The sequence below is a fragment of the Melospiza georgiana genome, chromosome 1, assembly GCF_028018845.1.
Source record: "Melospiza georgiana isolate bMelGeo1 chromosome 1, bMelGeo1.pri, whole genome shotgun sequence".
NCBI lineage: Eukaryota > Metazoa > Chordata > Aves > Passeriformes > Passerellidae > Melospiza > Melospiza georgiana.
The window spans coordinates 146,016,846-146,138,741 of record NC_080430.1 but is presented as its reverse complement, the minus strand read 5'-3'; the positions used below and the strand labels follow the sequence as shown (position 1 = coordinate 146,138,741).

Genomic DNA, 121,896 nt, shown 5'->3' with positions numbered 1-121,896 from the left:
GAAAGTTATTATATGGTGAATCCACCTGCAGAACAGACTTCCCAGTATAGATCCTTTACATGGCTGGAGCCATATTACAGATACACTGGGCATAAAGACTCCAAGGAATCTCATGGCAGAATTAATTAATAAATGTTGAAGTGGGTTTGATAAAGGAAGGGATCACATGGGTGAGGTCTACATCCAAGTGGGTATAAATAAGTTAGTACTGGCTTTTCTGATACTCATTTGTCTTCCATCCAGCTGCTTTGGGATAATATCCCTCAAGGTAAGTTTTTCTGGATGTTCTCTATAATAAGGGAAGCAAGAAGAAAACAAAGTAGAATAAGCTATTTGTAACTTTGCAGTAATAGACAAAAAATATAGGGAAGAGATTTGGGAAAATAGACTATAAATGTTTAGAGCTGTTAGATTTATAATTTCACTTCCTGATAAAATATTACAAGATTTTCTATTAGAAATTCATTCCATATTTGAGTTAAGAAAAGCAGATAATAATAAGCAGGTACATATATGTGTGTGTGTTCATTTTTTTGGCTGTAAAAAGTCCTATGCCTGACTTACTTGTTTGAAATTTAAAGTAATTTGTGACTGTAGTTAAAAACCAACCTGTCATCTTCCATTTCATGAATACTAGTGCAACACATTGAGAAGAATTTCTTACACACATATCTTGAAGATCTCCAAATAACATCATATTTCTCATTAGGAAAAATTATGATATATTAGATGAGTCTCAACATAGATTAGAATAAATGTTTGACTACAATTTTTTGTGATATGAAGCAAATATAATGGATTGTGGATAAACTGAATTCCAATAGATATAATATCAGAATAACTTCATTTACACAGTGTTTCACAGTATCTTCATTTAAACATAAGAATTGTTTGCACATTGTATGAGATGAAGGAAGATGTGAAAACTGTTTGCAAAACAAAAGAAACTGCAAGTGCACCATTTTATTGCTACATGGCAACTTCATAGTCTCTTGACTCAAAGCAATACCAAAATTAATATTGTTAGTCAGACTTTTAGACAACATTGGTAAAATAAGGATATATAAGGTTCATCTTTCCTTTAATATGTGCATTTACTATGATAAGGGTAAAAACTGAATTTTATCAAGCAGAAATATATCCAGGCTACAAAAGAATAATTTCCCAAGATGGTATCTTCCTAATCCCAGATTGAAGAGATAACATTCTGTCTAATATTTTACTTGACTCACCAGGCACACCAGTCTGCTGTGTGACTTTTTTCTTGTCTTTGGATTAAACAAAAAATGATTGTAATTCTGCTGGTGTCTATGTCCATGGTGGTGTATAGTGGTAAGTGGCAATGTATTTTTATGATTACTTGACATTATGTCAAAATACTATTTTAAGTATGAGCATTTGGAAACAGTCCCTTAGAAACACACCTGCTCTCTGCTCAAATTTTGGTGCTCAACACCCAAGTGCACTTGAAGACATTTCTTTATGAAGTGCTTATAAAATATTTTTCTCACAACTTGTAGTGAAGCAACAAAATAAGTAGTGGGGTTAAAAATACAACCAAAAATTTGCAATTTCTTTTTGCTAGCACTTTGTCATTATTTAAGCCATTAAGACTCCAAATTTATAAGTTCCATATAAAGAGATTCTACTCATTAAATACATTTGAATTATCTTAATTCTCCAAACTGTTCAGTAGATCCTGAAATAGAACCCATGTCCACCTAAAGCTCTTCTTTTAGATTTTAGTATGAATAGCTTTTTCTTCATATAACTCTTTGGATTTTATTGTCATGAGTGAATGAACTTCCCTGAGTCAGGGATGGACAAACATCTCAAATTTCTGCAGTCTCTGCACTGTGTAGAAGTGTCAGAGAGAGTTATGATGTGCAAGTGAAGAAAAGGACTCTTAGAAGGTCTATCACCATTTCTGGTCAATTCATGGGGATATTTCTAGGGAAGAGAAAACTCAGGACCCAGCACAGAAGAATTCTGCACTGACCTTCATCAGCTTCACCAGCAGCTGCTCCTTTGAGGGGTTGCTTGCATTGCAGTTCAGAAATTAAACAGGTTTAACACAAAACATACAGGCTAAAACTATGGAGCTGAACCTTAAGACTCCTACTATATAGAGAGAAATCAGAGAGAATATTCACATTTCCCACTGCAGTGATAGCAAATGCCCAAGTATCTGAACTATTTATTTATTTTTAAAATATATATTTTTATATTGATACTGCACTCAAAAATATCAGGACAGTCATACATTTTTCTGACAAAACATTTGAAAAAAGTCCCCCAAACCTTAAAAGGCTGTGCAGCAGTGTTTAGATTCTTTCCCTTTAGCTAAATACAATGAGAACATGAATATTTAAAGTGTTACCACGTTTAGGTTTGGGGAGGATTATTGATTTATATTTCTGTGGGATTTATTCTGCTGATCTCTGCTTTGAGACTGAAGCAAATATCTGTGCATGAAAGAGCATCTTTGAGAGGAATTAATGTGATTTACCTTGAATAAATAAAATTGTTGGGTTTGCTGCACCCTGACTTTTTCTGGCATAGTCAAGGTTTTTGCTTCCCAAGGATTTTAATGCATCCATGCCCTGATTTAGGACATTTCAGTGAGCCATGGCTGAAAAAGACAACTGGAGCTGCAGTGATGATTTTTTGATGGGATTTTTTGTACAACATTTCAGAAAACTGTTGTCAGGAAGAAAATCACAGATGCAGTCCAGAAACAATTTTATGTGTAACTGAACATTAAAAGAAATTCCATGGATAAGGTGTACAATGGGAAAGCCCAAGAGCTGATGTATCATACAGGAGTCTCCTCAAAATGTACTGAATTTTTAACAAGTTTTGGAGAGAGGTGAGACAAGTTGTCATCCCCAGGGTCTTCTGAGATTTGAAGGATTGATTTTTGTAGTGAAATCTTAGACTGCCTCTACAGGGAATTATACAGGACAGTATTTCCAAATACATGATACCAAAAGAGGAAAAGAGAATAATTACTCCAGAAAGTATTTTCTCCTTGTTCCTCCCACCACCAATTTAAACAAAAGTAAGCAATCCTGTTAGCAAACATTGGTTCATTGATCTTGACTTGGTGACAAATAAAAAAGTTTTTCTCTGTAATTATAGGATTAGAAGAGCCAATGATTTACCAAAGTGCTGAGCAGACATTCCTCTCCAGAGGAACTTCAAACATTTATGTGTTAATTGGGTGTACACAGTTCAGTTTGCCCAGAAGAACTAACAGCAAGTGAAGGATAGTGGAGCAATCACAGTTCCAGTACCCCTGGAATATGGTTTTGTCAATTTTCTCCTCTGACACATTTCAACTCTATGGAATTTTCCTGTTTTCCAAACATTTTGCTGAAAGAACCAAATGATTAATGGCTCTTCTTCAACACTTGGTTTGAGCTGTGGTGTTGTGCAGTGTGTCAGACCTGGCTCCAGCTGCACGTGACAGAACCTGGCCCAGGTGATGTTTGTCATTGCAGAGGAAATACAGGCTTTAAGCCAGAAAATAAGGGTTAGTTTTTCTCTAGCAAGCATGTGTACAAATATAGCATTCAATGCTGGTTTTCTGCAAGGCATGCCATTATTTTGCCTGAAGCTGAATTCCTCATGGCAATGAGGCTTTCAACAGACTTGTTACAGTTCTGTGAAAAGATCAGCCTTTATTTAGGAGACTTTTTCTGGTTTGTGGAAAGCAATTTTCTCCCCTTAGTCCTGCTGCAGAGAAGGACACTTTTGATGGATTACTCTTTATCTAAAAGCTTCTCATTGTGACCAAGAATTTCAGGAAAAAGAATAACACAAGAGAGGAAGAACCTCTTCCTGACTCACTCAATCCTATACCCATATTCTGCAACTGAACATGAGAAATTAATTGATGGGAGGATATGACTATTACCATGAAAATCTTGTTCACATCACAAAGTTGTGGACATGCTGAGAAAGCACTTATATATGATCTTTAAAAAAAAAGAAAAATCCTATTTTTCTTTATGCATTACTAAGCATAGAGTTAAGCCTCCTGTCTAAAAACACCATTACTCTGCTTTACTCTTTTACACCTATATTTATTGCAGGAAAATGTAACAGATGAGCAAGACAACTGTCAGCTCTTTCCCAGAATTTTTTCAGACAAAAAGGACAGCTTTCCTAATGCCAGTTATTCTGAGACATAAGTTATGCCATGAATTTAACACCATGGGCTTTTTCAGTTTTAAATATATAGAATCTTGAGACAGCAAATACACTTTACTTACTACATTTTTTAAAAAGCCAAGGTTAAATAAATCCAAAGTAATACACGGTCTTCTGAAATCATGCAGAGGGAAAAAAAACAGGTTAAAAATGGGAAGGGAGAGAACAAATGTTAGATTTTACTCTAATTCAGAATTTGGCCAACAGAAAGAATGGAAGTGTTGAAATACACCAAATATACCATGTCATCTTCAAAAGGAAGAAAAGATAATTAAGTTGAAATATGAAGTTATAGGAAGAGAGACAATGAGGCATTAAGGCAAGAGGCCAAGATTGACTTAGAAAAACCAGATCACTTTAAATAACCCTGCTTCACATTATAGCACAGGGTTACAGAGTGCTTGGGACATAGGTGGGCACTAAACCAATTTTATATAATTCTACTATTTTGTCCCTGAAAGGGCAACTATTCAGAGGAGAACAGGAAGACAAGGGTTAGCTCATCCCCAGCAGCAATACCTGCTCAACAGGGACTGGGTTTTGAATTGAAGCACACACCAGTACACACCAGTCCACACCAGTCCACACCAGTACAATTCTGGGCTTTCCAGGGTGGGGGTGGAGCTGAGCAAGTACTTCATGTCTTTGATAAATCAGTTTACCAGTGTATGAAGATATTCAAAATGCATGCAGTGTGTCATAATGAAATATATGTTGCTGGTTAATTGTGATCTTTTGGGGTTTTTTTGGTTTTGTTTTGTTTTGGTTTTTTGTTTTGTTGTTGTTGTTTGTTTTTTGGTTTTTTTTACATTTAAACCTTTTTCTTCTCAAATTTATTTGCTGAGGTAGGTGGCCAAGAACTGGAGCCACCACCATTCCTGCCAGAGCTGCTTAACACACCTGAAAGAATCTTGAGTAAGAAAGGTTTAAGCTTTACTTTCTGCAATATTGCATGGCAGTGGGAATCCTTGTACTCCAGAAGCATCACAGGGAAGTGAGAGCAAATAGCCAGGGACTCATCTCAAAATGGTTTAACAATTGAAGTGAGACTAGGGGAAGGCTGGTAGGGGGAGAAATGTTTTTTTTAAAGTAAGCATTGTTTGTTTGTTTGTTTGTTTGTTTTCATTTAGACAATGCCACACTCTTCAATGGAGTCTTTCAAAATGTGGAAAGCGTTGCATTATTTTTTGGTACGTACCTGTTCCAATTGTACTTTAGCTATGAATAGAAATCCTGTGGGGTTTGTTTTTATATATTTATTAAGATGAAACAGTGATTTTTGTGGATGCAGATCTCCCCAAAGGCCACTGTAACACCAAGCACTGCTGAGTGCCAAGCACTGCCCAATGTCCCTGCCTGCTCTGGGCTCTGTGCTCATGCAAACATCACCCACACCTGCCTCACCTCCACTGACCAGGTGCTTTATGGCTGTTCTCCTTCCAGACTGCCTGGGCTCTCACTTCACCTGGTTACAGTCCATCTTCACCAACTTCCCTGCCCTTCTCAACTTTGTGAACAGAATGAAGTGTGTCACTGGGTTTTGCCCCAGGGATTTTGAGGACTACGGCTGCTCTTGCCGGTTTGAGATGGAAGGGCTCCCTGTGGATGAAGCTGATGAGTAAGTCACACCCATGAGAGGTCCTTTTCTGCCCTGACTGGCAAGAAATGCCCTCCTGCTCTGATTACCCAAAGCATAACACCTGTATAAATTATTTAGAAACTAATAAAAAGATAGATTTATTTGGGGGTAAGTAAGACCCACACCATCTGGCTCTAGTGAGAGAAAATGTAATCTCAGGCCAGGACAATCAAATAGTTGTTTAATTATATCAGCAGGAGATGGGAAAGGAATTTCAAAGAGAATCAAGAAACATCCATGTCTGTGAAGAAAATGGGTTTTCCAACAGTGTAATGTATTCATTCCCTGAGTGAAGACAGCAATGGCTCAGAAAGGGCTAAGCCTATAGATAGGTGGAAATTAATCCATCCACTCTGCAGCATGGGATGGCTGGGAAAATGGAGATCTAACCCTGCTACTGGAAATAAGCCATGGAACTTCTCTGTGAAAGGTTTTCTGAACAATTGTGATGACATCCTGAAATGGGAGCCTGTGTCAGTTCAATGGATTGATACCCCAGAGCTGAGCACCTGGGCTCTTGCTTCACTCAGCTCCATTTTAGTGCAGAGCAGCACAAACCCAGAGACTGCAGAAACATCCATCAGCAGGTTTGTCCTGAGAATCACCCACACAGCCAGTTTGTGTTTACAAATTGTTGTGCAGCCCTGGGGTGAGCGTTCCCTATCAGCACAGGATTTCTACTGCCATGTGCAGCAAACAGAGACTGATTATTGCTTTGCCACTGACAGAGATGTGCTCTTGCTTCAAGGGGGCCTCCAAACCAGTGGCTTGCCTGTTTCTCCCACAGACAGTTCCCACAGTGTTGCATTTTTTTTTTCACTGATTTTATTTCTTAGAAAATAGTTTTGCAAATCTTGGGGCTTGCCTGCGCCATTTCTGTTCCATAGAAAAGGACTCAATGCTTCACAGCAGGTTTTTAAGGCATGGGGAAGTACTAGTGCCTGTGAGAGCAACCTTTTCCCATTTCCCGGAGTAGCTCATGGGCATATCTAAATTAGGAGCCTCCACAGACTTTGTCAAAGAGAAGCAGGCCCAGAAGACAATCGTGTCTTGCAATGACAGGGAAACAATCCCTTCCCTGCTTGCAAAGGGAAACTAACTGAAGTTTTAGATTAACTGTTGCTGTAAATGTTGATGTTATCATGAATCTCTAAACAAACAAGAAGTGCAGAGTTTGTGTTAGACTTCTTATGCAGTTAGAGGAGCTTTTAGAAGCTAACACCACACTACACCTCATGTAGAGTCAGAGGACTGTTGGGACATCACCAGGCAGGTGTTCAAAACCCTGTTCCTGATGGAGCTCACAGATTTCAGCCTCATCTCTAGAACGAGGCACAGTAGAATTTATGGTGCAGAGGAGCCATCAGGCATTTCTGCTGAATGATATTTGCCCTCACTTTTTTTAGATACATTCCTTGGACTCCCCCCTGGTTGTGAAGACAAATAAAATATTGTGATAATTATTTATTAATACAGACAGTTATTTAATATTAAATTCTTTCTAAATAGAGGAGGTGAAAAAGTGAAAGTGCATGTGTAGCATGTGCAGAAGGGCTCCCTAGAAGGGAGCCTGGTAAGGAGCAGGTGTGAGCCTTCCTGGCAGCAGATGCTGGGTTCAGATGTTTATGTTGTCCTTGTCTTCAGCATTTTCCAGGACAAACACAGCTCAATAACAGAGCTGTGTTTTGAGTCCATTTCTCTGAAATGAGGGTATTTCAATCTGAATCTAACAGCAAGACTGTTTAAACAATTTTACCCGGGGTAAATGATGACTGTTTTACTTGGAGTTTCATTTACAGCTGATGTCAGTGCACAGAGATGTTGTGGAGATGATTTATCTGTACAAAGAGTTGAAGAGAGGAGAGGACTGAAGAAGAGCTTGTTGGTTTATTTGACTTTTTATTGCTACTCAAAGCTGAAGTGGTCCTGTAGGCAATTTGAGTTTGGCAGAACAACAGGGATGCAGGAAAACCCAAGGTTTCTGACTGCTTGTGATGTATAGTGGCAGGAGAAAACTGCTTTACTCCAGTGTGAGAAAAATATTTTGTGACCCTTTCCAATGGCTAAATGGTGCATTTCAATTGTGATGCTGCATAGAAGTACAAGAAATGGAGGGTAAAACTGTGTGTATTTATATAGTCCCAATGAGATACAGGAGTTCACATTGCAGAGCCCTTAACCCTCCCTGAGTGCCAGGTTCAGTTTAGTTCTCCAAATCTGCAGTGAGGGAGGTTGGGACAGGACTGGATCCAAGATCTCTAGGGCTGACTTGTGGGGCTTTGCTTGTCAGTGAGCTGACAGTGCTGAGGGGAAATATTTGTGCACTGGCAGTGGATTTCTTATATGAAGTGCCTGCAAAGTCCTTGCAAGCACCTGGGAATCACAGCAGGACAGAAATGTTTGGTCACCCACAGCAGGCAGACCTGCTCCCACCGTTCAGTTTTGCATGCAGCCATGGCTATCCTGCTGCTCTGACTCAGGGAAAGGCAGCACTCAGCCTTTCTTTTGTCTGGGGATCAAACTGAATGGTTTGACCTCTCTGTTATTTCCTCTTTAAGATGCTGCTTTCAGCACCGCAGATGCTACGAGGAAGCGCTGGAGATGGAGTGCACGTGGGACCCATCAAAGATCTCTGCAGATGCCAGCTGCTCTACTAAAAACCTGACCTGTGGTGAGATTGACCTGTCAAAAGAGCTTAACACTGGAGCCTCACCAGAAGTTCATTCTGGTCTACCTACCAGGAGTCATAGATAAATTAATCACTTCACTTCCCAGAGCTCCTCCAAGAAGCAGCCTCTTCCTGGGCTTTCCCTTACTTTGCAAGACCACTAAGCATTGCTGGAGATGTCTGCTCACATCAGAAATGCAGCAGATGCTGAGGAGAGACCTGAAAAACTATCTTCTTCTGAGGCATAAAGGCCTGATTTTTCTGCACTTTGAGGGATCAAATTCTTTGTTCAGAGGGTCACACACACTCCTCAGCTACAGCTCTGTCACCAGTGAGGGCAGAGATTGTGTGTTATAACAGGAGCTATTCCATGCAATGCTGGTACAAGCCTGACAAGAGTGGGTTCTTTAATGCCATGTAAAATAATTTTTCATCTAGTTTTGGCTCTCAGAAAAGACTAAATGCTAGAGCATGGTTTGAGGATACCAACAAAGAGGAGCAGAATCCCCAAACGAATACTCTTACATCCTATTTAAGCAACAATCTGATCCAATTTCCATTTCTTGTTTCAAATTAAAACCATTTTTTTATTTAGGCCAATCTCTAATTGCCCAAGTGCATTTAAGCATTAATAATGCTTTTTAAGCTCTTTCTGTATAGTCCCCATCACAAATACAAAATAGAAGTGTAACAGCTATGAAAAGTCAATGTTTTCTTAAATTCTGAAAGGTAGGAAATTTTGAAGAGGGAAAACAGTATTTCTTGGGAAAATGTTTCATATCCTTTGTGATAGGAGGAAATTTTTAACTTTGAGGGCAGTAAGGCACTGACACAAGTTGCCCAGAGAAGTTGTGGATGCCTCATCCCTGGAAGTGTTCAAGGGCAGGCTGGATGGGGCTTATAGCAACCTGTGCTAGTGGAAGATGTCCCTGCCATGGCAGGGGGTGGAATGACGTGAGGTTTAACACACCTTCCAGTCCAAGCTGTTCTAAGCTTCTCTGATTCTTTATAAGGAGCAAATCACCTGTCCATGAAAGGCTTGGATTGTGGACTGTGATCTCTTGGAATTAGGAGGAATATTTTGATGCAGGCTGTGAAATGTTAAATGCAGCATCAGCTGGATTGTTTTCCATGGAAGAATAGAGCCTTGCTCTGTAGTCCTCAATACTCTGCAGAAACAACCAAAGAGGCAATAATTTATTGACAGCCATGCCAGGCTAGATCAACTGGTGTTTAAAGCAAGAGTTGGACTATGAAGCTTGTCCATGTTTTGCATGGAAAAGCACAGTATAAATAGGTTTGGACTAACAAAATACAGGCACAAACCTTACAGGAGGAAAAAGCAGAAAGTGGAGAGAATTTTTCAATGGTGCCTTGTTTGGATTTTTGTTTTATTTCCAGAGTCTGTGGATCCCTGTGAACAGTTCCTCTGCACCTGTGACAAAGATGCCATTGAATGCTTTGTGAATGCCCAGATCAACTCCTCCCTGAATGGGCTGGATGTCTCCTTCTGCCCATCTCCAGTTACAGGTAATAACAGGGATCCGACCCAGTGCCCCCTCCTGCCAGATTTTCTGCTGGCACCCAATGTGACCCAACAAGAATGAAGCAGGAGCTGGGTGCTTTCCTGCCATAAACCTGGTCTCAGTTTCATGTGTCCTGTCCATTTACTGCTACTTGGGTGAGTACCAGGACAGAAGGTGGTGGCAGACTGATTGCTGTCCTGGAGCAGGGCCAGGAGAGGCCTCTGGGCTGGGGAAAGGGCTGGAGCCCATGAGGAAAGAGGAGAAGACTTGCGGGGGATCTTTTTGCAGTTCTCAGTAAAATAAACACAGGCAGGAGACCTTTCTCCTTTTTAATGCCTTTATTAAAAGTGATCAGCTCAGGTGGGGAGAACCGATGGATCTGCAAGTGCAATTTTGTCCACTGGTCTGCAGGCAGAGCTGGGGGTTTTATCCTCAGGAGAGCATCAGGAGATACCCTAAATTTCTGGTTTAATATTTGATGTCCTCATGTAGCCAACATCTTTAAAGCATCTTAGCAGACACTAGATTCTGTTCCTCACATCTGGTCATCACTTTGATTTTTCCATTTCATGTTGGCTCGTTGTTTTTAGGGGTTTTGGGCTAGGTTTGGTGAGGGGCTTCTCCCGTTGCATGCTGGATCCAATGTTATTTGTAGGCTAACTCCGAGGTCTCCTCCTCTTCACCCCCTGTGCCATCCTCCAGGAAGCAGCAGGGTGTCACTCGACAAAAGGGGGAATTCTTAACCATCAGGACAGGTATTTAATGAAAACGACAGGTGATTACAAAAACAAACAGTTAGAACTCCACCCTGGCAGCAACTAGCCCAACCTGTGAACTCTGCAACCTTTTAAAAAAATGGGCAGCTGTTCTACTCCTAACACTCAGTACCGAGTGGGGTGTGCAGAGAAGATGCGGCCAGACCTTCCTGGAGGTGCACAGGGTGCAAGGAACACAACTGCAACAGGGAAATTCAAGTTAGATGTGAAGAAATCTTTTTATTCACGAAGCTTCTGCCACCTGAAATAAATGAGGGATACTTGTGGTGATGTCACTAGCAGAAAATACTAAAAATATTGCTAAGCCAAATCTTCCCTTAAACCATTCAAAAACTGACTGGAAAAGCAAAAACAGGCTTCCTCTGTTCAGTTACTTGGTTTCTATTCTGGAGGGAAAGAAACCCTACTAAGGATGAAGGGGAAGTTTATCCCCATGGTCACACACTGATCTCTGCTCTGCAGCTGAAATCACAGCTCTGCAACATCAAATGCCTTCCCCATGGGAGCAGGCCTGGATTAAAATCTTCATTCATATGGATTGCAACCAGAGCATGGCAGGGGCAGGAGCTCTGGGTTCCCAAGCTGAGGGAGATGTGAAAATCAGCATTAGCTTTTCTAATACTTTGGGTCACAGTCACTGCCTCCAGTGCTAAGGACAGACAGACACACACCTGAATCACAGCCTGGATGTGTGCACACCCTCTTGAATGCATAAAGGGAGAAGAAAATGCCCTAGGAAGGTTTGCATCAAAGCCAGCTTGTGTCTTTTTTTAAGACAGTAATCTTCTACTGGGATCAGATGTCCCTGATATACAGTATGGTAGATCCAACACACCAAAGGTAAAGGGGAAATTGTTCTTTGCTAACAGGAAAATCATGCTGATTTTATCGCTGCTGACAAAGACAGATTCCATTTGAGTTCACTGGATGCCTCTGCTAATATTAGGTGCGTGAAACATTTTCACTTAATGTTCACACATATTATAATCCTTCTGTGTAGCTGTTTTGTCCAGTTCTAACTTTGGAAAAAAAAATTCCCTATCTGATGAATCCATAGGCAAAGGATTTTGGTAGGTTCTTTATTACAGAGAAAAAAATTGAGTGAAATGGGCATGTATTTGGCTAAATATTTAATAGGAATACATTCAATGGGCTCCTGATTTGTGCAGTTCAGATCAAACAGTGAAAAAATCCCCTTCTCACACTTTATGAGAGACTTTTCTCTTTCAGAAGCAACCAGCAAGAGAGAGCTGACAACACGACACATGGAGGGTAGGTCACCTCTGTAATTCTTGTCTGGAATGTATTAAATTGAGACCAGCTTATACTCAGAAAAATAAGCTGAATAAATGGGAATTTAAAGAATGCTGACTGCCAGCCAATTCCTCTTGTTGAGGTTGAAACTCTTTGGGATTTTTTTTTTATTATTATACTGCACGTAGCTCAATAGAATTTAGTATCAGCAGGGTATAAATACTAAAGCAATATTTTAATACTGCTGCTGTAGTCAGAACAATATTTAGAAATAAGTTCCTTTTTGATGACTCTGATCATGTTATTCCAGGATACAGTCCAAGGAGCATCCTAAGCCATGAGTTTCTGGAGTAAAAAATTTTTTCTTTTTGCAGCATTGGTTCATCAAGGGAATGATGAAACACTGGCTGTGACTGCATCTGTGGAAGAAGGTTTGCAACTTAGAGTGAACAAAGCCCTGCTTGCAGCTCCCAACAGCTGAGAGAATACAATACATTTGCTTTCTTTCTGCCCATCTAAAAGGACTGCTGTAAAACTAGATGTAATGTTTTGGTGATGGAGTTCAAGATTGAATGAGAAGGTGCAATTTTTCAATTTGCGCATGTAATGTGTTTAACCAGTGTTTACAGTGAGTTTCCCAAGGGCTGAGAATGAATGCTCTAGAACAAAACCTGTTTTCATCAAAACAGCTTTTTTTCCCTGGGAACACAGGCTGGAGCAGGTGAGCTGTTTGGCAGAGATGCCCTCTGTGGGTGCCAACCACTGGACCCACAGCCAATTACATATTCTTATCTTTAAAAGATATTGAATTAATTAAGATCAAGCAGTAGCACGAGGAAATTCTGAGCATGGTTTGTGCCAATGAGCCACCAGTTTTTGTTTTATTTACTTGTAACAAAGACATCCAAGCTGAAACCTCCTCACTCTGGAGCCTCCTTGGTGAGTCCCTAAACAACAACCCTGAGTGGTTGTCATGGAAGCCTTTTTTTTTTTTCTGCTACGATCAATGATTGTCTTATGAGGAATGGGTAATTGCAAAACCTCACTGCTGCAGTGAGAATCTGTTCTCTTGCCTGCATGGTGAGCACCACCACGTGACAGGCCAGGGACAGAAGCACCCAAAGCCCTTGCTAGCTCTGGGAAGGCCAAGATATGAAGTTGAGAGGGAGACCAGTCTTGGACTCTTACCCAGTTTAGTACTTTTGTTTTGTGGCTCCATCACAAGCAAAGCCACACTGCTGTTAAGGTTGAAATGGCAGCAGAGCTGTTTGGAAAATGGCCTGGGGGTGCTGGTGGGTGCACAGCTGCCTCAGTAGGAGCCAGTGAGTGCCCAGGTGGCCCAGAGGTCAATGGCACCTTGGCCTGTGCCAGCAGCAGAGTGAGCAGCAGGACCAGGGCAGTGATCACCCCTCAGCACCAGGAGGCTGCCCTCTGAGTGCTGTGCTCAGCTCTGGGCCCCTCACTTTAAAAAGGACATTGAGGGGCTGGGTTGTGTCCACAGAAGGGCAACAAGGCTCATGAGAGGACAAGAGAACATTTCTTATGAGGAGTGGCAGAGGCAGATGGGTTTGTTTGGTCTTGAGAAGAGCAGGCTCAGTGGAACCTCATGGCTCTCCAAAACCACCTGACAGGAGGGTGTGGTGAGGTAGGGGTTGGTCTCCTCTGCTGTGCCTGCAGGAAAGCAATCAGAGGAAATGTTCTTAAGATGAGACAGGAGGATTCGGATGAGATATTCACAAGAAGTTTTTCTCTGTTCAGGCACTCAGACATTGGACTGCCCAGGGAGGTGCTGGAGTCACCACCCCTGGAGGTGTTTAGGAGGAGTTTGGATCTGGCACTGTGCAATGTGGTTTGGTGGTTTAGGGGTCATAGAGGCAGGGCAGGGCTGACAGCTGGCTTGGGTGATCTGAAGGTCTCTTCCTACCTTGGTGATTCCATGATTCTCTGTTCATAGAGCCCAAATCTGCCAAGCACAGAAGCAACATGCACTGACGTGCAACCAGGCCACTGCTTAAAAATCACAGAGGGGTTTGTGTTGGAAGGGCCCTTAAAGATCATCTCATTCCAAATCTCCTGCTGTGGGCAGGGATCTTTCCACCAAACCAGCTTGCACAGGGAGAGGTGGAAATCTGGATTTTTTTGAGAATCTGATTTAAAGCTTTAGTGTGCTCCTCTGTGTGTGCCATTGCCCTAAGTGTGAATCTGGAATAATGAAAACCACATGGATTTTTTTTTTTCTTTTTATGAAAACAATGTTTCTGACATTTAAAGGTTTGTAGGTTTATTTGGTTTTTATATTTTTAAATAGCAGCACATGCACAAGTGTAGGTACCTGAAAAGGCTTTATGCTGAATGTAAGGGCTGGCTGTTCCTTCATAGCTCTCCTGGATTATCAAAGTAGTTTTTTACAATATTTTTCATTCTCACCTAGCAGCAGCTCCAGGGTTGCTTCATGTTTTTCTGTCTGCTTCTGGGACACTTTGTAATAGAAAACAGAACTCCTGAAGGAATGAGAGCATCTGTATTTGCACTTCTGAAGCAATGTTTTACTTCCTGAAAATAACTACTCCTGCTCCCTAATGAGGCACAGTCCATCATAAGGTTCCAAGAACAAAAACCTGTATTAGGAATTTTAGAAAGCTGAAAACAATATAGATAATGTTGCTAATCAGTCTTTGAAGGAAACATTTGGAGAACCACTTACTATTTAACCAGTTGTCTTCCTCTTTAAGCCCAAAGAATCTTCAACATTGACAACTGTGGAAGCTTCATTAAACCAAAACTAAGTATCATTGAGAAACTCATTCAAAGGATTTAACAAGTTAGTCTTCACATCATGACATCCTAACAACACAGAAAAAAAAATGTGGAGATGATTTTTTAGATCATTTGATAGCTATTTTTATAATTTACCAAAATGCAGCTGACAAAAGAAAATCATTTTGTCAGGGCAAGAAAACAAGTTAGAGGTCAGGGAATTATTTGGACTTATGGCTGCCCATCCATACCTGACTCTCAGTGCAGGCAAACACAAGGTGTTCACAAGAAGCCCAGCATCTTCTGTGCACAACACTGGGATGGCAGACCTAACCCTGTTTAGTGTCTTTGTCAAATGGACCTTATATTGAATTCCTCAATTCAGCCATATTTGCACTTCTTTCATAGAATCCTGTGTTAGTGCTATGTACATTATTTGCATGCAATGAGATTAATTTATGAGTATCACTTTGTCTACAACCATCAATACACCACTGAGAAAAACAGGCAAATGTCTCTCCATGCTATGCCTGTATCTTCCTGTTTTCAGAAAAAGCTCTTCTCAGCAGCCTGACTGTCCATAACTGTGCTGGCAATGTGTTTCCTGAGTTTATATTTTCTATTTTCAACAGTGGCTTCTTTTGAGCCCCGTGACAGAGTCTTGGCAACTTCCAAAGCCAGAGGTAAGAGTCATTAAATTTTGTTGACAAATTTGGCACTCTTGACTACAGGTGAAGATGGATTTTCATTTGTGAAGCTCTGTGGTGTCATAGTCAAAAATCTTCAGCACAGGATTTCTGGATAATATTTCTTCTGCTGACTTGCACATCCTTCAGCAAAACACTTTGCTTCTCCTAATTACCATCTTTATAATTCCAGGCTGTTTGGTTAAGCTTTATAATGCTTTAAGTCAAAGTAATTTCAGAAATGCATGGCAGAAATTCAGCTGGCAGGTCAGTACCATGATGCCTCTGTTTTTTGTACAGTTACCTCAAGGGACCACAGAGGCACAGCTCCTGCTCCCCCCATCCTCTCAATTAAAGGTCAGTGACCCTCAGTTTTTCTTTGGCTGACACAGCAATTCTTCATCTAAAAGCATCACAGTTAAAACTCTGTACATGGTGGCAACAGGGCTGTCAGAGAATCAAATTTAGATCAGGGTCAGATAGCAGATACACAGGCAATAAAACCTGAGAAGCATTAGCTGTTCCTTGCCTCCAGCCACTCATTTGCACTCCTCATCCAAGTGTTTCTGAAAGCCTCTTCACATAAGGTTTAATGATATAATGGTTGTTTCTGTAAATTACATTCGCAGCATCTGCTGCCAGGAGGGTTTATTTTGATTTTGCCTCCTCCTTTATTGCAGATAATTTCATGGAACTCTCTCCCAGTGTAAAACCTGTTCCAGCTTTTGCAGGTGTCTGTGCTTTGAGCACAGCCTCACCAGTAGGCACAGCTGAAAATGGAGCACCTTGGTAGATCTGGAAGCTTCCTCTGGCCCCTTTTAGGTAGAAAGGATTATCCAGGCAGGCTGAAATCCACCAGAAAAATGTCAGAGAAAACTGCATATGAAGAGTAGAGAGCAGTCATTTTTAACTCTGATTACACTGTCTGAACAATGTCCCTGTCTCCCACCCCAATGGATTCAGCACTGCTGTACTAAGCACTGGTCAAAATCCCCAAATGCTCTCCTACATTAACTGAATGCACCAGAAAATCTGTGTATTGTGTTTTAGGTCTGCACAGTGCCCAGGAGATTATTTGTGATATCTATTCTTAGCTAAGTGTAGAATTTCCCAAACTCTGGTTTTATTTTTTACATCCAGCAGGAATCACTTTCATTTCAACATTTCACTGCCAAACAAAGTGGCATAAAATGTGCACCATGCTGGGCTATCAAAACCAGTGTGTGATTATTGATCCCTTTCTGCCACCTTTCATGGGCTTTGCTGTGTTCTTAGCAGTGCTTTAATTTCTTTTAATCTGTTCTCTTATCCTGTGACAGGTTATTTTCAACACATACTAAAACCAGAACATCAGAGGGACAAGCTTAATGAATTTGACATTAGTCCAATCAATAAATTCAGCCAAAGAATTCAAAAAGAAAGCTTTAAAAATATGAAAATACATGCCCATTAGTATTTTTAAAGTATTTCTTTTGTGAAATGCCACATGGTTCACATTGACATTTAGAAAAGGAAGTGAAACCATTTGATAAGTGTTTTCATTAAAAATTAGATTATATAAAAAAGGTCTAAAAAGATTTTAAGTACCTCCAAATTCAACAAAACATTCCTGATCAACAATAAAGTGTCAGATAATCTAAAAACAAATAAGATAATCTAAAAAAAACCCAGAATATTTTTTAGGATAAAGAATCTCCTGAAAATAATTATTTTTCAACTTATTTTTGCCCTCAATATTTCCTTGTGGTTACAACTCAGTAAACCCTTCAGTCACCCAGCTCTGCATCAATCAAATAATTTCTTCTTTCACTGATGTTACTCTCAGTTGTAGAAACTTCAGGTAGACAGACACTTTTAAAGCAATTTACTCAGCAAATGACATCTCGCTTCTACTTTATCTCTCCGTACAGCTGACTAAACAGCAAATATGATTTTCAGCACCTGGCAAAGCTCTTTGTCTCAGTACATAGAGAATTAAAAAAAAAACAAACCCAACAAAACAATCAGGAGTTAAATTGGAGATGGTTAACCACAGTCCTTTCTTCTGAAAGGCAAGAGATGTGCATAAATGACCAGTGTGGATACTCTGCTTTTCCAATTTTCCTCTCAGACACTCCTCTTCTCTGTGACCATCAATTCTCACTGGTTCTGCCTGAGGATATTACTCTCACCAGCTATCTAAAATTAAAATCTTGCTGTTTATTTTCTATTTCTTCTTCTGCTTTCTTTTTTCTGCTTATTCAGAAGAAGATGGATTTATGGAAGCTTTGGTCCCAGTGGAAGAGATAACCACCTCCCCAGCCTCATTCCCAGGAGACAGTAACTCAATGCAAGTCAAAATTGTCTCCACCAACAGGAGTCCTGCAGGCACACCTGCAAGGACAAAAGCAAAAGGCAAGTGAAAAAATAATTACACTTTTTCTAATTTAGAGCATTCCCCTATTCCTGTTTACAGCTATGTGAGGAGCCAGCATTTTTCATGGATATGTAGAATGAAACTATTTTGTTATTTAAATCTGGAGGTTGTGTACAACACAGGAAGAATAGCACTGACTTCCCTGGAAAGAGAAGCCCTCTGCCACCTGACCAGGAAAGCTTAACTAAACACTAATAAACAACCTCCCACTAAAAATTAACACATTTTGGGAGACTGCAGCTGATAATAGTTTGGAATATGGACTTTTGGACACACTCCTGAAAGAAGAGTCATTCTCCCTTCACAAGTGTAATCAGAGCGTTTGCCTTCTCCAGAGACAAGCCCTGCAAAGGGTGGCCTGAGCACAGCTTCCTCTGGCAGAGCTCTGGACCTGGGACTGCCTGAGAGGGGACCTGCAGGAAAAGGTAAATAAAGTGCTTTTCCCCCATTACATCTGATGAAATATTCAGCAGCCTCTGTATTAAAAACAGGTATGTATTATATATAAATATTATAGTTATTTTAAACCAGTTAAGCACATATGTATTGGTACTTAGAAGAAGAGGAGGTGGAGACATCTGCAAAAGCTTCCATCACTTTAATCTCATCTGCCAGTATGCTGTCAGAAACACTTATAAAAACTACTAATTATTAGCTTGTAAGGAAATTTTTCTCATATAGTGCAGTATCTAAAATGAGCTCAGGGAATGTTTCTCCCTGCTTCTGTTTGCTGGAAGTAATTTAATCACATCTTGAAGTTATTTTGTTTTATAAGCAGCAGCAGCAGCAATAGGAATTTTCCTGCTCTTCATTCTGACCTTTTGCCACAGTCTTGCCATTGCCAGTCAGACTTTTTCTCATAATTTCTGATTCTGTTCCAATTCCTGCTTGGGGATCCCAGAGATCCTAAGACATTTTAGACCTGTCCTGGCTATAAATTCACACTCAAGGACTGTCTCATCCATCTTTTTAGGCTTCCCAATGGAGAGAAGCAGCCCTGGATCTGGAAAAGAGCAGAAGAATCAACCCCACCTTTCACTAAAATGGAAAATACAATTTTAAAATACCAGCTTTTAGAGAGCACAGATCAATTCCCTGAGCCTGTGGTTTATTCTGGGATTTAACATGAATGAATCAAGACTCAGGAAGGCACATGGGCAGAATTTCCTGTTGGAAACAGTAATCTAGGATTGACCCTGACAGGAGCAGGGAATCAGACTAGAGCTGCAGGGGGGGAGATGGGATTACTTGTGGGAGAAGGGAGGATGCAGAGGGAACAGAAACTCTCCCTCCCTCCTTCTCCTGCATCAGCCTCTTACATCCTTTCCCCAGCAAAGTCCCAGAACAGGTCCCTTTGATGTCTTCTTCCTGATATGGAACATTGTGTTTTTTCAAATCTTATTAATAATTCCCGTAATATCAGTTCTTCCTGAGTAGAGGGAGCCACAGACACATTAGGATTGGGATTTGGTGATGCCAAACCCTCAGCAGAGCAATAGTCATTACAACAGATCACTCCTGCATTTGGCCCAGGGGCACTGCAGCTCAAATTGAATTATATTTCAAATGATATTTTAATAAAATATTGTTTCCTTCAGCCAAACATGGTCATTGCCCAGCTTTTACTGTGGAAGCACAAGAGGTTAGGACTGTATTTTCCAAATCAGCAAGACATAAACCACTGAATACTCAGCTGAGTTTGAATATTCCAAAAGAAAAATTTACCTTTGAAAGATTACAAAGGACTGCTAAGTATTCTCACTGCAGTCCAATTTGACTTGTATGTTCTATCTTCATAGGAATCTCTCTCCCCTTTAAACTGCCTTGCCCTTTTGCTGTCTTGCTCAGTCAGCAGTACTCTAAGAGCCATAATTCATGGACTGAAGCAGTAATTTAGAGGTGGTGAAGTGTTGTCCTTCAAAGTTTCTGATAGCTCTGGAAACACTTCTACCTTCACAAGAGAGCCCTCAAGCAGTGAGAACACAATGTCAAATAACAACTTTGCTTTGCAGTGTGTGAGCGATTGACCTTTCTGCAAGAGAGAGGACGTGGAAGAGTGGAGAGGGAGCTGCCCCAGCTTGGAGAAATGCTGTTCTGCCTAACTGGGAGATGCCCAGAGGAATTTGAGTCCTATGGCTGCTACTGTGGCCAAGAGGGAAGAGGAGATCCCGCCGACACACTGGACAGGTGAGGGCTCCTCTGTGTGTGCCATTACCTGTGGGTGGTACTGTGGCGCCCACGGACCAAGGAAGATCAATACAACATTTTCTGGGCATTGTACAGCTATGGAGCAGTAGTCAGGGCACATTCTGGGGGAAAAAAATCCACTTAAGTACATAAAACACAAAATACTCTCTTGTGACTAAACCACATTCTATTGTTGTGGCAATGTTTTGGAGAGGACTTACTAACTCCACATAAGAAAGGAGAATGATGGGAGGTGAGCAGAGCAGAAGGAGGAGAATATCAAAGGGATGAGGAAAAGGGTCACTTGGCTCAGAGGTGGCTTGAAAAGTGACTTCTGAAGAGAAGAATTAACATCCACCCAGGGCACATTGTCCTCCAGAGAGGAACAGAGCTGAAGCAGAGTTCTGTCAAAGCTGGAGCAAAGTTCTGTCAGAGCTGCAGCCAAGAGCCAGCAGGGCTGATGATGAGGGGCAATGCAGACAATTCCACAAATAAAAGTATCTCTGGGAGTGCTGCATTTACAGCTAAAAACCTCCTCCTCTGAGGAAGTTAATAACAGCTGGGGCACATCAGGTCCAAGCACAGCACACTCCTTTTTCCTGCACTCATACACAAACAAGACAGCCCAGGAATGAAAAATTTGATTAAATGATGGCATGATCTGGGTATCATGATGCAATTTTCAGATTTCTAGCCAAGATTTGAACACTGGAAGACACTTTTCATGGCAGACTAAGTCAATTACAATTGTAATTATGTGTCTTGAATTTAAAATACACCCCTCTTTAAACACATGACATGAAAAGACTTAGGAAGAGGAAAGTGAAAATAGGAAGAAATACAGGAAGAAGGTAGGAACAGCTTGGGTTGTTTTTTGTTCTTCATAGGAAAAAACATTCCAGGGTATGAAAACTAATTTTTTTTAGTTTTAATGGGCATTGAAAATAAACACTTGAAAATAAAGAATTGTGAGAGTTCTGGGATTCAGGAAGAGTAAGTATTTTCCATTTATTTCTACTCTTTATTTAGATGCTGCTTCTCTCATCACTGCTGTATGGAGCAAGTTAAGAAACTTGGATGTCATGCAGAAAGAAATTTGAGATCTGAAGTTGTATGTTTTGATCACACACCAAAATGTAAGCTTGTGTGAGAGGAATCTCTCATGTCCTGATGACGGTATCAACATGATAGACTGATGACACTATGACAGAGCTGCTAGAGCTCAGTATGGAGACAGAAATATTTAGCTTACAAAAAATTAGCCATGTTTACAATAAATTTAAACTTTTTTCCTAGTTGAGACAAAGGTTATTACACTGCTGTGTATGTGAGCAGTAATGTGGCCTCTGCCGGGTTTCGGGGTGTCCCCAGCAGGCTGCAGTGGATCCGGACAGCGCAGTCCTGTTTGGAACTGACTGTCCCGGTTCCCAAGCAGTCCCCAGCCACTGGCTGCCTTAGCCAGCTTAAGTGATATCAGCTCTAGTGATTATCAGGTCATTTGTGATTTCAGCTCTCTGCTTGCTAGGTGCCTAGGCAGATGCAGAGAGAGGAGAAGGCTGTATGAGGTTCCACAGGAGTCTTTATTGAATATTCTGTGAATGTTCTCAGGGACAGCTCTTCTGCTGAGCTGGGCAAAAGTAAGGGTTTTATAGGATACAGGGGTTTTAGACAGTGTCCAATAGCAGGAGTCAAAAGGAAAGTGACCTGTAGTTTTACAGAGAGATAAGCAAGGATCTGAGGGGGAAAAAGGGGCTTCTAAGGTCCAGTCATCATGACTAGGCATTTTGTATCTTAGACTGCTGAACACCATGGGGGCATTGCAGGATCTAAGCCTGCTACAGACCAGGTCAGACTGAGAAACTTACATTCAGACATTTTATAGTTATGGTAGGAAGTCAGCTACTTGTGTCTTTACATTCACAAATTCAACTAAAGCCAACAGAACCTTCTACTGCCCAGCACCTTGGTGCCAGGCTTTTGTTTAGGAAATTAATGGTGACTTTGGAGACTAAAATTCATGGCAGATTTGAAAATTTTATTTTCAAAACCTCATCTACCTGTGGCAAATTATACAAGAAGTAAGTTCAACAGCTTTCAAAGGTGAATTGTGAAATTTCTCTTTCAGGCATTGGGCAGAGCACGTGTGAGAAGCTCCTCTGTGCCTGTGACATGGCTGCGGCCGAGTGCATGGCCTCTGCTGCCTTCAATGCCAGCCTGAAGCTGCCCCACGGGCAGGGCTGCCGGGAGGAGAAGCTCTCCTGCCCAGGGGACTCTGCTGAAAGGGCTCCAGCAGGCACCCAAACAGGCTCCCAAACAGGCACAGGGGCTTCCAGCTCCGAGGAGAGCAGTGAGGAGGAAGGAGCCTGGCGGGGAGGATTGCGGAGAGCCAGGAGAGGGACGCGGCATCACCTGGGGAATGTCAGAACTGGGGGGCACGAGGGCAGATAACCCTGAGGGCAGAACACCACCCACCTCCAGGGGCTTGGCAAGGGCCAGGACAGCAGCCAGGCACTGAACACCTGCCCTCCTCATCCTCTGCACGCTGCCTCACACTCTCCAGCACACAAATGACATAATCATAGACTAGGATTAGGTGTTAGGCTGTATCAGCTCCTTACTGTGGGGAGGTCAGCACTATGGAGCATCTGTCTAGGTCAGATATTACCTTAAATAATTATTGGACAGTGTTCTATATAACTTCACTTGATTTTTTAATGTAAAAACTGTTATGATCAGACTGACTTTTGTTAACTGTGCACTTGGTTCAGACTGGATCTTGCTGATAGTGTCCAAGTTTTCCAGGTTTTTAATTAAACCAACCTGCAACTACTCCCTCTGTGGACATTTTTCCTTTACTGAGCTTAGCAGGAAACACCCAGAAGCAAAGCTAAAGTAATTGCATGGAAGTTCCTTTGTTCATTCCTGTCTATAGCTGTGTGTGACTCCTTTCTGAGGGCAACAGGTCCAAAATGCTGGACTGACCTTCCTCTTAGGGAAGCCTCTTTCTTCTCTGGGGCCCAAGTTAAGGACATGAGCAGGAAACTTTCCAGCCTGGTACAGCCCTTGGACTGTTACTCTTCCATGTTGGGGTGATGAAGTCACAATGTGCAGTCCAAGGATGATCAAAAGAGACTTCACCACCTTGGAATGGCTGATAGGAAATGTGGAGCATAGGTCATTTTTCCCCCTATCCTTGCAGGGACAGGCTCAGTCTATCAGTACCTGGCCCCATGGCTGGGATCACAGCCAGAATTTGGGGTGTTGTGGTGATAGGATCATCAGCACAACACCAGACCTGTTTGTGTCCGATGGGATTCACATTTCTCACATGGGCAAGAGGGTCTTTGCTCATGAGCTATCAGGACTGACTGACAGGCTTTAAAACAGACTTGAAGGGAGAGAGGTGTAAAATCAGGCCATGGCAAACCTCTAAAGATCCCTTCCAACCCAACCCATTCTATGATTCTATGACTCACCAACACTTCCTAGGACAAAAAATGTTGCTGCAAACTTCCCAGTGACTCATTCAGCTGCTCTGAAAGGTCTGGATTTCTTCTCTATCATCTTGTTCTACAGGACTGAACTGTGTCACCAAAGTATTCCTACAGACCAATGGCTGTAGCATGTATCCCTAATATCCAGTGACATTCTCCATGTACCCTCATGCTGGGTGCAGAGATGCTGCCTGTGTTCTTCCAGATCCTGCAGCAGTTCACTAAACCCCAGCATGTGATCCTGTGTGAACTGAACAGTGTGAGAAGAGCAGGTGAAAATGCCTGTGAATGTTCTTGGATGAGCAGTTTATATTGGATAAACTTCTGGCTGGTGATACACCCCCTTTTTCCTACATTAAAAGTGCAAAGGATTACTACATTTAAAAACCCCCCAAACAAACAAACAAACCCTAAACAAATAAACAAAAAACCAAACATTATCACCCCCCCTCCCCAACAAAGCACAAACAAACAAATCCCACCACACAAACTCCCAAAATAAACCCCAAAGGTATTTAGTCACGTGAATCCCTCTGGATCTCAGTGGCTACACCTTCAGCCCTAGTGAAAAATCTTCCTTTAACAGGTCAAATAAGTGATGTGAGAAATTCTATTTGCAGACAAGATTTTAATTAACTCCCCTTTATGCTGTACAGAAAAAGGACATCTCAGAACTGAAGCAAATTGCTAAAACTGCAAAATGCCCATTTTTGTCCTATGCTGAGGATGAGATCTGCATTACACTTCAACTTTTATCAGCTTTTATTATAGGGATGAAAAATTATTTTACATTTCACAGAATTTATAAATAAATATTGCAGTGAGAAAGTGAGACAAATGATAAGCTGAAATATGGAAAACTGGCCTGTAAGCAGGTGAATGAATTGCACTGCAGAGCTGCAATAACATCAGTTCATCTCCTTGACAAGAGTGGTGCTGCTGCTCTGAACACCTCACCTTAAAATAAACTCCCATTCCTTTCTGCTAATTATGACTACCTTCATGGTTATGCAAACATTCACTCAACTATGCTGAATTTTCTGACTGCAGAGATAGGGATGGATCATTTAGTCAATCAGGTAAAAGAGAAATAACAAAATAAATATGCTTTTGTTCAGGCAATTTGTCATTAATTCCTTTGAGCTTTTTTCCCCAGTAACTATTTCAGGAAGAGTTTAACACTCAAGTTGTGCCCTAATTACTACCACATGAATTGTGATGATAAAGTGAAGTCTTAAATAATCTAGTCGTGATTAGCTACATTTATTCATAATCAGAGATCATTGCTAAAATAATTTTAAAAATGACAAGCAGATAAAAAAGAAACATTTATTATAGCTTTTTTCTTTCTCATAGTCACTTTACACCATATTTTTCATAGGCTTGGGGCACAGCTGGCCAAAACCTATATGTTTCCCAAAAGCAGACAACTAATTTATTAACAACTAATCTACAAACATTTCCTACTTCAATATTTTAACTTTTTAATCATTGAATTCTTTGCCTGCCCCATGGGCACCAACTCCTTTCATTAGACCAGATTGCTCAAAGCCCCTTCTAACCTGGCCATGAACACTTCAGGGGATGGGGCAGCCACAGCTCCTGTGGGCAGCCTGTTCCAGTGCCTCACCTCCCTCACAGGAAAGAACCTTCTAACATCTAAAGTTAGATCTAAACACACTCTTTCAATCTGGAGCCATTCTTTCTTGTCTTATCTGCATGCCCTTGCCCAAAGTCCTCTTCAGCTCTCCTGAATCCCCTTTAGGAACTACAAAGTGCTATCATGTCTCCCCAGAGCCAGGGGAAGTCATGTTCCTCCAGGATTAAGAGCCCCAACTCTGTCGCCACAGCAGAGATGCTCCAGCTCCTTGACCAACTTTGTGGCCTTCTCTGGAGAAGTGAACATCTTTCTTGTTTTGGGGGCTCCAGAGTGGGATGCAGGACCTCAGGTGGGGTGTCCCAAGGGCAGAGCAGAGGGGACAATCCCCTATCCTGCCCTGCTGCCCATGGGGCACTGAGTGCAGCCCAGGACACGTTTGGTTTCTGGGCTGCATCCAGAGCACATTGCTGGGACTTGCTGAGCTTCTCACCCACCAACACCCCCAAGTCCTCCCCAGGGCTGCTCTCACTCCATTTTCCTCCCAGTCTGTGTTTGTGCTTGGGATTGTCCTGACCCCAGGAGCAGGACCCTGCACTTGGCCTTGCTGAACCCCATGAGATTCTTACAGCCCCATCTCTCAAGCCTGTGCAGGTTTAATAGTAAATAAATGTAGTAGTTTAATGATGCAATGCTGTAAAATCTGTAAAAAACAAATGCGTGTGCAAACTGAGAGCTATTTTAAATGCTAAAAAATTAGTAATTGACATATAAATTGTGAGCAATAAAAATTAACTGACACCTTAGAAAAGATTATTTTTTATATTTTGGTTTATTTTATTGCTTAAATATAGATTGCACAGTGTGTTCTTACATTTATTGAAACTGGTTCATTACATACAGTACAGAATATATTACCATTGGAACAACAGACAAATTAGCCCTACTCTGGTTTTGGACAACAGGCTATTTCTACCTTTTAGTATGACCATGAATTTATCTTAAAGTGACTCACTACCAAAAGCTATATTTTTTTCAAGATGACATAATAGGAAAGAGAACCCCAAGCAACAGCTGGAATACATTTAAACTGGGTACCAATTATAACCATTAAGACAGTGCTCAGTGTGTTGCAGATAACACAGGGCCAGTTTGCATAAGGAGCTTTTAAGTTCTGCAGCTTGTCTGAAGAACTTAAAGAGAAGTGAAACAAAGCAGCTTTGTACTGTACAACAAACAGCATTCTTAATTCTTTTGGCTTCATTCATTGGCTCATATAACAGTAACTACCAAACCAATACATTTTACAGTCACTCCCATCTCCCATGTGTCTAGAAAGGCCAGAGTGAACCAATTATCAACTTACAGACTCAGTGAACCAATTCTCAACTTACAGACTCCCTGAATTTCCATAAAGGAAGAAATGAAATACCATGTGAACACACAGAGTGTTACAAACTCTTCACTCCCTGCACTACACCTGCACAACACCTGCATTTCCCAAACCGAACATTGGAAACACAGAAACCTACCATTACCATAAAGGAAAAATACTTCATTAACAGAACAGAAAATGAAATGCTGAATCTAGTTTTTTCACATGCAGCATTCATGCAACAGAATTCAATCACAGAAACAATCCTGTATTTACAGCACAGTCTCCATACTGCACAAGTGCAAACAGAAGTACATTCTGTATTACTTAAGACTCCTTCTTTTTGTACAAAAGTGCCAAGTGTTATTCTTAAAAAAATGACAGAGTGGGTAGGTTTTTTACATTGTATCCCTATGTTGGATTTACTTTTTAAAAAATTACAGTCTTTATACAGGCCAAAAACTCTTAGTCTTACCTTAAAAAAAAAAGGAAAAAAAAAGTGAAAACTAAAAGCTAGAGTCCTATTTATGTGTAGACTGTGGTCTGATCAGGCTGACACGCTGCAGCAGTAAAAATCACAACGGAATGCTGTAGATAAGGGGTTGTTTCGTCATCCACTAACAGCTGTGATTGCACTGTTAAACTGAAAAGAAGGTCTCAATTACCTTTTGAGCTTTGTGAATGCTTTCTGAAACTCAGCATGTCATCTCATAGGTTTAAGTAGCTGATATTTCCCTATGTTGTGCCACATCAGGCCTTTAAATGTAGTCCAGTACAATACTGAAGTACTGTTAAAAAAAATTAAAATCTTTTTTACAATGCATTTGCAAATGCTCCAGTCAGCAAATTAGCAGGGCTAATAATCCTTCAGATCATGAGTTATGCAATCAAAGATTAATTTAGGTTGGGACTTCTGAAAGTCATCTAAACCAAGTCCCTGCTCAAAGCAGGCCTAACTGAAGTTAGGTTACTTTCTTCATATTCACTGTTCATCCAAAACACTCAATTAAACGTCTACATTTATTATAGATATTTTAGAGCATTCCTTCATGTTTACACTGCCCCAGTCAGATTCAGATAAATTAAGGGACTTCAGATTTACTGTTCATGGCATCAATGAATGCTGTTTATCTTTTTTTGCTGGCAGGATTTAGTGAGTCATAAAGATAGCCTTGATAATTATCATCAAATGTCCATGATTTACTTTATCAGTTTTACTTTATTTACATTTGAATAGTATATGCTCAGATACATAAACCTATGAAATTTACCTTAAAGGTTTGAGAAATGAAACAAAAACAAACACAGAGATGCGTCTCTAAAAATGCTTTTGCTTGAAAATATATGTAATAAATTCTTGATCTTTAAATGGTTTCATTGAGTTTACTTTCAATTTCTAAAATATCACTAAAAAGCTGTTATAAACTACAGAGAAATGTCTCACAGAATATAGTTTTAGTATTTATGATTTAAAATGCCCTCAGTTTATTTTCTGCTATACTAAATATATCTCTCCTGTATTTATATTAAAGCAGACAGTAAAATACTACAGTGTTTTCAAAAGTACAGTCTGTAAACCATACATCTTAAGACATGAAATATATTGCACAATTCCGTGCTTCAAGAGGAGATCTCTCCTCTCTTATGCAAAGCTTAAGATTTAACTTTTAGCAAGAAACACAGTACATATACTGGATGAAGCTATCTAAAAAGCATGTTATGTGATGCATCAAAATATACTTAATAAGTGCTCATTAATTCATTCACTGTATTTGAACACAGGTAAGGTATTGGTTTTTCCATCTATTCCAAACCAAACAAGTTGAGCAGCTGTGACAGCAGGAAAAAGAGGGAGCTCAGGTAGGGCTCCCCTGGTTACATTGAATGAGATGAAGCAAGCCAAAAGCATTCTAGTTTGACAGAGAATTGAGGAGGGGAGGAGTAAAAAAACAAACAAACAAACAACAAAACAACCAACCAAAAAAAACCAACCAAAAAAAAAACCAAAAACCAAACCAAACAAAGGCTTTAATAGGTTTTTCAGTTACAATATCTCAAATTAAAGGAATTTGAAGCAATACAAATTCCTAGAGTAACTGAAATATTTACCTATACGGCAAGACAAGTTTTAAATCTTTTACATGTACTCAAATATGAAAATGAAGAAACATGGTCTGTGAAAAACCTAACTCAAAATATATTACAGAATAAAACAATTCAAGACAGTTTCATGAATTTGGCTAAAATAATCTGTATTTGGCTCATGTCCATCATTATATTAAAGTTAGATACAATAAACAATAAAATTTGAAAACTCATCTTGTTCTTTCTATTGTACTCTACTCTAAATAATGTCCAGCAGACTTCAGAAGACACTTAATACACACAAAGATCTGGAAACTTCATCTCATAGACTGGAACAGAATGGTAATGAGGATGTCCAGCAGTCATGGTCATCGTTCCTGAGGGGCTGGGTGGAGGACTGTGTGAGAAGCACAACCAATATACAGAATTTACACTTACATGGATTGCTTTTATATAAATTTACACACTTACAGGAGAGAAACAAGATTAAACTACCCTCCATATATATACCAACAGTATATAATAAAATAATAAAATACCAACAGCATTTTATCCTCATCCTAAAATTCTAATTAAATTATCATGCCCTGAGGATTTTTATGTTCTTGTCTGCATCATTTCACTGATGTTACAGAACTATCAAAATGCATCTTACTGCTAATAAATACTATTTATTCTGCATAATGATGTGCACAACTCTCTATAATAACACCATGTACTGCTCAGGGTGGTCAATATCTAATTATTTTCTCAACCAGATGCAGCATTGGGAAAACAACAGCATCCTGCAATACTACTGATGGACACAGAGATACTGTAAGACACAGTGACATGGTTTCTGGATATTATCCACTATCAAGAAGATTCAAAGAAGTAAGAAAATCAAAAAGTACTCTTTCTCAGGGTGCTGGTTTTGGCTTGGATGATTTGTTTTTTACAGTAGTTGGTACAGGGCTGTGTTTTGGATTTGTGCTGGCAACAGTGTTGATAACACAGAGATGTTTGTGTTACTGCTGAGCAGAGCTTACACAGAGTCAAGGTCTTTTCTGCTCCTCACACTGCTGGGCCAGGGTGTGGGCTGCAGGTGGGCAGGAAGTTGGGGGGGGGACACAAATGGGACAGCTGACCCCAACTGACCCATGAGATACCCCATGTCATATGGTGCCATGCTCAGCAGTAACAGCTTCAAGGAAAGAAGTAGGAAAAAAGGGCCATTCAGAGTGATGGCATTTGCCTTCCCAAAGAGTCCTGCTTAGCTGGAAATGGCTGAACACCTGCCTGCCCATGGGAAGTGAATGAATTTCTTATTTTGCTTTGCTAGCATGTGTGACTTTTGCTTTACCTATTAAATTGTTCTTATCTCAACCCATCGTTTTTCTTCTTTTACCCTTCCAATTCTCTTCCTCATCCTGCTGAGGAGGGTTAAGCCAGTGGCTACACAGGGCTACATGGACCTATCAGGGCTAAACCACAGCATTCAGTTACAGCAATTATTTTCTCCCTAATATATGTGTTTGAGAACACTATGACATAACCATCTGAAAACAGCCACAATTCTTTAAAAATTATAGTTTTTCAGGTATGATATTCTTCTTGCATAAAGCCTTACCGGATGGTGAGTTCCAGTATCTGTGCCAGTCTATCATGAAGCAAGTTTGCCTAGGGGAAAAAAAAAGTCAAAATTGGATTATTAACTGCTAGATAATGAACTGAGCTACAATGGGTGTGCCAGGCCACACTCAGGTGAGTGAGTTCCACACTGCCACGTGTAAATCTAGGCCACATTTCTTAATTTCCTTTCTCACTGCTGCAAGGATTCTGAGCCTTAAAGATGTATTTGAGATTGGGTGAGCCTGTCCTGGAGTGCTAAGAATTCTAGAGCAAATTCTGCTGTGGCAGACAGGAGTTTAACAAACCTGAAATACATTTAGCTATTTAAAATACATAGTGGGTTAAATGCTGCTCCAGTTATCCCAGAATGAAACAGGAATGGACTGTGAACCTGGATTCCAAAGAGAGCAAGGAAGAAGAATTAAGGTGAAGAATGAACAAATTACCCATTATGTTCCAAACGGTCTAGGAACAAACACAAACACACTACAAATTACTGGAATCTTCCACCAGATAGCACTGGAGAAAAAACAAAGAACTGAACTTCTAAACAAGTAACAGCAGCAGTGACACAACAACTCAAATCACCTTCAGTCAGCACATGCCCACTAATGCCTACACTGATATCCTCAGTGCTAACATTTTGTAGAAACTCACTTTGGTTTCACACTGAGCTGCAATTTCTTCAAACGGTGCTTTTTGGAACTTCTCAATCACGAGACGCCTTTTTTCCTTTTCCTGTTCTTCAAGTCCATTGTTATCTTAAAAGAATAATGAAAAAAAATTAAAGACAAATGCAATCTTTGCCTTTGAAGTACAAGAAATATCAAATGTGCACTTCAGAAGTGAATAAGGATTGTGCATGAAGTGCAACCATTCTCAAGTGATCAGTCATCTGGCATTGCTCCTAAAGCAAAACACAGATAAAGTTTCAGGAAGATGGTTTGAGGACCAAATTTTTCCCCTTTCTTACTAAGTCTTTAATTAAAAGTAACATCCAGGCTCTCTTTTGCTTTATTGCCTGCACTTCTCACTTACTGCACACAGGTTCAGATTCAAAAGGAAACAAGAATCTCCCAGTATCATGCTGACAGGTGGCCAGACTTTTCTTACTGTTCAGAATGTGTATACTGTTCTTAACATCAATGTTTAATCCAGATTTTAAACAGGATTTTGGTAGACTGAAAAGCATTAATTAGCAATTACTTATAGTGATATGAAATAAGGAATTTGGATAATTCTGTGTTCGCACAGCCATGTCACTTGTCAGAAAAATATTATTTTAAAAAATCTTAGTACTTTAAAATCCACAATGTGTTATTTACAACCTAGTTTTTGAATGCATTGAAGACCCAAAAATATTAATACAAAAAAAATACTCAAGTTACCTCATAAGTAATCACTCAATGTAACTTGAATATCTCACATTTATAGCTTTGTACTGCAAATGTAATAGATGACAGACATTTCCAGATGCTTTTCATTCAGCCCCATTAACTTCAGAAAATGAATTCACTAACATTATCAAGGTATCATTTCAGAGATTCAGAAATAAGTAACTGGGGTTCTTAATAAATTTTTTAGGTGAAAAGAAAAAAAAAAGTAATATTTTATGTTATTCTAGCCTCTCCCTTTTCTTCAGCAATTCCATAGTAAATGTGAACTATGCTGCACAAACACAACTGTAACAAATCTTACCAATGGCTTTCTTCAAAGCTTCAAAGGTGATTTCTTCAGTATTATCAACCTAAACACATAGAAAACAAAACTCCTTAATCATCACATATAACATATAAGCTTCTAAAAAATGAGGAATATAATAAAACACAGAAGGCAAAAACAGCCAGAACTTTACTGCCTTACAAGTCTCCAATAACTTCATTTGGACTTTCTGTGACAGGCAACAGATCACTAATTCACATTTTTAGGCCCCTGCAGTTAGTGGGGAGATTTTTATCAATTGAGATAATGGAAAACTTTCCAAATTGTACTCAAGATGCTCTATGGCAACATCCTTTATAAATGGATTTGGATTTAGGCAGAGGAGTCCTTTAGGTCAGGAATAAGCTGTAGTGTTTCTATACTGTAAAATCTCAGTACTGGTTCTTAGGCAGCTGTTGCCAATAACATCAACTGCTTCCTGAGGCTCGCTGAGTGTTGTCTTGGTTCAGGGCAAATTTGGGAGAGAACCCCCAAAGGGGTTCCTCTAGGAAAGCAGATTCAATTGGCCCAACTCAGCTACCAGAATGTCATGTAAAATGGGAGCTGACAGTGGAGTGCAGAGTGGAGAATGGTTCCTGCTTTAGGCTAACTTGGTACCACGATGGATGCAAATCATTTGGTGCTTACACCATAAACACTGGAGTTAAAGGGCCCTTCATAATGAGCTATGTCTGATGCACTGAGAATCTGTTCATCTACTGACAGGAATATCCATTTGCTGCTGCAGATGCACTTCACCAGGAATTGCTTGAGGATGCAAAACTACTGAAGTGTTTCAATTTGTTATAGACCTAGTTTCTATACCAGTAAATATATTTATAGGGAAGCCACCCTCTTGGCATTAGGGGAGAATGTTTAGATGGCAGAAGAGTCTTCACCTGAACATAACATGGTTTCTTGGCTTGAATTACCCCACTTCAATCCTTCCAACATGTGAACAGGCAGCAATTTTATTCTTCCTGATAAACACTAACTCTTTAGAATGGTCAATTATGATTTAAGATAAGGGGTAAGGCAGCAAAAAGTTCATTTATTCCATTAGGAAGATTATAGTTCTTTCAATTTTTTAATTTATTGGCTTGAACTGCTGTTAAGGGAAAAGGAAGTAGCTGTTTCCTTTTTACATGAGTTATTTCATGAGCTGCAGCTGTAAATTATATTATTCTAACAGGTTTTAATTAATAAGCATGTATTCTCTACCACTAAATAAATAAAAATTAATAAAAATAAATAATTTTTTGTCAAATATTTGTGGATATGGCTACAGATCCAGAGTATTCAGGTTCTGAAATCATCTTTTATACAACTCACATTTGGTAAATGTTAGCTGTTTATGGCTGCCTTTCATAGTGCTAGTTAACCTCCACATTAGTTGCTGATATTACCCAGAATTATACTTGGTTAATTAATACTGCAGAAGCACAACCTGCATTTACAAGTGCTTTCACCTTATGAATGGAGATAACTATGGAATAACTCACCTTCCTGAACAAGATTCACTAACAAACGGCACCACAAAAAAACTTTGAGTCTCCTGACAGAAGAACTGCATTTGCATTGTATACAGTAACAGCTATTTTATGGATAAAAAGTCTTCTATCTCAGTGCAGAAATGATATCATACATCATTATGTCTTAAAACTTCCATTAATGAAGTAGGTAATCCTCTCAATCATAAAGATTTATACTTGTTTTTTTTTTTTCAATTGAGTTCTGCTAATGGTTATGGATTGCTATACTGAACTAATCTACATAGCAAGAAAACCAGATTTCATATACAGATATGAAGGTGCAGTCAGCTAACTGGAAAAGTCTGTTTTATCCACTGCCTTGTAAACAAAGCTCATAAAGCAAGTAAAGGAGGAATACTTTGCTTCGTGTGTTCCTGATTAATAAAATTCACATTTTTAAGAGATAAAAAGGAATTCACTATCTAAGACACTGGACTACATTAAGATCACATTAAGCTGAGAATCCATAAAAAGATTTTATCTACAACCACTACATCCACTTCAAAATTGTCTATGTATCAGTGCTTGACATAACATCAGCATAACTTGAAATCTGAAATGGAAACTTCTTTCATTTAATTCTACTTACAAGGGAGTTGTTCAATCACACATAAACACATTTAATGAGTGATTTTAAAAAAGAATACTTATGTCAAACAGCCTCAGTCCTGTGAGGAGCACTTACTAGCTTCAAAAAGTTAGAGATCTGATTGTCTCATTTTTCAAACACCTTTTTATTCTTTCTACTTTTATCTGTATCCTTGCTAAAGCACAAAAGCAAGAAGTAAACACAAAAGATCATCTGAGGTATACTGAGCACAAAGCAGAAAGGAATAATAATAGTAATAACAGTAATAATAACAATAATAATGCAAAACATATCACTTCTGTCTAAAGTAAAGCTTGCTCCTTTGCTATAGCTTAGAATTTTTAACTAACACTCAGGTTGATTCAGTCCACACATTTTGCTTTGTGTCTCCAGGCAGGTTGTGCTTGAAGATGTCTAAAGTAGGAACCATCTGTACCTCATCTGAGGTACAAACACCTCCATTTCAACAGCTCATCTCCACTGCAGTAGATATCTACTTAATAAAAATCAGCAGAACCTTGAAAAATATCCAGTAGAAGTAGAAATTTATTTTAAGAAATATTTCAAATGAAGTGTCAAACGATGTGGGACAATTTTAATTATAATATGGTCTTCCTAAGGGATAATTAATATCAGCTCCTGTACCCTACATATGAAGTTTTTGTTGCTACTTTATCCTTCCTGTGCTGAATGTCAAACTCCTCTGGAGAGGAACAGTGACACTGGTGCACACAGCCTGCCCAGTCCTCACCTGTCCCACTCAGAGACTGCAGGTCTCCACCAGGCTTCTGTTTCTCTAGGCTTGTATCTCACAGCCCCAGGCTGCTGAACAAGTCTCTCAAATACTTCAAATGATACAGGGGTACAGATGCTGAAATTTATTGTATCCCTCAAAAGGCAAAGAAAACATTTTAGAATATCTACTCATAAAATGTCAGTTGTTCAGCATGTAAATAAACGTATTGCTACGCCATAATCTGTAAAAATTGTGACAAATACTTGAACCTTTTAAACAATAAGATCTTTATTTTCATGTTTAATTTTTATTTATTTATACAATAAGAGTGTCTTTGACAACACATTTCTGCAAATTCACAACTTAAAAAAACAAATCCCCCAAAATATTTAACATTGCTAGAATTATCAGATATTTGACTTCTTGGGAATACTTCAATTATATTCCCCTTCCCTGCACTGAGGATGCTGCTTTGAAATAATCTGTGATTTTCATACCTTATCCTCTACGCCACAGCCAGACAGAATATCCACCTGAAGAGACACTGTGTCCACAATACTCTTCCTCCTGGAGAGTCTGTCCTCATCTAGCATAAGAAGAAATTATCTCACTTTTTGCATAACACTCTTAAAACATGTTCAGTCAAATTTCTACCCATCAGATGCAGATTTATTTCCATATGCCTGTTTAACTCAAGATCATCTATTTTATCATTTGAACTGTGAAAAATGATACATTTAGAGTTACTGCTCTAAATTACTAAATATGAAGAAAAATAACCTTTTCATAGTCCCTCCCTCCTCTCATTACAGGTCTTTTCAACTTTCCCTTGAAAGTCCAGAATTTAAAAAACTGATGTCTTATTCAAATGCATAATAATAACAGAGCACATGATGATACACAGCTGTAAAATCCTTTACAAAAGCCTGACCTTTTTTTTTTTTTATTGTGAAACTGAAATATTAATGTCTTAATTTTAAGGTATTCTGAAACAGAAAAGGGCTTATGGAATATGATTCATTGACAGAAGAAACAAAGATTTCTGAATGGAAATGAACAACAATCCTTCCTTATTCTTGTTGCTACAAGTACCATATTCAGCAAGTCTAAAAATCTACTGGGTGAAAAAAATTCTCTCCATTTCTCACTTCCTACAAATATTTTAGCAGGTCCAGCTGGTCTAAAAAGTTGTCAGAGTAAGACCAACTGTGCTGATACTAAAAGAAGCAAAACAATTTAATTAATGCATAAGGAGATTATGATCAAATGATCCATCATGATGGAATCTCCTTCTGTGACTGCAGTCCTAGGACATTGCACCACTAGTATTTTCTCATTTTTGACATTTAATATATTAACAAAAGATTCTCATGAACAGTAAAAATACATTTTAAGACTTGTCACAAAGATCCTCTGACAAACAGACACTTGAGTGGCCTGACTTCTGTGTGTGTCATTTACAAAATCATGAATTGCAATGTCACATTTTAGATTTTAGCAAAGATCAAGCCATTTGGACCTTGCTATCATTATCTGATGACTTGCACTGCACAGTTAGAAGCAGCTACAGGCACTTCATACTAAAAAAAAGAGAAGAACTGCAAAACACCCCCATGACAAGGCAATTTATGCTGGTTCTTCTGCAACCTTTGTTTAAACCACTTCTAGCCAAGCAAAGTGCTTTTGCAGTGCAAATATTGAGCATGAACAAACAGAATTCATTCCAGCAGAGCTGAACATGCTCAGCTTTTAAAAACCAAGAAATAACTTTCAGAAGTCACATAAATGAAATGTCATTTTAAGATCAAGAGGCAGTGAAAGAACAAGATTAGTGAAAAACACCTAAATTCTAATATTTGCCAGGTTCTCAGACACCCTGAGCATTTGAAATGGCATTCTGAAGGATTTACTGAATTTTTAATCCCTGATGGCTCACTGGTACATGACCCACCCAATACACTCCAATTCTAAGGAAAGCACCTCAGCCTGCAAGAGAAAACACCCAACAAAACCACATCTCTGCTGCCATCTTGCTGCTCTCTCTAGAACTGACACACAAACACCAGGAGATACATTTTAGGGACTACTTTGGACAGAATTCATTTTTGTAATGGATGTCTCACTAAACTTGCATATCAAATATGCCCATTTATCTCTAATTTCAACATATTAAGTGGGTAAAAAATTGTGACAATTACCATTTTTTTCTCTTATAAAACACAGTGTTCATCCACACACATGAAGGAGCCCAGGGGCTCAAGGACAGTGATGGAGCCCCAACACCCACTGGCCCAGCCCCTGCCAAGGCTGTCCCAGAAGCCCTGGCTCCATTGCCTGGGCAATGGCAGCAGCTCTGTGTGTCACCTCACTGACCAAGGTGGGCTCCACCACTTTTGATAAGGGACAATGGCTTTAAACTGAAAGAGGGTAGATTTAGATTAGATATTAGGAAGAAATTCTTTCCCATGAGGGTGGTGAGGCACTGGCACAGGCTGCCCAGAGAAGCTGTGGCTGCCCCATCCCTGGCAGTGTCCAAGGCCAGGTTTGATGAAGCTTTGAACAATCTGGGATAGTGAAGGTGTCCCCTGCCCATGGCAGGGGCTTGGAACAAGATGATCTTTAAGGTGCCTCTTTTCCTGGGTGAGGGACTCTGTTCTTTGTGCAGTCATTATCTTGAATGGCCAGTGATTAAGATGAATCATCATTCTTTGAACAACTGAGAGCTTCTTCCAACTTTCTACAGGTTTTTGCAATGTCACTCAAAGAGGTAATTAGTACCATCACAAAAATGATACCTATGATTCTAGTACCTGCTCAGGAAAACAAAACAGGAAACTACTTTTTGGTAGAGTACAAAATCATGAGCAAACACAACAGCAAACCACACAGCAGCTAACATTGCTACAGGCATGTCAAGGGGAGAAACAAAAAAGGCATAAGGAAACACTAAATCCACTAAGTACAACACAATTTCTGGCCTAAAGCTCTTTAGGCCTTCTAAAGCATTTTTTGACTGCACATCCTATAGGGACACACCACAGGGCAGGAGAGCAGGCTGACCTACAGCTCATTTTTACCTTTTGACTTGTGTTTGCATTTATGAGGTTTTTTGCCTGATGGAAATAGAGTCAAATTAAATATATATATATATGTAAGTATATGTAGACAAAAAATGACTGAAGACTTTTAAATTAGTTTTCTCCCTCAAGTAAGAAAGAGAAACAGGTATAAAAATTTGCAAATACGAATGTGTTTCTAGTTGTTAAGAAGTATCAAGACATGAAACAAAGACAAGATGAGAAAATTATGTTCTATAAGTCATTGTTAGGCATCGTAACACTGATATTTGGAAATAGAAATAATTAGGATGAAATATTTACTGGCATTTTGGTTCAACCCTAGGTTTCACAGGAATATACAAAAAAAGGGATTGTTTCTTTATTAAGATTAATGATCTCTTTTGAAACACTACATTCTAGCTAATCTTAATAGCAGAAATGTAACATTTCATTGCTGTAAAAAAAGAAAAGCTTAGGAATTACAAAATATTCACTTGGTTCTGATTCAGTTAAATGAAAAGCTTGGGAAGCTCAATATTCCACAGGATCAGAGATTGATGAACTTAACTGGCTATGGCAACAGTCAAGAAAAAAGTTTTGGTTGCTGCTCTTTATAAAAAATGACAAAATCCCTGAACGCATCTGATTCACGTTTACTAAGGATTAAATATGGCAATTTCTCATCACCTGCAGAGGCAGCTAATCACACTTGCAGCTAAACTCAATTAATGTTGATGTCAGAACTTGCGTCTCTTCCTGTGTGGGAACGCATTTTTAGCAAAGTGTACAAGAAAATCTTACTGAGGTCATTTGGGTACAAATATATCTGAGCTTCTAGAAGAGGCTTAACATAAATTTCAAACCAGGCTATCTTCCTCACTCCATTCTCATTCACTCAAAGCCTGTAACATTTCCTCACTTGCTGCCCACCTCTTCTGCCAATACTAAAATATAATGTTAACTGGTTTTAGGTGCCAGAAGAAATAAGCATAGGAACATTTTCTTTCTCAGTAGACAGCCAGCAACAGAAAACAGACACTGTGGCTGTGCTGGAACATATCACTAATGTGCCTGCTTGCATTTTTGGGACAAAACCACATCTGCTGTCTGGAGAGCCCAATTCCTCCCACAGTAACTATCCAAAAGAGAGATTCAAGAGCAGGCAGCAATGTCTCTGAATCAGACTGCAAGAGAACACATCTGGCACTATCTGTATGTACTTTGCTTCTTTCTATGTGTGAGCTAGAGAATACAGAAATCAAATTTTACTGCTAGGTACTTTAAAAAGACCATGCTTTGGGCTGGGGTATCCCCTAGTCATGGTTAAGAACAAATTCTTCAATCAATTTTTTTTAAAGTAATTTGCTCAATTGGCTGTTGAAAATATATTAAAAGTGAAAACCACACAAATATCACATACTAGCTAGTCCTTCTCACATTATTCACTCAGCCTGTGCCGCACCAACTCCCACAAACCTTCCTCAGGCAACACTTCATTTCCACTGCTACCTGACATTAAACTTGCATAAGTATCTGATGGAGGAAAATATCTCATTCTTGCTTAAATTAATATCTGCTCATTGACAGTTTAACTAAGGCAAATAAATCAGCACAAAACAGTGTGGCAAAAGGATGGAGTATCTTTCATCCAATGTTTACATGAAAAGGATAAAGCAAGCTGACTTGTATATTCTTTCTCATTTTCTAGGTAAGTCAGTACAGGTATTCTTTTGAAGCAGAGACTTCATTAAAAAGAGTCAAAATGTGTTCTAGGACCTTCTGCCTCACTTCCATTCCTTAAGGAAAAAAAAATCTTTGAAACTTCTTAGCAATAATACAGTAGCTCATGAGAAAAAAAAAAAAAACACCTTGAGAAGACAAAATGATTTGATTAGGTTTTGTTGCCTACCAGTCACATTACATTTCATTGGCACACAACACATTAGGAAAACATTCTTAAAAACTGGTACTAAGTGGTGCTGCTACAAATCACCACTTACCTGTTACCTGGGGCACATATGGAACTGACAGTCTTTCCACATTGTATCCACTGCCTCCTAATGATTCTGCAATCTTGTTGGTCAGGAAAAACAGATCTGTTTCATCCTTCTCTAAGGATTTTGGAAGACTGTCAAAACATATATTTGAAGTTATTGTCTACCAATAGATATTTGTTGGTTAAAATATTTTTCTAATGTCTGTAAGCAACCAAGAAAGGTCAATGATAATGATTTGATGGAAATAAAGCTTGGTCAGTTTTTTAGGAATGAATACACACCTAAAATTAGTCTGCTGAAAACCTCTGCAGTATTTTAGATTACTTTAACACTTCTTGTTTATCTGAAATATGTTCTTCACCTATTCTGCTACATCTTGAGAGAACATGATCTCTGTTAAATTTAAAAAAATGCCAAACCTGCACAGCAACACTAATATTAATAGTAATTAATTAACTCTAATATTTGTCATTTGCCAGCAGTGTGCCCTTGTGGCAAAAAAGATTGAGGGTATCCTGGGCTGCATCAGGAGGTGGAGGGAGGAGATCCTTGGCCTTTGTTGAGCTGTGTAAGGCCACACCTGGAGTGCTGAGTCAGGAGCTGGGCTAGCCAGGACATGTAGGGAGCCATCACAGGGCTCCACAGGGTCACTAAGGTGGATTATGGGGCTGGAGCATCTCTCCAGTGAAGAGAGAGAGAGCTGGGCCAGTTCAGCATGGAGAGAATAAGGTGAATCTCATCAGTGTGTAACAGCTCCCTTAAGGGAGGGAGGGTGGAAAGGCCTCAGAACTAGGCACCTGTCAGTGCTGCTCTGTGACAGAAGCAGAGGCAATGGGCACAAACTGACACACAGAAGGTTCTGTCTGAACATCAGGAAACACTTTTTTGTGTGAAGGTGAGGGTGACCAAGCACTGGCACAGGTTACCCAGAGAGGCTGTGGAATCTCCATCCCTGGAGATATTCCAAAGCATCTGGATGTGATCCTGCACAGTCTGCTCCAGGTGACCCTGTTAAGCATGGGGCTTGGATCAGATGACCTTGAGATCCCTTTCAGCTTCACCCATTCTGTGATTCAGTGAAAATTTATTTTGCTGTGTTAGCACACTGAGGATCCTATTGTGTATAAATGCCTCTGACTACTATAAAAAAGTCTGAAGCCCATTTTTTTTCCCTATAAGTGTACATGCTTTTAATGTTGGGATTCTTCTGGCTGTCCAGAACACTATAAAACCTCTGATTGTTTTCACATATGGAATATTTCTCAATGATGTATGATTTTTAATAGCAAAATAGGGGCTTCACTGTCCACTAATTCCCATTTTGTATCTACTTACTTGGATTTGTCTTTGAAAATTGTTTCTGGTAGAAAATAAGCTGCTTCCACACTTCTGGTTTCAATGACCTGAAAAAAAAAACCCATGTCAAATTTTACAAATGGAATAGTTCCATAGCTGTTTTCTTCAACACCTAACCTTCACTAATATCAACCACACCACAAATGAGACATCTGGGATTTCTTTTAACCAGGGAAAGAGACTGTGGCTCTCACCTTTTAGACTAAAAATCTGATTCTCATGGTCTTATGATGTCAATAGTATTTTAGCAATGACAGTGGGGCCATCAAGCATTATACCAGACAGAGATTTGGCCCTTTATATATGGCACCATAAGCAAAATAAAATGCTGTATTTTGAGATAAGATTATTTTATTTATTATCTTAAGAGTCAGCAAGTAATGCCACAAGAGACTGAAGATCAAGAACAATGTCAGTGGACACAAACAGGAGAGATCAACACAACAAGCCAGCACCTGACACAAGTTATTTACTGATTTTACAGCAGACTGTGTATTGTTCTAAATTACCTGCAGTATTTAACCATGTCTTACCTTGCTGACATGCTGACAGAAGGCAGGCACTGCAATCATCTGACTCAGGAAGTTCAGATATGCTGCAACCAATGCCATGACACCACAACGATTAAACATTGGCAGATTATCCTCATTGATGATGGCAATGTCCTGAAATAGAAGGGGTAGCATCATGTTTACAAAGTTAGCAGGCTGTCCTGAATACATGGAAGTCAAATTATCATTGGTAACACTATCTGACATATGATGTTTATCTGATATTACTTAACATTTGGTATCTCTCATCTTAAAATTCTAGTCTTTCAGCTCACTTGTGAAATAGGAATATATTGATCTAAAGTTAGAGAGCTTAAAAGATTCAACCATTATGAAGAAAAATAAATTTACTCAACTCAAAAAAATTCTGTTTCTCAGACAGGAAGTACAGGTTAATGACTGGTAGTCTCTTGTCCTTACCACCTGTTGATCATAATATTTTCTCAGGAAAATTACAAACAGCAGTTTGATAATAAAGATCACCAGTGTGAATCACAGATACAGCACAATAGAATGAATTATTTAATGCATATTGGCACTTCTGTGTTTATTCAGATTGCATTATTTTTGCTCTAGTAAAACTCCTAATGTCATTTCCACCAAGTAAGGATTTGGTTCAATTACATATTTTAAAATTAAGGATGCAAACTACATTTCAGATATTTTATAATACAGCTGTACCTTTAGGAATAAGGTTAATGACAGAATATACTGCAAATACAGGGCCTGATTTCATCAAATTCCCAGGGCACATGTTAGCAGTACTTTATTTTTGATTTCAACACAGATAATATGTTATCCAGTTTTCCTGAGGACTGTATGCAAGCATGGGTTAATATTTGAACCTATTAAGGAAATGTTAAGGAATAAAGGCTAAAACACTAACAGAATATTACTCTAAGGTAAGATTTAATAGCGTGGTTTAGTAACTATTCCCAACCAATCAATTAATTATACAGAAGTGCAGACAGTCCATACATTTTATACAAAACACAAGATCATAGGTTGAGAGAACACCTTGTCAATCTGCTAATGAGTATCAGTGATTCTATTAAATGTTTCAAAAAAATGTCACATCTGCTGTTTTTCCTGAACAGCACATGCTGTGGAAGTTTGTTACAAAACTGATTAGATGAAGTTTCCCCATCAGTAAGTGGTACATACAAAGTGCACTTCCTTAGTGACCAATCAAGTCCAGACCAAATGATGGGATTTCAAATTTGAAGATCAATACACAAAACCCCCCAGTTCTTCACATCTCCAATTACACACTGAATTGTCAGTCAATGAACCCAACACAGACCCATACCTGCAAGGCAATTGCTACTCTAATGAGGTCAATCACCACTTCTTCATTGGCCAGTTCTATTGTGGTAAGAGCTAGAGATGTAAACAGGAGTTCAAAGTTCTTCTGGACATTGTCTTCTTCTTTGCAGCCTAGGTAGATGTGTCTGTACAACTGCTGACCATGCTATGAAAGACATAAAATGGAAAATGAGTATTAAATAATACAGTAATTTAGGTTAGAAAGGGTATTTGAAGGTCTTCGGGTCCATCTATGTACTCCAAACAGGGCCAACTTTGATGTTAGATCAACTGAGAATTAAAAAAACAAAAATCAAAAGGATAAAATACATGATGTACACATAGATAAAAAAGTACAAGTCTACTTAATCAAGTAGACCTCAATTTTCTAATAACAGCTTCTTTATAAACACTGTACTGTTCTATTTTATGCACAAATGTACAGATAGAGAAGATGATACAGAGAATTGCATGACTACTGCACAGTATCAGCTGTTAGAATTAATTTCCTGTTGAAATATTAGGAAAAAAAATGCCCATTTATGAAAAGGAGAAACCAAAAAGCAATCTTGAAATATTTTTCAAGAACATTTGAGACATTTCAAGAACTCATTTTCAAGAACTGATGAGCTCCAAGTGTTATCCTTGTGAAGACATCAAATTTGTTCATTAAGCAGCTCCCCTCAAACAGCAAACCAAGAAAAAATTCTGCTAGAAGTTGTTTCAGAAAGTGAGCAGGGCTCATTTACTGACATGTGTAGGGAGGCTGCAGCTCTAGTGAAGAATACAGGTCATTTAATGAAATACTCTCCACTTCAAAAGTGATTTTCTTCTCATGATACTGTGCCTAACCAAATTTCAGTAAATAAACTATTACCTTAACACAAAAGAAAAATGCAAACACAAGAAACACAGGATAAGCAGCAGGTGCTGTATGGAACAGAGGGCTCAGTACCACCCCAGCATTCTTAAACTGGAGGGGGACACAAGTCTGTATCTGCTGACACAAATAATTTTCAAGACCTAAATACTAACTCTAGATGTATTAATTCAGCTCTAGGAGAAGGAAGAAAAGTGATTTTCAACCTCTCTTTTTCAAACAGGACATATTTACTTGAGAAATAATGATGGAATTGTTGGTCTTTTCATTAGCTCTAAAATCAGAGTTGCTCAAATCCACATTGGATTTAGAAAAGAGGGGAACACAGCTATCAGCAAAGCACAGAAGCTACTACAAAATAAAGGTTAGCTGTTTAAAGACCCAGTATATTTGGAAAATAAAAGTAATCAATTTTTTTATCCCACCGATAAAGAATTGCATGCTAATAGGAAAATAAATGATTATGTGAATTTTATCAATATGTATCTTTCTAGATGACTGGAAAATGCAAGAAGTTGAGTATTTCCCTTCAAAGAAAGGATAGATATAAACTGAGCAACTGGTCTGAGACCAAGAGTTTTGTGCCTGTGTTTGGTTCCATTCCACCTGGATGTGACACCAAATTGCCTCAGGATCCCCATGCAGCATCAAACAAGCCCAAATGGCCATCCAGATATTTATGAACTTCTGGAAATGCCTCATCCCTGTCCTTTGATTACGCAGAGCATCTGGGTGGAGCAGGCTGCTAACATGCACACCTACACCAGGTGAGTAACAGTATCACACAGATAATCATTGACTGACTTCATTGCTCAGGGTTAATATATTTTTTAGAAGGTTGTATGCTCTTTTCTTGACCTGTGAAGAATCTCTTTTCCTCTTCTGCCCTTTTGTTCAGATCAATATTAACAACTCAAATATTTAGTTTGACAGCTACAACTTTCATCTAGCAAAATACATCTAATCCAAATTGCTTTAAATCATAGATAATAAATTAATGAATTAAAATTTAATTCACTTTTTAAAAGACACATTACTAATAATTGCCAATGTTGGAGTATTTTTTATATTTGTATTATTCCAGTTGAACCCACACTGGAAGAATATTAACTGGACTAACTTATAGCAAGAACATTTATCTTGCAAAGTTACTTGAATGCTGTACAACTCTAGTTTGCATACTATTACATGCAGTATTTTGGCCTATTTCAGTATTATTTTTTTGTTTGTTTACACACCTACACAGATAAACCAGTCAGGAATGACAGAGCACAGTAACAACTTTATGCATCTTTCCCACATAATACCCAAGGTATCTATTGTAAGCCATTTCACTCCACTTAGTATCATCTAAAAAAACCCTGGTTTTCTTTAGAGACAAATATACTGAGAAGTCACCTGGTACAAAGTCTTGTGAAAATAATCTTTTAAGAAGACCACTGTTTTGTGCACAGTTAACTTTCTTTGACATCTTTACCTAAAACATAAAACACATGTCTCTGTACCACAGCTATAAAAAGATTTCTAAATACAAAATTGTCTAAAAATACAGCAAAATAAAAGCCAAACTAGTGAAAAAATGCTACAGAGCAAAAATTAAATGCTGTGCAGGGATCTAACACTAGGGAGATCTTTTCAGAATCATGGTTTTGACATATGCTGTTCTAATTTCATGCATATAAAGTTTTTAACTGAAGACATAAATTAAAATTTTATTGCATGGAATCATCTTTCAAGTATCTAGAGAACCTCAACACTGAAATCACTGTAACTTGATTAGAATAATTTGAAACTGATCTTTGTGACTTGTTGCAAAACCACAGCTGTAGAAGAAAAGCAAAAGCACTGGTTCACTTACAAATTTCTAGATAGAAAAGTGATTTTTCATTCTACTACCTTTTTCATGAAGCTCACATCTTGCCTTGAAATCTTGTCTCGTTTTATCTTTAGGTCAGAAACATCTGGTATTATTCTACAAATGAAAGAGATGTGTTGTTTCAGAACAAAAAAATAAAATTGGAAATTAGGAGAATGTGGAATACAGGAACTATTCAAACAGATCTTGACCCAATTCCCATTTTAATTATATCCATGCTTAACAAGAATATTCAAATTTCAGTTGAAGATGGAGAACCAGAAAGAGAATAATCATGATAATCATGTATTTTTTAATCTACATAATAAAAATAAATATTAAATTCTGTCTTCTACATGATAGAATTTGTGATAGAACTATGATATTTGTAATGGTTCTTTAAGTTACTATACTCTGAGGCTTACCTGTAAAACTCTTGCCATGAATAAATGACACAGAGCACCGTGCATTTACCAAAACAGTACATTAATAATTCATTTTAGCAAAAATATTTAAAAATCAACAGCAGTTGTCATTCAAGTGAAGCACTGGAATTTAAGCAGGCCATAAATGAAGAGCAGTACCTGATCCCTCTGAGCTTGGCTCTGTTGTCGTGCCGGTCGATGAGGTTGTGCAGGATTTCCAGCACCAGCTGCCTCAGCTCCGAGTCCTCCATGAGTGAAGGAGACAGCAATGGGTCCAGAAAGGGGGCAGGAAGGGCATTGCTTATTGTTGTGGCTTTGTATCCTGAAGTCACCTGTGCATTGTTTGAAATAAAATTCATGTGGCATTACTGCATTGTAAGAATTAATCACAGCTGTCACTTTTTAGTGGGATTGCTTTGGCATCCACAAGGTAGATTCAAATTGAAGTATTGTATTAATTTTGAAAATTCCTGACCTCAGTATGAATTTGGAAGGATGTCAGCATACATTTTCAAATTAAGTCACTCATGCTAAAAGGATTTTTCAGTATCCTTTCTTTAAAAACACACTCTGAATCAAAAAATAAAGGTATGATTTATGATTTGGTTTTTTTAAATGGCCTATGAAAAGCTGCAGGGCATAAATTGAAGATGATAGGAATTCCAGTCAATAATGACAATAGAGATTTTTCCATTTCAGGTTATGAGCTGTTCGCATATGGTAGAGTAAGCTCAGGTGAAATAAAAAATGAGAAATCAGGGCCTATATGTACACCTCAATAATTTATGGATACTATTTTATTGAAAAACATGAAATAAACAAATATCACTTTCTTAGAAAACTGGTGCCATAGTGCTATTTTGAAAATTACTACTACCCTACACATGTCTCATTCAGTTACTTTTAACTAAAGCAAATTCTGCAGGTACATAAAGAAAAATAAACTTCTACCTAACTACTAATTCAAATTTTAATTAGCTGAACATCTACAGTAGCCAGAGGTATTTAAAATTTACCATTCCTTAAAATGGAGATTACCAGAATATTACAATCTCAAAATATTTTACAAAGTACATATAACCTATTGAGGATGAGGGGAGCAAAATTATTCCAAATTTAATTACAATAAGCAATTTTCATCCAAGGCTTACATAATAATTTATATATATTCCATACCCTTAAAGTTCTTACATGAGAGCTGTGTTTTACTGGTTTTGGGGGCGATATGTCATTTTCTTGACAGCAGCACATGGGATACAGTGTTCTGGATTTGTGACCAAAGCAGTGCTGGTAACACAGATGATTTGGCTACTGCTGAGCAGGGCTCACACACCTCCAGAGGAATATTCCATATTAAAATGTTTCATGTTCAGCAGCAGAACAGGAGGCAATTTGTGAGGGCTGCCACTGCTCAGGGACTGGCTGGCTATCAGTTGGTTTGTGGTGAGCAGTTGGGATTTTGTTTTATTTTATCATTACTTCTTTTTCTTGTTTCTTGGTTTTGTTTTTCTTGGTTTCCTTTTTTTACTTACTAAACTGTCTTCATCTCAACCCACTTCTCTCACTGGTGCTGTCCTAGTTCTCTCCCCAGGCCCCTGGGGCTGGGTGAGTGAGTGCCTGGGTGCTCCTTGGTGCTCTGGGTTAAACCTGAGTGAGCACAGTGCCCCAGCTTAGCTGAGGCTTCCCAGGGGATGTGGCTGACAGGAGCACCAGGGGACAAGAAGGTATCTGATCAATCATTCTGAACATGGAAAATGACTGATATCACCAGCAGCAAGGCTGCAAAACTAAGTGCACACTTTTAATGAAGTGCCAGATTTCAACTGCCTATACAGCATTAACTTGTCTGCCTGTGTATACATGACAACAGGCTAATTATGTTATGAAATACTTTTCTTTTGTATAGAATACATGATGTATAATACTGGGTTTTGTCCAAAATATTTATCAATTATTAATTTACTAAGCATCAGAACAGTGACTTTCACACCTCTGTGCCATGATGGGATTTTACTTTCGTATTCTAAAAGAGATGCAAACCAAAATTCAGGGTCCAAAATGTTAAATCCCTTCCACATGTACACTCTGACTCCCTTAAGGCACAGTTACAGACTTTGTAGCATCCAAAATCATGATTCTTACCTGTTTTAATGGAATTTTAATACTGGTGAGATGAATATGGTCAGGAACAGTTTAGACATACCCGAGTCTATGTTTAATGAAGACAATGTGCAAAATGACCACCTGAGGTCCTTCCTAAGAAGTTTTCTATCCTTAAATTGCAACTCCGAATGCCCAGCTCTTCTGCAAACCAGAGTCTAAGATTTCAGATTTTGTCTAACACCATACACGAGTTTCATGCCAAAGCAGGGACAGAAAGTCATTTTCCAAGAAGACATTCTTCTGCTTTAGTTTGTGAAATCATTGCCCTATTTGAGTCACTAAACAGTTTTGAGCTTCCGCAACAAAACAGGCCAGGATTCTACTGGCAGGAGCCTCCTTTACTAGCCTCTTTTTGATTTTTACCATCTGGGTCTATTTCCAGAAATACTCTTTGAAGATTTACAGCTGAAAAATGCATTTGTGATAAAAAAATTCAATCAAACGTTACAAGAAATTTCGGAAACATTAGGAAGGAAAGAACAACTGTGTCTGAGATATCCATTCCTATGGTTTTAAAAACATTGGCCATTCTACAAATTACCACTTTTCCAGGCTCAGAGGTGAAAGTGATTTCACTTTGATGTTGCCAGTACTGCTGGCAGAACTCAACCTACTCTAGGATGTTCTTTTGGATCTGCAGATCCAATTATAACTGACATTCACTGAAGTGCTCTAAGAGATGGAGGTGTATTTCTTGTGCTGTTTGGAATGTAAGTTGGAAAAATGCTTTCACAATATTACACAATAGAATTACAGGTCTATGCAATATGAATGTATGTTTATTTTCATAGTCCAGTGTTGTTATACTGTACTTTTATATGTAAGTATATACATAAAGTGAAACACTGTGTGTTTATAACATAGTATACTGATCACAAAAGGCTTACCATAAGTAAAGATCTCAATAACATGATTTGAATCCTCCTGCTTCCCAAATCTCTGCAATTGGAAAAAAAAAATTTGCAAATTAGGTTTTCTTGCATATCTTTGAAATATTATTCTACTCTAGACATTATTCCCATTTTTGACAAGTGAATACAGCAGTCTTGGAAGGGATGCTGGATGATCATAGATAAAGGAAAGTATCTCCAACTGAGCTGCAATAATTAAATGTTTTTGAAAGACACATTTATAGGAAGGCTGAAAAAATGGAGCACATTCAGTTGAAGAAAAAATTAAACTGTATTTGTGAAGGAGGTATAAATTTTTTGTTTAACTCAGAAATCTCTAAAATGTTTGACCACTACAAGCTTGATAGTTTGTTATTTTCACAAGCATCAGCAGTGAAAATTTCTTCTGGAGTCTGAAGAAATGTGGACACTTCTTCTTTAGGCCAGACCCCAAAACTTTGAGACTGGAAAAAAGTTATTGGCAAAATCAGTAAGAAAAACTGAAAGATTCCTCAGCTTTCATATCACAGGAAGGTACATGAAACACTACTTGACCTGTTCTTCATCTGTTTTCATTTCCCTCCTGCAGGTACTAAAAGTAGCCAAATAGCAGAAGGTACATAGTCACTATTCTTGCAAGGTCTTAGGAGATCAAAGTGCACTTGGAATAAATTGTTCCATTCACAGAGATTCTTTCAAGAAAGTAAAAAAAGTACAAGCCATTTTCCCCATTAAATAGTGTAAAGGAAGACCAACCCTCTTCACAAAAGTTGGTCATTACATAACAGTGGAAGCTTCTACCTTAATGGGCTACAGTCCTGGCTGTCTGTATCATTCAAATGTCTTGGGCAGCAGAAATCAAAATTCTAAGTAATGCCAGATTTTATCAGCAATCTCAGAGTGACATATGCACATCATAGTAACACACTGCTCATACACATGTTTACACAGAATCTCATAAATGGAAAATTATATAGTTATAAAAAAAACAACCAATACCCTCAATTGTTAATCCAAGTAGAGAATTTCATATGGATTGGTGCTTCAAATACCTCCACAATGAGTGACAACTGCTTGGCACAGCCTTACATCTTCCATGGAATAGCATCCCATGCTGCAGGGATATTTTATGAAAAGCTCTAAGAAGCTGGAGAATGACAATGACTTCCTACTTAATCTATGAGGGGATCACTTATGTGGTGCAAAGTGTCTGTGCACATCTGGAAAGAACAGCTGCAGCCTTTTCAGTGACTTCCCCACACTGAGGAAATGAAGTCTTTTAAACAAAATTATTCCTGTTACAAGGAAGAGTATCCAGTATAGGGTGACTTTTAAATTGTGGGTTTATTAAGTCTGTCCACTTACAGCTTTTTCCTATTTCTGAATACACAGGAAAAATCCAAAACTCACTGGAATTTCTGCAGTTATTTCTTAATCTGAAGTCAACTTGTAGAGAATTTTAAAAAAAGAACAAACATTAAAAATAGTTTGTAAATGATGCAATTTATAATTGAATTCCTCTCATGTTCAAAACCCACATATAAAAATTACGGCATTAACAACCATAAAGTTCATAATTTCAGAAAAAATTGTACTAGTGCAGAGATAAAGAGTATTTTAGTGAAAAATAAATGACCTTCCAATCAGGTAATTTTTATCAGTAAAATGTCTGTAGGTTGATTTAATATTGTTGACACTGAGCTTGTCTTGGTTCTGCATAGTAGTTCATACAGCCCCTAAGGAGTGAGAATTTGCATTTCGCTTTTCTTAATGTTTTTCACTTCTTAATTCATCAGGATTCTAAAATCTAGATTTTTAATTTGAAATTTAAAAATACAGGATATACAAACCCAAGGTTACTGGGATCCAGCGACTGTGAAGTTGCTCCCAAAACTGGAACTTTGCTCATAATGAACATCATAATCTCTGATCTCTGGTAATCTGGAAGATTGCTTCCAAAAAATCCTAAATAAAAACAGAAAGAAATTGCAGAAGAAAAAGAGATATAGGGCTCTTCTCTTTATAAGAAAAGCCTTTAAAATACAAGGAATATATTAACAGGTCAAAACAGATGAAGAATAAACATATGACTTGTTTTAGGGCATAATCTCATATTTATTTTTACTGAATGATTTTAGTGAGTCTTTTTCATGATACTTTCATCTTTGAATACTAAAAGCTAATTTTATCCTCCTCTAAATATACAATTTAAAAATTAAATATCTGGAGTCTATTAACTTGTACCTAGTGAAGAATTGGAAGTGTTTCTCATGGCACATAGTATTGTCTGTTTATTGGAGAATAAATATTACAAGTGAGGGGACAGAAGTCCCAGAGACATACAAGTATTTTGGGACTAAATCAACAGGAGATGCTGATTTCTCTCTGGTGACCATTGACAGGACATGAGGAAATAGGATGGAATTGCATCAGGGGAAGTTCAGATGGGACATTAGGAAAAGGTTCTTCACTAAAATGAAGGTTGGCCACTAGATCAGGCTTCCCAGAGAAGTGGTCACAGCACCAAGCCTGACAGAGGTCAAGCAGTACCTGGACAATGCTCGCAGGCACATGGTTTAGCTGAAGCAGTCCTGGGAGGAGCAGAGAGTTGGACTCAATGATCCTTATGTGTCCCTTCCAACTCCAAATAGTCTATTTTATTACTATGAAATAGTATACCATTAATTTCAGTAGAAAGAAGCTTCACAAAAGGTTGGTTTGTGGGATTTTTTTTTGATGGGAGTTGAACATTTTAACTTGGGAACGTTACTGAAATGGTGAGAAATAATCTACTATATACTTGTTAGTGCTCTTCAAGGCAAGCAAAGGTACAAACATTTAAGCTAATCTCCCTTCTTCTTTAAGAATAGGAATGCATATCATAAATGCACCCCAATATACAACATCACTGTCATAAGGGAAAATCTGAGAAACCGGGAGACATTGTTGAGAAAATAATTTCAACTGCTGTGCATTACAGTTCTTCAGTTAAGTCGTGGTAGCACAACTGGCCATTAGGTGTCATTGTTGCTACTATGTTTAACATTCATTTCTATCAATTTCAAAGCACTACCTATGAAAAAATGTATTATTACTGTATACAACTTTTTGCAGTCATTTTCATAGAAGGACTAATAGTAGTTCTGCACCAAACATAGAGATTTCTACATTTCAAGGGCCACATAATAATATAATTAAAATTAATTTTAAGTCCACCAGCATTTTTAATTTTCATAACCTTCTTGGCTACGTGTTCAGTTAGCATTTAAAAGAAAAACCTTTCAGAAATCAAACACATAAAGCAAGCCTGAGAATGATAGGCAAATACAATCAGAGAAACCACATTTGGTAGTAGTGTAGTAGTATTGCTTCATGATTCAAGTTGGTCCAATATCATCTCATTGGGGAAGAGGGAAAAGGGGAGAAATTTTAAGTGAGCCTGTGCCAATTGTATGACTCACCAATTGTTTGAATAATTGCATTCTGGACAATCCTCTCATCACTCTCCTTGGAGCTGATGCTCAAAGTGGAGCTTTCACAGGAATTGCGCCGGTCACTCAGCTCAAAGTCAACGCTGATGCGCAGGTGCTTCAACAAGGTATTAAAAACCTCCAGAACAGTTGGGCCTGGAAACAACAAATAACACTGATTGCACTTGTCAAGAGGGAGATGTCTGAGGAAAATGAAAACTGGGCTTTTCAATCCATTTTCACAAGTAATGAGAGTAGGACAATGAAGAGAACAAAGTGAATTATAGTGTTTGAGGCATCACGACTAGAGAAAAACTTTTGAGGTGCGCCTACACTGTGATACTTTAGAAATTAACCTGGAATCAGGAAATACAGTATAATCCATTATGATTCACTACTGGTCTGGTCAGGATGGAGGTAACCTGATTTTCCTTGTGCATGCAGCTTTTGCTCCACCCATCTAACTGTCCTTATCTTGCTCCATGAAACTTCTCACTTTCTTTCTACATTGTCTCTGTCCTGTGGGAAAGGGGAGGGCAAACAGCCCAGAGACAACTCACCATGCAAGTTTCAGATACAAAACAGAAATGGTTGCTGAAATTAAGCACCAGTAATGGATTTAACTGCAGGTACTTGCCCCTGAACTTCAGTTATTTCAAAGCCTGCTACTAAAATCCAGTTCTATACATTGGAGCAAATCATGAGCTCTTTTCATCATATGGTAAAAGATTTCACAAGTCTGTGCATGCAAGAGGAAGGACACATTCAGGCTCAAGCTAATGAAGCAAAACAATATTTCAGCAGGACACCAAAGAACTTCATGAAAAAAGCACTAGAGCGTGCACCTCTTCATAACTACTCTTATTTCAAGGAACTATCTTAATTTTAAATGACATTATTTCACCTCATTTCAGCTTCTTCACACTCAATAAGGAAACATTTCTCAAAGAGCATTCTACTTCTGCAATATTCAGGTCACAGCTGTATCACAAAGCAACAGTGCTCTTGACATTTTGTAGTGACACACAATTCTCTCAGACTTTATGATTTCTTTCCACACAGGAATATCTGCCTTTCACAATTTTTTCAATCATTTTTTCAATGCAAAGGATTATATAAGAGTCAAATAACCAAGTGTATATGCTTGGAGTAACTGCAAACTAAGTAAGATTTCAAGCATCTATCAGCAAAAAGGAAAAAAAAATTATACACAAAACCTTTTCAAAATGTTTCCAATCACTCTGAAATCAAAGTGAAAATGAGCACTATCCTACAAATTTATCCTTTGACTTGATGCCTTTAATTTAATACAACTTACCTATTGATCCTTTAGCTGCTATTGCAACTGCTTCCAGAAGAACCTGAATAATGCCAGCACGAACTCGTGCTGAATCCCTTTTGCGGACATCAAGGTGTCCAAGGATTTCTTGTATTACATGATGGGAATATTGTGCCTATTAAGAAAACAGACAGAAAATCTTCATCTGTGACTTAAACAAGAATAAGCTCATACATCACTCAGCTATGGTCATGACCATGTTTCCATTCTGCAACATTTTCATTCAGAAACTTATCAGAAGTACAATCAATTAATGACTAAATATGGATTCAAAAAAATGCCATGTCAGATGAAGAAATACAGGTTCATTCAGCCAGCCCAGTGTACAAAAGAGTTCTTTAAAATATCCAGGAACATCTGCAAGCACAGAGGAAGCATGAAATTGTCCCTCACTCAGCTAACTGCAGTTCAAAGAATTCAGCACCATTGATGTAAAATGGTGAGAAAACTCAGCTTTCTCCCACAAACCTGGAATTTTACACTTTTATCTTCTGGGCATCTCTGTTTGATGCAATTAAAGAATAAGACCTTGAGGTTTACAGCAGACAATGACAGCCATAGAATGGCTTGAGTTGTGAGAGATCTTCAAGACCATCTTGTTCCAAGTCCCCTGCCATGGGCAGGGACAGCTTCCACTAGACTGGGCTGCTCAAAGCCCCATCCAACCTGGCCCTGAACACCTCCAGGGATGGGGCAGCCACAGCTTCCCTGTACAAGCTGTTGCAGTACCTCACTACTCTTCTGGTAAAGAATTTCTTCCTAATATTAAAATCTCTACCTTCCCTCCTTCAGCTTAAGGCCACAATACAGGCTGTCCACTATTAAAAAGCCTCAGAATAACAGTTGCATGTGAAGTTGGTCTTTTGGGCTGGAAAATCAGCACAGCTGTATTGGCATAGAAAAATAACCAACCTGAGAGATTTCTTTGTCAAGCACCATGTCACACCAGCACCCTGCTCCTTGTTCTGGAGAAGGACCACCCCACTACCTTCCCTTGAATCTTTTGGATTCTTTGACTTCGTCTACTGTCTACCACTAGCATAGTGAGATGAGCACTGAAACCTCTCTCCAGTGCTTGAAACAAGGAAAAAAAAACCAAGATAAAATCCTACCTGTATAGAATACATGATGATTTTAAAGCAGGAAACAGCAAATTCATTAGGATCCCATAGTTTATGATGGTCTAAATGCCTGCAAACAAAAATTAAGACATAATGAAGAAATTATACTGTACAGATATAATAAATGGTATCTTATGAATTTTCTCAAAATTCACCTCAAAGGGATTATTTACTAACATAAAACTTCTATACAATAACTTATGAGAAATTTAGAACTTCAGAAAAGTACTTGTTTTGTAGGTTTAGATATGATCACAAAACATTTGGTTGAAAAGAGATTCCTGTTCTGGAAATTTAAGGAACCTAGATACATCAAACATATATAGTTAAGAATACACTCTTTCCACAGAGTGCTGGGACATTAGATGCTTTTTTACATTAAAGGAATTTGCTGAAGGTTGTAACACCTTCAAAATTTATACTTTACAGACGATAAGGAAGTTGTTTTGAATTACAAGCTGCAAAATAATTAGGGCTGAATGCTCCATCCAGAATAGAAACTCTGAGAAATATTTTTGTTTTCATGGTGGTTTCATAAATAAAATATATGGAAAACAAAAAGAGTTGCTCTTTGTGTGTATATGCCTTTACACTCTGAAGCATTTCAACACTTACTGCAAGAAGGATCAAAACAAAATCCCAATAAAAATGCATCAGATTCTCTATAAGTGGAATAGGAACCACAAATGAGAAAAAATTTATCAGTGTTTCAAGCAAATACAAAAAATTCTGCTTAAGCAGAAGTGTTGAAAGCTATGAATAGGGCACACAGATTTTTGCAAAAAAGGAATCTGTGTCCCTAAAAAAGCATTAAAAAATAAATGTGTTTTTTCATTCTAGAAGATTGAAGAAAAGGTAACTTTGGATGCATTTTAATAGGTATGATTTAGGTTTTAAAAAAATCAAAACAAATCCAGAAACAAATTTGCCAGTGAACAGAAAATATGCCAGCCAAATCAACAAAAAAACTTTGTAAAAGAAGATGAATTTCTGTTCCTAAACAGGTATCTCAGCTACAGAATCCTCACTGCTCTCCCTTTTCTCAAAGAACTTAGGAAACATAAAGTTGTTTGAAGCAACAAACTGAGAAGCTCTGGAGGTGAAAGAAGCCAGCTCTGTGAAGACAGGAGGACTGGCTGGATGCTGTAACTTACTCTGCCTACAAGCTGGAGATCTCAATTCCCTCACTGGGCAGCTGCTCCCAACCCAGTCACCTGTACACAGCTCTCCTTCAAGGCTGATTAAACCAGGTGACACAAAGCATCTCCTATGCCCTAAATTATCTTGCACTCTATTGCAGAAATTAAAAAAAGTTCTGCCATCTTGACACATCACATACCTTTAACAGAAATCCCTACAAGAAAGAATGTCAGGAATTTTAAAAGTATTTGCCTGCCAAAATAACAGCAGATTTACATTACTAAATATCCAACTTGAGTACCTATTGGGAGTAGCTGCTTTTCTTGTGCACAGGTGTCATTGAAGGGAAAATCCTACTCTCCACTATCTTCTCCTGACTGGAACTGATCCTTTAATCTTTCAGGGCATTGTGTTCTCTGTTATCCTTGACAGTTCCTATTCATCTGCCCCAAAAATCCATTCAGGCAGATTATGGTCAACTGCATCCCATATCACACAAACAAAAAAAATTCCTCTTTAAACAAGACATACAATTTTATATTGCCAGAAAGGCCAAGTTATCAGCTACTTCAGGTAGAGGAACTGCTGGGAAGACAGCAGGGAGAAGATGACAGACTTGGCTGAAGCTTTGTGCAACAGCTCAGTGGGCAGCATCCTTTGTATACTGGAATTTTCCTCCTAAGGACAGCAGGATTAGATTCCTGTAGGTGATGTATTTTACTGACCATAATAAGTGCATTCAATGTAGTTTTGTTCTTGCAAGAGACAGTAAAGGGTATTTTTAGTATGCTACATTTACTGTAGTTAAAATCAAGTCACACCTTAACTCATTCTTTTTTTCAAATTACACTTTTTTCAATAAAGAATATCTACTGAAGATTGCAAAAGATTCTATTGCCGGATTAACAAATCCCAAACTGCCTTCCATTGAGATCTGCTGCACATATGTAGCAAAAATGCACAATTAGGTCTCTGAATTTCAAAGGAAGAGCAGAACCAATAATGCAAGTTTCTGGGGAGAGAGCCACTAATGATGCCTGAATTCTATCTCAGTGCCACACATGTAAGTAATCCTTAAAGTAATAATGATAAATTGGTACCGAGGATCAGAAAGCATAACTGAGTCATGCATGTATGGGAATATATAAAATACTCTGCTCATGCATCATGTTTGCTGAAAGAATATTGAACACCAGTCTGTTAATATTCCAAACCCTCCACACCTGATGTGATAACTGACAAGAATGGAAATGCAGTTGTTGCACTTGGAAAGTTTCACCAGATTTCTGTATCTCTCTGAATCTGTCTAATCTATTCACCATTGCAAATCCATGCTAGTTATGTCTCAACAGCTTCTGACTATTGACACAACAGAACTTTTTTTCAAATAATATTAATGTAACATTTTTTTACTTTCATTAAGCAATTAGTGAGATTGATCTGTAAGATTTTATTGCAAATTATTATTTGAGAGTTTCTAGCTACTGCATGCAGACATAACCATGGAGATTTTCTGCCTAAGGCAAGGAGAATTAATGTCAATCCAAACCAATACCAGGAGACTGACTTCAGATTTCTACTATCTTCATTACAGTTAAATCCCTCAATCACTAAATAAGCCCTGCCTCATGATGCAAGCAGCACTGCTCTCTCAGTTTTGCCAAGAAGTGGCAGCATGCTGCCTGATCTCACATGAAGCAAGCCTTCAGGTGGGGAACTGAACCTGCACCTTCATGACAGCATTGTAATGAGGCCCTATCTATATTGCCAGAGTTTCTTTAAAACCTGTGAAAGAGCTGAACATTGTTAGAAGAAACCGTTTTCTAATCAGAAGCTAAGTCAGGGTTTTCAATCCAATAAAGTGCAGTAGACTCTCTGTCTCAAACTTTCATTCTAACTGTTCTGTCATTCACAAAGTGAAGCTCATTAGATAGAGCACACCCTTTTTGCTTAGGACAAACAGTTTGAAATTGCATTTTCTGCATCTCTTGTTCTTCAAAAATACTAAACCTTTTACAGCAGTTATTGGTAAAAAGACACATTTGGCAATTTGTCCTCAAAGTGGAACACAGAAGTGGTGACTACAAAACTCTCTATTCATAGAGGAGATAACATTCTGAGTAACTGGTCATTATCCACTCATTCAGTGCATAAATGCAGCATGTGGAACACTGCTGTGCACACAGAACCAACTGGTCCCCTACAGTCATAGCATGCGAGAACTGAAAATAGGCTGGAAATAAACTTTAAAGGCTTTTAGGCTTTAGATCAGCCACAGAAAAAGCAGCTATGACACCTTCTCAAATCCCAAACCAAGCACTACCTCTCTCTGTGGAATCAGGAATTATTCGTAGAAAACTTCCCTGCTACTAAAATGATTCAAAATACGCAATCCACTGCAAATGATGATAAAGTTTTGAGATAAACCCACTAAAAGAATTGAGAAGTGGTCAGAAAGCAGCTGCAGTATAGTACCAAGTAATCCATCCAGACTGTGTAGTAACGAGGTGTTCACTGTGATCACAGGTATTTTGGAGCAATGCAAATTTTAAATCTAGGAAAGAATGAGTGTTTTTTTAATAAAACACTCAACTTTGCAACAGAAACTCCTCTCAGGTTGGTATAACAGATATATACAGAAAGTAAGGGAGTGGTAAGTTCTTTGTAGTCAATGTTTTTCAGGATAAACAAGGGGTTACAAAGTTTACTGCCTTCAACACCAACCTTATCTTTCTTCTGTTAACACTAGTAATTTGAAAATGGCTTTTGATAGCTTGAAGGTCTTTCAGTGTATAAATAAAGTACTTAATTTCTGTGTGAAGAACTAGGCCATCTAAGAGAATGTATTCCTGTACCTGACATGTACCTTGAAAGATCTACAAGAAGAAGCAAGCAGGTGTCCTCATCACCAGGAAAAGCCAGAGTTTGAAAGTGGTATCACTGAGTTAATACAAGAGGTATAATTTGTACTGTGTGTTTTTGTGCATAATGTGCATACTGTGTGCATATCTGCCACTCACCCCTAAATGAGTTGTTAAAGATATTCATCAAAGAATATCGAAACAGGTCCTGGAAGAAAATGGCAGGAAAACATAAATTGTAACTTTATGGGGCACAGTACTCCTTTGTGCTACTTGTACTTTACTTGGTTTGTCTCTCCACTGATTGTGACCCTCATCTATAGGACATGAATAGCCTGGATAGTTTCACATTTAAAAAAAAAAAGGCCAGCTGAAGCAACAACTCATGTAAATTATTGTATTTTGCATGTAAAAATCAATAAAGCAGAACATGTATTCCTCCATAACTTCCTTCAAGTTTATAGATGGAGGAGAGAGAAGAGAAGAGGTTAAAAGAGGGGCAATTTTTTAAGAAATGTGAATGGAAACCTTTGAACTGAAAAGTAGGAAAAAATTTAATGCAAGAGAATTGAGGATGAAATAAAGCAAACCTCTTCAGATCTTCCACAAATTTTCAACTTACGCAAAAACTGGTCTGACAGCATTGTTCATATTTCCATAGGTTGCTCGTCCCAGTAGTTCCCTGAAACAATTCTCAGCCAGCACAGAAGGATTTTCTTCTTTCACTCCTACTGTAGGAGAGGATGGGGGGCCTATTCTGCTGAAATAAGACAAAGTGCTTTGATTATATTACTGACTAATATTCAGGAAACCTTTTCTTTACTGCATCCACCCTTGGTATTAAAACATTCATGAGTCACGATCTTCAACTAGGCAAGAACTGCATTTCAAATATGCATCAAACCAGAATTCCGAATAACATATTTTATTCTTTTATAGCAGGACCATAGATCATCATTTGTTCACTCAGTACTCACCACTGTATTAGTAAATATTTATATGGCAAACACAAAAGCTGCAAATATACAGTTAACTTTTACATATCACATTTTGACAAAACACTATGTATTGCTAACAATAACAAAGGCTGTGAAACCATCAAAAAAATTTAGACAGAATCTTAGTAATATTGTTCAGATTAATGATCTCATTCACCTGCCCACTACTGAGTCCATACTGTGTGGGTGAGCATTAAATGAAACTCCAATACTTCTGCACAAACAGATGGCTTGTGAGTTGAAAAAAAATGAGTGAACTGATTAGAACATTATCACCCACACAGTTACCTCTAAACAGACAGTGTAGAAGTTGGTCACACTCTAAGTGTCTTCCATCATTACTCTGGACAGGTCACAGGGTGAACACAGGTTTCAGAAAGAAAGCAAACAGCTCCCCCTGAGGTACCTCCATTACTTACCAAGAGTCACTGGACCTACAAGTGGCAACCTTTTATTTCCTCTCACAAAACATTATAGGAACTTAAGTGAGGATTCATTCATTTACATTAACATTATGCATTTTTAATTTTAGACTGCAGAAACCAGTACATTAAACCCTTAAACATAATTTCAGTTCTGCAGTGCAAGCTTGTGTGTTGAAAGTGTCAACCAAGAGCATTCAGTTTACTTAAGCATCATAAATGCTTTAGAGCATTATAGAAAATTGCAAATTGAAATATCAGTAGTCAAATGGACATGTTAACATCATAGTTGTAATATAGCTTTTGATGGCAAAAGATTTTCTGTGTTTCAATAGTGTTTCAATACTACTGAAATCTAAAATTGGCCATATGAAAATCCTGTTGCCTCTGGAAACATCAGTGTTTCAGGAGTTACCACAACAATGCTAGCTTGTCAGATTTTAATAACAGAAGAGCCTCAGGAACTCTGTTAGATAAGGAGAAATAGCTTTACAAGAGCAGCATGATTAGAATTTTAAAAGGTATGAGAATTTGTACATAATCCACCATGAGTACCACAAAACTCCAGCTCTATCAACTGCTGTGCCACCCATCCTCCCTTTTTTTCCTTCCCCTGTACTGCCTAGACTCTGATCTAGGGAGATGGGAGAGAAGGTACAAGAGACAGTGTAGGACTGTCATTTCCACTGCTGTTTTGACACAGATTCCCTAAAATACAACAGCACTGCAAAGGTGGGTGTGTGAGGAGGAAAGACGAAAGCAGGCTGCATAGCACCCAGAGCTTAGCCTGTCTGAAAGAATTCCAGTTAAAATGAAGCAAAATAAGTTATGTTTTGAGTGCTTATATATGCAAACCTACAGAAGGTGACTTCTCAGCACTGCTTGGAAGTTTTTTTTATATGAATCTTCCTAGTATAAAATGTTATTCTTTGACTGCATCAAAATGTTTAAAATTATCCTGTGTCATCTGTGGGAGTAACATTTTATTTGAACTTTAACAGCACCTACCTCAAGGTATTTCTCAGTAAGCATTCCTTGGAATTGCAAATATACAATGAATATTGAATACTCTTGTTAGTTTTATAGAAAAGCTTTGCACAGTCTCTTAAGTTTCTACATTCAAATGAGCATCTCATGCTCATTTTATTTCACTGACTTTATTTTTACAGAAATATGAGAAAAAGTCTGAAAAATCCAACTGCAACAGTTAAGAAAAAAAACCAGTAGTATTCCTCTGCACCTAAACCTTTTGTACTACCACAAGAGGGCTGAAAATGTGTTTTACTATGAAGTGGGCAAGGACAACTCCCTGTAGCTGCTCTACTGGCTTTTGTGAGGGTAATCTCTATCAGCAGTGGCAACAAGGAACTGGAAGGAGGATGTGTTGAAGAACAGCAGTTTCCATAGCAAACATCTAATCACAGACTTAAACTCACAGACTTAGCTCACAGCAACTCAGCAACTTAAGCATGAGACTTCTTAAATGCCAAAAACCAGGGCTGGCCAAAGATATGACAGGACATGTCAGTAAGACTGAACAACCACTTCTGAGCAGAGTAGGTACAGAAATGTTTGACTGTGATTCACATACCCTGAGAAAGAAATAAATTCTAACTTTCCTCTAAAGCAAAATTTGTATGAACATTAGATGTATCAGAAGGATTTGAAGTCAAGTTTACATTAAGTGGTAGTGTCCCTCTGCCTGAAATAAGGCTGGAAGGTTTAGTTCCACACTTATGAAGAATATGTCATAAAATAAGGGAATTACTATTTTCATACATCCCCTCCCTGTCCTGGAGATGCACATAAGTAGATTCACACATAACATAATATCTGATAGGCATGTAACTAAAATGTGCACTCAGGTATATGAACAAATAATGACATCCACAAATACAACTATATTTTTAAAATGTTATTTAAATAGTAAATTCTTAACTCCAAGAAATGTCTCATCTTGTATGTACTCAAAAGAATCTTGAATTAAGCTGTGAAGTTCCACAAGCTAAAATTCCATTGACTTCCAAGGTAAGTACCTGTATATACTTTAGATATAATCAGAAATTATTTTTCTTCTATGGATTTAAGCTGTGGGTATTTTCTGGAATTTCTGCTCTTTCTCAAATAATGCTTTGACTCCATCTGCCACAACAATATGCTTCTTACTCCTACTCTTGAAGATGTCTCTGTGCTCCACAAATATGAAGTCACACATAAAATAAAATGAGAAACTGTCTGCAACATCATTTAAGACCAGCAGGTAACAATTTACAAACACTGTTTCAGCTTTTCTGTCATATGCACATCATAAAAGGCCCCTACTTACCACTAGGAAAATCATTAGTCTTTTTTTCATGTTCAATAGGACAAGTTTCAAGCACAAGAGTTCAGAAATTTAAGTTGCTTTTTGACAGGTTTGTTTTTCTACCACTACTATTGCCTTGTTCCACAGATGAGAAAAATCATTCCTGCAGTACATATAAACTGATCCACTTTAAGTGGTTAATCCAAATCCTACTTCAGTCAGTTTTTCCAGCAGTAGTTAATTTACTTCTGCTATAAAAAGGAAAGTGCATGCCTGAGGGCACTGTAAAGAGGACCAAAGGAAAGGGCCCACCTGCAGTTAGAAGCTCTGCAAGAATAAGCAAAGGCAAACCAGGCTCTCCTTGCTCAAACAGCAGCTTCAGAAACCTTTCTCTCTTATTCAGTTCACTCTTCAGATGTAACATTCAAGTGGATATTTCTATAAATATTGTGTGGGCCCTCAGTTAGATACAGTAAATACATAAGGCATGGACAGACAGGCAACTATTGATTTTAGTTATTTGGTCTGAAAATTTGTTTTAGAGATGAGACAGGCACTGGCAGTAAGAAATAACACAACAAAAATAAAGCTGAGGAATTGAAAAATAAATGCCAAAACTCAAACTAAATAAAGAGAAACTGACAGATCTAGAAAGCTGAGTGAAAGCAAGACAAGCTTGTTGTTATAGGAAGGCTGCTGAGCCTCTTAGCAGGCAAGTTTTGAAGCAGCCAGAATTGGACATGGAATTAATATTTCATTTCCTTGCACTGCTGAAGTTCATTTTATGGAAATTTCCCAGTGCTACCAATAAACAGTTTTTACACCTACATAGTCTTTAAACAGGGACCAAAAAAAAAAGGACTTTTCAATTGTAAGGTGACTGGCATCTCCTCAACCTTAAATGTCACAGAGATATTTTTAAATGTTTTTTGCAAATGTGGCAAATAATATGCCTAGGAGTCACTGAAAGCAACAAAGAGAAGGTGATTTACATATAAATAAAACTTTAATTCCTTACTCAAAGTACTGTTTCAGCCAGGACAAGCAGTTCTTAGTAATGGCTAAAGGAATTAAAATCTCAATTTCTAACAAATCTAAGTAGCAAAATCATTTGAGTCATCTGAAAGCCTTTGCTTACTCATCTCTGCATCTGATCCACTAAAACAAAGAGTTTATGATTGTTATCAAGTCAAAATATGGACATATAATTTCTAGAATAACTTTTAGGCCAACAGAATCTTGAACAAGTGAATAAACATGGTTGAAAAGATTTTAAGACAAGAAACATTAAGAACCATTATGCAAACCTACACTATCAATTTCAATGAGCCTCAGCTAGTAAAGGTGAGTTGTTGCTTCCACTGAAAAGAAAAGGGATATCCACCATAAAAACTCAGCCTAGAGACTGTTTTAAAAAACCACACCAGTGACACGAATACACTTACCTGTCAATATCTTCTATTTTCTGCATGTTGAACAGCAGGGATGGCACTATCTTGTCCATGTGCTGGGGTTCCCATATGGTCGCTCGAAGCTCATCATTAACTGCTTTTCTAACCACTCCTTGGATGCCCCTGATTCCAGCAATTCGGATCCTGAGCAAGGAAAAGAGGAATTACTGAAGCTGAGCAACACAGCACCACCCAGCAGGGCATGAAGTACTGTGGAACTCCAGTAGGTTCTCACAAGCAGCAACTGGGAAAACTGGCCAACCATTAAGATTGCCCATGCTTTCTTTGAACACCTCTGAAGTCAGTAAGGAGATAAAAAAACAAACAACTGAACAGAAGATGGCCTGTAAGGATAAAGCTGACACCACTCAATGAAGTCTCAAACTTTGTGCACCGACTCTGACAAGAGTCCCCTGGATAAAACCCACCAATCTACCTCCCATCAGCTGAAACTTCACACAATCTCAGCCTACTCCAGAGCTGAAGAAAAATGGGAAGCTACCACAAAACAGCTGAAGTAATATCTAGCACAGCCATGTGATTGTGCCATTAGAAGTTGTAATTAAGGCCATGGATTAGTCAGAAAAGATCTTCAAAGATTTCTGAAAGATTCACAAGATGGAAAGCAAAGGATACTTCTGTCTACTTAAGCCTAATGGACAAAAGGAACAACCACTTTAATTCTAAAACCATTTGAATGAAATCAACTGAGAAGTAATCAACAACAATGAAATAAAAAAAAAAGAAAAAAATAACATAAGTTCAAAAAAAGACTTGGTCTAGCTGCTAGCTGTTGTCATCATTTTATTAAACAAAAATAGCTTGCAGGAGAATTTGTGCAATGACATGAATAGCAAAATGTTATTTTTTGAAATGATAATAGCAAATTATTCATTGTAATGAATGGTAGGAAGAGAATTTACTTCCTGAACACAAGTAGAAGCTAGTACAGCTATCAAATGAAATAAGTACAAGCCTCACTAAAATTTTGAATTATTTCTCTTAAAATCCACCCCTCATTTTTTAAATCTTGATTCAGGTATGGACAACACTTAACAAGCCCTTGCTCAGTCAAATTTCCTGAATTTAAAAATTTCTAAGATAAACTATGGAGGTAACCAAGTTCTGTAATTATTTTTGTTTCCATTTCAATTTGTAAATATCTAAATCTGTAGCTGCTTGTATCTTAGCTATTTCTGAACAAAGTTTTGTGCATTCAAGATGAACCCAATTTCATTCTAGATCTTTTGAGATAGTTTCAATAGGATTACACACAAAGCAGTAGACAAGAGGGATGTACAAACAAGGAGAAAAACTGCTGCAGGGAAGGACACATCCTTCAGGAGGGAGCTGCAGGAAAACAAACTGTGGCACTTATGTAAGAATGGGGAAAATAGAATTCCCACTCATGGAGGCTCTTGAGTTTGACACAAATGAGCATACTTCAGACATCTAAGAAATCACAGTTTTAATGAGTAATTCTCAAAGAACAGACTAAATATATGCTTTTGCTTTTCATATAAGTAGCCTCATTAATATCTCAAGTAAGTTATGAACTTGTGCATTTACAGTAATTAGTGGTGCCTTTCTGGAGAAAATCCACACAATGCAAAATGCATTATTAAGGTAAAATTACCCCTAAATATCCTAGTAGTTCCAGCTACCTAAGATTTGCAATACTCAGTGCTACTCAAAAAGTCAAACTGTCATTTTTTTCATTTGGAATGAACTAGTCCAATAAACACCTTAATAAGAGCTGTATTACAGACAGCATTAATGTGTGACCAGTTTTCAGTAATTCCTGCAGAATGACACTTACTCATTTTGTATTTCTGGATCAGGGTCACGGGAATGACACATGGCACTGAACCGGGACACGAAGAAGTCGTAGCGCCTGTGATATGAAGGTGTGTCTTCTTCAATGTTGGCAAATTTGACAAACTGGAAAATGAAATACATTAAAAAAAGTTTTTAATACCAATTTCCTAAAATAGAATAATGAGTAATAAGATTAATCTAAGCTTAATTTAACAAGTAACATGAAGTAACTGCATTAAGAACCCAATTTTGACAACACTTTAGAACTTCAGAGAAGAAAAATCTTAATAGGAGGGTTTTCTTTTAAATGTCTTCCCAGAAGAACTTCATTTAGATAGCTATGGAAGCATGAAACTGTATGAAATGCAACATACTATGCACTATGGAAACATCTAACACTTGAACAGTGAGTCATCAACTGGCAGAATCATTTAGGCTGGGAAACACCCTCAGGATCATCAGGTCCAACCATTTCCCTAACACTGTCAAGTCCACCACTGAACCTCACTTTATGTAACTCCAGGGATGGTGATTCAGCCACTTCCCCAGGCACCCTGTTCCAATGGTGGTAACTCCCTCAGAGAAGAAATTTTCCCTAATATCCAGTTTAATCCTCCCTTGACACAACTTGAGGCCATTTCCTCTTGTCCTAGCTCTGTCAGCTTGGGAGCAGGGCCTGACACCACCCTGCTACAGCCTCTCTCAGGCAGCTGTACAGAGCAGCCCAAGCAATCAAACACAACCCTGTCACTACCAGGTTACCTAGCAACATTCTGATGTACCAAAATTCAAGGGAAATAAACTTGGAGGCATTCTGTCAATTCTGTCCAGACAAAAGGGAAAAAGGAGGAGTCAGGGAATTATAACCCAGTCAACTCCAGTCCATTCGCAGAAAAACACTGGAAAAAAAAGCCAATTTGCCAACATCTACAAAGTCTCAAAAGGGTAAGTAACAGTCAACATGGATTTGTCAAGAACAAATCACATCAATCCATCCTATTCCTATGACAAGTAAATAACTTTTGTGAATCCAGATGAAGCAGCATCTGTCAAAACTTCAGCGATGCTGTTGACAACAAAATACACAAAATTCTCAAAGGAAAGCTAGAAAAGCACTGTCAAAAGAACACTCCCCATAAGAGAGATGTACAAGAGTTTGGAAAAAAATAAGGAAACACTTGTAAATCATCACAGTACAAAAATATGATCTGAGCTTCACTAGAGACTCATCTGAGCAGACTGGGCTCATCAATTTTGCAAAGAACACTAAGCTGGCCAGAGCTGCAGGCACACTTGCTGCCTGGTTTTTGAACAATTGGAAATAGGACCTGAAAAACCAAGGAAGCAATTTGAGAATGGTTATTGCAAAACAGCATTTTAGCCAGAAACAGCTGAATGAAGAAAAGGAACTTAGCCAATGCCAATAAGATGGCATGGAAAACAGAACAATATATTAAGATACATCTGCATTACTCATGGCACTTATGAAGAAACTTTTGCTGTCTAACTGGGCCAAATAAGCCCTTAAATGAAGTGGTGCATGGAGCTGAAACATCACAACCTAAAATAGTGACTAACTGATACAGTTCTCAAATAATTCAAGAAATAGACAAAGCTTTACATAAACATCTGTAAAGGAAGAATGAAATACACCAAATTACCCTAACTACAGCTGCCTAAAATGTATCAGTCTTAAAAGGTACAGAAGACAGCTATAAAAACAGAAGAAATAGTTTTCTTTGTCCAATGGTAATAAGAAAATCAATAATAGGCTTATATTGAAGGAAAGCCTAGGTAAGCCATTAAAACCCCTCCTTCCTAAAGTGAGCAGACTGCCTAAAGACCTTTTGGATTCTCCATCACAGACAGTTCTAAGAACAGACTACACAGGGAAATAAAAAGCAAAACAAAACACTATCAGGAAAGGTCAAACACCATGCCAGCTCTGCCCTGAAGCAGAGTGATGTTCCATTAAGATCCTTCTGCTTTTACTCACACCATTTTTATCAATTCCTAAGCACAGGCTGAGGCATTTCCTTTGTATTTTTCATGATGTAAAACCTGCTTTCATCAGCACATTACCCATAGACATCCAGAGAGGCCCAAAGCCCTTTAGCATAATCTACAGCACACTGATTTGTGGAGGGTTTGAGGTTTTCAAAGCTGTGTATTTCAGAAAAAAGAACCCTACCATTTTTTCTAGTCTTTTGTTTAGTCTTTTTTTTCTGTTTTATCTAGAACAGTTATCCCTTTCAGCTGCACTACCAGTTCACCCTCTAAAAGCCACAGGAACAACTGAAAATTATGTAGTTCATAAAACTACATTCTCAGCTGTTACTGAAAACGGAGCAAAATTGTATAGTATGAGTCCATTTTACAAGTCCTTCAGTTAGGAATATCCTGTATTTCAGGTGGTAAAAAAGTGACAGAAGTCAAAATCTAATTCTGTATGATCCACTGCCATAGACTGAAAGATGATCTACAAACAGCACTCATATTTTTCTCCAATAGAGTGAGTTATAAAAATGATAATTTCCTTCCTAAGAAAACCCTGGCAAATGCTTCATATGTACTGTGGCTTGCTAACTTGTTTCATGAAATTGTTACTAGCAAAACAGAAATAGATTTTTTTTTCAGACAAGAATTTCATTAGTCCTTACATCTCAATAAGGCACCAAGACCAAGGATTTAGTAAACCCCACACAAGATTATCTTAATATTTGCCAGATGTTCAAGTGCTCAAATCGACAAATGATTCACCCAGAAACCTCCATAAAAGCATGGAAAAGAATGGAAACAAAGTATGAAGAAGACAAAGCACTGAGTGCTTGTGAGAATATTAATTCATGCTGCTAATTTAGTATCAGCCTTTAATATTATTATCTGAAGTACTAATTATTTGATTGACAGGATCTCCCAACAAGAAAGTTTAATACATTCTAATAACTGTTTTGCTAGCAGAAAGATTTATTGTAGCAGGAAACTGCTTTGTAAGAAGAAATGATGACTTTAGGCCAAGCAAGTGTCAGGGACTCCCTCATCCCGAGTACCTCTCTGTATCAGGGGCAGCTTTGCAGCAGGGACACAAACACGTGGAAGTTACACCTTTCAAAATGGCATGCACAGTAAGAGATACAGAAAGGCCACAGGTTTTTTATGCCCTCATGTCTATAACAAAACAATTTCCCCAACTGAACCTAGAGCATTTCTGAAGCACAATCCAGGATTAGCATTCAGATGACTGGGCATTGAGGCCACAGGAAAGCTCTCTGTGGTAACAATTTAGAGCTGTGCACTGTCATTCAGTAAAGTGTAAAATTCCATTCCATCATAAAAATGTTAAGTTTTTCCAGTAGACATCACTCTGTACTTTGCAGTGGTGGTGTTGTTATTATTGTTACAGAATATTTTACTCCTAAGCATATGTTTTCAAACAAACTTCAAATACAGCACTTATTCAACCTAAAAAATGATAAAACTCTTATGAAAGTCCAAGCACTTGCCTAGGGATTATTTACAAAGCTTTTATAGATATAAACATGTCATTCAGAGTAAATGCTTTCAAGCATCCTATGGTACCTTATAGAAGTTTTACCAGTACAAGCATCTTCTATATTTTATAATACAGAAGGTACAGAAAGGAACTTACATTGGCAGTATGTTATTTCCATTTATTTTGAAACCAATAAAATTCAATCAGTACAAAAACATATAAATCTACCACAAAGTGAAGAAGAAACATATTATTTATTCAGAAGATACTTGTTCCAGACTGACTAGAGAAATTTGGATTATATTACCAGGGAGAGAGAGACTGTGCAAGCCCTATGAGTAAATCCTATAATTTCTCAAGGACAAAATTTCTTCTATGCATTTATGCTGTTTTATCACTGTTATGTAGCAAATACATGAGGAGAAAAATCATAACTTTTAATGGGCCCTGGATGTCTTTAAATGTCTTTAAAGAAGGTCAGTTTTATTCAAGAATAATCACCATGCATCATATTTGAGTTTGAGTCATGTTACTTAAAGTATCTCCCTGTAAGAATACTAAGCTGACCTGAGAATTATTTTTTTCATATCTGAGCTCCCCAGTCTGTCTTCTCTTGTTTCAAACACAGTGCTGATACTGGCAGTTATCACCTTTCACAGGCCAAGGTACTGTATTTCATTATTATGAAACTGTCACACGGGAAGTCATGATCTCCTATAAATGTAATACTCTTACAAACCACACAGCACAGCCTTAATGAGAAGTGTGAATGTTATGTGTGCACTACAACAAATAAATGCCAGAAGAACAAGCACTTCAATTTTCCTGAAGAGAAAAGCTTCAAACACTGGATACATTGACTTCACACTGGATACATTAACTTTACAAAGACAGCATGAAAATGATCACAAGGTTCTCAGCAATGAAAACTGGTGATTTAGTTTATTTATTAATACCTGGGGTCACCTGACACTTTCAATTTTATCAGAATAGGATGGAAAATTTCACATTCTATTTTAGTTTGTGTCCCTTGGATAAAAATTCTCCTGACCACCACATGTACAGTTGTGTAACAAAATCAGCAATGGAATGTTGGCTTACAGGGTCACAGCAGTGTGGAACTGCAAAACCAGAGAGCACAAGTATGAGTGGGGGAAGCAATACTTAACTTTGAGTGACCCTAAAGCACTTAAATTCTAGCAGATGCAGGCACACAATTTCTAAGATAATTTAATAACTCACAAAATGAGAAAGAGTGCTGTGTGTTAATCTGTCTCCCTGAGATTTAAATCCTATTAAAAAGACAGAGGAGGCATCCTAGAAAAGGAATTGTTCCATTGTGTATTAAATCACTACCAGCATAAAATTCTGTACTGGTACATGGAATGAAAGAAGCATCTTGCAATAAGGGTAAATTTTCATTGCTTCGTCCAGATTAGCAAGCTGAGACAAGGCAAACAAGTAAATACCCTGCTGGGAATATGAATTCTGACATAGCTTAATTTCAAGTGTTGACATTCGATACTATTTTTACATACATATGCACTTAGTTCTGCCCAAACCAACTGCTTTTAAAAGCCAACACTAAAAATATGAAAGTCTTGTCTCAGCCACTGGTTGATCACTTTTCCACTTGGGAATCTGTCTGTCTTCCTTTAAAATACAAATGATGCCACCCAGCAATAACAGCCACCTTCTCATGCACAGGAAGCTCAGCACTGTCACTGATGGGATCATTACTTCACTGCTCTGCAAAGAAACTGCCTTTATAAAAGGAAACACCTTATCAACTAAAGAAGCATTTGTGGTACATAATTAAAATGTGGTAATAATGGGTTCCACATATTATCTGCTATTTTTTGCATGAAACCTCAATATGTTACTGACAAAATACAAAGAATTCACCTCATCAGCATTCCAAATTAGCTTAAAATATTTTTTATTTAACTGAGTCTTGTAAATATACCTTAAGATGAAAGTTCATCATGTATCCAATTGTTCTTGACCACCTGCTCACTAAAGAAATTTTCTGAACCTTCTTTAAAAACTTCAGAAATAGACATAAGCTGGATATAGACTAATAGATATAAATTGGATCTCTTATTCCAAAAAATTTTGACCACAAGGTGAAAGATTTTAAAGCTTGTCACTTCTATCCTAGTAAAAAACACAACAGACCAAAGCAATACATTTAATCCTTTGCACTTGAGCAATGGAGATGCTTTGCATGACACTCAGTTACTGAAATTCTGCAAGAAAATTAGAGAGAGAAATACAGTATTGTCATAGATTTCTAAGGAAAAGCTTATTGCAATCAGCCTTCAGATCCTTAACACATAAGCCAAGGAGATACCACTTTTTCCCACCACATTTTTTCAGTTTCCTGACCAGCATATGCTATCCTAGCACTGGGTTTATAAAAACATCTTCCATGCTATAAAAAGCTATTTTGAACCTCACAGGCATTAGCAATTTGAAATTTGGTCTATATAAAAAAAAATCTCAACACCTATTCATTATATCCACTATTGAATTTTACTGTTTTTAAGTATGTGCCTTATATAAATAGATTAACAATTATGCTATTAAAAAAAAAACCAAACAAACAACTGCTGTAGGAAATAAATTAACATAATTTATAAATGCAACATATAAATGCAACAAATTAATTATATGTAACCTGAAGATCAGGCTTAAAAATGCATAAATAAAACCCAAACAATTATTTATCTAAAATAGCCATCTTCAGGTTTGTTTTTCAAAAACAAATTGACTTTTTATTATAAATTAAAAGAAATTTAAATTCCAAAATTAATTTAAGTTGACAAACATCTAAGTAAAAGTTTTGGTTTCTTTTCCTGAAATACAGGGCACAAAGTAGAGTAAGTTCTGCACCCAAAACCAAATACCTGGAAGTCAGCAAACCACAGTGGAAGGCAGTGGGAGTTTCCAAATCTTTCCAAGCTTTTAAACCACCCAAAGATGTTCTGTACAGAGATTTTAACCTTTTAACCAATCACAGCTAAAGCAAAATCTGTAAGGCTGAAAAAACCCTATAGCTCAACTAAAGAGGTTTGAATTTTACTTCAAAGACATCACTGCTTTTCTATATCAATGAAGTTTTGGGTAGAAAATAATCAAAATCTACTTAGAGCCAGAATCATACTCCATATATTTTAAATGTAAGCAGACTATAAATTTGTAGGGGCCTTAAAGTGAATTTCCTAAAAATACTATGTAAAATTTTCCAAAGGCTGCCTGACTTCTCACCAGTTAAAAACATTTACTTCATATACAACCCATTCCTCTCTTGTAGACAATCCCAGTTCACACTCCAAAGTGGTTCATCAGCTTAAGCACATGAAGCATTATTCAGTCACCAGACCATCTCCCTTGCCTTTTGGTTTTTGTTTGTTTGCTTATTTCCTTCTGAAGGAGAGAAAAAAGGCTGAATATGGCAGTAAACTTTCTTTGTTAATGTAACAAAATCTATTTAAGAACACAGTAAGGCAGTGCCCTTGGTAACAGACAAGCTGTTACCCTTGTTCCTTCTAAGTCAATACAAATAGACTTGCATCCTTTGTCTTCATTAACTCTAGAAGGTACCTAGGGAAATGAACAGAGTTAGGCTAAAATAAGGTTTTGAAATGCTGTTGAAGAGCCATAAAAATTCTCTCTCCTCACAGAGTTCCTCCTCTCATTTAGGGAAACCTTTTTTTTGTGAGTTTTATAGAAGACAAACACAAATTATCTCCTAATTCAGGAAGTCCCTAATCTCCTCTACTCATAAAAGACTTAGGAACCAACAGGAATATCAAACAGATTACCCTAAGTGAAGTCCTGCTCAGTAACATGCATTTTCAAGTGACACATGCCTTGTACATCAGAGTGGAGGTTGGCACTAACCAATGATTTTAAACTGGAAAGTGATGCACACCTTGCCTTTAGCAGCCTAGGAAACAAGTTCCAAAGTCATTTCCCTAAAAGGACTTGCCCAGGCATTATTATACAAACAAATCAAAAGAAGCAGGGTAGCCTGGCTCAATGATATTTAAATGAATAAGCACAATTTTATATGTATAATGAGATACAGATATTGTTATCCTCAGTACAGCTGCCCTGCTAGTGGGGGAACAAGGGACACTTCTACCCTACATTACAGCAAAACTCTCTTTATTTCACCATAACAAGAAATCCTACTCTGGGGTAACATCAGGTTACTGTGCCCTCCTGTCTTCCTGAGCTGCAACTCCATTTAATTTCATCAGCTGGGAACCAAACCCAAAAGCCCAACATCTTTACTGATTCCACAAAGAAATCCCCACTGGTAGCAATGGCAATCATTTACATGAAAAGCAAGTACTCTGTACTCATGCAAAAGCAATAACTCTAAGTGAAAACAGTCCACATCACAATCCTGCATTTTATGAGATTCTAATTTTACCAGCTGGAAAATACAGTAGTTAGAAGGCAAGTATTACAGAGCTATATCCTTGATTGCACCCATCACTCTAATTGGAAAACTGGATCTCTAAATCTTCATTTTGACACTTTTAGTTATGCCCTTCAAGCCTAGATCTGAATCCTGAAATATTTAAGCTGATAAGAGGGTGAGATTGCAATACTCAAAGCTACTTTTCAGCAAAGAAGAATCTTTCTGTGTAGCTTAAGCTGCCAGAAAACCAAATTCTGTCTTACCTATATACTGCCTCCAGGAGGGCTGCTTAAAGACCCAAAACATGAACTCACAGCACAGCTTTCCTGTCCTTCCAGAAGTTATTTTTGGAGGGAATGAGCCCACACATCAAAAGAATTTGGGATACTGCAGGGTAACAGTTTATCTGCCTCCAGCTGGTATCTGCTCTGTGTTTAGGCCCAAAGGACACACCCTGCTACAGACAGCATCTTCCAACTGATGTCAACTGGCAGACCCCTTAAGACTTCTCAAACTACTTTTCAAAGCAAAGATTTACTCTGATTTGATTTAGCATCTGAGCTTACTCACAGAATTAGTCCCAAGGACTTGCAGCTTTGGTTCGCCTGATTCCAGAAGCTTGGCCACCATATGAAGGAAACTTTCCACAAATGGTTTTATGCTTTGAGAATGGCAAGCCATTAGAAGTTGGTCCAGTGCCTCCATGGCAATTAAAACATAACTGAAAATTAATTAGAGAAACACATAAAGATGTATTGCATTTATCATTAACTCAATTAGTTCAACTTAGGATCTTACCACAAAAAAATAGAAAAGAAAGAATGGAAGATGTGTATTTCCCATTGCATAAAAATGACACTTGGAGCTGTTTTCTACATCCATATTCACTCTCTTTTTTTCTTTTTTTGGGAGGAGATGGGGTTGTGTAGGAGGGAGGGAAGTATAGAATTGAGTGCTGGCCATTTCTCCTTTCTATAAAGTTATAATAACAGCTTTGGATGTCATGAAGGCCAAAAAATGGCGGTCTGTAATGGATGCTGATTTTCTTTAACAATTCCTGCCACTTCTTAGACTTAAAATATTACTCACTTAAATATTTGATTTAGCCAAAAAGGCTGAAAAGAAAGATAATGCTGTTTTCCTATATCCTGACTGACATTCAAAGGTGTTTTGGGCTTACATAGCCAGGTTTTGTCAGCAAGGGGCTGCAGGAGTGGTTTCTGTCAGAAACCAGGAGTTGTCCCCATGACACACACAGCCAGCTCCAAGACTGACCCCCAATTTCCCAAACCTGAGCCCCTCAAGGGCACTGGAAGTGCCCACAGGTAATCAGATATCCACAGAGCAGAGCATGGAGGACCCCCAGCTGGAGCAGCTGTGCCTTGAAGGAATCTGCTGCCCACAGCAAGGCCCAGCTGGAACAGGCACAGGCCCCATGGAGAGCAGCCCCTGCCCGAGCTTTCCTGGCAGTATCTGTGATCCTATGCTGGAGCAGCCTGTTCCTGAAGGACTGCACCCTGAGCAAAGGAGCCAAGACCAGAGCAGGGTAGCAGGAGACACAAGATGGTATGAGCTGACCACAGTCCCCAGCCCGAATCTGCACTGCTTGGTGGGGTGGAGGAAATGGACTTGGGAGTGAAGTTGAGCTTGGGAAGAAAGATGGCTGGAGGAAAGAGGGTTTTAAGCTCTGTTTTAATTTCTCATTATCCTACTCTGTCATTAATTGGCAATAATTAAATCAATCCTCCCCAAGTTAAGTCATTCAGTTCCATCATGGGGAAAAAGAGATCTCCCTGTCCTTATCTCAACTCATGAGCTTTCCATTTTATTTTCTTCTCCATCTGGCTGAGCAGGAGGACTGAGAGCAGCTGGATGGGAGCCTGGCAGTCAGACAAGGGTAACTGATCACAAAGGGACTGGGTCTGCCTTGCTTTCCAGACTTGATCAGAACAAACATGATGAAATTCCATGACTTGCTGGCATCTATTTTTAATGACTTCTCTCCTTACCCATAGCGATGTCTGGCCACATCCCTGGTCAGTCTCTCTGCCAGGTAAGCCCCAATTCGATCCAGCTTCTCTGGTGCAGAAACTGCATAGAAAGTCAGTTTCTCCATGTCAGCTTTAACAAGACCATCCTAGAAACAAAAAATACAAAATAGAAAATTAAACAATTCATAGGAAATATAAAGCTTTCCAAGTGTTCTTCCTTTTTTTCTAGTTAATATTTAAAGATCAGAGCAATCAGAGCCTTACAGATGGAAATAAGCTACTGAAAAAACTCCAAAACTATTGAGCAAAACTGCCATGACCTTAGCTTAAAAATCAGCAACATGAAACAACTAAAATATTTTTAAAGGAAATGAAGTAACTAGCTTGCTCCACCCTTTTTTTGTGAGGGAATGAGTATTCTAAGAGAAGGTCTGTAGTAAGATATGTGACCAGTTCTAAGACACACTTCTTTCCTAATAGCACAATGTAATTTTTTCCCTTCCCATCCCCCCACCAAGTATATTCAATGCATAATTTTGATAAAATACACAAGCTAGATTGTAGTTTAAATATTTAATATTGTAGTTTGAATGTTTTATTTTTTCTGTGTCCTATCTTGAACAAGGCTGGCGCCCAGGCATCTGAGAGCTAATTGTCAGAGCAAGATCAAAGATTAAGATATTAGTTCCAACATGAACTGTAACACAGATCTGCTCAGATGAGGTTATGATCATAATTATCAGGTAAACAGGATAAGACTTTTTGTCTTTTTTTTTCCCCTGGAAGTTCATAAACATTTATTTTTGAAATAAATTACTTAAATCTTTTAAGACATTAATTATTGATTAATGAATTTTATCAAGCAAATCTTCTGATACTATAGAGAAAGTGTGCAACTGAAGGGAAACATCATGAACTGGCCTGTGTCCTCCATTGACCCAATGAATACTAACCAAAGCAGAGGCTAAGAAGTGCCAACTCAGAGCCATTGAGTCAATTTATTAAACTAAAACACTACAGCTGTAGCATTTCCAGGTGTTTCTACATCTGTATCAAAAAACTAGATTAGAACAAATAAACCTATAAACCCATACTGTTCCATGCATTCAATATATTGTATACACAGAAAAAATTCCCTTAAAAGCCACTATTATGCACTTACATAATACCTGGCACTGAGTAACATCATCATTTAAAAAAAAGTCAACATACTTTGTAAACATAAACCAAATATTACACAAATACTGATTGTGCTGCTTACTTCTATTATAACAAAAGATATAAAAATTTGGTAATACACTTAAAAAAACAGAGCAGCAGAAACATAAGCTCTTGATCAGTCTGAACTGTCAAATGATTATGTATAGACACATGTATTCCTCCATGGTAAACAGAAGTTATTTATTTTCATAGAGAGTAAGAGTTAGGCTTTAATATAGCTCCAAGACTGTTACAGTGAAATGAAAAAATAAAATTGTAGATGAGTATCTGGAAAATTAAAAAAAAAACCACACACACACCAGAAAAACCTTTTTGGGTCACAACAGCCTACCAGAGCTATAAAAATGTTCACAGTAAGTAAGTCAAGAGTTAAACAATTAAAAACCTGTAAAAAAAAAAAGAAAATGTTCACACCTGCAACCACAAGAAAGCAATTGTCTAGGGTTCTAAAAAGTGATGAAGTTAAGTGCTACCTCTGCAGCAGAATACCTTGTTTAATGAAATCTCTTTTTCTCTGAGCAAAACAAACTAATGTTATTCTTCAGTGTGCATCCCTGCTTTGGAAATGGAATTAGACCAGATGATCTCCATGGATCCCTCTCCAGATAAATTATTCTACTAACCTATCTTAAAGCTATTAAGCGCTAAAGAAGAAATTATGATAAAATGTTAAAAAAGAAAAAAGAAAATAAAAAAAAAACCTGCTAAATCACAAGGTATAATCACAGATTTTCAAGCATCAATCCCTTAAAATTTTAAAGGCATGACTCACTTTTGGATCTTCAGGAAAGATGTTGTCTACCAGCCGCTTGTAGCGAGGTCGCAGCGCAGCACAGCAGCAGCAAACTCCTGCGGAGAGATTTACCCAACGGGATTTAGGATGCACTCCTAGGGACTCATTGAAGGGACAAGCTGACAAGCATGGAGGAAGAAGATAACACTGAATTCAGCTTGCTATCAGCAAGAAAGCAAAAACCAAGGGAATTGAAAGTAAGTACAAGTAAGTCAATAAGGGAAATGACTGGCACACTGGAATACACGAGAAAATGTGCAAGGATCTCGGGTACCAGAAATGCAGCTGCCATCCACACTTCAAAACATGCAGAAAACTCAAGGCATTTTAAAATTGAGTCATATTAAAACCAAAGCTGCTTCATTTGCAGGTTTATCTTCACTATGAATGACTGTTTCAAAACACCCAAATGTGCATTATGTGCATTATTCTAAAAAAAAAAAATAGAAAATAAAAATGAAATTTGTTTTAAAGGCACCCATATAAACCAATATAAACCATAATATACAAAACATGCTCTGCCTTTCTTGTCACTTATCCTTCCTTCTACCAGGCATCAGTGAAATGACAGTCACTTGAAGCAGAGAAATTAGATTTTTTGATCTCATTTCTACTCTACTACTAATCCATATAATCAGTACAATGCATGTAACTTCAATTTTATTAATTTTAAAAGTCATAGTGCCTGCTTTAAAAAGGTAACAAACCTGCAAAGCATTATTTGGTCCTTTTTCTAGCACTATGAACTACTAGAACTTTAGAGTTAGGTTAAAACTCAGCACAAAAGAAAAAGAGTTTCTAGATATCTATTCTACTGTTTATCAGGGTAGACTTCCTTGTTTTTAAGGCAGATTCTGTCTTTCAAGCTGCAACACCTGAAAGATTCAGAGCAGATAATACTTTACAAATGTCTTAGTAAAGATTTCCATTTACATACTCAAAAAATCTTTCAACACTGCTAAAAACAGTAAAGAATGCAAACAATAAAGGGTATCTTGGCAGAAACTTTTGATGATTACAATTCCTCTGCAAAAGCATCAAGACTTGTATTTCTTTACTTAAGATATTTAAGCAATCTTAGTAGTTTTTAACCACCCTTATCAGAACATATGGGAGGTTCATAACAAAGATTTCACCTACTGTGCTCAGTTTTAATTACAGGACTCTACAGGAGCAGACATCTTCCCTCAATTACATCTGCTTTCTGATACTATTGTCTCTTGGATAAAAAATGTATTCTGCTCATACTTTGGCAATTCTTGCCACTTATTTTATCACAGACAATTATTGAATATAGATCTATGATTTTAAAACTGTGCCTTAACTCAAGGTTCTTCCCAATGGACTTGAATTGCGCCCAGCTTATGAATTAAGAGTCCTGTACCACCAGTAACATCAACACTGACTCATTACTTCAATACATAATTATGAAAATAAAAAGCACTCAAGGAATGACCAACTGAAATATTGAGAATTTTTTTGTTAAACGGTACTTTGTAATACTGTCAAGTTCTTCATATCACTCCTGCCTGATGTCTTACTCATGGAGCTCTAACAAATGTAAAAATCAACATTTACATAAAAGCTGCAGGAATGAAGTAGATAAAATCAAAGTTCTTCAATATGCTGGAAAATGCAGGTATGAAAATAGGTTAAAATCCTACTTAAAATAGAAATAATCTAGACAGTTCTACAAAAATATTCTATTGAGAGCAATGCTATGCAACATTTTAGGAGTAAGGAAAATCATAGTAAGAAAGGAGTACGGTATCAGTGTCTTGTATACCACTCCATATTGGGAAATTCAAGTAAGACCTTCAAAATCCACCAAACCCCACATATTATTGCTAAATATTTTTTGAGATAGGTATGCAACTCTGCAGCACTCTGTGGCTCAGTACTCTCTGTACTTGGTTTACTACCTCATGGTTGACCATTAACTTTGGTCCATGGTAAACAGTATGTTTGACCAGTACGAAATATAACAAAATATTCTAACAATAACTATAGCATGCAACTACCTAAAACATAAGAGAAGGAAAACAATCTAAAATATTGCAAGACAGGCAATCAAAATACTTTTTAGAATTATTTTCTGTCTCTTTAAGTGACAGAAGAAGAAAATCTTTGCAAAGAACTGCAATTTAAATCTTAAATTGGTGTTTCAAACCTGTGTTAATTACATAAATTTAACACAAAATCTGGATCCAGCTACTTCTTTGAGATGGATAAAAAAGATCAGGTAACAGTACCAATTCATTCTGACGGCCTTACCACATGGTTTCACTTAATGGAAACATAATATTGCTCTTTTGAAATACTGCTCTCCAAATTTATAGAACATATTGAATTTTGACACCAAAAAAAGGCCTAACAGTAAGTATGCATAAGACTTGAAATTTCTTCCTCATCTTGGATTTTGGTAGCATCTTTACATTGCTATGTATTTAATTATAGAACTGTTTACATGGAAAAAAAACCCCATAAACTTGTCAAAAATTCTGTATCATCGAAGTATAAACTTAAAAATCTATGATGTTAATACCATCAAAAGAACTTCCTACATTAAACAGAACATTCAAGTATCAGAAAATGAGATTTGATCTGTCAAAGTTTTCAGCCTCCAAGCAGAGTACTGTCAGAAATAAAACTGACAAGCACTCCAAACAACACAGAAATAAATGACAACCTAAATCAAAAACCAGAATAGTTAACAGTCACGACACAGATTTTGTGGGAAAACTACTAATCATTGCTCAGTTATATCATTTTGATATAAGCATGAAAGGTTCAAAAAAATCGTAGGAATAGGTTTAAAGAATGTATGAATATTTAAAAAACAACAACAACCAAAAAAAAGACAACAGAACAAAAGCACCACAAGATCAAGTCAACAAACTACATTAAAAGTAACCCATAAAATTTAGGGACATTTTACTACATAGACCAAAAAGATGAATCTTGTCAAAGATGGATAGAAGCTGAGCAACTGAAAATGGATTCTCTGCTTCTCGGATAGCAATTTAACACAGATAAAAATTTATTTGGATGAACACATTCATTTCACATAAACAGACTGTTTTGTAGGTCTATAGAACACAAATAAAAAAAAAAAAAAGCTGTTCGATTTTATGCAGGTTTATTGAGGAAAAATCTTATGGCAATTTCTTTTTAATGTCAGACAAAATTTACATTTTAATGGCCTCCCCCTTGCACACATCTTTACATCATTTTATGCAAGTAAATATAGAGGTTAAAGCAATATCTACCGAGAATTTTGCACTGTAATGTGAAAGTTAATGTATAAAGTTTAAAAAATATTGTTTGCTTCTCCAATAGTGAGATTTTTATCAAGTTCAAACATGCACATTCTCTTCTGCTAAAGAAGTCTGATAATCTGCATTTTTCATGTTAGAACTGTACACATTTACCAGCTGCACAGGTACTTCTTTTTACACACATTTATTCTACACAAGAGCAGTACGACACAGCCCCACCATCAGAAAATGGTAATTTCACCTACCCAAACACATACATGGCCTCGGCTGAAAAGCAGAATTATAATCATAGGCTTTTTCTTGCTCAACAGTTGGAACTTGCACATACTGCCTCATCCTGGCTATGGATTCACTCTGGGGGAATTGTCTCCTTTCCCAGAAACATTCCCTCTCGCACTCACACAGCTGCAGTTCCTTCCCACCAGGGCTCTGCAACACTGTAAGCTTATCTGATCAGCTCAGTGACATCTGCATAAAGGCACCTAACACGTGAAAAACCTCAGGATCAAATTCTGGTAACAAGGCCAGGCACAGGAAAAGAGCAAAGAATAAAAGATATATTGTCAATGTGCGATTCACACACATTCCCCCAATGAAACTGCACAGACAGTTTCATTACTTCAACTCGCCCGGAACACACAGCTCATTATTTCTCTGACTAGAAGTAAAAAATCCATGTAGTTTCAGGTAAAACTATCCTCAGACAGCTGTCACATATCACTGTAGAGTGATAAATATTTTAGCAAAACCTACTCACTTGGTCTTCCTAGAGAACAGATACAGAGTAATGTATTTAAGGCAGACTACTGACCAAAAAGACTTTCTTAAACAGAAAGGTTTACATCTAAGATTAAAGAAACAATCTAAAAATAATGAAATTAACATTATCTCTACTAACACTTCCTAGTTTAGGAAGCAAGGATTACAGAATTTAAATCATTAACATGATTATGATCCAGCAGGTAGAAAATCAATTTTCAGTTAAGCAATTCTGAAGTTACTTTCCAGCATTTTATTGTTTCACTTCCTACATTACATCCACTTGGGATACACAAATAAAGGATTTGCATAAGGACATTTTTATAAACCCTGGAAATTATAAGTACTGCTTTTAATAAAAACACAGCTAATAATTTCCACTACATAAAAATTCCATACCCTTTCAACGCTTAAAAGATGACTGCTAATAAACTCAGAGAAAACACTGAGCTGCACAGAAAGTGTCTCCACACAGTTTACTACAGGAAATCCTATGCTGTAAATTAGAAAAATCACATTACAATAAAGCTGTATTTCAAAATAGTCTGCCTGAATATTTGTGCTGTATCTTACTCATACAAAATTACAGGAAAACAAAAGTTTCATAAAACATAAAAGACTAAGTTCTGCCAGCTGAGTTTAAAACTGCCACATTTTCTTCTATCAAAACCTAGGAAAAGAAATAATCTGTTTTATCTAATGCTGGAGTTTCTTCCATAGTTTGCCATGTTGTCTAATATTGTTGTCAACTGTTTACAGAGCATTAATAACCTGAAACAAGATTTCATGTTCACTCCCTGAATATTTGTATTATCTCCCAAGCTTGGATGTGGTCATTCCTAACTTGCAATTGTCCAAGTTTTTTTAAAAAAATCATATTTTATCAAAAATGGTGCAATTAACATAGAAATTTCACTCTACAGAGAAATGCATGTTTTGCTAATATCAAGCAACACAGCAGTATTAGAATTATATTTGGTTGTTCAATGTACTTAAATATAACTATGTAAAAATTTGACTGTAATACATTTAACTTCCATTTTACTTATTTTTCTGTATCTGAGATGAGAAATATAAATAAAATAAATTTCTTTCAAATATCCTGATGAAAGTGCATAAAATAACACTTTAACCATAACCACTTACTATACTGGGTTATTTCTGAACTGTTAATATCAGTTGATGCATTTAATTCAGAACTAAAATGACTTTCAAGGGTACTCTCATTCCACTATAAAAAAGAGATCAGACATTTTATAACAAGGAAATTATTCCAGCCATATAAGGGAGTTAATTAAAAATATTCTTCAACCTGCTATAAAAAGAGCAGCTGCTGTAAGGACACAGGCTCAGCCATTGCAATGTCCCTGGAATGCACTCCCAGAGGGCACAGGGGGCTCATCACTCAGAGAGGAAGAAGAGGATGAAGCCTCATCCCCCAGAGGAGCCTCTCCTCCCCTCACCCAAAGCCAGCTGACTCCTCAGTGCCTGGTTCCCAGCCTCTCTCCACCAGAATGCACCCAAGAAAATGTCCAAAATGCAGATGAAATTTTTGTCTTGAGAACAGGATATTCCTCTTGTGATGTGCACTTTGGGTCCCCATGACAGCAAACCTGCAGTAACACCTAATGAGGAAGATTCCACCCATACCCGGGTTTGACTATTTTACATTTATTTTTTAAAATACTTTGGTGCTCAGTTTATTTGAAACAAATGAAAACTACACCCAAAAAAACCCAGCTTTCTCCTTAAAATTTATCATAGTAAGCTAAAAAGTTCAAGTTAATTCTGGTGTGATATGACTTCAAGAGTTCTTCTAAACTGGAATCATATAATCATTAAGGTTGGAAAAAGACTTCTAAGATTATGGAATTCAACCATCAATGAACCAACACCATGTTCACCATTAAACCATGTCCTGAAGTGCCACATCCACATGCTTTTTGAACACTTCCAGGGATGGTGACTCCACCACTCCCCTGGGCAGCCCATCCCAGTGCCTGACCACCTTTTCTGTGAAGATTCCTTTCTTAATATCCAATCTAAACCTTCCTTGGCACAACTTGAGGCCATTTCCTCTTGTCCTGTCTCTTGCTTCCTGGGAGAAGAGACCAAGCCCCACCTGAGCACAGCCTCCTTCCAGGCAGCTGTAGAGAGGGATAAGGTTCTCTCTGAGCCTCCTTTTCTCCAGACTGAGCACCCCCAGCTCCCTCAGCTGCTCCTCACACTTGTGCTCCAGTCCCTTGCCCAGCTCTGTTGTTCTCTGGACCCTCTCCAGCTCCTCGATGTGTTTCCTGCAGTGAGGGGCCCAGAACTGAGCACGGGATTTGAGGTGTGGCCTCAGCAGGGCTGAGCACAGAGGGAGAGTCCCTGCCCTGCTCCTGCTGGGGACACTGTGGCTGATAGAGGCCAGCTGCCACTGACCTTCCTGGGCACCTGGGCTCACCCTGGCTCATGTTCAGCCACTACCGACCAACACCCCCGGTCCTTTTCTGACAGCTTTCCAGCCACTCTTCTCCAAACCCATAGCACTGTGTGCTGGAATCAGCATGGAGAGATGCACATTTAGCTATGGTGAAAAGCATGTAAAAATAATTTGAATGTAAACTTTTTATGAAGCAAGAAATGATAATGCACGTGAAGTTACTAAAAAGAAGTAGAAAAAACCCCAAGCTAGTCAAATAATGCTCACCACCAAGCTTCTTCAATGAAGTATTCTTTCCAGAGCCAGTAGCAATTAGAACAAATCCCCAGCAAAATATTCTTTTTGGGATAGTGTATTTTGCAGACCTCTAATGCATTAAGAGAAAGTTTTCCATTACATCAGGTTCTCCAGTTGCATTCCTTAAGTTCTACCACTGCCAGTGTTTCCATAGTACCTCTCCTTTCCCCCACCTTTGCTGGTTTCACACAGTAACTTTGTTTTATTTGCTCATTTCTGCTCTCCTCAAGACAACCTCTTCCCTTCCTGCTTTGAGATAGTACTGTCACTCTCTATTTTTAATACAGCACTAAAATTACCTAAAACTAATCTGGTTCCAGTGGAAGAAGCTCTATGATATGAGTTTTGCTTTTTAATTCCTGTCCTTACTTATATTCCTACTAAGGTGGCCAATGTCATTTATTTCTCTGACTTCTATCACTGCAGCAATACAAAAAAGAGACTTCAGGAGACAAGAAAGACACATTTACATAAATCTCCCTGACCCCTCTTCCTCACAGCTGGCACTGATAATCTGTTCAGGGGAAAAATGAACAGGGAAAGTCGAGCTTTCATTCCTGCCTTCAGGATTTAGTTTGCAGTTGGGAAATGAGTTCTAGGTGATAAATCCAGTGAACAGAAAAAAACACAAGAGTTTTTGTTTCATCGTACCTTTATTTCTAAACAAATACTGATTTCATAACAAGGTGTTTCATAAATCAGTGAAAAATGGGAAGTAAATAAACGAATGGACTAAAGGAAACAGAGTGGAAGAGAGGCTCACAGTGCTGTGTGTGCTCTCTGAAGAACATGAACTGCTTTTGTTCCTCCATCCAGGCAAAGAGCAGAGCATGGAGCAGACTTCTGACACTGCCAAAACACCCACTGAGCACATCCAGTAACACCCTGAGCCAGCAGGACATTCTTTACCTGCTATTAAATTCTGAATAAAAGAGGTAAAGAAGGAGAGGCATTATCACAGTGCCCTTGTTCTACTCCTGCTACTTAACCCACCTATCTGCTTGTCCAAATGCCTGGCTCCTCCCAGCATCCATGGGTACCAGGGAATGGAAAATCCCCAGCACAGTGACGATTCTGGCATAAAGCAGCCTCTGAGCTGCAGACAATTCTGCTCAAAGCCCGCTTTTACTGTGGCCCCAAGCTATTCTCTTACCCAGATGAGTCATTTTCAGAATGCTGCATCCTTGAACACTTGCCAGGCGCAGAAGAGAGTTGCAGGTGACAGAGAAGAGCACTGTAAATGCCATGTGTGCTCAAAGGCCAAGCCACCTAATTCGCTAAACACTCCACTGAGAAGAGGGGCTGCCACATCTGCACCTCTCCTACCACTTTGTTCCCTTTTTGTGGCAGGCTGGGGAGAAACACAAGGCCAGAAGAGGCTGGTGCACCTCTGGATTGAGAGAGACACTGAAGGAGAGGAAAGACTCTGCACAAGGCATGGTTGAAAGGTAACAAGCCAAGCAGCAACACTCAGCTTATCTCCAGGGTGGCCAGAGGTGAGTAAGAAGCAGCTCTAGAGGGTTGCCAGAGGTACACCTATTCCAAAAGGGTCACTGTCTGCCTCAAGAGCCTTCAAACCATACTTCTGATCAGCAGGTTGGCCAAATACTGGTAAGAATATATAAACTTGTTTAAAAGGCTCAGTACTTTGGACTAAGTCCAGGCTACAGAAAGCCTCCAGATGCTTGAGCTGGTCAGACCTTCTCTTCTCAGCTCCAACCCCAGGCAGCACAGCAGACAGGGACTTTCTTTGTGCCTTCCTGCCCATGCCCAGTTAGTCTTAAAATTTCTGGTCTAGATGTTCCACAATTCCCCTTCCATTGCATCTCCTCATACTACTGGACACAGCAAGGAAAAGAGTTGTCTTTTCCAGCACGGAAAAGTTATTTTAACACTTGCTGCTCACTTCTGTTTTGCTCAGGAACTCATGTAGATTAAGCTACTGCCTTTAGAGGAACACCCCTTTGTATACCTGAGGATGAGAGGGGAATCAATGGGAAGCTAGACAAGAGCACAGATCTAGGAGTTACAATTAACTGAACCTTTAAGTTCTCAAGCTTAGGGCAGCAGCAAATAGGGATTACTTGGCATCTCAGAACACAGTCACTGAAACACCATGAACAGTTCTGTTTTTCAGCAGCTGTTTTAATTCCAAGGTCAGCATCCCAAGAGTAACTAGAATAGCTCCTGACACATAGGAAAATTGCCAAGATGTCTAAAGTTTTATCTTCTTGGTCAACTGAAATCTGCATTACAGAGTAGTGTCTTCTGCTTTGAAAGCTGTTGTTTCCCTACACCAAGAAACTGATGGAAAAGTGCCAAACACTCTCTACTTTGAGAATTTTATGAAGATTTTGTCAATATTACACGTCTTTATTATTTAAAGAGAGCTGTAAGGAGGGCACTGATAAACTATCACCTGCCCTACAGATGACAGGGCAGATGAACAAGCCACTTCAAACCAATGAGCAACTGGTCAGCAAGTGCCCACCAGGGTTTCAAGTCTTCTTAGCAGGAAAGCACCTGAAGCTTTGGCATTGAAAAACCTGAACGTAAAGCCACATGAAAATTTTTTCCATTTTCTTAAAAGGATGCAGTTTGCTTTCTTAATCCAATCCACAGGGAAGGAATACAGCTGTAGTGGTAAGAACTCCCAGAACCTTATGCTGCTGCCCATCTTTTTCCTTAGAAAAATGGATGCTCAGAACCATTGTGTCACCTCCTCACTGCAGCAGGTGGGCTGGGAGGATTTAATTCTCCACTCCTGCCCAATGGTGCCTGGCAGCTCACCTGCCCAAACCCCAGGGCTGAGACAGAGCAGGGGAGCAGGTACCACACTGCCACTTGAAAAGCAAGGCACGAGAAGGCTTTTGTAGTGAAACATGGATGAATGTCATGATTAAAAGTCCTGATGATGAGGAAGCAAAAGTTCACAGGCCTTCTCTCTGGAACCCTCAAAGCTAATAGAGAAGATAAGCTTAGCTCAGGAAACTAGATTTTAACTAGTTCAACATCAAGCACTGACCTGTTTATAGGACACATAAGAGTGTTGTTCTATAGATGCTTTCTTCTATTAAAACATCCCAAATACCAATATAAGCATGACCAGAGCTTCAAAAACAAGTTTTACCTTCATTTGAGCAAAGCCAGCTACAGGCTTCAATAAATTTGCACAGATTTTGAAAAACATTTCCTAATTAAAAGAAAAATGCTCTGTTCACAAGTAATTCAAGACCACATTACATATGTTTTATTTCCTGCACACACATACAATGTACACAGAAAGTAACATAAGAGGGGAAAACCCTACTGTGATATTCAGCTGAGAAAACAGTGAAGCAATTCCACTGAGGCACATACACAGAGCTCAAAACACGACAAAGCATCTGTTCCCGTTCAGTAACAAAAGTGTTTGAACTGTATTGACATTAATGAAAAATAAAATGCTGAACAAAAATGTTGTAATGTTACTTTGAAAACAGTCACAGAGGATACTTTGGCTTCAGAATTAAAAATCTTGTTTAAATATCACCAATCTTCAATTAAGTGCTCTGCTTGTGTCTATTCCTAACTGTTTGACTTTTCCCAGAAAGCTTTTACAAAATGAGATATTGCAACTTGGACTTGGAAACATACGTGTTTCCATTAAAAGAAAAAGAACATTAAAAGAATATGGAATCAAAAATTTGAAAAAAAATCTCTTTACATATTATCAAGAACAGGTCCTTGGAGCTGCCAGTACACTCCATGTTTCATGTCTTCCTTTCTCTGCAAACAGTTTTACCTTGTTCATCCTGCCCTCAAGAAGAGCAGCTTTTTCAGCAAACAGAAGGATATGCAACCCAGTTTTAAACATAGACATGAAAGACATTCAGTTTCACTGAAAAAAACCCTTCTAGGTCAATATGAATTATAAAATATTCTCATGGTTGTTATCTTTCCCATTAGCTCTAAAGAGTACTTCATCTTGAGTTCAGGTTTCCCCAAGAACTGAAATGCAGCTCTTCTCCCAGGCAGTGGCATAGAAGGGTGGAACATATCCCCATCTAGAACCACATATCCCAGCTGGTGAAAAAGCAATTTCTCCCTTCCTGTAATGTCTAATCAGTTAGAGAGGAACAGACACAGTGATTTGCTCTTCTGGGCACCTTCAGTACCTAAAGACTGCAAGTCCCTTTTCCACCACAACTTCTGTTTCCCACCAGACTGAACTGGCCAGTCTAGAAGATGGTCAGTGGAGGAGACAGCTTTGCATCTAGACACAAAGAAGTCATTTTAATAATACATCTTACATCTAATAAATACATCTTGTTAAGCAGTAAATCTTGAGTGCTTCAGCTTTCTGTAGAAACCAGACAGGACATCTGTGGGCAGACAGGTTTTCACTGGTTTCTGTAGCAATCCAGCAGTTCTTGCCCACAACCAGCACTTCTAACCCCACTGCAATTCCAACATCAGATTCAATTTGCACAAATTATGTTTTGTCAGTTCTGAGGAACTTCAAGCTCATGTCTAAACCAATGTCAGTAATAGATCACAAACTCATTTAATAGAAAAACCACAAGCACCTAGAAACTCTTGAAAACAGCCTGCACTGCATTTATTATGAGACAAGAGAACTCTGCCAGCTCAATCGTGTCAGACACAGATAAATTATAACTATTCATATTTTATTACATATGAAGTTCACAAATAGGGTATCATCATCCTAAAGTCCTTTCCCAATCATTACACAGTTACATCCTAGTTTAACAAACACAGGAATTTTTTTTTAACAGCATAAATTATTGGATATTTGTTAGTGCACTTGTAACAAAATATCCATGAAGCTTTATCTTCACCGATTTCCTTATGCATTAGCAGCTTTACAAAAGAATCAGGAAGGAGCACTGATTTAGCATAATTATACAGCTTAGTGTTAGATTGGAATTCCTTTCTCATTCTCTTGCTAAGGAATGAGTAAGCATTCTCAAAGCACAATTAAAGACTCAGAGTGCCCATTTCCAGCCAAAGTACAGACTGTTATCAACAAATACCATAACAGGTCCAAGTACAATTTAGAATCACAACTGTGCTCTTGAAAACTGAAAGGACTGAGACCTTCAACAGACATCAAGCAGGACACAAGTTACACAAGCACCAATCATTTTTGAAGTTTTGGGATCTACAAGTTGTTACACTAGGAATCATAGAATTGTAGAATATTCTGACTCCAAAGGGTTGCAACAAAGATCAAATCCAACTCCTGGCCCTGGACAGGACAGCCCCAAGAATCACACTGTGTGCCTCAGAGCATTGTCCAAATGCTTCCTGAACTCTCAGAAGACCTGGAAGAGTTTCACTCATCTCCCTACCCCACCCTCTTATTAATTTATATCTAATTCTTGCATGAGTTAATCTTGTATAATGTAGCTTCCTAGAAATGAAATAGCATTCTTTGAAAGCCAAAAGTGGTATACAGAGCTAATTTTTAATCTTCAGCAATCCGCAAGGAACATGATTCCCTAGAGAGCTACTGAGGTTCATAAAGGCCAACAGTGGGAAAGAAAGTCCATAAATCAAGGAAAGGGAAAGCCAAAAGACTTTTAAAAGGAGCTCACCCTGGCATTTCCAGAGACATGCATTTAATCACATAATGGAAATCTTACCTCACTCCCCAAAAATCAATTCTGCTTTGTTGCCATGCACAAAAAGTAAAATAGGACACTTGCATGCACAATCAGCATGAGCCTTCTTACCCTTTCGTCCCATGATTCAGAAATCAATAGCAAACAAGGCTGCACATGAAGATTAATCGACTGCTAGCTGCAAAGCCATTTCTGTAAATAACAACGACAGCCATATTTTAATACAGCCCCAGAAAGTTACTAAGCTACATTTTAATACTTGGGGAAATGTCCACATACAGTTTGAAAGCACACAAAGGCTGTGATGAGCACTGAATGAAGCCCATCTCTAAAGAATTTCATTTTTTATTTTAGATGCCCAGATTGTGCATACAGAAGTAACAACAACTGAAAAAATTATTTCTTCATGTTTTAACAAGGAATGGATGCAACACCATTGTTCATTTCTTGGCTACAATAAAGTGTGTTCCAAATGGAAGAAATGGAAGGATGAATGATGATAATGATATCACTCATCATGTCTTGTCTTAATATGAGTGGTTTTGACTCTCTATGGAACTGCTCCTCAATATTAACTTTCCACAATGGTGCTAGAATGATGTGTACATAGAAATGACAGCTAACAGAAAACAACAAAAGGAACACTTGCTCCAAATCAACAAGTCTTAAAGAAATTCATGAGTATTCATTAAATAAGGAAGCACCAATTTGGTGGCACACAAAGTTGTTTAGGGTACCATGAGTTAAATAAACAGATGCACAAAGAGCTACAGTCTTCCAGCTGCAAGTTCCCGTTTTGTTTTTCTTAGCTAAATCAAGGATACATTTGGAGAAGTTATTTTTTCTTTTCAATGCAGTCACCTAAAAATCAGCTGAAAAAAAACCCTGTAGCTGTTTTCGTATTGAAAGCAATTCTTGCATATTAGCATGCAAAGAATCTATTATATATTCTGCAACCATAGCATTATAATAGTTACAGACATCCTGAAACAGTTATTTCCCTTTTCTGGCCTAGTCCTAGCAAGTGGCAGACTGCCAAAGGGAGCCCAAGCCCGTGGCCTTGCCCTGGCAGCTCTTTCCCAAGTTCCTGTGCTCCCTCAGGTTAGTAGTTGAAAAGGACATGATCCAGGGCCACCGATGTGTCACATCCTAAAAACACCAGATTCAAGCAGCAAACAAAAATGTCAGATACCTCCTGATACAACTCTTCTGTAATAGCTGAAATATGAAAATGTTACAGAATGATAACCTATGTAACACTGTTTTAAGTAGTCAATAATGCTGTCATAAAATTAAGAGGGTTTCTCCTGCCTAAAAAATAAACTAAGAAATGACAAAAAGTGTTTTATTAAGTAGCAGGTCCCACTGTAAAGTCTGAAGGCTACACAAGAAACATATTCCAGATGAGGAAAAAAGTAAAATGATGGAAAGAGTGGAGACAGTAATTAATGGGAATTTTGGCTTGATTTTCACTAAAAACATTAGAAAGCTTAGTCCTTGAAATATTTTTACTGACACATTTAGGAACACATCTCCAGTTACTGTATTCCAGAGTTTTATTTCACAGGGTGATAAATCTTCCCTTCCCATTAACAATCTTGTTAATATCTACTTATTATACATACACAAAAACTAGAATCATTAAACACAAATAAATTACATTCCCAAAATTGCTGGGAGAGGAGAAACCAAAATGAGGAAGTTATCTGCCTCTTAAAATGTGTTAAAAATGTTAAATGCCAGTTAAGAATTCACTCATTTCAAATTCCATTTCAAGTGCTGTTTTCCCTCCTACACTTGGCAAGGAAACTCTATGCACATAGAAAATTATAATTTTTAAAGTCTGATGGGTATTTTTGGGTTTGAGGGAGGAGTGGGTCATTTATTTGTTTGAAGACCATGAAGTAACACAAGGAAAGAAGTAGCATGCATGAACACAGAAACTGACAGGCACTACTCAATTGTTCCATTTGTGTTTGTTTTCACCTTGCACAAAGCAGGGAAGCCCCCAGCACCCTCCACCTCTGTCAGAGGAGCTGCCTCTGCACAGACAAGGGGCAAAAAGCCACATGGTGTTTGGGAGGCCAAGGAAATAAAATATTATGTACTTTAATGATGCTACACAATGCTTGGAGCCATTGTGAAGTCACCAAAACTGCCTCTTCACTGCAACCAAGAACAGGCCAAATCATGGAATATTTTCTACATAACTAATATATGTACCTCTTAAATCAGAATGGTCCCTTTCCAACTGACAAATATCTGACAGAAGAGTGTGGGAGGTGTATATATTACTACATTTCACAGCCATAAATCAAAGGAAGAATGTGGGAACATTACATTTGGCAAAATCCTCATTTTTATTTATTTCTTCTCTTAATTTATATGTTAGAGTCAATTGTAAGGACCTGCCAATCAGTAAAAAACAATTTAACTTACAATTATTATTAACAAAACCTTGAAAACCAAAGATATAGTTATGCTAATGGCATAAGCCAAAGGAGAAAAGAACAAGCTAAGAAAAAGTTTAAAAATTCAAACACAGAGCTACCACAGTAAAATATATTTTCATAGACAACAGGTACTCTCACCTGTGTCACATATAATTCTTCCAGTTCAAGACATTTCATTTTAGTATAAAAGCTGCCTTTTCAGTTAAACATTTCACTGAAGTCAGGGAATACATGCAGTAAGTAGGTCAGCTGTTTCTAGAAAAGAAAAACCTCACTATCTACCAAGCTGTGTTTCAAACATCTGATTAAGTGTGAATATCTAGAACATAATGTTCAAAAAGAGAGTCTTCAACAAATATTTTGGTATGACTTAGCTAATGCTTTCTCTCCTTAGCAGAAGCATTTTCAGTCCAAATGCAGCCAATAAAAAACCTACCAAAACCACCCATGTTCCATAACAGAAGTATGTTAAATTAAATTATCTGCACAAATTACTCAACAGGGAAACTCAAGACCACAAGAAGCAAGTGAGAAACACATACTGCCTCTACTGCAGAGGCTATCTAGTTACATATTTTTTGGTTTCACTTTTAAATAACACACTATTTAACCTTTTACTCCACAGTGTTTTTGTGATAAAGCACACCTTAAACGGTTACTAAAACACCTGTGTTCAAACCTACTCCTACTGTACTCAATCAGAAATGACATTTGTTTCCTCAACATTTCAGAATTTGCATTTCAGCTTCAGCTGAAGACACCATCCGTATCTGAAACCATTTGTATCAATATCCATTTTACTTGCACAAGAAAAACTTGTAATGAAGTTAAACATAAAAAGTGCAGGGAAAAGCTACACCTTGGCAAGGTTGATCCAAGTGCTGCAGCAATGCCAGAGCACCTCACCTCCACTGCAGATGTCAACACAAATGCCATGTCATGGCTGGGCAAAGCCAAGCACTTTCACTTCTCAAGGTAAAGAGAGCAGACTGAACATTTTCTATTTGGGCTATTACAACTGCATTGAGACTAAAATCTTAACATTTTTTAGGACTTAATGCAGCACTAAATCCCCACATTCCTAAGTGGGACTGCTAAGCAGAAACATCAATAGAAAATGTGATAATCCAAATATGCAATGAACAACTCATGCAGAGCCCAGCAGCCTTGGCTGAGCTGAGGCTGAAGGAGAAGAGCATCCATCACCCATCACCTCTGGCTAAATGACCTTTGCTCATCTCCCCCTCAGTACCACAGCCCAGTCCTGACTCATGCCTGTTTTTCCACAGTTAATACTGAAGGAGTTAAAAAGCACATTGTCCTGCCAGTGCTTCACACACAGTAACTTCAATACTGACCTCTGAAGTATCACCAGGTACAGATGAATTCCCCAGAAAGACTAATGAAGCTTTTACTCAGTCTCTGTGTAATTCCAGTCATCTGGATCTCTCATGATATTCCAGAACACTGCCTTCAGACCTATACATTCATTCAACTACTGTAAGAAGGGAGGAAGGGAGGGAGGGATAAAATGACCACCAGGAACTGCTACACAGACCCAGGAAACAAAGCAGGACAGTAGTGGGAGTTGGTCAGTATGACCCAAGAAGTCTATCAAAATTTCCTGGTAACTAGATACTGTTTTTCTACTTCATTTGTAAAGAACTCATTGTAACATGACAGAAAACAGAGATATTTTTAGAAAATATCTCACCATAACAACCTTTTGTTTAGGAGTAAGTTTTATATGCACTTCCTATGTGTGGGATGAGAGAACTTAATGTGAGAATAAAATAAAATAAAAACAACACACAAAACCCCCCAGCCTTCAGAAACAACTGAGTATTTCAGATTTCAAGGACAAATACTTTAAAATTTCAAAGTAACACTGCAGCAGCAGCTTGTTTCATCAATATGTTCTGAAAAGAATCCTATGGAACCTTTGGGGAAGCCTAAATTAGCAGGCAGATTTCCTTTCCACATGCAACAGAGTTGAATTCCTGAAGGCTCTACCTCTATTGATTAGAAGGACAACCAGCCACAAAAGGATGCTTGCTTGCCTTAAAATCCCATTGTACTTCTTCACTGCCACAACTTTTGGAAGTAAAATATTATGAAAATACTTGTTGTTTCACAAGAATTGCAATGCACACATCTGTTAGCTTTCCTTGTCTTCACCCATGCAGTTACACTCATTAACACAGGCAAAGATAAATAAATGGCTCTGCAGTTCTGATGTCCTGCACAGATAAACATTGCAATCAGTTATTTGGGTCTCCTTTAGCTCCCATCTGACTGCAGTGATGCAAACTCTACTTGCATTGATATCAATGACCCTAAACATAAGCACTTCTGGTTTAAACAAAAACAAAACAAAACTAACAAAAACAAGAACAACAAAAAAGCCCCAAACAAAATACCCCAACCAAACAAAAAAATCCCAAGCAAATAAAAAAAAGTGCCTTACTTTTTCAGTTTAATTGGTTAAAAAAATTCCACTCACTCGTTCACATGACAGGTGTGACACATCTTACTTCCAGTAAGGTATTTGACATGACCAGGGTTCAAATGACACAACACAGAACAACTGCAAGGCATTTCTAGTGCCCCAGAGTCACAGCTTATTACAAATCACAGCAATGAACAAATGCTCAAAGACTTCCTCGTGAAATTAAGCATCCATGAAATTCACTACAAACCTGTATCAGAATGCACTCAGTGTGACTGGTACTGTAACTTTTTTGATAAAGCAGATTGCTTTATCCAAAGACTGGTGTTAGCAATCTTACTACAGATCACATAGAATTTTTTCTAAACAGAAAAAATTATTAAAGGAATAGTTAATTTTATATTTTTCTAACACATTTTATAATTTGATCCTTTGAGTTAGAGAAATTTGCTACTCTTGAAGGTAAATAATTTGATTCATAGAAACATTTGCCTCAAAAAATCTCACTTAACTTTGAATGTCAAAATTTTAAGTCTTATAACTTTTTATCCTAAATAGCAATTCTATCTTCTATAAACATTAGTTGTCATTTTCCAAAGATAGCATTATAGCTATATCAAAATATAGATTTTTAATAGCAAAAATCTTTTTTAGATTTGAATCCAACTATTTCAGAACACAGTCTAAATCATAAAATTCAATGTTACACTGTGAAGCTGCAATCAAAAAGGCAAATGCAAAGCTCATATTATTATTTGTAAAATATATGGAGATTTATAAAGGCAGAGACTAGATAATATTAACATCTTAGAATTCTTATAAATGACAGCAAGTATAATGTTTCTTTCTCCTTTTTTTTTTTTTTAATTTTTAAACCCCAAAGAAAATAACAGCAAACACTCCTATATATTGTATTAATGTACTTAAGATAAGAGTACTTACTGCCAGGCATTGTTAATCGGGGATCTGTCTTCAATTTTGTAAAAACATAAGAAACTATGAAAAGAACAAACAAAAAAACAAAGTCAGGACCATAGCTTCAGACAATTTACATCCAAATATGCTCAGTAACCCATGCAGAATGAGCATTCTTCAGCTCCAGTACCAGAGGTGCTGTTACCACAGAAATGCAGACATCCTCTTAGCTGACCAGAGTAGATGTAATTTTGCCTGTTCCTGAAATGCAGTCATTCTGCTCTTGCCTTTGATGCTGGAGTAAACGTTTTCCTGCTGTGTACTGTGACCTTCCCAGGTGCCACTGTCTAGGATGATAAATCCTGCTCATCTCACAGGATATTTCCACTTCAGCTCTGAACCACAGCTCTGCCCTGCTCAAATGCCTGAGAGAGGCTTCTGCTCAACACTGCAAAAAACAACTGAAAAACCTGTGTGGCCCTTTCTAGGGCATTTTTCTCCCAGTATCAAAAAAGGCAGATTTCAGATCAGAGTGCAATCTCCTGTACACAATAGCAGCTCAAAGGATTTTTGATGCAATTAAACATATTCATAAAATGAACTCATCTGAGGTTACAACAATCTGTTTTGGATATAAAAGTGGCCAAATATACTGTCGCTCTAATTAGCACTAAAATGCAAATTATTTGAAGATTTTTCTGTATTTACTAATTGTAAAATGGAAACTCAACACAAATGTACTTTTCCACAAATAAGAACAAAATCTCAGTTAATGATACTGAGTGTTGCTTTCTTGAAAAATAAAATAAATTTTAAATAAAAGATACTCAGCTAATAATTGTATGTATACATACACCAAAAAATTGTAATTCCACAGATGGATAATGTGAGAATAAGCATTTCATTTGGTCAACATATGTTTTAATGACCACATATTAAAGCAATGTTCATAGTTGCTAAAAATAAACTTTATTCTCATATATGCATTTCAATCAAGGGTTACAATTTGCTGACAGCAACTGGGATTAAAAATAGTACTTCAAAGTAAGTTATTTAAAATATGCCATCTATTAGAAAGCTGTATGTCCCTCTCCAAGGGCAGCATGAGAAACAGTGTAATTTTATAAAGGGAAATGTGCTGCAGATTGTCATGTCCAACAGACACATGGAGAAACAAAATCTCTGGTTCAGAATGCAGTTCTGGACCTAGCTGAAACATTACAGAAATCAGATTTACTGACATAAAAGAAAATAAAGAAGCAGAGAACCTGGTGAGAGTTTCAGGGAGTCAAGTGCCAGAGATTCAAAAGTGTTTTACTGACCATCTCCAGCAATCAGGAATTCAATACATTTTCCTTAAACACAGCCACTGCTGCCAGCAAAGTCAACTCACTTGTACAAGATTTTAAGAAGAGTTTTCTGCAGAAATTACTAGAAAAGTTGTATCAACTAAGACATATAGAAAATATCTGTTTTAAAATAATTCACTGGGGTTTTAGTCATTTTATGATCTGTAACAGGACCAAAAATTCCACATGGAGGTGGCCTGGCCTCTACATGCAGAACAGAGCACACAGTTTCCTCTCCATAAAGTCTTCAATCTCTGTCTCACTTGGTCTAGGACAAAGTTTCATCCACAGCTGCTGTTACCTGTCACAGCAGAACAGAAATAACCAAACCAAGAAACTCCCCACTCTGAGTTTGCTCAGCTATTTGCCACTGAGCTACAATTTTACCTAACAAAAGAGGGAAAACCCCCTCACAGAATCTGATGAAGCAGAACTTAGCTAATTCTCTAAAAGAGAACTATGGAAAATCATGTGATGCCGTTTAGTTCTCTGGCCTAACACTTGCTGTTTAACACATTCCATGTCAATTTGTGACCTGTGACAGATCACCAGATGCAATTTATGGATATCAAATACTACACACTGCTTTCTTCACCAAAGCACCTGACTCCTGCATATGAAGAGGGCAAACAAAATCATACCTGCTTTTCTGTGGAGGACTAAGAGTCATTGTGTTTTTTCTAAGGACAAAACAATAGTTCTAAATGTAATTATAATCAAAGTGCAAAGCTAGTGAATGTGCCTTAAAAGATAGAGGAACACTTTCATGACACATAAAATTGTTTTCTACAGAAAAACTTTCAGTTTTCTTTTGAGATGATTTTACACCATTTGGCAAGGAAACCCAAGGCCAATTTATTGCTCATCGCAACAAGGATAAAAATACAGTTTGTTCCATTTTTTTTTCAGTAACTAACCCAGGATCTGAAATTAAAGGATAGTTTATAAGCACAAATATTTCTTATTATCACAAAATTCCAGAAATGGCATTGAAAGCCAACCAGAAAAGCAGAGATTGTTTTCCAGTAATACAATGGACCTCTTCAAGAGACCTAAAATGGAAAAATTTATATAACCTGTGCTACAGGTAAAGAAAGAGAAGTCAGCACACCTGAGATTTTCTATTTTCTTCCAATAAGCCCTCTGTTATGTTATTATGTAACACCATAAATACTTAACTTGATTTTGAGTCTCCAAAATGAAATTGCCATCTGGGCTCCTTTCCCTTCCTCCAACTTAAGCCAAATAAAGGCAGAGGCTTAAGCACCTCTCACAGCCACACAGGCATGAACTGAAAAATTAAAATCCACTGCACATTTACTTAATAAATCACTTAGCTCCCCACTCATATTTCCTCTTTGAAAAATTAATCAATGCCTTTAGCTTTGAAAGTAGGCAAATGGCCAGTGCAATGCAAGATTAATAAACCACATGTTCATTCCTAAGTATAGACTGTTAAGCTCCAACTGTGATTCCCAGAACCCAAAAAATGTAATATAAAATGGATTTACATACCACAGTAATTCTGGGAAATACCTGACTTTAATCTGAATTATCTGATTCTCATCTGGAGAGGTAATGCCATGTATGAAGCTGGCTCAACCCTGCTCTCTTATATAAGACAGAATGCAACTACACAAAACATGACTTGCTTTAATTTCAAAAAATTACCTATCTTCAAATTGTTTAAAAATTGTGTGGTAACTTGACAAGGATTGATCCCTTATGGAGCTAGGCTTGGCAGTTAAAAGTCATTGACACCAACCAAAGCTGTTTCTAACGTGTACTTTTTATAATTTAGATTTTCTCATGATACTTGAATTGCCAACTCTGGTGAGTACTTTCACATCCCCTTCAACTTTCATGCAATATAAAATTTGTTCATTCTTTTCTACTGCACGAGTCTGGACCAAAAGTAGAGAGAAGTTACCGTCCATCACGAACGGCAAACATTGGTAACATCTAAAACAGATGCTGAAACACAAACTGTATTTTTATTACATTTTTGTAAGGTTTTTCCCTCAATCAGAAGTCAATCTCCTTCTAGCAGCCTTTTTTAGACAAATATTAAAATTGTTGTCAAAAGGCTTAAATAAAACCTATGGATAAGCCTTTAGGCCTATCAGGGCACTACAATCAAGATCTCAACTCCAAACCACCAATTTCTCAAAGAAATTTTATCATATGTTTAAGAGCATTAACACCAAGATGTCCCAAACTTACTAGCAAAATATTTCATATTATTTAGAATTAATTACAGGAATTACTTTAGGAAGTAACTACCTATAAAATCCCAAAACTTTGGCTGTTAACTCTGGGTTTAGCTTACCTACCCAGTTTGCACAGCAAACATTCACGTAGCTTTGCAAAGTGAAACGCTTGGGCTGGCAAACTGGGTTTTGATACAGCAACTCAAACTCTGGTTTAAAGTTAGTTATGGGCTTTCCCACAAGTGCTACAGCAGCATAGACACAATGTAAACCACAATATTTTCTTCCTTGTATCTCAGCTCAAAGGACCACGGGATAACTTTCTGGATGTATCCAAAAGTAAACGTCGTACTATTATTTTCAGCAACAGGATTTGTGAACCCACACCTCAGTTACCTAAAGCATGGCTCCGTGATGCACCATTAACTTTAAAGAAGCCAAGAAAGCTCACAGTGTCGCCCTCCTGTCAATTTGCACTGTGTTCAGTTATTATCTCGCTGTCTAAAGGTCCGTTTGAGGAAAACCTGCTGAGGGAACTCCCAAAGCCACAGCCCCGCCCGGGGAAAGAGGGGGATGCGCTCGCTGTCCCCGGAGCTCCCGCGGCGAGCAGACCCGTCCGAGGCGGAGAGCCAGCCTGCCAGCCCTTCCAGCTGCCAGCCCTTCCGCCGGGAGCCAGCCTGCCACCCTGCCAGCCCTTCCGCCGGGAGCAGCGCCCACAGGGACCGCCCGAGCCGCCAACACGGCGGGTCCAGGCTGAGGCCATGCCCAGAGGCTTCTCCTCACCGCCAACCCGGCGGCCCGAGCCTCCCGCCACTCCCTCAGCGCCCACCCCTCCGGCGCGTCCTCCTCGTTCCCAAGCGTGGAGAAGGGGAAAGAAAAGAGAGATCGCAACGAGGAGGAGACTGCGAGGGTGAATACGAGTGGAGCACTGCCCAGCTGCCCCAAACTCACCTCAGCCTCCCATCCGGCTCCGTTTAGCAGCCGCCATCTTCACCGGCTCCCCCGCCCGGTTAAGTGCTCTGTAGCGCAGTGCACGCCGGGAGTTGTAGTTCTATTCGGAGTAGTTCCGTCTCCTTTTCCGTCCATCCCTCCCACACAGCGAGGACACTGAGGGGTCTTGGCGGACGAAAAAGCTTCCCATCATGGCACGGAGGGACAGCCCCGGGTTATGGGGCTGGCTGAGCCCCGCCAGGCGCGGACCGGGCGGGCGGAGGCCGTCGAAGCGGACTACAACTCCCAGAAGCACTTGCGGCGTGGGCTCGCCGGCTGCTGGGGGCGGTGCTACCCGTGTCCCGTGTCCCGTGTCCCGTGCCCGGCCCCGCGCCGTGAGGGCGGCTCGGTGCCTCGGGCGGGAGTTGGTGCCGAGTCCGGTGGGTCCGGCCTACACAGACCGTGATACCTCACAGGTGTGAAAACTCACCTACACAGACCGTGATACCAAACCCCAGTGAAGCCCAAGGCAGCACAATCTCTTAGTCTGTTTTCCTTGAAATAATACTGCCAGCTTCCAGATATGATGCCTTTGATGCCAGATTTTCCAGACAAGCAAAGAGAAAACGGGTCTTTCACAGAATCGTTGAAGTTGGAAAAGACCTCCAAGATCATTGAACCCCACCTATAACCTTGTCAAGCAGACCAGGGCACCGAGTGCCAAGTCCAGTGGCTGAGCACCAGCACCTCCCTGGGCACCCTTTTCCAATGCTGAACCACCCTTTCAGTGTAGAACATTCTCCTGATGTCCAGCTTGAACCTCCCCTGCTGCAGCTTGAGACCGTTTCCTCTTGTCCTGTTGCTTTTTGCCTGGAAAAAGTGACTGACCCCCACCTGGACCCAACCTACTTCCAGGCAGCTGTTGGGAACCAGAAGGTCCCCCTGAACCTTCCTTTCCCCAGGCTAAAAACTCTGAGCTCCCTCAGCTGCTCCTTATCAGACTTGTGCTCCAGCCCCTTCTCCAGCACTGTTGTCCTTTTCTGGACATGCTGCAGCCCCTCAATGTCATTTTTGTCATGAGGACCTGAAAACTGAACGCAGAAGTTGAGGTGTGGCCTCACCAGTGCTGAGTACAGAGTGAGACTCAATGCTCTCACACTGTTGCTGATACAGGCCAGGTGCCATTGACCTTCTTGGCCACCTGAGCAACACTGGCTCCTGTTCAGCCACTGTTGACCAGCACCTCCAGGGCCTTTCCCACCAGCATCTTTGCAGCCACTCTTCCCTGAGCCTGCAGTGCTGCCTGCAGCTGTTGTGACCCAAGTGCAGCACCTGGCACTTTGCCTTGTTGAACCTCATGCATTGGTCTTGGTCCATTGATCCAGCCTATAGCCCAAAAAACCCATTTCCTGTTGTAGTTCCTTCTAAAGGAGAACATGTCAATCCATTTGAGTTTATATCTTTCAGTTTCTTCAGTTCTGCTATTGTTTCATCTGTTAAAAACTAGCCTTTCATTTTCTTACGCTTTTGAAACTACTTGAAACTTTCCTTTCACCAATAGTAGAAACGGGATCAGTGTTTCACTTGTGTTCCTTGAAAACAATCCCTAAAAATGTGAAACTGAGGAACTGAGATGTCTATACGTCTCACAGTTTTCAGCAGTATCCAAAACATGTTAATTTGGGAAAATTGGACAGGCTCTCACATGTGGGTGCAACTGAGGAAGTTAAAAGAATAAACTGTAGTCTTTCTTATTCATTTATATCATTTCTGAAATACAGCTTATGGCTTTGAACTCTTGGGGCCAAACATAATGAAAGTGATAAGACACAGTGAACATTCAGCCTTCCATAAATATGTGTATTGAGTTACTGCCTGCAAAGCAGAACATGTTGGCATTAGCAGCCAATTTCTTAAAGTTTCTGCCAACAACAGTCAGAACTACATAGATCTACATTTGCCCTTTGTCCTTTAAGTACAGCTGGTGATAATAATCCCCCTCATTTTGTGAAACCTAGAGGAAAGTTTTAATTTTTTTTTAATCAGCCAAAAATTCAAACCCATTATTATGGTTTTAACTCATTTCAGATGCAGCTTTAGTTCAAAGATCATCTTTCTAACCATCAGCTACAGTCTGCTCTCTTAACTGAAGTGTTTCATTCCAGCTATTTGTCTCATTTTTCTTTTCTCTGTGCATAAGGGCATGCAGGCTTCAACATTCTCGTCATGCCATATGGTTTCAGCAGAATGCTGGCAACCAGTGCAATTGCTAGATCTTACTAGTTGTCTAAACAAAACAAGCAGCAAGCCATGTTGGAGCCACTGCTCACAGATATTAAATGTAACACTGTGAGCAGCATCCTGATTTCTTAAAACAGTTTAAAACCAATTTAAGTTGCCTGACATTATAGTTCCTGTTTCTGTGATGAAGAACCTTTATTCTCTGAGGGTTTTCAAAATGTTTTGCCCCATTTTTATTGTTTTAAACACATCTGTGTATGTGGAGTAGCCTTACAGAGTTCAGATAGCAGAATAAATACAGTGTTGGGGTTGAGGTTTTTTTGAAGAGCTGATATGTTTCAAAGCAGGCTTCTTTTATTACATTATTACATAAACCATGTGGAATGTAATACTTAATAAAAGTCAATAAAGCCCTTAGCATTATTGTAGTGCTGTTATTTAAAACAACTGTTTTTCTAATTCAGTTTCAAAACAGAGGAAACAGCTGTAGTCTATGAATATACGTGTTGATCTCTTTGAGCTTCCTTATGTGTTATGTAATGGGTAGCAAATTTAGTTGTGAATTACAAGAATTTTTCATTTTAATGAGGACATCAGGAGAGTATCTGGACACCTTTTTGTCCAATGCCAATTTTTCATTTACTGTCAATGAAAGATGGACCTGATACTTTGACCACATTTGGCTGACAATCAAACTACCCAGTAAGATTAAGAAAAAGTTGAATTGCATATATAAAACATTGCTGCATGGGTAATTTGCAGCCAAACTATCTGGTTTTACACCCCCTCATCCCAAGCCCATCAAAGTGGACTGGCCAGTTTTGCTTGAATATCTCCTAAATCTTCTGGAGCAACAGTTTGTACACATGCTGGTCCACATATGCACAAAACTCCATGGCCCAAGTGACCTGCTTTAAAAAGTTCTTTAAAAAATGATGCTCATCATTTTGGAGCAGGTCCAGTGGATAGCAAGAGAGGTAATTGGAGGGAGCTGGGCCTGTTCAACCTGGGGAAGAGACAACAGAGAGGGGACCTCATCAATGTCTGTCTGTCTGTAGGGAGGTGTCAGAGGATGAACCAGGCTCTGCTCAGTGATGCCCAGCAATAGCACAAGAGGCAATGGGCAGAAACTGATGCCCAGAAAGTTCCACCTGAATATGAGGAAGAATTTCTTTACTGTGTGGGTGACTGAGCACTGGCACAGAATGTCCAGAGAGTTGCTGGAGTCTCCCTTACTGGTGATATTCAAGAACTGTCTGATTACAATCCTGTGCCATGTGCTATGGGATGACCCTGCCTGAGCAGAGAAGTTGGAGCAGATGACCAACTGTGGTCCCTTCCAGCCTTACCCAGTCTGTGATTCCGTGATTATTATATTAGCAGAACTTTTAGAGCTTTCACTTGAGTAGTATCGAAAATGTGAGACTGAAACATCTTGTTCAGCAGCCAATAATAAAATGTGAATTGCATGAGTAATTTGGTAGCAAAAGATTCTTCATTTTCTGATTGGATTAGTAAGTCACCTAAGACTGCAATGAAATGTTCAGTATTTACAGCAAGCAGCAATAAGTACTTCAGTTTGAAGTGCTCATGGAGGTTCAAAAGGTATCAAGAATTAGTTAGCCTTAAATGGTCTAAGAGAATGAGCTCTTCAAGAACTTTTAAAGAAAAAAATAAAGTAAAAAAATCCCAAAAAATTAACGTATCCCAATAACAATATAATGCAGGAATAATAGAAACCTGATAATGGTTTTATACCTGTGTAAGAAGGATAATGTTAATTGTAAAATGTTGCAGATAAAGAAAAAGAGATAAGGGAATATTCATTACTCATTCACAGAAATGAGTAATGGGTGCATTAGTGAACATTAATAATCCAGTTGCTGAGCAGTTATAATCCATTATAACATTAATTTCAGCTTTCAGTAATGAAAAACAGGAGTTTTCATAGCAATGACTCCATTGCTTGCTCAGCCACCACTAAAGAAAGCCACTCAAAGGCATTTAATGAAATGAAAATGAAATGTTGTAATTGTATAATGGGACACCAAATAATTTTGTTAATATGTTTTTTGTCGTATTTTTCCAACCTTGCATTTTTATGGTTGATTCTATAAATGGGTGGCAACTACAGCATTTTATTACCATCCAAATGTGGTTGGTGATATGTTTCCACCAGCCCCATGTAGCCAGTGGCAAAGTCTAATGGGGAGTAGAGGCTGATGGTGGATTGTCGTGGCCTGAATGAAGTCACACTGCCTCCAAGTGCCACCGTGCTGGATGTGTTGGAATTCCAATATTAGCAGGAGTCAAAGGCAGCCAAATTGATATCACTGATGCATTTTTCTCAGTCCCTCTGGTAGCAGAGTGCAGACCAAAGTTTGCTTTTGCTTGTAGGAGTGTCCAGTATACCTGGAATTGACTGCCCCATGGGTGGAAACACAGCCCAACCATCTGCCATGGACTGACCCAGACTGCACAGGAAAAGGTGGAGCCTCAGAACACCTGCAACATATCAATGATGTCCTTGTGTGGGCAATACAGCAGAAGAAGTTTTTGAGAAAGAAAAAAAAAATCCGAATTCTTCTGAAAGCTGCTCTTGCCATAAAACAAAGTAAGCTAAACAAACCTGCACAGGTGTGGCAGGACTCTCCCCCTACCACAGAAGAGCTTCTCTGTTCTGTCAGCTGGTGTGATTCTGGGCATTCTCCCCCTCACATGAATTGGTGAGATCACCCAGGCTGGACATTTATCTGGTAGGGAGTTATCTCTGGTGGCAGAGGTGGAATTCCCAGCTGACAATAAACATTTGGCCTTGAGAACAAGATGTAGGGAGATAAGCTGGAACTTCTGACTGACAGACACTTCACTTTATAAACTATAAAAGCTCCACAAAACTTTCACCAAATCAGAAATCTCCTACACACACCCTGAAAACATGTAGGGCTTTTCCCCAAAGTTTGGATGCAAACTTTGTGGTTATTTTTCTGGAAATTGAGTGAAAGGATTCTATGTGTACTCCATCATCAATTTAGTGGTAGCATTTTTATCGTGCACTGTATTTTTTATCTACTCATAATTCTTTTTGTTTTGTCCTGCTTAGTAAGTATTCTGTTTAAAATCTTGTATGTGTTAATCTTGTATCTATTCCTTAAATAATTCATTTTATAATAGACTTAATCAGCCATTCTTAAGAACTTGCAAGCGAGAGCAATTTGGTGTGCAGGCTGCATCGAACAGAGCTATTGCCAGAAATCTGAGTCAAAGGCAGGACTTGTCTAACCTTTCCCTCCCTCCCCCCATAACAACAAGAGATCAAGTTCTTGGGAAATAAAATGGTAGGATAGATGCAATCCATGGAAGTGGTTAACAAAATAGCTGTCGTCAGTGGCTAACAGGAAGGAAACACAAGCTTTCCTAGGCCTAGTGGGGTTCGGGAGTGTCGTGCTTTGAGAGGAATTGAGTTTTTTGGGATGCACATTCCAGGTTATAGTCAGCTTGTTGGCCCCTTTAGCAAGTGATCCAGAAGAAGAAATATTTTGATTGTGGCCTTGAACAACAGGAGGCCTTTGAGCAGATCAAACAGGAAACAGCTCTTGGTCCTGTATTGACAGGACCAGCCATGCAGAACATGCTCTACACTGCAGCAGGGGAGCAGGGTGTCACCTGGAGCCTCTGGTAAAGTGTACTGGTTTGAAAGCAAACCAGTGGGAGAGCCCAAGTCAGAACTACAATTTGATAGGAAAATTAAAATAAATGCAATTGTACAAAACACTGACAGAGTCAGAATACAACCTGATAAGCCTGTTGTTAAGGGTGTTGGTAGCAGACCAATCTAATGGTGGCTGCATTCCTCTTGGAGTAATAGATATGGTTCTGTTGCAGCAGTGATCCTGTAGAAGGATGTGGTCTTCCTCTGATGGTTCAGTGGTGATGTAGATGGGCGGGGATTCCCAGCCACTCTGGGAATCCAGTGGCTGCTTGTCGTGCTCCAAACCCCAGGTTATATCCAGGTAGGAATGCTTGGCTCCTCCCTCTGGGCAGAGCATCTCACTATGGGAGGATATAATTTTATCAGTCATACAGAGACTTGATGGCCCATTAACAGAAGATATCCCCCCCAGAGAGAGTTATGAGGGATGGGTCATGGAAGAGATAAAGAACACTGGCCCACCTGGTTTTAACAGATAGAATACATACTTGCTTAGATCTTACATTGTAACCTAATGCACAGAGGACCTCAGGGGAAACCCAAAGTCACTCCAAGAAGCCAGAGTTATCAAGGATCAGGAGCTCACTGTACTCCAAGTCATGGATCCGGAGGGGGTGAAGGAAGCTCATGAAATGGCAAAATAATTTTTATCTGTGAAAGGATGAGGGACAAAGGTTAATGAAAATGTGGGTCAGGTATGGAGATGGTTTAGGGACATACTTTAAGTTATGTGTGTGGGTAAGAATGGATCCCAGTAATGACAAATAAATAGAATGGAACACTTGGAAGATATATAAATTATGTGGGATTTGAGTATGACTCAAATGGTACGGAATAAGGGATGGAGACTGCATTGGGCCTGACTGAGGCAGAGGTCACTTTTCCTTAGCAGCCCTCTCAATGCTGTGCTCTGCATTGGTAGCTGGAGGGGTGTTGATAACACACGAGTGTTTTGCTACTACTTGTTGCAGACATTTTTTCATAACAATCCTTTCTTCAGGATTTTCCCTTCTGGGAAGCTGAGGCCCCAGAAAAAGAATGTAAACAATGGTTATCTGCTGCTGTGGAATGCAACAAGTGAACTTGTGATTGGCCCATGTTGGATGTGTACAATTAATGGCCAATCAAGGACCGAGCTCTCTCTGGGACAGAGTCGGAGAGAGCTCCTTTGTTATAATTATTTTCTATTCTATTCTTAGCTTCTGAGAACCTTTCTTTGTTATAATTATTTGATATTCTGTTCTTAGCTTCTGAGAACCTTTCTTTCTATTCCTTTTAATATAGTCATAATGTTATATATATATAATAAAATAATAAATCAAGCCTTCTGATCATGGAATCAACATTCTCATCTCTCTCTCATCCTGAAAACCCTTTGCGACCACAGTCACAGCTGCCGAGCACTGCTGGCACAGCAGCTGTGCTGTCTCTGTAACATTCTTCATGCTCCCCTGTCAAGGGCCTGGGAGTGGGGAAGATCCTGGGAGGGGGCACAAGCAGGCCAACTGACCCAAATTATCCAAATGGATATTCTATGGCATCACCTCAGATATAAAAGCTAAGGCAGAGAGGAGGAATGGGTGGCATTTGTTATTTAACAATGTCTGCCTTCCAGAGTAGCTGCCCCGTGTGTTGAAGCCCTGATTCTGGGAAGTGGCTGAACATTGATCACCAGTGGGAAGTAGAGATCAATTTTTGTTTTCCTTTGCTTATGCACTCACAGACCCTCAACTGCCTTATCTCAACCTAGTAGTTGTTTTCCTTAATTTTCTCTCCCCTGCCCTACTGGGGAGTGACAGAGCAGCTTGGTGAGCACCTGGCATCCAGCCAAGGTCAACCCATTACAGCATTGTTAAAGTGCAGAGATAAAATCCCCAGGGCGTGTTAGCACTTTCACTCTGCCATTGTTAATTTTGTCAGGAGCCATGGTGGATGCAAAGTGACGATATTAACCAGCCGTGAAAAGCAAAGCAGAGAGTTCCTGCCAATTCCAGACCATCCAACAGTTCTTGTTTAATATCAGGTTTTTTACCCAGTTTCATCTCAAGTGAGAGTTCTCAGTGACAGCTCTGCTCACTGGGACGACATCTGTCAGAGGGACAGCAAAAATAGATTGGAATTACTACATGTTTTTTTTATAAATTCCCAGGAAGAGCTGAGCAGCCACTGACAGAAAAGTCTCACAGATGTCTTAGAGCAAAAATCTTAAACTTGCAGTCCAAATCCCCACATACCTTTCAAAACCATGGCCATATATACTTGGAGAGTTAATTCCACATCATGTCAGTATTACAGAATACTCAAGGGAGTAAGAAAGGTTCTCATATGACATATATCTACACAGATATGTATTTGGTAACAAATAAGAATAAATCCTCTGAATGATTAAGTCATTAATTGCCTTAAAAATGCTTTACAACAAAATTATTCAGAGGAAACATTCTTATTTCATTGGATTACATATTTTCCATCCTTTCTGTCATCAGGAATGTTCATAATTATGATTTTTTTCTGGCAGAATCTTGATAGATTTTATTTTTAGCATAGGCAGTGTTTCTATAAATTTAATGGGGTTTCAGTACCGCATCCAAGTGAGGTCTGTGTGATTAAAATTTAACTTGTCCAACTGAGGGCAGAAGGAGGAGGAAGTACAGAGCTTTCACAAAGGAGTGGATGACAATGTCATGCCTCAAACATTCCATGTGAAACTCTGATTTCCTGAAATGCTATCTGTAAGGAGAGCTAGGCACATGGACAGGTGGTCACACTAAAGTATTTTATGGTCCAAAATCAGTGACTTTATGTTTTAGTCAAGTTCCCACTCCATTCTACTGAGCTGCTGATGTACCTTGGCAGATTCTGTGGATCTTCACTTGAAGTATTCTCTTCCCTTTGCTGTAAAAAAGGAAAATAGTGTCAAAATTTTTGATTACCATACAATTCAAAAATAGAATCTAATTTTTCTCTTTCATTTTCAGTGTTGGCTAGATTATATTTTTTTTGGTAACCAATTAAAACCTACTAGAAAAGAATGAATGTGCTCCAAGAATCTTTGCTTTTGCTGCAAAAACTGTTTATTCTGTGTCATTTAAAGTACTGGCAACAAATAATGCACATTATGTCCCATAACTTTTTTTTTCCCTTGGTTTCTAAGGCTTTTGCAATCACACTAACCAGTCTCTAATAAGTTGGGAACCAACAGGTCAATTTTAGCCACACTGGACAATGACAGAAATCTCACAGGTAAAATGGTTCTGGAGGTTTTGTTAAAATCTCTAAAATGTGGGAAAAGTGAACTGAATTAATGACCTCACTGAGAAAAAAAAAAGCCTCACATGAACTCAGTATTTTTTTTGTGGTTCTTGGCTTGGCCATGCTGTGCCTGAGAGCTACAGACATAACCAACAGCAGACAGAACAGATACAACACCAAGCCAGGCCTGACTGTGCTTCTTTCTTCCCAGATGGCAGTGAGGGAATGTGGGTGCTACTAAAATGTCATGGAATGAGATCATTATGAACATAAGAGAAGAATTTGAATTATCACAGTGCAGGTGCAGGTACAGGTACAGGTATGCAAACCCATGCAAAATCAAGATTTATTTGTTCCATTGGTCACAGAAAAAAAATGTTTTTCCTGTTGATACTTTTTGGATAAAGACATGTCGCATCCATAAAAATAACCAAATACATTTCTAAACGACCTGTGGGTGACAGCCTCCACTGACTAAAAATAGACCTAATTTCCTATCACAGTGGGCCAGATTTTCAGCCTGTGTGAAGTGGCAGGATTAAAATGAAATTAATTGAGTTGTGCTGACCTAATGCCAATTTGCCCTCTGGTTTAGGATGTTAAAAATACTTCCTAGGAAATATATAAAAAAAAAAAAAAAAAAAGAAGGGCAGGAATAAGTCTTGGGAAAATGGATATAAAATTATGCTAGGGAAGTAAAATATTGACTATTTTAAGAGTATCAAGATTAAGTAGGATATTCACCCCTTTCTATCCCAAAACATTTCTCAGGTTTCTTTACCCTGTGTCAGGAAACAGGGTCTGTTTGGAGAGGAGACCTGAGCTGGGGCAAATGCCAGAAGTGTGGGCACAAGGAGGAGACTGGGACTGTGCAGAGGGGTCGGTGATACCGAGACACACAGAGTGGCACTGGGACAGCAGGACCTGGAACCCCTCTTGGTTTAAATGCACAGGCTGAAATGCACCATCTGTGCTCACTACAGCATTCTCCCTCCTGTGCTTGCAGCAGACACCAAAGCACAGGAATCCCACTGCCTCTCTGCTGATACCTCATCTTCATAGGAAATGCCGCCTGACTTGAAATACCAGGGTTAAGAGTAGGTAATGGATGTCCTGGGTCAACACACATAATTTGTTTTTAAAAATAAACTCCTCCCTGTTCCAATTGCTGATAAATCCAAAAGATTTTTCAGCTGTATTATAATGTTTAACCCACTCAGTCTTTTTAGATAAATTTTGAAATAATGCTACATGGAGCAAAATGTGCAGGAGATTTTATTTTGAAAATAACAGAGTAGATGTAAATTTTTTTTTTTTTGCGGCCATTATTATTTGGCTCATAGGTCAGATTTGCATTTTCCTGCAAAGTTACAATGTGGGCAGTAGATAAATAAGTCACAAGCTCTGTTTAAGAAATGCCAGGAGGTGGCGTGTGCCTACCTAATTTCCTTCCTCAGACTCAAGCACGGAGTTTTGCACTGCACGTACCTGATCATATATATATATATATATATATATATATATATATATATACATTTGCTTCCACTTGGACTTCTGCCACATTCTAGGTACATAGCAATTAGTGTTTACCAAATGAGAAACTGTTCTCTAATTTGTTTGCTCATTGCTGTTCAGTGCATTGCTGCCCCAGTGGAGTATTTGTTACCTCTTCAGATTTTCCTTTTGTAACTTAATTTCCTGGTGGACTTTTGCCTTAGTGTTCATCAATATTTATTTCCTCACTAAATGTACATTCTAATTTGCTTTTTATAGCCCCATTTTGAGGTAAGTGGACAAGACACTTTTACTTCATTTGAATTGAGGCACAGGCAGATTAAATTTTGGGACATAGAGTTTGCAATGCAGAAAACTTAGGTTTTTCTTTCTGGCATTTTGTTGAGGAGGGCTGTTGTGGCTGCTCTACCAAATGGCACCTTGTAGAAAAGCAATCATTTTCAATACCTATCTACTGATTTCCCATGCCTCCAGAAGCTTCCCCTCTAGTCTTGTTTCCTAGATCTAAGGTTCATCTTGTTTTTTCATCCCTCTGCACCCCCATGAGTGGAGAGGAGTAGGTGTTGTTGCTTCTTTCCTTGAAAAATTTGCAAAACTGTAACTACTTGCCAAGGACAAGATAGGGTTTTTGTGTTATGGGAGAGGTGGGCAGACCCTATAGTTCAGGGGGACTAAGGAAGAGGAGACTGGGTGGAGGCAGAGCCCCTGTGGCTTGCTGTATCTCAAAGGCTTCCAGAGTCATACTGGCACCTCTCAGCATTCCTCACCAAAGCCTGCAAAAAAAAAAAAAAAAAAAAAAAGGCAAAAAAAAAAGCCCCAAAAAGCACGGGAATTCCCCTTCATGCCTCACAGCCCCTTGGTCTTCTCAGCCCCTTTATTAATTTCTCATGGTTTTCTTCAGGCATCTCCTCCTTTCCTTTTCCCCCCTTCCTGCCCACATTGCCGCTGTCATCAAGCTGAATTTTGCCTACAGAACTGAAATACTGACTAAAAGCTGCTCCCACCAAAGACATAAAGTATTTCCCTCTCCTCTCCTCTCCTCTCCTCTCCTCTCCTCTCCTCTCCTCTCCTCTCCTCTCCTCTCCTCTCCTCTCCTCTCCTCTCCTCTCCTCTCCTCTCCTCTCCTCTCCTCTCCTCTCCTCTCCTCTCCTCTCCTCTCCTCTCCTCTCCTCTCCTCTCCTCTCCTCTCCTCTCCTCTCCTCTCCTCTCCTCTCCTCTCCTCTCCTCTCCTCTCCTCTCCTCTCCTCTCCTCTCCTCTCCTCTTTTTCATGTATTTAGTTACATGAATATGCCAAGTTCAGAAATAGAAAGCTGTGGTAAAGGTGTTTTTTTATCTAGTTTTTGTTGAATGCATCAGCCTGGGAGGAGGTCATGCCCTGATGTGACATCTGTGCCTGCCAAATGTGGGACTGGTTTCAGCTTTGCTCTCAGGTGTGCCAGCTGGTCCTGCATGCTCACAACCTGATTCTGTGAGCCATATGTCCTTCATTAAGGGCTCACATTAGGGGCCACCCTAAAGACAAAATTCATTAGGGCCAAAACTGATCAAAAAGTTGGCAGCCAGGAAGGGCAGCATTGCCACAGCTGGGTTACTGCTGTCTGTGAAGTGACCTGATGCTATCATTCACATTCTTTTTCTTTAAGCACTGAAATGTATTAATTTTGCCCGGAGTGATCTAGAACTTGCCCAGCCAAGTGCCATATCTTAATCCTCTGAGCTTATTCCTGCTCTCTGGGAACAAAGTAATTTGATTTTCCCAAGCTGACTGAGATTCCCAATGGAAGAGTGAAGGACTGAGTCTGTATTTAAATACTATTCAATCTGATTGAAAAACCCAAACCACACAAAAAGTATAAAGAGGACATAGTTTTAAAATGCAGCTTCTTGATGTTCCTGAACTCTAAAACCATTTCAAGAAATGCTGTTCACAAAATCACTGGCAGAGTTGCTTTCTGACATTGCTTTGCCTGACAGAAGGAAATTCAGTGAAATAAGCAAGATTTGTGTACATGTGAACAGACAAAATTTAGCTCTGAGTTGTTCATCTGCTGTGACTGCAGTAGAAAATATTATCTGACCATATTCTGTTCTTTATCTTGGGATGATTTTGACAGAAGAGAGATGACATTTATCCTGTATTTAACATGTCTCAGGAAATTCTGTAAAGTTTTAAATAGAAAAATATCTATAGCCCTTTCTAACCAATTCTGCCTCTGTGAATAGGTAATTACTGAGATTAAACAAGTGTCTCTAAATTGCTTATCTATTCCAATTGCTTCTATTTTCTGCTGGCTTTATGATTTGCCTTCCAAAGAAAGCATGAAAAAGATACTTCTTTTGCTTTTGAAATAGCTTGCAGAGATATGACTTTCATTTCAGGAATAGCAACAATTTGTTGTTTCTGAGGAATAAAAACTTTACTTTGCAATCTTAAACTGGTTTTCACTTATAAGTTTCTGAAGCAAGAGAGCTTGTATGTATTTTTAACCTTCTAAGTTGAATATCTCATAGTACTGAAGAAAATAAAAGCAGCAAAAAAAATTCTAGTCCAGTTAAAATAATAATGTGACTCCTTTCTACAAGAAAAGTGTCATTGATGAAAGAAACTGCTGTGCCTGATCCTCAATCCTTGTTCTCAACATTTGAAGCAACAATAGCAGTTAATTTTTTTAGTCCTTTAGATTGTACTGTTGGAGATGTTCTGTCCTTACCCTAAGACTGTAAATATGGATAAACCATGATCCTGCAGGCAGATATTCCTCTGACTTTAGCAGAACAGTGATTACATTCACAAGTCTGCAGCCCAGATGTGAACAGGACTAAGCACAAACCTTAGGTCTGCTTATTTCTGTTTCTGAATTTTACTGAATTCTAATTGCTGAATTTGCCAAGAAGAAACTGTTAATTTTTTTTTTCTGAGCTTTGTGAAAATTTTCTTTCTTTGTTTCATTCATGAACCACAAAAAACCATGAAAAATGCTGCACAGTATTTGTAGTACTTGTGCCTAAATTTTGAGTAGAGTATTTAATATACCTGAATGTATCAATTTAATACACCTGTGCCTGGATGGAACTTAAACAAAGGATGAAGGAAGACTATTTACAAGAGCATGTAGTGACAGGATAAGGGGAAATGGGTTCAAATTGAAAGAGAATAGGTTTAGACTAGATATGAGGAAAAAGGTCTTCACTGTTAGGGTGATGAGGCACTGAAACAGGTAGTCGAGGGAAATGGCCCATCCCTGGAAGTGTCCAAGGCCAGGATGGAGAGTGCTTCAAGCAACCTGGTCTGGTGGAAGGTGTCCCTACCCATGGCAAGGGTTGGAACAGGATGATCTTCAAGGTCCCTTCCAACCCAAGCCATTCTATAATTCTATGATGATGCCTTTTATCCAAAGAAGCTGGACAGATTTTATGAATATAGACTCTGCAAGAAGCTCTTTCCTACTACTTTGTCTTCTAAATATTTGTCAAGTTCCTTGCACATGATAATAATCATTTAAACTGTAAATGGGTCAGGGACTAAAAGGCTGTTGCATCATGCTCTTTAAGTATCTGAATTTTTTGTTTAGGAGTTCTACTTGTGTTTCTGTATGGACACCAGAAAAAGGTGAATAGTTCTTTGCTTCCTTTACAGGGTATTGTTCACAACCTGTTGATATATGAAGAGGAAAGAAAATAGGTGTGACCATTGGAAGCACCATTCCTTGTTGGTCACATGAATTTTTTTTAAGTATAGACTTTAATCCCTATGTAATGTTTTGAATCTTCAGAAGAACAAAATTAAGTAAATTAAATATCTACTTTTATCTTGAAGGACTCCTAGAAGCAGCATATCCTGTTGTAACTATAGCAATATCCTGTAGACTTGCTTTTAATTTATGGAAGTATAACTGGTTACTCTAATAGCAGTCATCTCTTTCCTCCCACTAACATGTTTTGTTGTTCAGATGAGTGCATGGAATCAGCTGACAAAAATGGTGTGTAACTTTTACTGTGTGTTGTATTTTTACTCTGGCATGCAGTGGTTTGTATGCATCACTAAAATGTGTGGTTCAAAGGCAAAATATGCTTTAGCACCAGGACTATTATGTGGCAAACATTTATGAAGACAAGTGTCTGAAGCTAAAATGTTCCTTTTCAGGACCTTGTTAAAATTTTTTGTAATGTTACAGAAAGACCTGTTTAAAATGCTTCTGTGTCCAAGACACAGGAATGGGATTCTAATTTACCACATAACCACTTGCTTGGTGATTGTGCACAATATACTACAAGTGAGATGCATCTGATTTTCACTTGTTAGCCTTTTACTGACATTAATCAAATCTTCAGGACTAAAAATAGTTCTGAATTTCTGAATAGATCTGTCAGATTTGCCTCTTCCCCTTCATCATTCCTTTCCTCCTTCCCTTTTCTGTGATGCCATTCACTCTGCAGTGAATGGAAAGTAATTCCATCATGTGTTGCAGTAGTATGACTAATCTTAGGTGACAGTACTATATCCTTATGGTTTTTGAAAACAGAAAAGCTGATGTCACAAGGAATAAAGCTTGACAAAATGGAAGTTCTGTCTTATGCTTATCTGGTCTTTCATGTTATGTTAAATGGATCTTGCTATCTATATTCCAGTGTAAAAGAACATTGTTTATAGGAAGTGTTTCTCACTTAGAGCTAACTTAAAATCTGCTTTGCTTGTAACATGGAAATAATTATTAGAAGTCAGTTATTTGAAATAAACCACAACTATCAACATGTATATTGAAGAGTAACCCACAGATACAACCAAAAAATACTGTGCCCTGGTGTGATTCTGAGCCACTGCAGCCATTTCCTGACCACCTTCAAATGTCTTGCAACTACAAATACACTTGCAAATAAATCTAACCAGGCTTAGCCTCTACAGGCATAGGATAAAGGGTTTGCTTGTCACTGCTCATAGCTGATGTGTGTCACCCATCAGATGCATTAACAGCATTTGCAGTCAAATCCATCTTCAGTATGATTTATACTGGCAATTCTATTATCTCCAAATGCAGGAGCTCATTTTGGATGATGTCCAAAGAATTCATTTGAATGTTTGATCTGACTTCTGTCAGGGATTCTAAACATGTTCTGGTCCCACACAAATGGGCTGTGCTCTCAGGCATCATCCTACAGCTGCAGTGTCACTCTCTTTGTATTTTAAAAAGCTACAGAGAACAGGCCTTAGTTTACAACTAGTGCTTGTGCACTTGATTCTTAAGTGAAAGCTGAGTAAAACAATTTTTTGTATTAACATTAAATTTTTTAATGTCAATATTAAAAGAGAACTGTACTTTTTCCCCCTGGTATTGTATAAAATGCAAAAGATTAACATCTTATCCTACTATTTTAGACAGATATTGCTCTTTAATTGCAAACTTCTGATGCAATTACTCAGTAACTTTAATCTTGCCTCTACTTATTATTGGCTCAGAAGGTGCTTCATTATTCCCTGTACTTTTGTTCTCTTTCAAAGCATAGATGGAAAGCATTGCTGTCATAATCAAAGCCTTTTTCATGGGAAGGCTTCATCTCCCTATTTGACCTTTTTTAAAGGAACAGTTTTGCATAAACCCCTCTTCCCTCCCAGCTATAGAAGCTATGTGCTGTAAGACACTTAGTATTTCCTACCTCATCAGTCCCATGCCCCAGAGAAGTGGTCCATAAAATTACATCTTTCCACTGTGACAGCACACTATCACTTTGCTCTTTCTCATGGAGCAAAACTTCATAAAGTGAAAGGAGGAATAAAAATAAATGAAGAAACAGTTGTTTTATTTTTTTTTCCAGTAACTCTGTAGTGACAAGAAGCAACTTCACTTACAAGTCAAAAGAATCATAGAACCACAGAATGGTTGGGGTTGGATTGGACCTTAAAGATCATCTTGTTCTTAGACCCTGCCATTTGAGGCAGTATCCTGAATTTGAAGCCAACTGAAATTGAAAAAAACCCAAAAGTGGTTTGGCATTTATCCTTGATGTCAACCATCCCTTTTCTTCTCAAAAAAGACCAAGAAGGACTCCAGCAACCTTTCACCTTCAGTCTTTTAGGCTTGTGTTAGGGAGGTCTGTAATGGCTGTTCAAAGCAGATGGGAATGGTTGTGGTTGTCATTTGAGGTTGCTTTTATGTTGTTTCTGAGGAATAAAAACTTTATTTTGCAGTCTTAAACTGGTTTTCACAGCATTCATTAAAAACACATTTATGTGATTACCTGTCCAACCTGAAATGTATTTTCCCACAAGTCTTTATGTATTTGAAATTCTTGACAGATAACAATTCTGATCAGCAGAGCTTGATCAGCAGGTCCTTTCTTTAATTCTGAGGATAGATTACCATGATATCATTAACTAAACTGTATCTGGGTGAAGCTATGGCAGGGACAAGATAGGCGACAGAAGGTGAGCTAAAGTTTGGTTGGAGAACTTGAGGAATAGGAATAATTTCTCTGTGCTGCTCCCTGAATGTTATCTCAGGCCCAGCATTTCCTCCCAGCTGTCTCCAGCTGTGATGGCTGTCTGGAAAGGTGACCTACTTGCATTCCCATCCCATGCCTTGCTGAGGAATAACACCCAACAGATCAGGAAAGTGCTACAAGAAAGGAAAATCTTAGCTGAGCACTCATGCCGTTTAGGTGAGGGGGTGGTAGATTTCCTGTGGTGATGAGTATGGTGAGGAAAATAATTGAGGACAGTAACTGATGTCACCAGGCTGCTCTACTGTGACTTTGAATTCAAAATGAAAGGAGCTCAAAAAGGCCACCCATTACAGCTTTTCCAGGCTATGTGAAGTCTCCTTAAATTTCAGGCTAATTCAGCATACTATGGGATGTACTAACCAATCCTGTATTACAGACTTCTGTGTTTATAAAATAAATAGCTATGGATGCATTGTTACACCTGCAGAAGTGAATGGAGCATATAGATGATAAAAGGTAGACAATTCCTGATTTGTAAAACACTGACTCACCCTTCAGTGTTACTCTGAGTGTTAGAGAATTGGAGATTATTCTGATAACTTCTGTCTCTGGAGAGAATCCAAGAAAGATTAAGCTGGGGTGAGAGAAACATAAAGGATGAAGGAAACGTCAGTGCCATTCTTTAATCACCCACTTCTACGGATCCTGCAAAAGCCTGGTTTTGGCCCCATCAGCAGGTCTCAGGCACCAGGGAGGCTTAAGACTATTCTCCACAGTTCTTGTGGCACCCTTCAGGGACTGCTGTTTGATGGGAGTAAGGGCAGGGGACAGCCAGGCAACAGGACACTGTGCCCACCAGCTGTGAGGTACATTCAGAACTGGCAGATCAAAAGCAGGAAAGAGTTGCCAGGTTTTGAATATTTGCATTTTACAGAATAAATCCCCAGTGTTTTGCCCACAAGGAAGAACTGAAATTTCAGAAATATTTAAGGGATAATAGTACCCCTCTTCCAGGCATAGATTCAGCCTTTGCTAGGGCTGACCCAGTTCTGTTCCTCCTTCAGTGAGTCAGAATCTCTCTAGAATAGCAACATGCCTCCGTTCGTACACAACGTCCCTTGCCATTGCTAAGATTCAGAATATAATTTAGTTATAAATATAGCTATTAATTTCAGGATCTCTAGGGACATGCTGAGACACTGATGCCTAGTTCCTGCATTACTCTATTATGTATTTTACACACTCAGATTGCAGAAACATTTTTATACATTCTGTAGTTTAGATTAATAAGTGTATTTGCAGGAAATAAACTTTATATCAGAACATTTTCCTCCAAATTTACCCTTCTCTTAAACTTGTTGGCTGCCTGAAAAATATAGTTTATATAAACTACTCTTGTTATAAATAAACATGTTCTCCATGAGCAGGGACTAAGGACTCTGCCCCTTCCTTTCTGTGTTTTTAGGGGCATCAGTTCTTGGGTTCCCCATATTTGGGGCAGGACCAGTAATTGCAACATCATGCATAAGGAATATTCTCTTCCACTATACAAAGAACTTGTACCACAGCAAGATATTCTGATATTATTGCAAACTGGCCATCCTCCTACCTGCTATCTTGGCTGTTATGGTACGCATAGTGTCAGTGATCCAAGCACTGAAAATGTGTTCATCTTCTGTGCTAATTTTCCTGCTTCTGCTAAACCATGAGGCTGGCTTAACTATCATCAGATTTAAGCAATAATAGCAAGAATTAGATTCTTCTTATTTCCCTCAGATATCTGAGACTTATTTTTACAACTATGTCTTATTTCAAGCTTTTATTCATGGCAATTGGAAACAGCTTCTTATGTGGATCTTTATTTCTAAAATCCTGTATTCAGGGCTTTGCCACATCATTAAAATTATAGAATCACAGAATGGACTGGGTTGGAAGGGAACCTTGAAGATTGTCTGCTTCCAGCTCCACTGCTGTGGGCAAGGGACACCTTGCACTAGACAAGGTTGTTCAATCCACTGTCCAGCCTGGCCATGAATTCTTCCAGGGATGAAACAGCCACAACTTCTCTGGACAACCTGTTCTGCTGTCTCACCATCCTTACAGTAAAGAATTTCTTCCTAATATCCAATCTAAACCTACTTCCTTTCAGTTTGAACCCATTCTCCCTTGTCCTTTCTCTACACGCTCTTGTACACAGTCTCTCTACATCTTTCTTGTAGGCTCCCTTTGTGTACTGGAAGGCCACAATTAGATCACCCCTAGGCCTTCTCTTTTCCAGACTGAAAAATCCCAATTCTCTCAGCCTTTCCTCATAGGAGAGATGCTCCAGCCCTCTGATGATCTCTGGACTCACTCCAACAGGCTGACATCCTCCCTGTGCTGGCTTGCAGGTGGGGTCTCACCAGAGCACAGCAGAGCAGAAGGGCTGAACCCCCTCCCTCACCTGCTGCCCATGGTGCTCTGGATGCAGCCCAGGACACATTTGGATTGATGAGCTCCCACGTGCATGTCTGGGTCATGTCCAGTCTGTCATCCACCAGCACCCCCAAGTCCTTCTTGGCAGGGCTGCTCAATCTGTCCACTCATCAAATGTATCTCTCTCCAGTTTAGAGAGAGGGATGTTATGGGGGTCAGTTGTGTCAAAGCCTTCACAGAAATCCAGATAAATGACATCTGTCTTCCCTTGTCCACTGATGTAGCCACTCCGTCGTAGAAGGCTACTGGGTTGGTCAGGCAGGACTTAGCCTTGGTGACAATGTGCTGGCTGTCCCGAACCACCTCCTTGTTTTCCATATACATTAGCATGGCTTCCAGGAGGATCTGTTCAGGCAGAGAGGTGAGGCTCACAGGTCAGCAGTTCCCAGGGACCTCCTTTGTATTTTTAAAGATGGAGACAATGTTTCCCTTCCTCCAGTAACCCAGGACTTCACCTGACTGCCATGAATTTTCAAATATCATGAAGAGTGACTTAGCAACCACATCATCCAATTCCCTCTGGACTTATTCCTGCTTTCACTTTCTCAGTGATGTGTACCAGCTGATGGTTGCTCTTCAGCATCCCATTGGGTATCACAAACACTTTTGTATCCTAAAACATCTTCTCACAGTTTTCCAGTTTTTACATTTTCATATTTGGCCCATATCTAGGCCATCACAGCTGTGAGAAGCATTGGGTCAGTCACTGGGAGGTTCATGTCCAAATGGATCTGAGATCATGGCTATTCAGGATAGGTTCCTTAAGGAATTAATTGAGTTCTAGCAGCTTTTTTGGTTTGCTATGAGGTCTTTAGCCTCACTCATGATCCACTGCCTGAAGGAGCCCGCCCTGAGCAGCAGGTTAGCTCTCCTGAAGCCCATGGTTACAATCTTATTTGCTGCCCTGCTTTTTCTTCACCTGGAACTGAACTCCACAATCTCATGGTCACTGCAGCCAAGGCTGCCCCCAACCTTCACATCTCCAGCAAGACTTCCCTGGTTGTTACTGTGAGTGAGCAGCACACCATTCCTTATGGGATCCACTATCTTCTACATATAACCTCCATTTTTCTTGTGTAATAAAGAGACTTGAATGCCTAAAATACGACCTTCTATCTTCAAGTTTTGTAGTCAAACTGCCTATAATGATGAACTATGCCAAGATGCTTATGGAGCATCATTTCATTAACAGAGGTTCAAATTTGTATCTCTGACAGCAAAAACATGCTGCTGAAACTGTGGAACAGCCCAATTGAAAAGAAGGGTTCAGAGGTCATTTTTAATTTGAAACTGATGTGAAGTACAAGAGAAAGTCAGCTGATGCACACTTCATGCTGCACAGATCTCTCATAGTGAGAGTGGGAATAAATTCTGTTGGCCACAATAG

The 121,896-nt window shown here is 38.6% G+C and overlaps 2 protein-coding genes across 8 annotated transcripts; one reads left to right on the top strand and one right to left on the bottom strand.

The window, feature by feature from the left end:
• The first annotated feature begins 1,286 nt into the window (after positions 1-1,286).
• OC90 (otoconin 90) lies at positions 1,287-22,594 on the top strand. The gene is made up of 15 exons (XM_058035985.1): positions 1,287-1,332; positions 5,065-5,130; positions 5,346-5,405; positions 5,659-5,833; positions 8,413-8,525; positions 9,924-10,052; positions 12,055-12,096; positions 12,453-12,509; positions 15,468-15,518; positions 15,822-15,878; positions 17,766-17,915; positions 18,273-18,362; positions 19,950-20,124; positions 21,154-21,260; positions 22,250-22,594. Exons 1-15 carry the CDS (start codon positions 1,287-1,289, stop codon positions 22,570-22,572), a joined length of 1,641 nt encoding a protein of 546 aa, XP_057891968.1. The 3' UTR covers positions 22,573-22,594.
• A 3,434-nt stretch (positions 22,595-26,028) lies between these two features.
• Positions 26,029-100,987, bottom strand: EFR3A (EFR3 homolog A). Of its 7 annotated transcripts, XM_058023509.1 has the most exons (25): positions 100,897-100,987; positions 96,414-96,467; positions 90,681-90,761; positions 78,163-78,239; positions 76,188-76,315; positions 74,749-74,899; positions 66,252-66,373; positions 64,427-64,576; positions 59,879-60,016; positions 55,247-55,325; positions 54,114-54,249; positions 52,787-52,951; positions 51,176-51,290; positions 49,323-49,374; positions 46,432-46,604; positions 45,889-45,964; positions 43,117-43,278; positions 41,790-41,921; positions 41,236-41,303; positions 39,904-40,031; positions 35,342-35,430; positions 31,985-32,033; positions 30,944-31,047; positions 30,285-30,334; positions 26,029-27,233 (listed from the first exon to the last, which is right to left on the bottom strand). In XM_058023509.1, the coding sequence occupies exons 3-25, from the start codon at positions 90,691-90,693 to the stop codon at positions 27,116-27,118; spliced, it is 2,475 nt and encodes an 824-aa protein (XP_057879492.1). In that variant the 5' UTR covers positions 90,694-90,761; positions 96,414-96,467; positions 100,897-100,987; the 3' UTR covers positions 26,029-27,115. The 7 variants fall into 7 exon arrangements, with proteins under 7 accessions (XP_057879492.1, XP_057879503.1, XP_057879511.1 ...); XM_058023520.1 differs by lacking the exon at positions 90,681-90,761; XM_058023528.1 differs by lacking the exons at positions 90,681-90,761; positions 100,897-100,987 and adding an exon at positions 96,577-96,812.
• Between the last annotated feature and the right edge of the window lie 20,909 nt (positions 100,988-121,896).

Bases quoted from the DNA above. Each gene is read 5' to 3' on its own strand.
- OC90 (XM_058035985.1), top strand. From the start codon at position 1,287: ATGATTGTAATTCTGCTGGTGTCTATGTCCATGGTGGTGTATAGTG. The intron at 5,406-5,658 runs GTACGTACCTGT...TTCTCCTTCCAG, and splicing joins AAGCGTTGCATTATTTTTTG to ACTGCCTGGGCTCTCACTTC. The intron at 18,363-19,949 runs GTAAATAAAGTG...TTTGCTTTGCAG, and splicing joins GAGGGGACCTGCAGGAAAAG to TGTGTGAGCGATTGACCTTT.
- EFR3A (XM_058023509.1), bottom strand. The intron at 60,017-64,426 runs GTAAGTGTATTC...GTCTTATTTCAG, and splicing joins AAAATAGAAGATATTGACAG to CAGAATAGGCCCCCCATCCT. The intron at 52,952-54,113 runs GTAAGTTGTATT...TGTTGTTTCCAG, and splicing joins AGCAGCTAAAGGATCAATAG to GCCCAACTGTTCTGGAGGTT.